The sequence below is a fragment of the Macrotis lagotis genome, chromosome 1, assembly GCF_037893015.1.
Source record: "Macrotis lagotis isolate mMagLag1 chromosome 1, bilby.v1.9.chrom.fasta, whole genome shotgun sequence".
Lineage (NCBI taxonomy): Eukaryota > Metazoa > Chordata > Mammalia > Peramelemorphia > Peramelidae > Macrotis > Macrotis lagotis.
The window spans coordinates 881,866,010-881,996,707 of record NC_133658.1 but is presented as its reverse complement, the minus strand read 5'-3'; the positions used below and the strand labels follow the sequence as shown (position 1 = coordinate 881,996,707).

The following is a 130,698-nucleotide window of genomic DNA, read 5'->3' as shown; positions in this document are numbered from 1 at the left end:
GTATATGACTTAATTAAAAATACTTAATTGTGGAAAAATGCTAACCATCACCTGAGCCCTCAGCTCAGTGACTTTTTCTGATTCCATTGGGGTTTTCTTGCAAAGATACTAAAGTGGTTTGCCATATCTTTCTCTTCATTTTTACAAATGAGGAACAAGGTAAGCAGGGCTAAGTGACTTGCCCAGGGTCACACAGCTACTCAGTGTTTAGGACTGGATTTGAATTGAATTGAATTCAACTAGTCTTTCTGATTCCAGGCCCAGTATTCTATCCATTCTATCACTTAGTTGCTCTTTAACTAGTTGTATTTTTTTTTTTTTTTGCTGGTGGAGGGTCTTGCCTCTATGTTGATGGCTGTTGACTGATCAGGGTGGTGGTTGCTGAAGGTTGGTGGGGGTGAGGTTGTGGCAATTTTTAAAAATAAGACAACAAAGAAATTTGCCTATTGATCAACTTTTCCTTTCACGTGAACATTCAGAGGCTATTGTAGACTTTATTACTTAGTCTAATTTTAATATTGTGTCTCAGGCAATAGGGAGCCTGAGGAGAGGGAGACAGACGGGAAATGGTCAGTCAGTGGAGAAGTCAAAATATAAACAACATTCAATTTGCTTTCTTAATGTGTCATCCCAATTACAATAATAACATCAAAGATCACTAATCACAAATAACCATAATATACAATAACAATGAAATTTGAAATATTGTGAGAATTACCAAGATTTGACACAGAAACATGATGTGAGTACATACTGCTGGAAAAAATGCTGCTAAAAGATAGACTTGACACAGGATTGTCAAACTTTCAATTTATAAAAAATGAATATCTGTAAGTGAAATAAAGTGAAGCACAATAAAACAAGATATGCCCTACTTCACATTCACAAAAATTAAAGCTGAAATAGATTAAGTGACTGTCCAAGATCCCATGGTTAGTAAGAGTCTAAGGCAGGATTTGAACTTAGGTCTTCCTAACTTCAAACATACTATTTGCCTTCTTCAAGAATAAAGGACCATCACCACCAACAACCATTTGCCTAGGAATATGATGAACATCAGAAGAGGATCCCACCAGAAGTTTCCTTTGCTTTTTGTCTTCTCAGGTCCCTCCAAAGGAGGTAACCTAGCAATACTATTCATTCTGATGCTTCATTTCACTATCCTTTCCTTTTTTTTTTTTAAGTTTTTGCAAGGCAATGGGGTTAAGTGTCTTGCCCAAGACCACACAGCTAGGTCATTATTAAGTGTCTGAGGCTGGATTTGAGCTCAGGTACTCCTGACTCCAGGGCTGGTGCTCTATCCACTGCACCACCTAGCTGCCCCTTACCCTTTCCTTAATCATTGTGAACAAGACTATTTCCCCTATCTCTTTCCTGAAATTTAGACTGGATATAGCTATTGGAAGACATTTGATGAGTAGAGTGGCATCAGCCCAAATCCAGCAAAATGGTGGGCTATACTGAACCATCCCACACTTCCTGCAACAAACCCTCATGTCTGTGTCATCTCTCCCAATTAGAACATAAAGTCCTTGACGGCAGGGACTTTGAACACAGAAAGTGATTAATAAATGAGGCTTTACCTCCACCCCCTTCTTCCATTCAAAGTAAAAGAAGGAAAAGGCAGATGAGAAAGAAGTGGAAGAAAGTAAAGATGAAGAACAAAGTAAGAGGAAGATGGTGGTTTTATTTCTGACTCCCAGACACGAAGGAAGGTTTTTCATATGTTGTTTTCTCTTTTTTTTTTTGCTTATCTTTGGAGCAGACCTCTCACTCATTTTGAGAAGCTCCATTTGAGGATTTTGGCCATCTGGGCAATAAAGAACATTAGGAACTGGCATGTTCTTGTCTGGAATTTGCAGGTCTATAATGGACTCCTCTGGCAGTAGTGAGCATAGTATAATACAGATAGTCAAATGGGCAAAATAAGCCCAAATCATAGAAGAATCCATGAGTAGTGTTCTTCTGTACAGATAAGCAGTGGAAATTTGAAGGTATCATAAGTCCCAGTGGGTTTGATAGTTGCCCTTGGGTTCAGAGTAAAATGGAAGTCAGTGGGGAACCTTTGGGTCTAGAGGCGGGGGGAAAAGGAGAAATAGAAGTAACTGGGACAGGAAAGGGGGGAGCGATACCTCCCTCATTAGATTCAGACCTGAGATCCCAGTTCCAGATATTAATATTAATAATGCTTATTATTCATATAGTTCTTACTATGTGCTAGATAGTATGTTAAGTGATTTACAAATATTTATTTCATTTTATCCTCCCAACCACCCTGGGAGATAAGTGTTATCATCTCCATTTTATAGTTGAAAAATTTGGAGTAGACAGAGGCTAAGTGATTTGCCCAAGTTCACACAACTAGTTAATATTTAAGGCCACATTTGAACTCAGGTCTTCCTGATTCTAAGCCTAGTAGAGTGTACTTTGCCAATTAGCTGTCCCCCATCTCTTTACTTCTCTATTGTCCCCTACAACCTACCTTCTTTAGGGCTTTGAAGACTGAGATCATTTCAGTCGAATGGATGGAAAAAGCTCAGTGCCTTTTCCTGATTCCATTGGCTAAACCTAGAAGGTCCAAATAGAAATATAACATAGTTCCTGTTTTTGAGGCACTCGCACTTATTCTGAGGAGCTAATACAGATCATCACACAGCAAAAAAAAAAAGCCCAGGGACCATAGAATTATAGGATCATATATTTAAAACTACTAGAGAATCTTAGAGATCATTGAGTCCAGATCCCTTATTTTGCAGATGAAGAAATTGAAGCTTGAAAGCTTACCTGTCTAATAAATATTTGAGGCAGAATTTGAACTTGGGTTTTCTGGGTTTCCAGCCCTAGCACTCAATCCACCTCAATACCGAAGGTGTAATGACAAATCAAATCATTGAGGATGGCAGGCGAGGGAATTAGAAAGCACTTTGTAAATATTATCTCATTTGATCCTCAAAACAACCCTGAAGGGTAGGTGCTGTTATTGTCCTCATTTCACAGCTGAGGAAACAGTTTGTGACTTATCCAGGATCACTCATCAGATAAGTGTCTGAAGTCAGATTTGAGTTCTTGACTCCATGCCCAGTGCTCTATCCACTCTGCCACCTAGCTGCCAGGGATTATTTTAAACCTAGTTTCCAAGAAACCTATTTTTGATCATGAAAATTTAAAGACATTTATTCCCCTTCCCCCCAATCTATGAAGGGGTTGATCTGGATTATCTGGAGAGCTTCTCAGAATGTGAATTGTAATATATCATATTAATATAGTAAAAGATATTGAAAAGAACAGAACAATGGAATCAGGAAACCCCAGCTAAAGTCTCAGTTTTGCCAGTGATTCAATGGGAAATCACTCTCTGGGCCTCAAGTTTTTTTTTTTTATCTGAAGAATAAGACTAATGATCCCTGTTCTTCCTACTTCAGAGGTGTGTTGTGAGCCACAACTCAAATCCCACCTATGATTCCATAATATAGAATGCACTTTCCCATGGTCAGGAGTCATTGTGAATATTCTACTTTGTGTTTACTGGGTCGGTTGATGTTTATTCAGGAAAGGATCAGAGTTTAGTGGTTCTGGAGTGGCCTCCAGGAGATCTGCCAATCAGAGAGCAAGTACTTGAGATTTAATGAGTTTTTAATTCTTTCTGTGGTCCTCCTATTATGGGCTTGCATAGTATAATACAGATAGTCAAGAAAGAACAGAAATATTCTGAACCTGGAATCATTAAAATTTAATTAGGAAATTTTTAGTAAGAAAAAATATACCAGAACCTTGATAATGTTAATATATATATAATTATATATATACATATACATATACATATACATATATACTTTGTCAATATGCAGCCCACAGGGATCCTTACATAGGCGTTAGTTGCTGCCATTTTTATTTGAGTTTGCTATCACTGATCTGATGTTTGATCTGGTGGTGCACTTAGAACCACAAAAACCTGGATATGAATTCTGCCTAAGGTACTAGCTGAGGCAAAACTACTTTACTAATTGCTACTAGCATCTCCCTCCCAAGGCTAATGTGAAAATAAGAGATTATGTATCCTACCATCTACATGCTAGAGATGTCATTGTTATTTGCCAACCCCAGTGTCAACCTCAGTGCCCCAAGTATTTACAGAGAGATATAATAAATACTTTGTCTCCTTCTGGACTCTACCTTTAAAAACTCCATGGTTTTATTTACTCATGAGAGATTAGGGACAACCTTGGCCCTTGGGGCCTTGAGAACCTCTGTGAATAACAGCTGTTTATCTGCCTTAAAAGACCCACTTCCAAAGATAGGCATGCTAATGCCCTGGTTGTGGAGCTATGAACCGGTGCAACTATTTTGGTATAGACTGGAATTACAGATTTCTTTTTTAAATCACAGCATAAACTAGGGGAAGGTCAGAGACATGCAAACATATTTATAGTGGCTCTTTTTATGGTAGTAAAAATCTGGAAGGAGAGCAGGTGTCCATTGATTGGGGGATTGGAGAATGCCTGAACAAATTGTAGAATATAAATGTAATGGAATATTATTAGGTCATTAAGAAATGACAAATCTGTCAGAATTTAGAAAACCTTGGGAAGCTGAGCCAAGTCAGCAGAACCCTGAGAACAATTTGTACAATTACTACAATAATATAAAGGGAAACAACTAGAAAGGTTTCAGAACACTGATCAATGGAGTGTACAATCATGACTGATAGCCATGCTGAACTATGGCTCGTCCATCTTGGTGAAGGCAGTGATGGACCAAAGGCGGGGGGATGAAGCATATTTTGTCAGACATGGACAATGTGTTGATTTGTTTTGCTTGATTGGACTTATTTAACAGAGGGATCTAGTAGTAAGGGGGAAATATAGCTGATATAAAAAAAGAGAGCGAGAAAAGCCTCAATAAACATTTTTAAAAATTGTAAAAGCCTAACTTCCTCCCGGTTGTTAGCATTTGTTGCTAATAATAATGGTAGTAGCTAAATTTATATAAGGCTTTTGAAGCTTGCAAAGTATTTTGCATATGGACAATAATTTCTTTGCTGACCTGTTTTGGAGGAAGGAGGCTGAAGGAGAGGTAAAAAAAGAATGGGAACTGAGTGACAGATCTGAAAATCTTGTGCTGAAAGTCATTTGCCTTAGAATCCCTACATTTTTTAAAGAACCAAAGGGCTTCAAAGATGTAGGGTATCCATCCTCGTCTTTTTAGTGGATTTGATTGAAAGGCAATTTATCTGCCTTAAATATAGCTGAGGAAACTGAAGCACAAAGAGATTAAGTTACTCAAGATCACACATCAGTGGCAAATCTAAACAGATTAAGGTAAAGGCATGTAGCTCATATACTTGGACACTGAAAGAGTTTTAGTCAGAATATTGTATCTAGTGCCAGAGTACCTCACTTGATCAGGGTAAATGATTATTAGATTATTAGTACATTGGATTATGAATTTTGAGCAAGTAGGTGGCACCATGGATAAGTGCTATCAGGAAGACTAAACTTTTGGTGTTCAAATCTGGCCTTACTAGCTACCCTGGGAAAGTCATCTTCCTTCTTGAGGAGTTTGTCTCAGTTTCCTCATTTTGTTAAATGAACTATGGAAAGAAATGGTGAACCATTCAGTATCATTGCCAAAAAAAACCCTCAAATAGGATTACAGCAAGTTGGACATGACTGAAAAAATGACTGACAAAAACAGTGTGTGAATTTTGGATTGGCTAATTGACTAGCCTCAAAGAGTCAATGTCAAGTTGTGAGATCTTTAATAGATGCCCCTGGGAACTTGTCCTTGGCTAAGCACTGTTCAACATATGACTCTAGATATCAACTAGTTCAATTATATTTTATAGATGAAGAAACTGAGAGGTCCAGAGAGCTTAAATTACTTACCCAACCATCACACAGGATTATTCTTATAAGAGCCAGGAGCCAAAACCAACATTGTTATCCATTGCATAGATTCAAGATATAGAAGGCAGTTATCAAATCAATAGGACAATTTCAAGCAGTAACTTTAATAATATAATGGAAAACACTATTGAAGCAATCAGAACTTTAATTAGTTTTTCTTTTGGTGAACTGACTGATGTAAAGCATACCTTCTTCTTCCTGGCAGTGAAGTGGTAGATTTTATGCTTAGAATGTTGCATATATAAACATGAATAATGTTGATTTGTTTTGATGTGTGTATGTCTTTATTCAAGCCAAAGATGTCAGGGTTCACTGGGAAGCATCACTAAAACATTTATTAAAAATAATAATTTCCAAATTATCAGATGACATAAAACTGGTAAAGACAATAGTTGGATAACAAGCTGGATGATTAAGATTACAAAAAGATCTCAACAGGTAAGAATACTGAATGAAACACAATACAATGAAATTAAATGTAAAGTTCTACCCTTTGGTTCAAAAAGTCTAGTCGAAACTGTAGATAGAGAAATAGCAGTTTGGTTGAAAAATTATCTGGAGATGTTTACTTGATTTAGTAGTGTGACACAGCAGCTGGAAGGGACCTCAGAAACCCAGTTTTATAGATGAAGAAACTAAGATTCAGGGAGATATAAGTGACTTTCCAAGATTAAACAGTTACTTCTATGTAATTTGTAGAATTTGGATTCAGGTTAAGTTGACTTGAGATTACTTTACATACTATCTTAATAAGCACTGTTATACGGATCTGGAGTACTGTAATAGGTAGACCATAGTTTGGGAGGACAGACTGTCCAGAGGACAGTCCCTAGGCCGGTGAGGGATCTCAGGACAAGGTCATGCGATATGATTGGTTGAAAGATTGGGCTTAGAAGGGGAGAAAAAAGGGCTGTGGTAGTTGTAGTAGTTGTTGTTGGTGGTGGTGTTTTGTGTAAGGGATGTAAGAGCTGCCTTTAAGGATTTGAAAGATTGTTATATAGAAAAAAAAAGATTATAGGTTTTGTTTTATCCAAAAGGTCAAAACTTAGAGGAATTATTATAAGTGGAAATGGCAGAGTAGATTTAAGTTCTTTTAAGGAAAACATCTTATCAATTAGGGCGGTCCAAAAATAGAATAGGCTTTCATCATAGGCTCCAATAGGTTTCCTTCCACTACAGATCTACAAATAGAGACTGTATCTTTGTTCAGGCACTTCTGGGATTTGGAAAACTCTGCAAATCTCATCTCCAAGATTCTGCATTATACTGAGCTCCTTGAGAGCAGAGACTGCTTCATGCAGTTTCATTCCCATCATAGTACCTTCCCAACATATTACTCTGAGAATACTAGGTGTCCAATAAATATTTTAAATAACTGGATGTGTAAAACAGCTAGAATGATGACCAGTCAGCAAGTCACTCAGGTCTATGAACCTCAGTTTTCTTATCTGTAAAATGAAAATAATTAAACTTGCACTATTAACTACGTACAATAGGGTTCTTGGTAAGGAAAACATGGAGGAGTGCTGTCAATTAATTAGCAAGCATTTATTAATTACCTACTATTAAGCTCAGCATTGGACCATGGGTATTCTGGGTAAAAATATAAAAGCATGATGGCTCTTGCTCTCAAGGAGCTTATGATCTAATTAAAGGAACACAACATTTTATAGAATAAAGGTAGCATAGTGAATAGGGTGCTGGACATGGAATCAGGAAGACTTGAGTTCAAATCCAGCCTTGAACACTTACTAATTGAACACTGGTTTGGACACTAACTAGATGCTAGTTAAGTCACTAAACTTCTCTTTGTCTCAGTTTCTTCATCTTTAAAATGGGAATGATAGCACTTAATTTTCAGGATTCTTGTGAAGAGCTCTCTTTCTAGCAATCAGAGTTAAGAGATTTGCCAGGGTCACACAGCTAGTAAGTGTCAAATGTCTGAGGTTGGATTTGAACACAGGTCCTGATAGAACTGGTGCTCTATCCACTGTGCCACCTACTCAGTTTGTGAAGATCAAATGAGACAATATTTGCAAAGTTCTTTGCGAACCTAAAATCACCATGTAAATGCTAGCTATTGTGATAAATAAAATAAGAACATTGTGACCTTGGGCAAATCATTTAGACCTATCCAGCAATAAATTTATGATTTTAGTTTCTTTCCTATTCTCCTGTCCTCCACCCCTACCTCATTCCCTCATTAATACCCCATTATTCAGAAACTGTCAGAGCAAGCTCCTCTCTAATGGGACTTCCCTCTCCTTTGTCTTTTCCTTTTTTCTCCAGACCAATTTGCTAAAACAGAATTCATTGGGGCTAGGTGGGTAAGCCAACAACCAGGCAGAATTTCTGAGAAAGTTGGGCAGACCTAAGGGCCCTGGAATGGTCTGGCACCACCTGCTGGCAGGTTCTTCCTTAGCCCCCTCTCCCTGTCTGTTCCTCCAGCTGGCTAGGGCCTAGGGCAGACTTGGGGGAGGAGTCATTCTGGCCCGTAGGACATCACAGTGTGCTCGAATTGGAGGATCTCCCGGTTTTCTAGGGCTGGCATGACTCTGAGAGAGCGTGACAGGCTCCTACCGGAGGAGGCCGGAATGCCACCAAATGAGGGCAAGCTATAGGTAGGTGCCAAGAACCAGAGTTTGGCAATAGAGACCAGGGAATGCCCTCGGAAGTGCCCAGGAGGCTGGTGATCTGCCAATGGCCAAGAGGACAGGCAGCTTGGGTCTTTTCCAGGGTCACGGAAAAGAGAAGGAAGTATGGGTATTTGGGGCAGGAACACTGGAGTTGGAATATCTGGGCTCGAATGTTGCCTCTTAAGCTTGATGCTGTGTGACCCCGGGCGAGTCACTTAAGCTTTCTGGGCCTCAGTTTCCTCAACTGTAAACTAAGAGAGTGGCCTGGCTAATAATAAGTCTCTTCAGGCTCTGAATTCGATAAAGAAGGGGGGCGTACGGAGGGCTTTTGCCCCTTGCACAGGCAGAGGCGGACCCCCAGGGGTCGCTGCTCTGCTCCCCAAACTCACCGCCAGCAGAAGCCTCCCCAAAACATCCTCCCCTTGGCAGCCTCCGCCTGCCCAATATATAGAGCCCGGCTGTACCACCGCTCCGGCTCCTGCAGGGGAAGGAGCCGGCTCGGGCGCTCGGAGCTTCTGGGCTCCGAGTCCCACGGCGCGGCGGCACGGCCGAGGCCCGGGCCCGGTCTCTGGGGCGCCGCGGGGAGAGTGGTTGGAAGGGGCCCACCGGGGAGACGACGTGGCTGGGGAGGCTGCCCCGCTCCCAACCTCCCCACGGTGGATGGTAGAAGCCGGGACCCAAACAAAGGCGGGCGGCGGATAAAAGGAGGCGGCGGCGGCTTCCTCGGGGGGCTGCTGCCGTTCGCTCTCGGTCGCCTGGCTGGCTGGCTGGCTGCTTGGCCGGCTGGCCGAGCCGGCCCGCTCCGCTGCGCAGCGCGGCCCCCGGGCCAGAGCCCAGGTCAGCCGCCAGGGGCGGCCGGGGCGCCCCAGCTGCCCGACTGCCAGCCCGAGCCGGGGGCTCCAGGCCATCCTCCGGCTCTGTGCAAGTGCCCGGGCTCCGTGACTGCCCGCGGCTTCTGGGGGAGGGGAGTAGGTCCAAGTGGCCGCAGCCTCCCAGCCTCCGGGTGCGCCCCGCTCCCGGGGCGCCTCTGGGAGCTGTGGCCCACGGAGTCGGGCACGCGGGGGGCCCGACCGTCCAGCCAGAGGTGAGTGCGGCAGGTGAGGGTGGCTGGAGAGGGCGAAAGGGGAGGGATGGCTAGACCGCGGCCGGCGGGCCACGCGGCTCAGGGTCCGCCCGCCGAGGGGCCAGAGTCCCTCTGCCGCCCCATCGACAGTGGGGGGCCTCGACTGGAGTCCCAGGCGCCGGAGAGGCCGAATGACCCGGCGGACCTCTCTGTTCCACTCCGCAATGCCCAGCAAACTCCGAGGCCGCGGCTTCGGAAGGCAGACGAGACGACTTAGTTTTTGAGAAGCGGCATCTGTAGCAGCCTCTTTGGGATCGGTCCCTTCCCGCCCCCTTCTCCATCGTACCGCGCGGTTGGGTAAAAGTTGAGCGGACCGAGATGCTTCAGCGGTTTGGGGCAGCAGGAGGCAAGGACGGAAAGGGTTAACCAGATTTACAGCTCTTTTTGCCGCCCCCCTCCCAACATAGCGCAGATTGAAAGGCTGGGGGGGGGGAGGGATTCGAGAGAGACAAGTGACCGAAAGCGTCCGTCCAGTCCCAGAAGGGATCTCCGTGGCCCCCAGAGGGACCGAGACTTCTCAGTAGACACAGCGCAGATTTCAAGGTGGGGGGGGGGGTGGAAGGATGTGAGAGGGGCCACTCACCGACGGGGTCTGTCCAATCATGGGTTTCCAGCTTGTCGAAGCTAGGAGGGATCTCCGTGGCCCCCGGAGGGACCGAGAGTCTGGCTGAGCTGGAACGAGGGGGTGGGAGGCTCAAGCAGAGAAGCGAGTGAAGAAGGATGCCTAGAGGAGGCTTCCCGGGCTGGTGCTCCGGGAAACCATCCGCCCTCTTCCCCCAGCTTTTTGGGAGTTAGAAAGAGAAGTGGATCCGGAGCTCGCAGGGGTGGGCGCAGAGGGAAAAAAGGTTGAGGTCCGTGGTGTGATGGTCCATGGTGTTATGGGGGCAGAAGGGGAGGGAAGAGAACGCAGTGTCGGCTATTTAGTGCCAAGACTGCAGCGTAAAGAACTTTTCCAAAGTCCCCCGGGGAAAGGGAGCTCTCCCCCTCCCACTAAAGCTGGTTGGGCTGCTTTGAAGGCGTCTGCTCTCCTGGCTCACTGCCCCTGGAGAGACAGCATTTGTCCTTCCGTGATTTCAGCACCTTGGACAGCACCTGCAGGCACCGAGAGGAAGCCTGGGAGGCAGAGACTGAAGGCACCCTAGGGTGGATCTCTGCTCTGAACTCCAGGTAGGGTGAGTCCTGATGCTCCTCCACTTTTCCTGACCTCTTTCTAGCCTCAACATATGTGGGAAGAGGGGAGGGGGTGTTGGTGTGTACACATCTAGCGCGGTAACCCTCCCCTTGTGAGCACAGTGAAGGTAAGGTGATTGATTCATGGATACAGCTATATACTCCTTGAGATCTCTATTCATTCTCACATTCCTATCCATGGAGACTTGGGGCCTCCCCCCCTCCATGCACCCCACCCACACCCCACCAACATACACTTCTGCAGTGATGGTTGTTGTAATTGGCTTCAGGTCAGAGACTGGCTCACTTTGCTTGTAGGAGGGTGGGAATAGAGGGAGATCATTCTGACAGGTCATTCTTTCCCCGATGGGAAACCCCCATCTCTGTGCTAGCTGCTTGGGAACAGTCAGTTCTTGGAAAACAGAGCCAGAGCCCAGTCCCAGAATCAGGTGACTGTAGGTCTGCTGTGGCTCCCACTTTCTCTGTGTCAGAGAACAAAAGCTGTCTCCCACATTGCTATCAAAGATTAAGCTTGAATTTAGTGTTGCCCATTATACCGTCTCCCTCTTTCTCCATTCTTATTAGTATCCATCCCTTATCATCCCTTCTTAAGCCTCCATCCACCTCTAACTAACCCCTTGTGTTGAAATCAGCATCCCATCAATCTCTCCTGCCTTCCTTGCCTCTTTCTCCTCTAATAATACCCTCCATCTCTTTCATTATTCCTCTTTCTGATTCTTTCTGTCTTTTAACATCCTTCTCTCTCTCTCTCTCTCTCTCTCTCTCTCACACACACACACACACACACACACACACACAGACTCTCGCTCTCTCTCTCTTTTCTCTTCTTCTTTTCTCTCTCTCTCTTCCCCCCCCCCCCCTTTCTCCCCTGCCTATCTTTGACTTGGGAGGCAGAGCCATTCTTATTTCAGGGCTTCCTTGCCTCTGTTTCCAAGCTTTGTATCATAATTTAAATGACACATCCTGTTCCCACCCCCACCCCTCCATCAGCCCACTTAGTACACTCAAAGCAGCAGCTCCAGTCCCCTCTGAAAAGCACAGGATAAGGGTTGGTATGAAGCTCAAAGCTCATACTTCCTGCTTACTAGGGTACTGATTTGGATGAATAAGTCACTCCTGAGACTGAGAAACTAAATTTCCACCTTCATTATAAGGAGGAAACCTGGGATTGGGAGGTTCCCAGAGTGGATTAAGCTTTTGTGCCTTGATTTTTTAAAAACATGATATCAAATACTCTGCCTCTCCCATCCAACCTTGTCCTTATGTTCATCCCCATCTCATCTCCCCTTAGTGTCCAAAGCAGAAACCTAGCTCAAAATGTGGCCTCTGTTAATGCTTCTTGACTGGAAGTCTGGATGCCTGAGTTATAAGTCAGACTTTTACATTAATTATTGAGGGGTACATCCCCTTTTGGGGCCTCAGTTTTCTTTTTTGTAAGGTTCTGAATTTAGTGATTTCCCAGGGCTCTCTCCATAATGTTCTACTTTTAGAGCTTTTCGCATGGTTCCTAGCTTAGGGGTGGGACTAAATCTTGGGGTGGAGAATTGAATTCTACCCTAGTGCACTGCAGAGGCCTTAGGGCTTTTTACTACTGTTGGCATTTCCTTGGGATAGGGAAAGCCAAGTATAATCCTCCATTTTATGTAGGGAAAGAGGGAACTAGGAAAGTTATATTTATAGGAGCATTGACTAGAACTGGAAGGAAACCTTAGAGACCTGTTACAGGAAAAAGAAACTGAGCCCTAAAAAAAGGGAAATAACTAGCCCAAGGTCATACTGATAGTATGATCAAAGATTTGAACCCAAATATCCTGACTCTTGGAACCCATCAAAGACAAACTCAAGCTTGTTCAATAGCTCAAACAATGTCTCCCCCTATGCCTTACTGGGCAGATGAAGAAATAGCATGTTATGGAGCTAACAAACCATTTAGCATTTATGAGCCTCAGTTTCCACATTTGTAAAATGGAGGAAGTGGATTATATGGTTTCTAAGGCCCCTTCCAGAATTACCTCTATACCCCTATGATCTATCTATATTCAGGCCCCACTCCTAAGGCACTGACTTGTTTTCTTACCAGTTTAAGTCCTGATTGGCATATGGTCAATACCAGAGAGAAGGTTAGATTTTTTTTTTGTGGGGAATGAGATTTTTTTTTTTACTTTCAGAGGAGACTCATGACTCCCCCCTTCAAACATGAGTTCTTCTGAATAATTTAATTTAATAAACAGTTAAAAAACTACTATGTGAAAAACCTAAACCCTTAGTAGGTGGGTAGGTGGTTACTATTCATGTTTCTCCCTTCCTCCCCTAATTTATCTCATAGGGTTTTGATTTAGAACTGGAGAAGGAACCTTGGAAGCCATAGCACAGAGTGCAACTATTTCATTTTTACAGATGAGGAAAGTAAGGAAAGAAATGAAATGGCATGCTCAGGTCTCACAGGCAGTTAAGTGACTATGCATTTTTGCCCAAAGGAAACTTTCCAGATAGAAATGAGATAACAAAGCACTGTATTTAAAGGGTTCCTGTCTCAAAGGCTACCACCTTCTTTTCCTCCTATTCCCCTTCTTGTTAATAAAGACACACCTTCCAAAGCAAAGATTTCAGGGGATCTATAAAAGTAAAATGAGAAAAATTACATTTTTGTTTCAATACATTTGACTTCCTGTATAATCCCTTATAGTTTCTTTTTATGTATTAAAAAAAACATTCCAAGAAGGGATCTAGAGCCTTCAGCAGATTTCCAAAGAGGTCCATAACATAAAAGAAGTTAAGAACCTCTCCTCTAGAAGTAAGGTGGGTTAATGGAAAGAATGTTCTTGGCATCAAGTGGTTTTGAATTTAAATCCTGCTTTAGAAAACTGCTAAGTCAGTTAACTTCTTTCAGCCTCAGTTTCTTCATCTCTAAAATGGGGATAATAGTATCAAGTATCCCATAAGTTGTTGGGCAGAACAAATGAGATAATTCCTTGTCAAGTGTTTTGCAAACCTTAAGGACTATACTTAAATGAATTATTCTTATTAGAGTTTAGTAAAGCTTTGGGACCTATGAGGTTATGAAGCACCCTCTTCTCTAAGAGGTCAGAAGCTACTTCTTCAGAGGCTACAGGTTTTCCAGCCTGGGAGACTGGTTTGGGAGGATATTGTTGGAATTCCTCTTGTCTTCCTTTCTGGATTTCCCACCATTACCTATACATATGGGAATGCAATAAAAACAGAAGTATCTGATGTTGCTTACATAAAAATGTTTTCTTGGAATACTGAGGCTGTCTAGATGTCCTGCAGTCCTACCTTTCAGAGTATCAAAGGGAAGGGCTTGTTATGTGAAATCTCTTTTTCACCCCCCCCCCCAATTCTGAATGTTACTTGCCAGGAGAAGTATCAACGACTATTGAAATAGCCTCCTGGTCTGGATTCTAAGATGCTGATGCACAGGGAGGATTTTTCAGGGAAAAGAAATAAAGAGAACAGCATCACTCGAAAGAGAAACATGCAACAACTTCCCAATATGCAGGTTTTCCCAAAGTGCCATTTCACAGTGAGTCTGTGAGGGCTTATGCACCAGCTGCCTGGCAGAGGCCAGAAGAACAGTCCCTTCTGGGGAAAGGAAGGCAATGTCCCTCCCCTACCTACTATCCCATGCTCCAAGATTTATTTCCCAGTATGGGCTGAGTCAGAAAGATGCCTACCCTGCAAGGAAGCAGGGTCAGTGATTCCCACCCACGGGAGCCACGTTTCCTGGGAGAGAAACAGGGCAAGGTCCCTGTACTGACTCTTTGTTTTCAAGAGGGAATGTGCTTCAGGAATGAGGGGGTAGGGACGAGTCTGCTTTTTAATTCTGTTTAAAGCAGCCATGCAAATAATCACTCTGCTATTCATACAGAATGAGGAGAGGGGAATGGAAGCTTGGGACTTCTTCCAATGTTTTACTCCTGGGGGAGGAGGCCAGATACTCAAGCAGTGAGGGACCAGACAGGTATTTCCTTATTCAGCCATTTGATGAATATTTATGTAGCTCCCTGAGTTGGGTGTATTTGATCTATCAAGTGGGTTTCCTAAGAATCATACACATTAGAAGAGGCTCAGCCTCTCAAGCCTTCCAGGGAATGTCAGCCCTACATGGTTTGGCCAGAGTATTTGCTCTTGGCCCTTTAATTGGGTAGTTAACTGAGGATTTAGAGTACAGTGGGGTTTGTTTCAAATATTCTACTACTCTTTGCCTTGGATTCTCCAACCTCCCCAGGGGAGATGAGTTCTGGACAAAGTATCATTCAGGTCTAGTCAACAAATCATAAATGCAAATATGATACTATATATTGGGGGGGGTGAAATTCCAAATATAAGCATCTCTGCCTCATAGAGCTTACATTCTACTGTAAGGGTAGGAATCACATATGTGTGAAGCAAATTAAGGTCATGTAGGTGGTACAGTTGAATAGAGTTAGAAAGACCAAAGTTCAAATCTGCCCTCAGACACTAACTAGTTGTGTGACAGTTTCCTTATCTTTCAAATGAGATAGAGAAAGAAGTGGCAAACTTCTCCAGTATCTTTGCTAAGAATACCCTGCAAAGGGGTCATGAAAAGTCAGATGTGAATGAAGGTGACTGAATAGAAACAAATTCCAACTCATTCATTTTATAGATAAGAAAACTCAGACTTTGGGAGGCTGAAGGAAGTGGAGGCATATGGCATATATGAAATTAAGCCATTCAGTTCAGCCCAAGAAATCTTTAGTAAGTACTTCATATGTCCTAGGTACTGGGCTAGCCAGTCCTTGATACTAGGAAGCTTTGATTCTACTGAATGATACAGGGTAAAGAGTGAGGAACAATGATAAGAGCTGATGGTATATGGGGATTCATGGTTTGCGAAGCATACTTTGCAAAGCAAAGACACAAAGCAGGGGTTCTTAACCTTTCTTGGGTCATGGTCCCCATCTGGCACTATAGGGAAGTTTATATAGATGCTCTTTGCAGAAAGATGTCTTAAAATAAATTAAACAAAATGCAAAAGAATCCAATTGTAGTGAAATAGAATAATAAAGAAAATCTGAAAGCTTCTGTACTTCTGTAGATGAAGAACCTTTGGGGCAAGGGGTGGTTTCTAAGCTCAAGGGAATTCTAGAGAGCCAACCCTCACATTTCACAAATGAAGAAACCCAGAGAGCTTAAGGAACTGGGCCAAAGTTATTAGGTAGACTAAATCATCTAGGGCTTATATTTGAACTTGGGCTCTCTATTGTTTTCCATCACTTCCCATATGCTATCTCATTTGAGCCTCAAAGCTATTATCATACCCATTTTATAGATTCCCAAGGGTAAGAAAAAATGAAGTGACCTATCCCCAATCAAATAGTCAATGCATGTCCAAAGGTAGACTTTGAATTCAAACCCTTTCCCTACACAAACTATGAATCACAGCAGTATTTGATAAGAGCCATTTGAATGGTATAGAGAGAGTGATATTGGACATCAGAGCTGGAAATGAGCATTTCTGGCTGGAGTGAACAAAGAAGATTTCATTTAGATAGGGATTTTTGAACTGGGCTTTGAAGTTTTCACAGGGAAGGTCAATGGGAGGCATGTCAACCAAAATGGGTAAGAGAGGCAGGACAAGTCACTTCACCTAAATGATCCTCAGTTTCCTCATCTTTAAAATGAAAGATTAAACCAGATAATTTTCTTTTTTTGTTGCTGTTTTTCCCAAGGCAATAGGGTTAAGTGGCTTGCCTAAGGTCACACAGCTAGAAGTGTTTGAGGCCATATTTGAACTCAGGTTTTCTTGACTCCAGTGCCAATGCTCTATCCACTTTGCCACCCAGCTGCCCCATAAACCAGATAATTTCCAAGCTCCCTTCCAGTTCTGAATTCTGATCCCTGGGTTAAACTCATTCTGGAAATAGAAAAGGGGCAAAATTATTGGAGGTGGGAGTGGAGGAGGGATGATCAGGTTACTTAGCTTGGGTTGTTAGGAGTGGTTCAAACTGGGCCCATACAGGTGACTGGAGGAGGCCTGCCCATTCTAGGCTGTACCTGAAGTCTTTGTTCTCTTTACAGTTTTTCTGAGGGGGGGAGGGGTGTTGAGGGTGACGTGGAGGGGATATTGTCAGGAAGGCACGTCTACTCTCAGCCATCTGCCTTAAGGCATCAGACTCAAGCTGGCACAGGGAGTTTATACAGTTTGCCAAACCTCGTTAATAGAGGGGAAATTATGGGCAAACTGCAAGTGGTTCCCATTAAGGAGAGAAAATGTTTTTATTTTCTCTCCTCCAGGGAGGGTGAATATGGTGTCAGGTCTTGGCCACTTCTGGAAAACAGACCTTCTTTGAGTCGCTGGATGTGGATTTGGACTCCCTTCTTCCTTGAAAGATTGGGAGATAAGTGTGCAAGACCCAAATTGATCTGAGTATGAGATGCAGTTCCCCCCTCCCACCCAAGCCTAGATCGGAGAAGCCTGCAGTGTTAAGAGATGGAAGAAACCTTGGAGGTTACTGATTCCAACCCTTTCACTTTAAAGTGTGACCTATAATTGGAATAATTTTTTTAATATGTGCTGAAAAACATACAAACACCTGGATTTGCAATTTTATCACAAGAGAAATTCCTTCTACTTACACTGATGGAGAGCCATCTCTGATTTAATAGCTGAGTCTCAGTTTCCTTAGGCACCTAGGGGTTAAGTGACTTCACAAGGGTCAAACAGCTGAAATGCCAGAGACAGGAGTAGAATATTTTTCAAATGTATACCAATTTTTCCTTGTTTACAAGTCTTGTTTTTTTTTTTTTTCAATTCAAAGAGATCTCCCTTTGAGCTTTTACTTGAGACTAGGTAATTTTTGCATCAATAAGGTGACCCTTCCACCATCTTGGTTTATTTTGGACACATTTGCTCTATTGGTTTAGATCAGGTTATGCAGTCCAACAGGCAATGCTAGACCTAGAATCTTGTTCAGTCCTTTTTTCAGCCATGTTCCACTATGGGATTTTCTCAGCAAAGATCCTGGAGTGGTTTGCCATATCCTTTTCCGGCTCATTTGACAGATGAGGAAACTGAGGCAAACAGAGTGAAGTGATATGTCCTGAATCACATAAGTAGTGTCTGAGGTCACAATCAAACTCAGAAAGATGACTCTCGTAGACTCCAGGGCTGGCGCTTTATCTACTCTGGCACCACCAAACTGTCGGTTCAAGTGCATACCATATGTTAGCAGGCACAGTTCTAGACTCTGTAGGAGATATACAATTAAGAGATGGCTTAATTCCTTCCTCGAGGGAGCTTGTGGTCTAGAGAGTGTATGTTGTTTGTCCTTCATTATTGAAGAAGACCATGACATTAGGGAGGTGATGCCATGACAAGCTCATGAGTTGGATTTGAGTGAGGGGGGCTGTGCTAAGTCATCAACCTCATTTTCTATCTGAGTCCACTGGCCAGATATGAATCAGGATGATGACTGGAGATGACCCTCGATTCAAAGCAAATAGAGTTGAGTGACTTGCCTAAGGTCACATAGTTAGTAAGTATCTGAGGCCAGATTCAAACTCTCATCCTCCTGACTTCAAGGCCAGTGATATAACACTAGTTTTTTAGGAATAAGTAAGCTATCCAACCTCATGTTTATGCCACATTTCTGGTACCTGGATCATAGAATAAGTTATATGATGTTAGAGTTAAAGAGACTTTAGTTGTCATCTGGTTTGAAATCTTTTATTCTCCGGAATGGAGAAACTGAGGCTCAAAGAGGGAAAGCTCCAAAGTCATACTAGGTAATAAATAACTGACCCAGGTTTACTGCCAGATGCCTGAATCTCACTTCCCTCTTCTCTGACCAGTTCACGATTTCTAGTTTTCTGCTTTGTCCTTATTTGGTGACTGAAATACAAAGATCAAAAAACCCCAAAGAAATCTCAACCCCTACAAAATAAAACAAACCCAACCCTGCCCTCATGGAGCTTACCTGCTGCTAGGAAGTTAGGATGAACAAATGAATAAGGATATATGTAAGTATTTTAAAAGAAAGGAGAAGAAAAGCTTCTGGAGGTGACACTATCTGGAAGGAATCTAGCTATTCTAAAGGATGGAGTAAGGAGAGAGAACATTTCAGTACCGGGGGGTTGGACATCTTGTGCAAAGGCATGAAGGTACAGGATTAGAGTGAAGAGCTCTGGGAAATGAGCAAACTGATTATCCTAGAAGGTCAGTCTATAGACTTTCCCCACAGAGAAGCTGGACCTTAAGAACTTGAATAATGGTGCTATTAATAAAAACAAAGGCTGAGTCTATCTTGTATGAGGACATCTGGACAGAATCTGATAAAAGAATTTGGTGAGTTACCTGACTGCCTGTAAGCATCCGCTTGTCTCATGTTCTCTAAGGCAAACATCTGGCTGATTGACTGGTGTTTAAGGCTTTTCCTGCAGATGTTTTGTCTTTTTCATCTGCAATGATTTGTTGTGGTGTAGACACAGCTGGGACTTGTTTTTCTCTTGATCAGGATCACGTGAGAAGCTAGCAAATGAAAGGAATTCTTTAGGAGATTAAAGGCTTCTTTCTTGGGGCTTCACTCCAATGGTGTCTTAGATTTGGTTTCCTCTTTCAGATGTTAGGCTGAGCTGGGGAGAAATCAGACTGCAGATGTGGATCGGTACAGGAAGGTGCTTCCCACCCCCCATCCCCCCTTTTAGGCAGCTGCTCCAACTGATGTTCCACACTGATTTGTCATCCTGGAAAATGTTGCCACATGTTTGCCCCACTGACAGGAGCATTTGTCAGCCAGTTAACTACTGGGTAATAATAGAGACAAAGGCCAAGTGAAAAAAGCCCTGTCTGTCCTCAAGGTGTTTACATTCTACTGGGGGAATCCAAACAACCTGCAATCAGGAGAAACAGAGGCAGAGACACAGAGAGAAGAGGCTGAGAGGAAGCACACAGGAAGAAGAGGGAAAGAGAGACACTGAGCCAGAAAGATAAGTAGAGAGGGACAGAGACAGAGAAAGAACGGAGATGGGGGAGAGGGAGGAGACAGAGATAGAAGAGGCTGAGAGAAGATGGAGAGACAGGAGAAGAAAGAGAGAGAAGAGACTGAGAGAAGGTATACAGGAAGAAGAGGGAGAGAGAAATAGAGAAAGATACTTAAGAACAGAGAGAGAAAGGGAGAGACAAAGAGAAGGGAGTGGAGAGAGAGGAGAAAAAAGAGAAGGCAGATAGGATGAGAGAGATATAAGAAGAATATATAGAGAGAAACAGAGGGAGAGACAGAGAGAGGGGTCAGGTTGAGAAGAGAAAGGAGAGAGAGGAGGCTAAGAGAAGGTATACAGAAAGGAGAGAGAGAGAGAGAGAGAGAGAGAGAGAGAGAGAGAGAGAGAGAGAGAGAGAGAGAAGACACAGAGAAAAGAGTAAACACAGAAAGACAGAATGAGAAGTGGGTCAGAAAAGGCTCATGTTTAGTTGGCTCATGGGCTGAGCCTTGAAGGAACAGCCCCCCCCCCCCCACACACACACCAGGTTTTCAACTTTGAGAAAAATCAATGGGGTGGTGGGGAAATTATGGTTGGAGTTCAGAGTTCACCCCTATAATCCCTTCCAGACTCAGCCAGAAAGTAGATAATTTTAGGCAGATATTAGTCATTTAGGTCTGAGAGTCAGGTAAATACTTAAGAAGCATGTGAGCCAAAAAAAAAGAAAATGCAGCAATACAACCACAAATACTAATATGTACAGAGTCCAGTATCAGGTATTGGGTGGGTGTAAAGATTAGATAAGTCTTTCCCTCATGTGGGATGTACTCAGTCAGTGATGTGCTGTTACATGTTTAACAACCAGCTCTTGGGGGGTGGGGGAGAGGAGCATGCATGTGGGACACATTTTTAAATTCCACATTATTTATCTTCACCATTTTCTTATTCTAGAAATCAACAAAGCATAAATCAAATTCTGATTTATAACATTTTCTAACTTCCGAAGTGTCAAAATTCAAGTTGAAAATTTAACATTCAGCTCATGGCTCCAGCACAGCTTTGCTTTACAGTTTAGTAGAGGTTAGGATACTACCACAGATGACTTTAATATATGATATTATGTGATCAGAACATTTGAGAAGTTTTCTGTGCTATGGAAAGTCTCTTGGAGAAAGCCATTACTGTTGGGGTTGGGTAGGAATTAGGGAAGGTCTTTCTAGAAAGAGTGATGTATGAGTTGGATAGGAATTCACCTAGGAAAGAGGGTGAGGAAGAAGGAGAGCAAAGGCACCAATGGCGGTACGCGTTCCAGGCCACTTTCAGATCATTGAGGGAATACACTGACCTAGAGATCTGCAGTCATATGCTGTGATATTAAAGAATAGCTTATTATTTAGCAAACATATTATGTAGGTAATAGTGAATCAACATCATAATCATGTCCAACCCCTACCTCCTCCCATTTCCCTGTAGCCCCCTGGGTTGACTGAGTTATTGTCCTGCCATAGGTGAGAGGTCTGAGCAGAGAAATGCTTTTTTAAAAATAAATTAAAACTGTCATACTAAGAACTAGTGACAGAGACTAGTGTAACTAGAGATACAGTAACAGGATAGAAGAACACTATTGTTGTCCATGTTCCTGAACGCTGCTCCTTCCCCTCCCCTCTTTTCTTCTTTTGCCCAGGGTCACTTCTCCATCTCTGTACCCTGAAATCAGAGGCATGCTCTGTGGGTGACAGGCAAAGGGCCATGTCTATATCAGTTCCCTGCTTTGGGAGAATGGCAGAAGTATATTGGAGGGGTGCTGCATAGGAAAAGGAAAGGGGGGAAGGCAGGCCACGGGGCTCCCAGAATTCTGCCTGAAAAGAGCAAAGTCTGGATGCAGTGTCTACTAAGCAGATGTGAGCAGGAGAGAACTGGGAATAGGGGGAGGGGGCATACAGGTGTTAAGAGGCAGGGATGCTAATTACTCTGTTCTCTGGGCTGCCCTCCTTGCCAGCAGTCTCAGCACCAGCTGCACAGCCAGACTTTGAGGAACTCCACCCCCTCCCCATTGGTTGCTTGCCTGGTCTAACCCCTCAGCATCCTCTCCCTTGTCCCTGGCTGTACTGGGATAATGGACTGAATGTGACATTTGGTTTCTGGTCCTATCTTTGCCTTTAACTTTCAGTGTGCATGGGACCAAATCACTTACTTTATCTGAGCCATTTTGTTATTATTCAGTTGTTTTCAGTCATGGCCAATACTTTGTGACCCCATTTGGGGTTTTCTCGGCAAAGATACTGGAGTGGTTTGCCATTTCCTTCTCCACTCCATTTGACCAATGAGGAAACTGAGGCAAATAGGGTGAAGTTACTTGTCCAGGATAACAGAGAGTAAGTGTCCAGGTCCAGATTTAAACTCAGAAAGGTGAGTCTTGCTGACTCGAGGCTCAGCATTCTATCTACTGCACCATCAAAACTACCTTGATAGGCAGTGACCTGGAGTGAGAAATACTCATTTTCATGAGTCCATGTTCCATGTTCCAAAGTCTCTTCTAGCTCGAATATCATCTGTTCTAAGCTTCCTCTCAACTCAGACTATCTGTGTTCTAAGATGATTTTTAGCTCTGATATTCTAGGTTCTAAAGCCTCTTCCAACTCTGACAATCTCTGGGTCCCAAAGTCTTCCCCAAGCACTGACATTTCATGCATTATCATTCAATCTTTGTGAAAAAAATATCCCTGGAAAGGATAATCAGGAATGCTCTAGTTTACCAGGTCTATAAAAACACCCAATTTCAAGAGAAATTTCCCATCATACCACCTTGCAGTCAGGTGTATCTTTATATTGCAGAACAGAGGAATTGAGCATGGGGGATTGGAGTGGGGAGTGATTTGGGGGAGGGGGTGTGATCTCTTTCACTCTTAGGTTAACTGATCTCCATTTGAGGACCCTAATGAATATTCCAGCTGGAATGAAGGTGGGGGGAAGAGATAGAGGAGACACACAGCTTTTCCCTCCCAAACTCCCAGGGCCAGAGCCATTAATTAGAATCAGAGATGAGCCTGGAGATCTTTAGATAAAAGGTGTTGTCAAGTGTATGGACTCCAAACCTTTTGTGTGGCAGAAAGCTGTTTCCTGCCAGCTTTGTCTTTAGTGATATTTTAATAGGAATCAATTTGCTTTCTCCTCCCCGCCTTCACCCCAGACTAAATGGATGATTCCCTTTCCACAGAGGCTGTCTTCAAAACATACTCTGGGTCTCCCCTCCCCTTCTCCCTGGCTCCCCCAACTCTTCTTTCTTTTCCCATTGCTCCCCTCTCCTCCCCACTTTCCTCTGCCTAGTAGCTTATCTCTCTTTTACCAGTCAGGAGGACTGGGGGCATTGGGCCTTCTCAGGGCTATAGGCTGAGAGTAATGGAATAAGCCCATAAGTAAGATGGGAAATGGGGAGGGAGCCTTAGCTTTGAGAATGTGTGAAACTAGACCTCAGAGCAGGCAGGCTGACTCCCTCCTCCAAAATGACAAACAGCCCAAACCTTGAAATGTCCCCCTTACACTGCCAGCCTCCTTCCTCCCTCCCTCCCTCAATTTTCAATCGGCTTTCAAATCACTGGCTCCTGGCTCACTGAGTTTCAGCTCCCAGCCCAGCTTTATAGCTGAGTTGTAAAGAAGTCGCAGGCCAGCCCATAAAGAACTGACTGATGTTACTGAGGACTCAGGCTGTCCCCTGCCCAGACAATCAAGGGTTTGGCTTCCCCTCCTGGGCCCCCAGGACCCTTTTCTGACCTCCCTGGTCCTTCTTTCCCCTCCTGTTTGCCATCCCTGCCCCAGAGAGACCTCCATAGCTTGGGAGAGGGGATGTAACTATATAAGCAAACAGAGTCTCATGTGAATCTGTTTCAACTGGGTTTGAGCAAGTTATCCCCCCTCTGAGTCTCAGTTTCCTTCTCTGTATAAGGGTATTGACTAGATATTACCCAGTGTCTTTTTCCAGATCCAGAACAGAAGGCTGTTCCAAGGCTCCTCCAAATTCTAACCTCTATTCTAAGGCCCCTTCCATCCTTGAGATTTGTTGCAATGTTTCCACCTGCTTTTAAGAGAGCTCCCTGTCTGACATTCTATGATTCTGACTCCAGAAGGGCAGTTCTTCTGATGGGATAGGGTTTCCAGGTCTTTCTTTAAATCATGGAAAGGACAAAAGAATGTAGACTTCCTCTCAGACTCCCAGGCACATAATTCCATTGCCCTGAGATTAAGGGATGGAGTGAGGGTCTTCAATCTGACTTTGAACCTTAATAAATTTTTCTCAAGGCAATGGGGTTAAGTGATTTGCACAAGATCACACAGCTAGGTAACTGTTAAGTGTCTGATGTCAAATTTGAACTCAGGTCCTCCTGACTCCGAGGCTGGAGCTCTAGCCCCTGTGCCACCTAGCTGCTCCTATTTTTTTTGCAAGGCATTGGGGGTTAAGTGACTAGCCCAAGGTCACACAGTTAAGTAAATATTAAGTATCTGAAATTGGATTTGAACTCTGGGCCAATGTTCTATCCATTAGCAACACATAGCTGCCCTCATTTTATCTTCTTTGGCTTTTGACCCTGCTCTGAAAGTGAGAGTTGGAGTAGAATGTCTTTCAGATTTGCTACTAGGTCTCTGAGGTTCCTAGCTATCAAACTTTCATTATTATTATAATATTATTAATTATCAAGACAGGCAGCTGTACCAATATCTATCCCAGGAATCTGAGGACCACTCAAAAGGAGAGTGCTGCATATTGGACCAATGTGGGCTAATGGGTGGCTGGTCCATGCCAATCATCTCATGACCTGAATGCCTACTCCTCTTCCATTTTCTCCTTAGCCAGTTGATAAACATTCTGCCACATCTTCCATCCTCTGCACTCTGTTTGCATGAACCAGTCAGAGCAAGGAACAAGATCTTTTAGCTAGTAGATGCTCTATTTCCAGCCTGGGGCTGGCAGAACCAAGCTTAGAGATCAGAGGTAGGGATGACAAATGGATTCCCCAACAATTTTCTCCAATCACTTTGTGTAGGATTAGTTCTGTTTAGTCCACTCTCATCCTCCATGGAGCACCCCCCCATCCATTTTTCAGAGGGATAAAATAGAGTCAAATCATGGTATCCTTAATATCTTTTTCTTCTAATGTCCCTTCCTGGCTTCCTTAAAGATTTAACTCAAATACCTTCTCCATAAGACCTTTTCTGGTTTCCTCAGCTACCAATGACTTCCCCTCCAAGATTACCCTCTCTAAGTTTTATAAGTGGTTTGCATCTTCTTATATACAAATATGTATATCTTGCAAGCTCCTTAAGGATAGGAACTCTTTCACTTTAGTGCCTAATACATGTTGTGGTTTAGTTGTTTTCAGTTGTCCAAATCTTGGTTGACCCCATTTTGGGTTTTCTTGGCAAAGATACTGCAGTGAATTTACATTTCCTTTTCAAGCTTATTTTACAGATGAGGAAACTGAGGCAATCATAGTGATGTGGTCACCCAGCTAGTAAGTTTCTGAGGCGGGATTTGAACTCAAGTCTTCCTGACTCCAAGCTTAACACTTTATCTACTGTACTACCTAGCTGCTCTAAGAAATCCTTATACTTTTTTTTGCTTAGTTGCTTTCTCCCTAGAGGCCTGTTTATCTCTTACTCACCACTGTGTCCCTATCCATTCTCCTCCTTTCTCCTCTCTCTCTTCCTTACCATTATCTCCCCCCCACCAGTGTTTTGGAAAGTGTTGAATTTGGAGACAAAGAACCTCGAGTCAAATCCCAGTAGAACTCTCCTATGTGATCATGGACAATTCAACAAATAGAGGCAGCTTCAGTGTGCAAGGTTCTTTGCTAAGTTCCAGAGATATACAAAGATAAGTCCCTGCCCACAAGGAGCTTATTTCTGACTGCTCACAGTTTTGACTTGATGCTATCAAAGTTTTACATTTAAGATTCTGCTATAGAAAGTCTCTTTTAGCTCTGATTCTGAGTGGGATAAGGAAGAGGAGATCATGGAAGCAATGACATGAATTAGAACAAAATGTCATAGATTTAGAACTGGAAGGTATCTCAAAAGTCATCTGGTCCATCTAGATGATGAGGTCTAGAGAGGTTAAGAGACTTTCTCAGAGTTGTTTTTGTTCAGTCATTCCAGTTGTGTCCAACTCTTTGTGAACCCATTTTGGGTTTTCTGGGAGAGACACTGGAATGGTTTGCCATTTCCTTCTCCAGTTAATTTTCCAGAAGCATATAGGGTTAAGTGACTTGCACAGGGTCATACTGCTAGTAAATGTGTGAGGCTAGACTTGAACTTGAGGGTTGAATCTTCTTGACTTCAGCCTCCATTCTTTTATCTGCTCAGAATTACACAGATAGTGACCACCCCCACTTCTCACACCTCAAACACACACACACACACACACACACACACACACACACACACACACACACACACACCACACACACACACACACACACACACACACACACACACCTCTACTTATCTACCATAGCAATTTTCTCTGCCTCCATGGTTTCTTCATCCTTCTTACCATTGTTCCTTCTTGTGTTTTTTGTGAACTCCTCCCTGCCACAGTCTCTCCTTCCTTAGTTTTTTTTCCATGGTCTCTTGTTCTATTTTGCTGATTCTACTATGAGCCCCATCTCAACCCTTTGTCTCCTTCTTCCATCTTAATTTGATTTGAATCTCAGGAATAATATGCCTAAGAATAAGGCTCCATCTAGTTTAATACTTCCTAGTATTTCTCACTGGTCTGGGCCTGGAGACCTTTGTCTGTAATCCCAGCTATGGAGAAGGCTGAAGCTGGTAGACTAAGCTACAGGGGCCTAGCCTCACCTCTACTAAGATCAGTATTCATATAGTAAGACCCTATAAGGCTTCCCTATAAGGGAACCATCCAATTCAGAAATGAAGTCAAAGCTTTCATCCAACCTAGAAGAAATAGGGAGACCCAGTTTTTAAAACAACAAAAATAAAAAACCTTTCTAGATTTTGAGTCCTTCCTTATTGGCTTATCTCATTTGATCCTCACAATATCTTCATGAAGTTCATGGACCAGGAATAACTGTTCCCATTTTCCAGATGAGGAAACTGAGATTTAGAGAAGTAGAGGGACTTGCCTACTTACCTGAGGTCCCAGGGTGAGTTATCCACAGAGCTGGTACTAGAAGCTAAGTAACCTGAACCCCTAGGCCAATATTGTCTCAAGGATCAATTCCTTCAGTAGCTGTTGGGGTAGATGGGTGGTATATCTTTCCCTTTCTGCTCCCAAGCTCTTATGCTTCCTTCATTGTTTCTGATCTGAGCCTCTGAAGCTTCAGTAGCTGCTTTCATCCTGTGCCTTGATATTTCCAGGACCAATCAGTGCAGGCCTCTCTTCACACTTTTCTCCCCACAACTCTTCCAGACACATGAACACATTGGGCTAAATCTCTAGAATGCATGCCTTGAGGAGCCCCCCTTGACTTCCTGGCCACAAAAAAGTCTCTGCTTACTGAGCCATGTGGAGACTTTAATGTAGTTTATGCTTGACTGGGCTGGGCAGCAGGTGTCCAGGCTCTGGAATGGGCAGCAGAATGGTGCCATCTCTGACTCTGATTACCCAGACTTCACTCCCTATCCACTATCCCACTGATACTACTCTCCCTCATTATCACTGACCTTCCAGACCAGGAGTAATACATTGACCTGTGAGGCAAATCTGTGGAAGTGGAGGGTTGATGGTCACTCTAGAATCTCAGGGTCTTAGAAGGGCAGAACTTGAAGGGATCTTTGTAAGATAGAATGCTGGAACTTCAAAATTTTTAGAATATAAAACATTAGAACTGAAAGAGCCTTTAGAAGAAAAAAATGTTAAAGTTGGAAGGAATCCTTAGAACACAGAATGTCAAAGTTGGGATAACTCTTAGAACACTGAAAGGTATAACTGGGAGGTTCCTTAGAACACAATGTCAGAAAGAAGAAGGGATTTGGAACATAAATTGTCACTGATGAGAGAAGTCTTAGAACACAGTTGTCAGAGCTAGGAAGGCCCTAATAACACAAGGTATCAGAGTTGGAAGGACCCTTGAAGCACCAAATAATAAAACTTGGAATTCCCTTAGAACATAAAAAATCAGTGCTAGAGGGCCCTTGGAACAGAATATTAAAGTTGGGAGACCTTTGGAACCTTAGAACTTAGAGTTCCCTTAGAATGTCAGATATAGGAGGACTCTTAAAGAATAATAGATCTACCCTCTTCGTATAAATGATAAATCTGGACAGGAAGTGAGTTGCCCAGGATGACACAGAGTAACCTGAGGCCAGTCTAGAGCTCAGGCCCCTGGCCTCAGAGTTTCTTTCCACATCCCTAATGCTCATTTCCTTTCCCCTCCACCCTCTCTGTCTATAGTCAGGGCTGGCCAGAGCAGCCTCGGTGCAGCAATGTTTTACATATCTGTTAATCCTCAGTGGGAGGAGAGAGATGGGGCCCAGAGCTCATCTTCCAGGAAGGAATCCAATTTGGCTTTTATGACCATAGTTATTGGTCATATATTCTAGGGATCTTTTTTTTATTTTTTATTTTTTATTAACCAAGCAATCTGTGGGCTCATTTACAGTGCTGGCTGCCTAGTCTGATCGCTCTACCGGGCCTAGGCTGGGCATCCTCTGCTTTATGGACCAGAATGATTAAGCCCAGGGTCCCACTTCACACAGCCAGTTGAAGTTACCTGACTTTGCTTGGAGGCAATGTGGTTCCATGACTCTTGAGTCAGAGGACCTGGACTAGTTTATGCTTATGCTTTCATCCCCAGCACCTCACACCACAGAATTCTTCACAACCCTTCCTCTTTCTCTCTTTCTGCCCTTCTTGCATATTATTCTCCATGGACCAGCAATGCTGGCCTACTTCCTATTAATTCCTCACCCATGTTGCTCATCTCTCGCTTTGCAATATCTGCTCCTCAAGCCTTGAATGCCCCCCACTTCTGCCTTCTAGAATTCCTAGGTTCCTTTAAGTCTCTGCCCAAGTGCTTCCTTCTGCAGGATGCCCCTCCCCAATAAGATTCCCTTGCATCTATTCTGTCTCTTATGAACTTCGTTATTTCTGTCTTCTGTCTTGTCTCCTTCACTAGAATGTACGTTCTGCAAGGACGGGGCTATACTGGATTTTTGTTTTTATATCCCCAGCACTTCATATAGGATTTGGCATATAATAAGCATTTAATTAAAGCTTGTTGATTGATTGGATTCATATTCCAGCTACCATGTCTGACCTTGGGCAAGTTACTTAGCAGTGTCTTTAGCATATATATTCTAAGGATGTTTAAAAAATTTTTTTATTAACCAAGCAATTTATGAGCTCATTTACAGTACTAGCTGCCTGACCACCTTGCACTCTAAATTTAAAGATTCCTCTCAAACCATTCTGAACCAGCTTATCCACAAGGTGAAGCTCCCTCAAAGGGAAATTTGGAAACCTTAGGGAGAGAAGAGAGTCATGAGAAGTAGCTGGTGAAGAAATGGGAACCTCCTTTAAAGAGAGGGGGTATAGACATGTCAGTGAACTGAGTCCCTAGAAACTTTCTGTGGAGACTGGGGATTTGTGGGGACTGTGTCTGCCCCTCTACAATGGAGAACTTGTCTTAGCTTGATTCCACAGTAGTCTTTGGTAATTAGAGATAGATCTACCATTGGCATCATATATTAGTCAGGAAGATAGACTGGATAATCTTTGGGGGATCCATTCACAGAATCTAAGAGTTGGAAAGAAACTTAGAAGTCATCCTGTCTAGTCCATAACCTTGTGTAATTTAAACAACCAGTAAGCATATGATAATTTCCTATCATATACTGGAGACACATAAAATACTCCTTTTCCTCAAGAACTTTACATTCAGTAAGCGATGTCCCCCAAATCACTTCTTGAAAATATCTGATGATGGGGAGCCTATTTTCTCCCAAGGCAGTGTTACCTTGAGACATCTCTAATTGCTTGGAAATGTTTTCCTTTCATTGAACTCACATCTGCCTCTCAGCAACTTCAACCCACTGGTCCTTGTTCTGCCCTCTGGGATCAAGCAAAACAAGTCTAAACTCTCATCTCTATATCAGTCCTTCAAATCCTGGGAGAGGTCATGTGCTCCCAATATTCTCCAAGTTAAATATCCCTTTGATGTTCTGTTATGTCACTCATGTTTACCCCTATTTGGGCTTTTCTTGGCAAAAATTCTGGAACAGTTTGCCATTTTCTTCTCCAACTCATTTTACAGATGAGGAAACTGAGGCACACAAGGTAAAGTGCCTTACCCAGGGTTTGAACTCACAAAGATGAATCTTCCTGACTTCAGATCCAGCATGATGCTACTTAGCTGTCCTCTCTTCTACTCTAGAGATGGGAAAAACAAAATCCAAGAATTCTGAGCTGGAAGGAATCATAGAGATCACCTAGTTTTAGAGGGTAGGCACCCAAGGTTCACAGACAGCAGGGTGGTTGGATAAGGTAGTGGAAGGCACATTGGCTTTGTAATGGAGAGACTCAAGTTTGAATTGTAGGATCCTAGGTGACCTTAAAGGTCATCTAGAACATTCCTTGAATTTTCAGAAGTAGAAATTGATACCAGAGAGGTTAAGGTACTTGCCTGAGGTCACACACATAGTAAGTGACAGAGCTGCGATTCAAATCCAAATCTCTGATTCTAGATTCAGGGCTCTTCTCATTGATCACAGAATATATCACATTTACCTTCAAACCAGAGACTGAACTCTGACTTACTCTGACTTTTCAGAGTTTCTTCTAGCCTAAGAGCTCTGGTACTTTGCCCCTTCTGATGTTACTTCAACCCAAGGGAAAATGGAACCTGGTTTAGTTGGACTACTTGCCAGAAGACCAAGTCCAGCTCTCCCCGCCACCTTACCTGTGTGACTTTGGGCTAGGAACCTTACAAAATGAGTAGGGTCCCTTTCATCCCTCTCCCCCTCCCATGATCCTATGAATTGTTTTTCACAGTATTGAAAGGATAAATCAGAGACTGTTGTATCCTTTAGAGAAATGGATTGAGCACAAAACATGCAGAATAGTTATGATCATTGATATTATTTTGGTTGTTGTTTATTTGGGTTACTATTGCCCTGGATGGAAAATGGACTTGCTTGGCATATTGACCCTCAAAATGCTTATTTGGCTGATATTTATTAAGCTGTAATGTTTACAAGTCGGAGGCCCTTAGTTTTCACCAGCTGTCAGCACCAGGAAGCCAGCCTCCTTCATCTGTTTCTTCTAAGAGTTCCCATGTCTTTGAGATTTCATCTAGATTCTACATCAGTACAATGAGGGGGTTGGTTTGCATATGCTATGAAGTGCCTTGCATCTTGGAGAGTCTGTTCTAACCCTGTCATTTGTTTTCCAGTTCCTCTCAGTTCTGACATTATGTACTAAGGTCCCTCCCAGTTCTGATGAGGCATGCTCTAAAATTCTTTCCAATCTGACTTTCTTTTGTTATTGGGTTCCTTTCATATAGGATCTAGGGTAGCTGATGATCCCTTTGGGTTCTTTTTATGTTCTAAAGTTCATTACCTCAGTCAATTTATGTTCTAAAATAGGAATGGACAAAAAACAGGCTGGGGGCCAAAACCATCCAGTTGTTTTTATATAGCCTGAGAGCTAAGAATGGTTTTTATATTTTTAAACACAATAAAATTCAATTTTAAAAATATAAAAGGCATATTTAGAAGCATAAAAAATGAAAAGAGAAGGGGCTTTGTAGATAGTAATTTGTAGATCCCTGTTTTAAGATCCTCTCTTGAATTTGACATTCTACATCCTAGGTTCCTTTCAGTTCTGATATTCAATGTTCTAGGGAGTGGAATGTTGGGTTCTGACTTATCATGTTCAAAAGTCCAGCTCATGCCACCTCTGACTGTCCATGTTCTAAGGTCCTCTTCAAATCTGGGCTCAAATATATAATAGCTAAGTAACCCTATTTGCCTTGGTTTCTTCATCTGTCTAATGAGGTGGAGAAGAAAATGGCAAATTACTCCAATATCTTTGCCAAGAAAACTCATGAAGAGTTAAGCATGACTGAAAAATTACTGAACAACAACAAATGGTATAGTAGAATTAATTCTGAGTCTGGGGTCTGGATTCTTGGGTTTGAGTTCCAATTCTAACACTTTCTGGCTGTGTGACTAATGGGAAAAAATAGCCTCTCTTAATTAATGAAGATGTTCATCTTTGCACTCTCTGTGTCACAAGGTTATCTCATAAACCTTAAAAAAGTAGAGAAATTAGACTTGTTATGATGGAAGGTTCTTTCTAGGTCTTATGCTGTTAAGATGGGATTCCTAGATTCATTATAAATTCCATCTGGAATTCTTGCTCACGTGTAAATTAAGTGCTCAGAAGTCCTGTCCTGAGGAGTTTTGTGTCTGAGAATAGGTTGGTGATTCCTGAATAAGTCAAAGCTAATTTCTTCTGCATTGAAGTCTGGTCTACAGCCCCATTCTCATCTCTTCTCTGATCTCCTTTGGATAGTGACATCTAGAAAATAACATATTCCTCCTGCAGAATTGCTGATTTGAATCCCACCTTGTGCAGGGTCCTCAGGGGAGCAGAAGTGAGATGTAGTATAGTAAACAAATGTCCTCACCATGAACTTAAAAAGACCACATTTTTGTGAAGTCTAGGTTTTAGGTATTTCAGTTTTCAGAGCATGCTGGCTGCTAGCCAGGGTCCTGAAATTGCCTTTTTATTGTAGTTCCTCCTTAGCTCTTGGTTTCTTCGCTGATTCAGAGGGTGATTAGCATGCCTCACTCCATCTTTATCTTGGTTTTCTTAATGTTTCTCCAGCCTGTAAACACAAGATAGAGTCATTGGACTATAGGCTAAATGACTTATCCAAGGTCATGGAAGTATAAATTTTCAGAGGCTGGATTCTGACTACAGAGTCAGTACTTGTTCCACTGATTAAAACAGTACTTTGAAATCATTGCATAAAAGATAATAGGGAATGATGGCAGGATTTTCTATGCAAGTGGAATGAGGCAGACTTTAGAGAAGTGATCCCACACACCATCACAACCCCCCCCCCACACCATCACTACCATATAAATACTTTTTAAAAAAAAATTTTTGCAAGGCAATGAGATTAAGGGACTTGGCCAAGGTCACACAACTAAGTATTAAGTATCTGAGGTTGGATTTGAGCTCAGGTCCTCCTGACTCCAGGGCTGGTGCTCTAATCCACTGTGCCACCTAGTTGCCCCCATATAAACACTTACAAAAAAACAGGAGCCAAGCTCACTGGGTGTTATTTGCCAAGAGGCAGATTTTTATTTGATATCAGGAAAAACTTCCTAACATTGAAGATATCCAGAAGGTTAATAGGCTACCTCCTAAGACAGAGTGAATTCTCCATCACTAGAGATCATCAGACAAAAACTGGGTGACCACTTGTTGGCTATGTTGTAAAAAGGCTTATTGTTTGACTATGGGTTAGAATAGATGGCTTCTAAAATTCCTTCCAACTCTGTAATTTTGTGACAAGTTAGGGACATGTGAAATGGTCTGATGGGCAGAGGCTTTCTAAATGCATCTCTCCATTTGCTGGGCAGATTATCCACAAAATAATCATAGATTTGGACATTGAAAGGACTTTAGAGACCATCTAGTCCAATCTCCTCATGTGACACATGAAATACAGAGAAATTAAATTTGTTCAGTCACAGAGGTTGCAAGGCTAGAATTCAAACCCAGATCTTCCCAGTCTAAATCCAGTGTCCTCCCAAAGGAAGAAGCCTTTTGGGGGCTTTAGTCCACTAGCATCACAGAGAAAATTCACCAAAAAAGGTATAGAAACACTTCCTAGAAATTTGAAAGCAATACAAGGTCCCCTGCCTGCCGAAGTCCCTGGCCTGGAAGAAGCTCTTTCAGTACAAAAACAACCTAAATTCATATATGCTGGGACTTCTCAACCAGTGGGAAAAAAGTTTACTTAAGGTAAGGTAGTGAGTTCTCCAACATTAGATGTCTTGAAGAAGTGGTCAGATAAGTAGCTGTCAAGGATGTTGTAAAAGGGATTCCTGGTTAGATCTGTGTTGATTAAATGGCTTCTGAGGTAGCATCCAGCTCAGAGATTCTATGATTCCATAAAATACATTTCCCCAGGACCAACGCCAAACCAGCAGACAGCAGTTTTTCCTTCTGAGATGCTGGTGATTAGCTCTTAATTACTCTTAAATTACTTATGTGTGTGTGTGTGTGTGTGTGTGTGTGTGTATGTGTATAGATATGTATTTTAAGTAGAATCTGCATGCCTAATGTGATTTTGTTGATTACATTTTAATAGTCTGTCCAAGGAAGGTGGGGGTAGATGAGAAGGAATTCAGTGATTTTTTTTTTCCTTTTAGAAAGGTAGAAACTTGTAAACAGGGCCAGCTGGAAGCGGTGAGAGTGGAGAGTTGTTGTGAAGTCCTATGAACAAGAGAATGGCTATAAACACAAGACCTAGGCTTTTTAGGGGCTGAGAGACTTCCTACCTAGCCAGCTGTCTGAATAAAAAATCCCTGTGCTCCCCAACCTGGAATCCATCTGCTCATTTTCTGTAGGGAAAGGAATCACTGAATCTGGAGAGACCTCCAAAGGTCAACTCCTCTAACCCCCAATACCTCCCACCAGATCACTTCAGGACCCAGGGAAGAATATTTGAAAGAGGCAGAGAAAGAGGCAGCTGGGATCTTTGAGATCTTCAGTTAGATAGATTTATTCCAGCCCACTCACTTTAAAAAATCACTTTAAAAATAAGTTTTAGTGATATATTTTTGTTTCTATACAAATCATTTCTAGAAATTACTTACTCTCTTATAACAAAGGAAGTTAAGCATAAGCACATTTAGCTAGATTATAAAATTATAGATTTAGAGATGGAAGGGACCTGAAAGGCCTCTGAATTTAAGCTTTTCATTTTACAGATGAGTAAATTGAGGTACAGAGAGGTTTCTAAGTGTCACACAGCTAGTAAATGTCTAAGATGAACCAAGGTCATCCTGGGTATGTATTTAGTATTCTATTATATCACCCTATCTGTTTGATATACATATATACATACATACATATATACACACATATATACATATATATATGTATATATATATATATATATATATATATATATATATATATATATATACCTTTTTCCATTCTCTGGGACTATTGTTGGTATTCGGTGACTCAATTCTTTTAATGATCTATTCATATTAATGATAATAACACTTTACAAATATTGTCTCATTTGATGCTCATGACAATCCTGGAAGAAAAATGTTTATTATTATTATTATTATTACCCTCATTTTGCAGATGAAGAAACTAAGGTAAACAATGGTTAAATGACTTTCTCAAGGTCACTTAGTAGTGTCTGAAGTCCCAACTGAACTCAGAACTGCCTGATTTTGAGTTTAATCATCCACTGCACCACCTATCCACCTCAGTTTATTGATGGAGCCATTTATATCTCCTTTTACTGGTTCTACTATTTTTTTAACCCTTCATCAATCCATCCAGATTGCCTTGCATTTCTTTGAGTTCTTTATATGTAGTGTTACATTGTCCACATATATCACAGTTTATGAAGCCATTCCCCAACATATCATCTCTCTCATTTTGCAGGGGAAGATCGGTTTGCAAGCTATCTTGCAACAAACCAAAATATCACACAGCATGGTATCCAGGGTGTCACAGGGTGGGACCCCAGGAAAAAGGCTACCCTAGGTTCTGAAGTTCTGATCCCCTTATAACAATAGCTCATAAACTTCACCAATGTGTTTACCTTTCAGTAGTCAATTAGAAGACAAAATTAGCTCAAAGCAAAAGCCTTTATTGAAATGACCGAGCAAGAAAAGAAACAATAAAACACCTTCCCTATAAATATAGGATTCACTCTCCTAGGAATGAGAGATTTCCTGATGCAAAATCCAGAATTCTTTTCATTAACCAATAATTGTCTCTTGTGCTTGAAGGTTTCTGAAATCCTTTCCTCAAAACAAGTCTTTGATACATGGGGCCAATACTTATATACTAATTTTACAGGTGAAGAAACTGAGCCCTTTGCTTAGAATTACATAGCCATAGAGAACTGGGGCTAAATTTAAACCCAGGTCAGTGCTTTGTGCCTCAAAGGGGCTGAGGAGAGGGAAAGACTGGGTTGATAAGAGCAGAGCCTAAGGGAGAGCTGTTTTTTTCTCCAGCTCCCAAAGGTATCTCCTCTGCTTCCTAAACCTACCCTTCCAATCAAATAATCCCCAATCACCCTTCACTCTCAATGTTCAAACATGAAGCAGCAGGCATCACTTAGTCCTTTTTGGTCCCTCTGTTGCTGCATTACGCTAATCAATTCTTGTCATTTTAAGAGCAAGAAAAACAAACCAGCCTCTCTGTGGTATGTCTTGCCTGCTGGGCTAGGAAGTCCAAACATAAACAGGACTGTCTGAGCCCAGGGCTCTGCCTTTAGGATGTGGGGCTCTCCTGTTCTTTCCTTTACCTGGGTTTCCTGATACCTCCACCCAACCCTCAGGGTCCCCACTGGTCTCCCATAGAGGACTGAATATGGATAGGACTAATAGGAAGCCTAGAATAATAGGATGAATCCTGGACTTAGAGTAAAAAAAACCGTACAGATTCTAATCTCAGCTTTAGCAGGTGACTAGGAGCAAGTCGCTTTCCTCCTCTCAGTCTCAGTTTCTTCATCTGGGAAATGTTGATAATGGAACCTGCATTATCATAAGGTTGTTAAAAATAGTGCTTTGGAAAATTCAAGCATGAATAAATATGAGTTATAATTTGCTTTTTATTATTTTATGAGGCAGTATAGTGTCTAGAATCCTAGGTTTGGAGTCTTTCTTCTATTGGGTAACTTCTCTCAACCTCAGTTTCCTCAACTGTAAAAGAAAAATCATATCTCTACTAATCTAGTAATTGTCTCATAGGGTTATTATGAAGCTCAGTGTGAAAGTGTATATTCAGTGCTTCAGAGCTCTAAATAGTATTATAGAATTGCTGATTATTATAATTGCAACTAGATAGCATAGTGACAAGAGCACTGGCTGACTTGGAGCCAGAAAAATCTGAGTTCAAAATCCTGTCTTAGAAACTTACTATTGGTATGACCTTGGGCAAGTCACTTAATGTCTCTTTCCACTTCTGTAAGATAGGGAGATGATGGACAAAGATTATCTTCCAGGGTTATAGTGAAGAGCAAATGAAATACCTTTGCAAACCTTAACCATCAGAATTCAACAAATGTAATAGTACAAATATAATAGTAAGAGGCTATAGGACAGAACATTATAGTAATAATAATTGATGGCATTTGCATAGTACTTTGATTTCCAAAATACAAGTCTTATTTGATCCTTATAATAACTCAGTACATAAGCCAATAGTATTAAGGCCTCTCTTATAAACATTATTATCCTCATTTCATAAGAGGAACCTGAAGTACCTAGAATTGACCTGTCATTGCTCACACAGGTAGCAAACATTTGAGGTGAGTTTCAAAACTAGTTTTCTATGAACTTCTACTGACTTTCTTCTGAGTCCAATGTTGTAGGAAAGAGAGGGGATTGCTAAAATAAGTACCTGCCTCAGGTTCAATGAGGCCATGGCAGAGCAAGGTAGATAGATAGCACCCTGTTGTTTGAATGGGGGGACTAAGGACCAAAATGTTGGAATCAGTGTTCAGGGGACCTTAGGGGAAAATGGGGAGTAATGGGAAGGGAAAGGGATGTGTCCGTAGAAACTATGGAATCCATTCCCCTGCCTTCATTCTGTTACTGTATCTACTCCAGGATCCTAATAACCCTGCACTGCCAATATGGAGTTTCCAGAACATTTTCTTACTTACTTCAGTCCAACTCATTTGACCAAGTTCTTCCTAAGCCCAGAACCAGGAGATGAAAGAACTGGGCTTTTGCCTAATACCTCACCTCTGGGTCCTTAATGAACTGAAATGAATGTTAGTGTTGCATTAAAGGATCTGGTTTGGATCCCTTGGGACAACCACTTCATCATCTGAACCTTGGTTACTTCAAAATTTTTCAAAAATCTATTTTAAAAAAATAGATGACTGGACCAGATGACTTCTAAAGTATCTTCCAATTTAAATTCCACAAACCCAACCCCTCTTCCCACCTCTCCTTTTCTGTTTTTTAAATTTTTTTCTTTTATTAAAGATATTATTTGAGTTCTACAATTTCCCCCCATCTTACTTCCCTCCCCGCCCCCCCCACAGAAAGCAATCTGTCAGTCTTTACTTTGTTTCCATGTTGTACATTGATCCAAATTGAGTGTGATGAGAGAGAAATCATATCCTTAAGGAAGAAACATAAAGTATAAGAGATAGCAAGATCAGACAATAAGATATCTGTTTTTTTTCTAAATTAAAGGGACTAGTCCTTGAACTTTGTTCAAACGCCACAGTTCTTTCCCTGGATACAGATGGTATTCTCCGTTGCAGACAGCCCCAAATTGTTCCTGATGGTTGCACTGATGGACTGAGTGAGTCCATCAAGGTTGATCATCACCCCCATGTTGCTGTTAGGGTGTACAGTGTTTTGCTGGTTCTGCTCATCTCGCTCAGCATCAGTTCACGCAAATCCTTCCAGGCTTCCCTGAATTCCCATCCCTCCTGGTCTCTAATAGAACAATAGTGTTCCATGGCATACATATACCACAGTTTGCTAAGCTATTCCCCAAATGAAGGACATTTACTTGATTTCCAATTCTTTGCCACCACAAACAAAGCTTCTATGAATATTTTTGTACAAGTGATATGTTTACCCTTTTTCATCATCTCTTCAGAGTATAGACTTGGTAGTGGTATTGCTGGATCAAAGGGTATATGCACATTTTTGTTGTCATTTGGGCTTACACCTCTCCTTTTCAACAGCCCTCCTCCTTGCCTCAAAGAATATCTAATTGAAATGATAATAATAGCATTTATGAAATATTTTAAGTTTTTCAAAGTCTATGGAAGAGATGCTATTGTTATCTCCATTTTATAGATGAAGAAACTGAGACTGAGAGGCTTGTGGTCCTTCCAAATTACTTTGTTATCAATTTTCTCTTTATAAATAAGTGTATTTTTCTCTCAGTAGCTTATAAGCTTCTTGAGGAAGGCAGTGGCTGAATCACTTCTGTCTTTATAACTTAAGTGGAGGGGAGGGACACAGTAGATGCCCTAATAAAGGTTTGCTGATTGATTAGTTTTGACCATAAAAGTTTATACAGTTATGAGTTTTATTGCACACACTGACACCAAGGTCCATGGTGCTACAGTGGTCCTAGGTAGATGCGTGAGGAGAGAACTGGGATAGAGAATCTCTATTGTCATCTAGTGAAGCAAGAGAGACCAAAGGGGTATGAACTCCTGCTGGATCCTGTGGAGGATGCTGTGGCATCCTTCTCCTATCCCCCTCTCCTCCCTCCTAACTTGGGTATAACCACTGTGTTCTGGGCTGCATTTGCCCTGTAGCCAACACATTTCACCCTCCACCCTCCTTACTGAGACCTTCCATTTCCCTAACAAGGAGAGCAAGGGATTGCTTTGAAAGAGGCAGCTTTTTAGAATATAAATGGTAGGGGTGGCTAGGTGGTGCAGTGGATAGAGCACAGGCCCTGGAATCAGGAGTACCTGAGTTTCAAATCCAACCTCAGACACTTAAGAATTGTCTAGCTGTGTGGCCTTGGGCAAGCCACTTAATCCTATTTGCCTTGCAAAAACCTAAAAAAAAAAAGAATATAAATGGGGTTTCACAACAGTTAGCCTTCCCCTGAAACCCTTGCCTAGAGATTTTAAAAAATATGAAGACTGACGATTTTGTCCATAGGAATATTACATATCACAGAAATCTTTTCCCTTCTACCAGTCCTCTCTCTCTTTTTTCATGTCTTTTGTCCACTTGTTGGTCCCCCCCTTTCCTTTCAGCTCCTCTCAGTCTTTTCATTCTCCCACCTCAACCTAATCTCTCTCTGTTTCTCTCTGTCTCTTCTCCCCTTGTCTCTTTCTGTTTCTCTTCTCTCTGTCTTTTATCTCTTTCTCTTCTGTCTCTCCTCTCTGCTCTCTCTCTTTCTCTCCCCTTTTTCTGTGTCTTCTTCCACCCCCCTTCTCAGTGTCTTGAAATCTCTCTTTCTTTCTCACCTCTCTTCTCCAAAATTCTCTTTAACCTCTCATGTACCCTCTCTCCCTCTTTTTGTCTTGGACTCTCTTCCACTGTCCCCATTTGTGTTCTTTCTTATTCTCCATCCTGCTTTTAATCTTTCTCTTCTTCATGCCAATCCTCTTTCCCTTTCTCACATTCTTGCTTTTACTCTCTACCCCCACTTAAGTCCCTAATCTTTCTCTTTCCTTCTTAAGCCCTTTCTTCTTTTCTCTTACTCTCTCCTCCCGCTCCTCATCAGCTGCCTCCTTTCCCTAGAAAGGGAACATCTAATTGAAATGAAGCACACTGGAGAATTTTAATCGGAAAGTCAGCATTAATTAGTCAGGTCGGGTGTAATTAGCTTCCTCATCTCCCTGCCTCACTCTCTAACTCGATAATGGCTCATTTTCATCCAAAAGGAGGGCAGGCTGGGTGGGGGAGAGCAGGGCCCTGGTTGCCCAGTGGTCCCTGGGTGGACTCTGGATTAGCCCTGGCAAATTATGGGGATCCACTGCTTGTCCTTTTTGTTCTCCTCTCCTTTCTCACCCTGGGAGGCCTGCTTAGTCATGCCCTCCTTGTTGCCTCCCTCTTTTTCTACTTAACTCTTAGGGGAACTCATAGAGTTGCTGGGGATCAAAGGCAATCATAGAACCTGCAAGGAGAAGAGGCATCAGAGAGCCATCTAATGTAAGCCCCTTGGTCTCTATTAGAGACATAGATGGTGTGCTAGGAGGAATAGAGAACTGACTGCTGGATGATGGTCAGGGTCCAAGGCAATCTTGATAGGAATGAATATTTGACTAACAAGATGAAATGGAATAGGGATTTAAAAAATATCTTATCCTTAGGCTCAAGAAGTCAGACATAAAAGAACCAAGGTCTAACAGTTTGCCTGAGAAAGATCTGGGGGTCTTGTTGGGATCCAAGCTCAGAAGGAGTGAAAAGTGAGATATAGTGATCAAGATATATCACGTGACCATGGGCTGAATTGAGAGATGGCTAACTTCTAGGAATGAAGAGACCCTATAGTGTGCTGGAAATGCTTAACAATCTGCATTCAAAAAATCCAATGTATACATTACTCATTTTTAAGTTTCATCTGCATTATCATTATTTTCTTCATCACTTTCCTAAACCTGAACAATCAACCCAGCAATAAACTAAACTCTGATTTGTGGTATTTGCTGATTTCTAAGATGTTAAGGGCTCTCAAGAGATCCTGGAGCTGGCTCCAACACTGAAGCCTGCCCTCAACTGTATCCAGAGTTGTGTGTTCAGTCTTGAGAAGTAGCCAGAGAGGATCAACCAGGGCTTCAATGAAGGGCATTGCAGTCATTCCATGAGGATTGGGGGTGTTTAGCTTTGAGAAGAAGACTTAGGGAGTCATGCTGACTGTCTTTAGGGCTATTTTGTATGGAAGGATTAGAACTTCTTTGCTTGACCCCAGAGGGCTGAACCAAGAACTCGGAGAAGTTGCTAAAAGAGCAACAAAAATGTCCTAAGTAATTAGACCATTGTAGAAGTAGAGTGATGGGGTCGCTAGGTGGCACCATAGAACAGAGAGGGCTGGGCCTGGAGTCAGGAAGACTCATTTCCTGAGTTCTAATCTGACTTTAGATTGTTGTTTGAACCTGGGCCAGTCACTTAACTCTATTTGCCTTAATTTATTCATCTGTAAAATGAAGTGGAGAAGGAAATAGCAAACCACTCCAGTATCTCTACAAAGAAAACCCCCAAATAGGGTCACAATTGACTAACATCATATGGAAGTAGAACAAACTGTTCAGATACAGAAGAGTCTTCTTTCTTCCTCCTGGAAAGGCTTCAGGCAAAGTCTGAAAACCTCTCATGAGGTAGACTACAATGGAGATTCTTGTCTGGTTATGGTTTAGACTAGACACCCCAGATTCACAGCAAGCTGGAGATTCAAACTGAGATATTTTGATTTCAAATTAATTTTTTTTTTAGGTTTTTGCAAGGCAATGGGGTTAAGTGACTTGCCCAAGGCCATACAGCTAGGTAATTATTAAGTATCTGAGGCCAGATTTGAACTCAGGTACTCCTGACTCCAGGGCTGGTGCTCTATCCACTGCACCACTTAGCCGCCCCTCAAATTCATTTTTGACTCCTTTTACTATATCATATTAATTCAGAACTAGCAAAGGCTTTGGACAAAAAAAAAGTTTAAGGAATGGGGATCTGAGAATCCTAGAGTCATGGATTTAAACATCGAAGGGATCCTACAGATAGTCAGGTCCAAGCGCTTCATTTTGCAGATGAGGAAAGTGGGATCCAGAGAGATTTTGATTTGCCCAGAATTACACAGATAGTAAATGTATTCTTATTGTTCTTTTCTTAGGGGTTGGAAGGGCAATGCCCATTGTCCAGGGAAGATGCCAGAAGATTTGGTGGTCATCCTCTGACCTCAATTCCAGACCTTCCCTCAATTCTTGAGCCCTGCCGACCTCTTCTCTTTTTTTGCACAGACCATGGATGTAGAGGATGACCCACTGCTGCAGGAGGCTTGGCTAGATGAGGAAGAAGAAGGAACAGAAGAAGAGACCCCAGTGGGATCTCAGAAACAAGAGCCAGGCCCTGGAATGAGGAGGCAATGTTGTTGGAGCTCTGGGGTCCCACACATCTTGCCACCGGCCTCTGGATTCTGGAACACCCTAGGTTGGGCCTTCACCAATCCGTACTGTGCGGGGCTTGTCCTCTTTCTTGGTTGTGCTATCCCAACAGCGCTAGCAGCCCTCATGTTCCTACATTACCCAGCCTTGGACATTGATATCTCATACAATGCCTTTGAGATCCGCAATCATGAGGCATCCCAACGCTTTGATGCCCTAGCCCTAGCCCTCAAATCCCAGTTTGGTTCCTGGGGACGCAATCGGCGTGACTTGGCCGACTTCACTTCTGAGACCCTGCAACGTCTCATCTCAGAGCAGCTGCAACAACTACATCTTGGAAACAGCTCCCAACCTGCTGCCCGCCTCCGGAGGGCCATCCCTGCATCCAATCATCCCACCAGACACCAAGTCTGGCAGGACAGCCTGGTGGTCAATCAGAAGACACATCCCCAGAAGGAAGTTGCCACCAATCAGAGTGGATGCTTCCAATGTGATACTCCAGTTGCTATGAGATTTGGGCCTGATCAAAGTCAGCATTCTGATCCTCCACCCCTTGGGGTGTCCCTGTCTAATCAGAGTGGGAGACTCCGGAGGGGCACCTCTCATTGGGACTACTCTAGGGCTTATGTGAGTGCCAATACCCAGACCCATGCTCACTGGCGCATTGAGCTCATCTTTCTGGCCCGGGGTGATACAGAGAGGAACATCTTTACCACAGAAAGGCTGGTCACCATCCATGAGATTGAAAGAAAGATCATGGACCATCCAGGCTTTCGGGAGTTTTGCTGGAAGCCTCATGAGGTTCTCAAGGATCTACCTTTGGGTTCCTACTCTTACTGTTCCCCCCCCAGCTCTCTGATGACCTACTTCTTCCCCACAGAGAGGGGGGGCAAGATCTACTATGATGGGATGGGCCAAGACCTAGCTGACATTCGGGGTAAGGAACCTTTTAAGGAGTGGGAACCAGGAAGGGACAGAGTCAGAGGTTGGGAGGAAGCTGGGGCAAGCACTGAAGATGGTGAAGCACCATGGAAGCTAAGTCATAGGGAAAGGAGTAGAGATGGAGGAAGAACTAAGAAGGGGACTGGATGCAGTTGGGCTTTAAATGTGGAAGGATCTGAAGTTCCAGGCTCTTATCCTAAGAAACAAGTTATGGGATTGATTGTTGTTGTTGTTAAATGGATCTAGGGATTTCCCTCAGGGCAAGACACTTCACCAATTCTGGAGAGTCTGGTGGCCAAACACATCCCTACACATCTTTCTGCAATTTACAATCTTAGAATTTCCTGAGGCACAAGAAATTAGGTGACTTGTCCAGAGTCACAGAGTCACACAGTGTTCAAGTTAGATGAAGTGATTTGTCCAAGGTCACAGAGGGAGTAAGTGGCAAGAGTCAAAATTTGAGCCTAATTGCTTTTACTCCACATTCAGAGTAAACATAAAACATAAAAAAGGGAGAAGATTGGATTAGAGATCTCTAGGGAATCCTTTCATTCTAAGTGCTGTGAATACTTGGAGGGTAGTTCAGGATGTTTGGGAACCTCCCTGGCCTTTGATGGTGCTATCATCCTAAAAGTATGGTCATCCTGAAACCATTCATCTCTGAGGGAGAGAGAAAAATAAAGGAGGGAAGGAGAGAAAATTTGGGACTCTGAGAAACCATTACTCTAATTTAATGATGGAATGCATGTCTGAGGAGATGAGGGAGGAGTGACAAGAGAGAATCCTTGGACAAGTCTCTTCCCATCTCTACAACTCTAATGTACCTTAAGTCTCTCCAACTCTAAATTAAGCAACTGAGAAGATGAAGAGAACTGTGGGGTCAATTTTAAGCTTGTTCTTGGTACAGTCAGGGCAAAAAAAAGGGGATCTTAGAATCACAGGTACCAAGCCAGGAGGGTTCCTAGAAACTCTGTAGTCCAACCCTCCAGTTTTACAAATGAGGAAACAGGGCCGGAAAGATTAAATGACTCGCTAAAGGTCACACAGTGTGCATCAGAGGCAAGTGAGTATCCTTAACACTCTAACTGCAGTCCTGAGTTAAATCCAAAGGCAGAGGAAGAGAGGGCTGGGGCAAGTACTAGCTTTCTATGTCTTCCTATCTCTCCAGGTTCCCTAGAGCTTGCCATGACTCATCCAGAATTCTATTGGTATGTGGATGAGGGTCTGTCAGCTGAGAACCTAAAGAGTTCCCTCCTCCGAAGTGAGATCCTGTTTGGAGCCCCTCTTCCCAATTATTATTCTGTGGAAGATCGCTGGGAGGAACAGAGGACCAAGTTTCAAAGCTTTGTGGTCACATATGTTGCTATGTTGGCCAAGCAGTCTACCAGGTGAGAAATGCTGTCCTAGAGATTGGGGGTAAGGAGGTGAGAAGGTGGGATGGGAGCTACTGGGACACCAGGGCTGAGATTTATCTTAACTCTATCTGGGGCTAAATCAAATATCTATCTATCTATCTATCTATCTATCATCTATCTATCTATCTATCTATCTATCTATCTATCTATCTATGAAACCATCAAGTCCCCAATCATCAAGTCTTTTATTTCAAGCTAGACTTCCCTAGTCCTTTGGTTGGAAGTTGGAAAGAAAAATACATTCTGGGATCCAGGGTCAGAAGGTCACATTTCCACTGGAAAGTAAACCATAGTAAAAAAACTATAATGGTCCCAAGAGGAACAAAGGACAAGCAGTTCAGGACTGGTCAGGAGCCCTAGAGAAGGAGTATGGTACAGGAAATAGATGGCTGGGTTTGGAGTAAGACAATTGGAATTCAAGCTTCAATTTCTTTTCTATTGGTATGACCTTGAGCAAGTCATTTTCTGGACTTCATATTTTCTCATCTCAAGGAAAAAATAGTTTGATTAGATGACCTCTAAAAAGCTCTTCAATTCTCAGTCTTACAATTCTATAAACAAAGAAAGATGAAAAAACTGCAACTCCCTCTCTTCGTTGTAGACTTGGGAGACTCTGGGGCTGGAACACTGCATACACTATCAAATTTGATTGATGTATTGGTCAGTTTTTTTTAAAATTTCTTTCATCCTCCCCCTCTATCATTTTTATTCTTTGCTACAAGAGATGGCTAACTGGAAAGGGGAGGGAGGACATCTGGAAATGAAACTGGTATTAAAAACAAAATATTTCAATTATAATTATAATTAAAAACAAAGAAATAGCAAAAATGCCAATAATTTACATTTCCATGCTACTTTTTGGTTTGCAAAAGTCTCTTCTTCAGAGAAATCCTGTGTAGGAACTAGCAAGAATATTCTTATACCCATCTTATAGATGAAGAAACTAAGACTTATGTGAAAAGATTTTTAAAACTTCAGAATGTAGTGAGGAAAAGCCCTTCTGATTGGAGGGTGCAGAGCAGAAAGCAACTCCCATATCCTCCCTTTAAGAAGGGTGTAACAAGTCAGTCACCTCTTCATTTTCCATTCAATTATCCTTTTTTGGATTTGTCATCATGTTCCCATTCTCCTTCCAACTTCCATTTTTGTCTTCCTCCATTAGATTGTGAGCTCCTTGAGGGCAAGGACTGTCTTTTACACTATCCCTCCTGCCTCCCAATAGCAGGACAAATGCAGAAGTATTGAAAATAGTTTAAGTGATAACGGTGGGATGAAGAAGAGGAGATTATGGAGACAAGAAAATGGGCTATATCATAGAACCAGCTGAAAGAGACATCATGGTGGACATTAATGGAGTTATTTGGGGTCATTTACTTTACAGATGGGGAGACTGGGGGCCAAAGAGATCAAGATGTGCAAATTGATCTGGGTAGCAGGTCACATTTGAACCCAAATCTTGTGATCCCAAATCCATTGGTCATTCCATTGGACCACATGGGTCATTCCTTCTATTTTAGTGCTTCTAACAGCCCTGAAGAGAGAGAGTAAATGGAGTGGGGTGATAGACTTACCAGTGCCTTTGCACTTACCTGAAACATAATAGGCACTTTAAAAATGTTTATTGACTAACTGATGGAAATAGCAAGGTGGTGCAATGAATAGAGCACCAACTCCTGGACTTAGGAGGACCTGAGTTTAAATCCAGCCTCAGACATTTGGCAATTACTAGCTGTAAGTGTGACCTGGGCAAGTTACTTAACCCTGATTGCCTCAGTATCCAGGCCATCTGATTTCGGAGGAGAAAGTGAGGCTGTGACTTAGTATATACTCCCTTACTCAAATCCAATTCATTTGATTGTCTTAGTGTCACCTCCCTGATGTCATGGTCTTTTTCGAGAATGAAGAACAAATATAACAACATTATTGACTGGCTAATAAAAGCAGCAGAGCAAAGGTCATTGGCTCACACTCACATTCTACCATATATGCTTTGTTTAGGCTCCCAGGTATAAGCTCCACTGACCTTCTTGGGGTGGAATTCCCTTCTTTCTCTGGGTAACCACAAGAGGGCCTCAGGGGTGAAAATGTTAGGAAAGGCACCCTCAGCCTAGGAGAGGGAGAAAGGCCAGTGTGACAGCATGAATGAATGGATGAGCATGGTGGATTACTGTTGTGTGCTTTAATTATCCAGGAAGATATCCTCTGGGACTGGTAAATCACACAATGAAGGCATTGGATGGGTTCAGGCCAGGTCTCTGTCACTCCCTCTTAAAACCAGCAATGATTAAGATTCCAGGTAGAATTGGCTGCGGAGGTTACTGGATTGTTTACAGACACAAGAACTCCATTAATGTCCATCCATAGGCAAGGGTTTGGCAGAAAGGATAATTTACTGGGTCTTCTCCCTCCTCCTTTTTCTCTCCTTTCCCTTTACTTTTTTGGGGGGAATTGCTCAGAAATGACTCTTGAGAGAAAGATGATGGCCTCACCCCATCCCACATACTTTCTACCTGTCCAGGACTGTTAGATGCACTAAGCTGGAAGGGATGGGCCATGTGACCCAATGAATTTGGATCTGGGTTCAAATCCTACCCTACCTAGATGACCTTGCCCATATTGATCTCTGAACCTCTATCTAAAGTAAAAGGGGTTGAACTCGATGACTATTGAGGCCCTTTCCTGTTCTAGACTTAGGTTCTTATGATCTAGCCCATTCCCTTACCTTCCATTTGGGACACTGATCTTTAAGGTATCTATAGCTCCAAACCCAGAATCCCAGGAGAATATAAGCCTCATGGAGGGCAGGGATTATTTTATTTTTGTTTTGTTTTTTCTTATGTATCCCTGAATAAGGGTTTGCCCATTGTAGACCTTAATAAATGCTTGCTGATTGGTTCAGTGAGTGAGTGAATGAAGAGGCAGCTAGGTGGCTCAGTGGATAGAATCCTAGTCCTGAAATTAGGAGGACTTGAGTTCAAATCCAGCCTCAGACATTTAAAATTTACTTAGTTATATGACCTTAATTCCATTGTCTTGCACAAAGAAAAAAAAAAGAAAGGAAAAATGAGTGAAGGACCCTATGATTCCCATCACCAGGATGATAACTCTACCCTGGGACAAAGCAGCCAGGATTCTCTGATTTTCCACCCCCTCCTCAAAAGATCCAAAAGGAATGAACTATCCCCACCTGCCATTGCCCTAGACATGGAGACACTAGGCCTATTGGTCTCAGGGAGAGTGCTTATCTAAGTTTTTCTGAGGTGTTCCCACCCCCTATATTTGAAATAGCTCTTTACCTCACTCTTCTAACTGCTAGAAAATTGTAGCCAATTCTTCATTTCCTGTTAATTAAGGGGATCAGTGGCCTGATTCAGAGTTTTATTCATTCACCAAATACTGATTAAGCACCAATTATATACAAGGTTTGTACTGTATTTTACTATATCTTATGGAGATATAAAAACATGTCAAGTTCCCTGCCCTCAATGAGAATACACTGTTGTATGGGGAAACAAGACATAGCAATTAACTATAATATGGGGCATTGTGTAATGAGGGTGATAGTAAGAGACCTGAGAAGTTCAAGGCAGGAGAAATGGCTTCCAGGAGGGTCATCAGAGAAGACTTCCTGGAGGAGGCAGCCCCTGAGCTAGGCTGAAAGGGATGGGCCCTGAGGCTCAGTGAATTTGAAGTCACAGGACCTGGGTTCAAATCCTACCTACCTACCTAGAAGACCTTGCACATCTTGATCTCTGGCCCTCTGTCTAAAGTACAAGGGGTTGTACTCAATGACTATTGAGGTCCTTTCCAGTTCTAGACTTAGGTTCTTATGATCTAGCCAATTCCCTTAACTCACATTTGGGGCACTGATCTTTAAGGTATCTGTAGCTCTAAAGCCTGTTAAGAAAAATGTGGAAGGAGAGAGTCCATTCCAGCTATGGGGAACAGCCTAGACAAATCCACCAAGTGTACTATTTGTCTTTTCAAATGCACTGCATTTGTTGTTGTGGTTAATGGTGGTTTAAGCTTAGCTAGCAGTGTGAGAATCAGAGGAAAATGTCCCAACAAGGGGAATTCAGTTTAGGAGGGAAAATTTGCCATGGATAAATCAATATAGGGCAGAAATGAATACCCAACCTAAATCGGTTGCAAGGGCTCACCCTACAAATGAAAGGAAGGAGTGAAGGGGGGGGAGGGAGGGAGAAAGGGAGAGAAGGAATAAAGGAAGGGTGAAAGGAAGGAGGAAAAGATGGAAAAAGGAAGGAAGGAGGGAGAGGAGGAAGGAAGGAAGGAAAAGCTTTTTATTAAACTCTTACTATGTGTCAAACACTATCCTAAGCTCTGAAGACACAAGTAAAAAAGTGGAAACAGTTCCCAGTCTCAGGGAGATTCCATTTTAAAAGAAGAGAGAACATGCATAGGGGGTGGTAACCAAGGAGGAATTCTTTAGTCTTAAAGTTATGGAGATGCTGAATGGAATCATAGGAGAGTAGATTGACACACCCTTTCCAGGAGCAATGACAGTATTAATTTGATTATAATTTCAGATCAGGAAAGGAAAGGGGATGGGGTGGGGGAGATTGGAGGAGAGGGAAGATGAAGGTATGGGATGTTTATGGCTAGTGAGAAGGAGAGTGGTTCCCTGGTTCTCTTTAATTCAGGATAATTAGGTGATCTCTTTCATGTAAATGATGACCAGTTCCAGGTGCTGCTTCCTCAATACCTTCTTTTTTCCCTACAGCAAAGTCCAAGTCCTTTATGGGGGCACAGATCTTTTTGATTATGAGGTACGAAGGACCTTCAACAATGACATGCTGCTGGCCTTCATTAGTAGTAGCTGTATTGCTGCTCTGGTCTACATCCTCACCTCCTGCTCAGGTATGATTCACCTCGACCCACTTCCCCAGACAGACCTCAACTTCTATTATCTGGTTCCAGGTGACAGACTGTCCCAGCTGGTCTACAAAGTTTATTTGCCTCTGATGTAGTACATCAGCTCAACCAAACTAGGTCAAGATAATGGGGCTGACAGCATGACATGGTGGATGGAACATTGGATTTAAAGACAGAAAATTCTGAGTTCTAATTTTACCTTTGATACATACTGCTTCTATGACCCTGGGCCAGTCACTTAACTTATCAGGGTCTCTGTTTCTTCCCTTGTCAAATAAGAATAATAATGACACCTATTGCACAAGTTTGAGGATCAAACAAGTTGGTGTATTTAAGTCATCATCATTATTATTATTATTATTATGAATGATAAATAATGAATGATAAATAAAAATTGATAGATAAAAACTGTATATAGATTTCATCTTCAATGGGGACTCCAATAGTAAGGAATGTGTGTTATCAGGACCAACATGTTATAAGAAAAAAAGTGTGTTTGACTTGGAGAAGACCAGAGTTTATATCCCAGATTCATGGGCTCCTTCCTAGAGATGTGACCCCTGGCCAGATAGTCCTCCTCTTTGAGTCTCAAGTTCCTCATTTGTAAAATACTGATGATCATGCTGGCATTTCCCACCTCACAGAGATGTAAGAAATGCTTAGAAATTTGGTTTATTTTAGATGTCTTCTCTCTACCTCACTTCTGCTTCATGTTCCCAGAATTTCTGTAAAATGAAGTGGTTCTAAGGTCCTTTGCAACCCTAAAGTTCTGCTATCTTGTTTTAAGTAAAGACCCTTCCAGCTCTTAACTTTCTATGACTACAGTTTCTTCTAGCTCTACCATTTTGCGTTCTAAGTTCCTTTTCAGTTTAGACATTCTATAGTCTAAGGTACTTTTTAGTCCCTGACATTGTATGTCCTAAAAAACAAAACCTTCTAGCTCTGGCAAATCCTATATCTTGATATTGTCTAAGGTACTTTCTAGTTCTAAAGTTCTGATCCTAGGGACTTTGGTCCTTTTTCCACCTTTCCCTTCCCATCACTGGCTCTTATTGGTTTGATGTGTAGTTGCTGTCCAGGTATGCCAACCTTTTATGACCCCATTTCCATCTCCAGTGGATTAAGGCAAGTAGAGGTTAAGTGACTTGCCCGCATAGCTAGTAAATATCTGAGAATGGATTTGAACTCAGATCTTCCTGTCTCCAAGTCCAGCACTCTATTCCCTGAACCACCTACCTGTCTCCTGGGTGATAATGATGATGTTTGTCCTTTATTCTCAAAGAAGACCATGACATCAGGGCAGTGATGCCATGACAAGCACATGAATTCGATTTGAATGAGGAGGTGCTGTGCAAAGTCACCAGCCTCACTTTCTCTTTTGGAGCCATCTAGGTGCAGTGGCCAGATATGAATCAGGAAGACTGGAGATGGTCCTGGATGGGAGGCAATCAGGGTTAAGTGACTTGCCCAAGGTCATACAGCTAATAAGTGTCAAGTGAGAGAGGCTAGATTTGAATTCAGGTCTTCCTGACTGTGGGAAAGACTCTATCCACCATGCTACCCAGCTGCTAACTAAATCATGTTATAAAAATGAGAATTATTATTATTATTATTATTACATTATGATGATATAAAAACAATAAACTACTGATGACAAAATGATATAGTATATAAGGAACTGACTTTGTGGTCCACAGGATCTGGGTTTAAGTACAGTCTCTGATACACATTTGCAAGGCATTTAATGTTTCAGAGCCCCATATCACTCTCTAAGAGTGAAGAACAGTCATTTATTCACTTGTATATTCTGTTTCACAAATTCTTACAACAGTGAAGTCATGAGTCTGACTAAATTATCATACGGATGATGATGATGATGATGCTAATAATGCTAATGATAAAAGCATCCTAGCAAAAAAATCTCTATAGTGCTAACAAAACACAGGGCCCATCACTATAAGGCAGCTTAGAAAGATAAACACTTCCTTGAAAAAAAGGAAAAAGAGATTTGATAGCCAATCAAAATGCATGAAAAAGAAATTTTTAAAAAAAACCAAGCCTACAAAAACACTTGGAAATCAAGTAGTGATTTCTTCACCAAGCAATAGTGAAAGCTGATAAAAGGTACACCCCATTGGATTTGTCCAATGTAACTGCAAGTAGCTCACCTCCAGATGGAGGCTGTGAAATGGCTAAGGTCCAAGAGTAGAATCAACAGGCCCTCCATGGGCGACATCTGCATGAAGTCAGCCAACAATATTTCACCAAAGAAACGTGGAACGAATGACTGAGTCATGCGGATTTGTTTGTGGAAATAGAGCAGCTTATGATAGCAATTTAGGAGCAGTACATTGCCAGTAGAAATGACAGAAGGATTATCTCTAAGAAGCATACTGATCAGACATACTGATCAATGCACATTGATGCAATTGATTCAAGGAAATAATAGAAACTGCAACACATCACAAAGGCTATAAAAATTTACCACCTATCAAAACCCTTGCAAGGCATGAGCAGGTACCTAGAATTATAAAACAAAAGCTCAATATCTTTCACAGACAGATGACAAAGCCTTGTACTATAAATATAAACCCCCAAATAGCTCTAATTCAGTCACTAAACAGAATGCAACCAATAAACTGGACTGGAACTGTGCCATTATCACAGATTGATATGTTGTCTCCCCCCTTCCCCCATTTCCCAGATAGAACATTGATCCATAAAAACCTAAGAGCAGCATTTTTAATAGGTCTGCCATACCAAATTTTCATAATTTCTAAGCTATTTATAATGAAAAGCTTTAAAAATATAAAGGCCTAGAAGAAGAAATCAGGATCTTTTGGGAACAGGATGAGTACATGTCATCTTGATTATCCTGCCAAGGATGCAGTCAGGAAACCTACTAATTGAACTTACAGGGCAAAATCAAGATGGTAGAGTGAGAGGAAGCATTAGAATCTAGTTCTTCTTCTCAACAAAGTTCTTGAGAATGTATTAGACTGAATTCTGATTGGGAAAGGCAAATAGTCACAGTCAATTTTTTTTTCAGACTAGTTCAGCTTGGGGAGGCAGAGAGGTCTACAGACACTAGAAATGGGATTTCTCAGAGTCCATCCATCACCCAGGGACTGAGGGAAGGCCAACAGGACACCAGAACAAGATCCCAGGGAATTTCTGAGTAAGCATGGGGTGCAGAAATAGGTACCAACTTGCAACTCTGTCACTCACCACCCAGTTCCAGGTTACAGATCCAAGGTGGAGAGGAATTGTTATGAACATTTGCATAGCTATGTCCTGAGCAAGGAATAAGTTCCGAGAAGTATATTGTAACTCTGTGGTTCTGAATTTAGAGAACTCACTATCCTAGACCAAAAGTGAGTCAGAAAATCAGTTGCTTTGAACCTGAAGAATCTCTCAGAGGGCCAATTGAGCCTGAGTGAAAAAGCAGTTTGCTAAAATTCCCAACCAGAAACAAGATGATAGCGGTCAGGACTTGTAGAGTTCAGACCAGGGGGACAATGAAAAGTACCACCCCTGAACCTTCCCCTCCTCATTTTGGAAGCATTAAAAGCTTACAGGCCTCCAAGATGAGCTGTGAAGCAGTAAGAGGATGTGAGAGGACAGAAGTTCACTATGGAAGAGTGTATAGAATCTAGCAGTACCAGACCACAAAGAGCTATTTTGGAAACAGGAAATCTCAAAACACAAACACAGAAAAGAATGATTTAAAAACATTTACCAGCAAAGTCTCAAAGATAAATGCAGTTTGGATACAAGATCAACAAGGATTCCCAAAAGAGGTGAAACTAGAGTTTTTTTAAAAAAGGGCTAAAATGATTTTGAAAGTCAAGTAAGAAAAGTTGAGGAAAGAATGGAAAACAAGGCAAGAATTAGGGAAGAAAGAGATTGAGGAAATAATATTATGCACCATCATTTGATATTTAGTATTACTGTATGATATGCCCTTTCTGGAAAATCTCCATCTTTTAGCCTGGTTCAAAAGAGATCTCTACAAGTCCAAACTGACTGAGAACTGTAATTACTCCCAGTCCCCAGGCATCTGCCTAGACAAGGACTTTTGCTTTTGTTTATTAATAAACAGAAGCCAAATTGAGCAAAATCCCTTACCCAGGGTGATAATTCTTATGTCCTTTACACTCCTAATCAAAGTTTGGGATAACCTGGTATAAAAATAGGGACACCAAGTCAGTAAAGCCTGCTTGAAATGGATTATAGTTTTCTAACCAAGATTACTAAAGGCATCTGCCTCTCTTAGAGGAACTGCATTCCTTAGGTGGCAGAGAAGGGCATGATCAGCCACATCTGAAAGTCAACTCCCTTTTTCTAGCTGCAGATTGAACTAAATATTAACGCTGCCTCCTAACAATAGAGAAGAGCTCAGAACAGCTAACTTATCTCCTTATTAAAATGTCCTGCAATCAGAATTGCCTCATTTTTGCCAGAGAGGAGGAGGTCCAAATGATGTATTGTCAGACCAAAAAGATGAAAAATGCACTTAGGTATAAAAGACACGTTTGGCTGTCACTCTGGGCCTTTGGCACAAGCAGAAGCTGATCATAAGACCCCTTTGTTACCAGGTTGCATGCTCCCTGCTAATAACTTGCTCACAGAATCTCTTCAGTCTGCCCTCTGTTAAATTCCAGACACTTATAATATGAAAAAAAAATAACAGCTTGGAAAAAGAGGAACAAAGCCTTACTGCAGTAAATAACTTTTTTGAAACTTAGATTTGTCCAAATGAAAGCTAATGACTCCATAAACTATCAAGAAATAAAATACAGTCAAAACTGAAAAAAATAGAAAAAAAACCATGGAATATCTCATAGGAAAAACAGCTGATCTGGAAAAGAGATCAAGAAGAGAATTGGAAAATCACTGACCTATCTGAAAGCCATGAATGGAGATGAATTTACATTCCTAGTACTCATGTTAAATTATAGAAAGCAATCTTTTATCCATTTATGCAATAGTATGTTAAATTAAAAAAAAATAGTAGCAAGATAGAGATTTGTTCCAGGAGTTTCTTTATTAACTCCATCAAGAATGATGAGAAAAGATGGTGATAAAAATGTATTGACTGCCATAGTTCAGCTAAGATGGGTGCAGCATTATTTGGGCTGCTAGTCTACTGGGATAATAATTGGTCGGCTATATTTCCCACATGCTTGAACATTTTTTGATCCTTAATTACTTGGAACCTGATTTCTCTCAATTAATATCTAAGATCTTTGGAATGGAAAGAACCTTCAAAGGCCATCTAGTCCAATTCCTGATTCCTATCTGGCCACTGGACCCCGATGACTCTGGAGGAGAAAGTGAGGCTGGTGACTTAGCATAATACCCCCTTACTCAAATCTAATTCACATGCTTGTCATGGAATTCCTGATGTGATCTTTTTCAAAAACAAAGAACAAAAATTTTTATAATTTTATAGAGAAGAAAATGAAGGCTCAGAGACCCAATGATTGACCCAATCTCATGGAGTTAATGAAGGCTGGCAAAGGCTGGGAGATATTAATCCTAAGGATCATCCCCTATAAGGTCTCTGGACTCAGTTCCATTTTCTATTAGGGGTTTTTTTTGCCAGTCCAGTCTTTGTATTTGGTGCCCATGGAAACATAGTGTACTGAGGACCTCCTCGGCAGCTAGTCCTCCTGTCTTTTCCACAGAAGCCTCACCCTACCTGTTCCTCTCTGACTTGTCATGCAGTGTTCCTGTCTTTCTTTGGGATTGCCAGCATTGGCCTGAGCTGCCTGGTTGCCTTGTTCCTCTACCATGTTGTTTTTGGAATCCAATACCTGGGCATCCTCAATGGGGTGGCTGCCTTTGTCATTGTGGGCATTGGTAAGTTGGTTCAGGTCATTGTGGGTGACTTCATATCCCTTGAACTTCTTCCCATGCACTTCTGGGTGGGAAATGGAGGGTCTGACAGAGTCCTCTCTTTGCATCTTCATCAAAGGGAAGCAATTGGAAATATGCTGGGTGAGTTAGGTGACTGAGCACAATGGTAGGTTCCCAATAATATGATTAATGGATCCAGTGTCCTAAGATCCCAAGACAGGTGAGGATGTAAGTATGATCTTATGTTCCCAAGCTTCCCTGAGGCAAATGAGATGGTCCTTCTTCCAAAGTGCCTCTAACCCCTGCCTTGCCTGGGTTCCCTTCTATAGGTGTGGATGATGTCTTTGTCTTCATCAACACCTACCGCCAGGCTACTCACCTGGAGGATCCACAGCTGCGCATGATCCACACCATCCAGACAGCGGGCAAAGCTACTTTCTTCACTTCCCTGACCACCGCTGCTGCCTATGCAGCCAATATCTTCTCCCAGGTGGGTGGCTGTTCTCCCTAACCAAACAGAGACCCCCTGACCTCTGCTATATTCTGAGTTTGCACAGACCCTCTCTGACCCTTTGAGTCATCTTTACTCTTAGGACCATTTAGATCTTTGACTTCTTTTTATTTATGTGGTGACTTATCGATGGCTCCCTGGATAAACCTTCCCTCTTCTCTGTACCCACCCTGACCTTCCCACTAATTTGGAAACATTCCCACTGTTTAGTCTTTGAACATTCTATTCCTCACCTTGCCTCTAGTTTCTATCAAATTTAACTTGCCTCCCTTTCCTACCCCTATCTCCTTGGATCCTTTTCTAACATTTTTTTCTAGGGTCAAGGATATCTGAGCTGGCATGAATGTTCAGTGCCACATCCATGTGCTGTCAGAATATAGCCAAGGTCACCCTTAACTAGCATGATCTTGGGCTGCAGCCAGAAAAAACAGGATATCCAGGACTAAGTATATAGCTCACTGTGCTTTGCCTTGGTCAGAATATGTCTGGAACATTGGACTCAGTTCTGGGAGTCACATTTTAAAAGGAACAGGGAGGATCTAGAGAAAGTCATCTGTACTGATCAGATGAGGATCATTTGAAGGAGTTGTTCAGGTTTAGCCCAAGAGAGAGAGAAGATTTAGAAGAAACACAATCACTGTCTTCAAGTATCAGCTTCTTTTGCTTGACTCTAGAGAGCAGAAAGAGGAGGAATGTCAGGAAAAACTTCTTATTGATTTAGAGTATTTTGAAGCAGGAATTGGTTGCCCTGGAAGGTTGGGTTTCTTTTCTTGGAGGTGACCACTTGGCTTTCTCATCTTGGGTTAGCCTTAGGGGTGTCTGAGAGTCTGAAACCCAACCGGGCCAAAGAAAAGTTGAAGGTTGGGCTATGGGATGGCAGGAGATGCTTTATGGCAGAGGATTCTACCCCAGTTGACTGCCTACCCCCTACCTAGGTAGCCTCCCTAGAACTCGGGTCTAACTTGTCCCATTCTCATTGCAGATCCCTGCTGTTCATGACTTTGGTTTATTCATGTCCCTCATTGTGTCCTGCTGTTGGCTGGCAGTACTATTCACTATGCCTGCTGCTCTGGGAATCTGGAACCTCTACATGGCCCCATTAGAGAGCTCCTGCCAGACAAGGTGAGACCATGATGGTCATGGTCAATAGCAACACTGAAAATTTAACAATAATGATGTTAATTATAATGATGACAATGACAATATTTATAGAGTATCTACTCTTTGCCAGGCACTATGCAAAGTCCTTCACAATTATTCGGTCCTCACAACTTTGGGAAATAGATACTATTCCCATTTATAGGCGAGGAAAATGAAGCAAACAGCCTACAATACACAACTTCAAGTGCTTGGGGCTTTATTTGTGACTCCAGACTCAATACTCTGTAAACTATAGTGCCCCTGAGATGCTCTCACTTACACTCCCTTTCCATCAAACTGAACTGCTAGCAGTCTCCCACCTCCAGATATTTAAGTATCCTTTCTACTTTGTGGAAATTCACTCTAGATTTTTCAAAATACAGCTCAGGTGCCACCTCCTATATGTGATCTCTCCAGGTCTTCCCAGGGACTAGCTGTCTCTGCCTCTTCAAATAAATAACTTTTATTACCTTTTATTTTATATTTATACTTTGTATTTATTTATAAATGTTTCTGAGATATTGGATCATGCCCAGAAGAATGTAACCTTTTTGAGGACAGAGATTGTTTGATTTTGGTTTTGTATTACCATTGCTTAATATAATCCCTCACACAGAATAATCCTTAATAAATAGTAATGAAATGGAAGATGTGAAGACATCCATCTCTCCAAACAACCAGAAATCTTCTCCCCTTCTCATGGATTTGCTTCAACTATGGCTATGTTTGGGCATTTGAATGGAGCTTTTACAAAGCCCCAATTATATGCCCACCCCTTTGTTTCACTACCCTAAGGGAGACATAGTACCTGTTTGGTCATTAACAAATATTTGTTGAGCAGATCCTGAGTATATCCCATCATTGAGTACTGGGCCAAGTGCTGCAGATACAAAGACAAAATCATAACAGTCCCTGACCTCTGGGAACTTACAACCTATACATATATGAGTAAATGTAAAGCATCAGAAGATACACAAAAAAATGAATAACCATAGTACATGCCTTCTGGTCGCTTTATAGTCTAGTAGGAAAGTTTAGAGTCTTGCTTTATCTAAAATTTCTTTAGAAGCAGAGATTGTTTCATTCTCTGTATTTTTAATCCCAGTATCTGGAACAGGGTCTGGCATGCAGTAAGTGCCTACAAGATGCTGTTGATTGTTGCTGATTGATGCTGGTTGATGATTATTGTGTGCTTGGGGTTCCAAGGGATACAAAAATGAGTAATACCCACTCCCTATCTTCATGGTGCTTACACTCCAATAGAAGGGAAAGAGATCAAGTCAAGAAAGAAAGGTTTCTTTATTGCAGAAAAAGCTTTTGACAATTCCTGTTTAAAACTCTAGAAAGCATAGTAGTAAATAAAACTTTTCTTAAAATGAAAATAGAGTCTATCTAAAATTAAGAGCAAACATTATCTGCAATAAACTGAAGCTTTTCTAATAAGATCAGGGGCAAAGCAAGGATGTTCATTATTTTGATTATTATTTAATATTGTACTAGATATTGAACTAGTATTATAACACTAAGGGAAAAAAAAGAAATTGTACCAAAACTCAGGCAATAAAGAAATAAAACTGTCCTTTTTGTAATGGTAGAAGAGGTTAGATGAGTAAGGGCAAACAGTTGTTGTTGTTGGTGGTGGTGGGGAGACTTGAATAACCATGCTGAAGAATTTGGGTTAACACCTTATGATTCTATGTGTCAAAGACTAACTTATGTCCAGGAACGTGTTCCTTAGTCACATACCTGGAATCTCTATCATTCTCTCAATTCTTACTCCTGTACTAAATTCTGACTTAAGTATTTCCCCTTCCCCCCATTTTAAACAATTGCTAAATGTTTGTAGTTGAGTGTTTGACATTTGAGACAGAACATGACCATAGTTGAAAAAGTCTTCAGTCCCAGAAATCTCACCCTGAATGATACCTTTCCCACTCTTGGTGACCCATGATCTAGATTATAAATGTATGGGCCTTTCCCTCTAGGGTTTCTGACCTCTCAAATCCCCTTTGATCCTACCACCATCTCAGGAACATCTCTGAGTATAAGAACCAGTAGTGACCATGATAGCTAAGGGATAATTGCATGACCTTTGCTGTCTTCATGTGAGGGACAGTCGACTGCCATCACTGTTCCTATAAATAATGACTATAATTCCTATTCATCACCCCCATCCTGGGCTTCAGACCCCTCCTTTTCTAGGATTAGGGCTCTTGAAGCTTGCCATGGAAAGGAGGCTTTCACTGAGCCTGAAAGAAATTAGGACATCTAAATCATAGAACATAAAAGTTGAGAGGAACCTTAGCACATAAAATATTCAGAGCTAGGAGAGAAGGCCCTTAGAACATGGAATGTCAGGGCTGGGAGGGTCCTTAGAACACAGGAGGTCAGAGCTGCAAGAGTCCTTAGAACACAGGATGTCAGAGTTGGAACTAGAACTGGAAAGTTCCTTAGATCATAGACTGTCAGATTTGGGAGAGAAGGATCTTAAAAACTAAAATGTTAGAACTGGGAAGGGTCTTGGAACAGAATATCAGACTGGAAAGGTATTTAGAGATGATTTTGCCCAAATTCCTTACTCCTCAACTGATAAAGGTGAAACTCAGATTGAGGTGACCTGCCCAGGATTACTCTGAATGTAAGTGACTGAGGGTGGGGTTAGAGATGGGGATGAGTAGACCAGAAAAGACTAAAACCCAGGCCTCTTCTATCCCGGTACATTGCTTATTCAACCCATTTTTTGAGATGTGTTTTTTTTTTAATTTATTTATTCTTCTTCCCTCCTACTACCCTTCAATAGAATATTTTTTAAAAGTAACACTTTCATAACAAATAAACATAGACCAGCAAAACAAATTCCCACTTTGGCCATGTTCTACATTTGTCCTGTTCTGCATTTGGAAGCCATGGTGTCTCTGGCAGGAGGCAGGGAATATGTTTAATCTCTTGATTCCTCATTGCCTTAATCAGTGTATAAAGTCTTCCCAGTTGCTTTTCTCTACATTGTTGTTGTCATTGTATAACTTGTTCTCCTGGTTCTGTTCACTACTGTGTATCACTTCATAGAAGACTTTGAAATTTCCTCTGAAACTTACAGCATAATAGTCTTCCACTCCATTATAATTTGTTTGGTCATTCTCTAATTGATGGGTTACTCCTTAATTTTCGGTTGTCACCAAAAAAAAAGCTTCTATAAATATTTTTGTACCTTATGTCCTTTTCCTCTTTCTTTGCATTTTTTTTTAGCATATAAGCCTAGTAGTGATATCATTACTATCAAATGATTTGGTAACATTCTGGGCATGATTGGATATTGCCTTCCAGAATGGCTGGACCAATTCTCAGCTCCACAAAGACTGCTTAGATAGCTTTAATGAGAATCTGAGCTAGGAATACTGCCCATCCAGTTTGATAACTGGGCTAGATCCAGACCTCACCCCTCCATGAGAGCCCACGGGGAACATGGTAATTGCAACACACTACATCAGAATCCTTCCTTTCATAGCTGCCACCAGAAATGTATCCGGAAGAGCTCCCTTCATCTTTCCAGTGGCCTGTTCATCAATTCGGATTCTGCAGGGGTCGGCCCACCCCAGGGTCCTCTGCCCTATTTGGATGATGATATCCCTCTATTGAATGTGGAGGAAGAGCCAGGTGAGATACCTCTCCTCAGCCCCTTGCTACCTCCTCTGCCCCCATCTTCAACAGATACTATTTGACATCTCTACCAGCTAAATTAAGAGGTTGCATGAAAAAAAAACATTCACTTTCCTATGTCCCTTTCTCCAACCCATGGGCAGAAAGGTACCTGCTTAGAAATCAGGGACGTGACTTCTACCTGGGTTACTCTCTTAAGATGGAGTAGGAATCCCCAGACCCTCTAGAGGGGGATGTCTCCACCCACCCTTTCACCATGCTCTCAGTCAGAGAAACTTTTCCTGTTTACTTTATCAGTCACCTTGGAAATGGGTGATGTCCCCCTCGTGTCTGTGCTCCCTGAGAACCTGCAGCTTCCCCTGGAAAAGAGCAGCCGAGGCCAACTCATCACTCAGCTGCAAGAACTTCTCCACCACTGGGTATTGTGGTCAGCCGTGAAGAGCCGCTGGGTCATTGTGGGTAAGCAGGGCTTACCCTGCTCCTTCTGAGCTCCCTCCATCACTCTTTGAGGCTTAAGTCTAGTTCACAGGTGGGTCAGTAGGTTGTCCCATTGAGTGTTTTGACTTTGGTCCCCTAGCCTGTAGGGTAATTGATATTTTTTTCAAAAATTCCACTCTCTTCCCTACCCACATACACATCATACAAAATGGTGCCAGTCCCTCAAAGCTTCTCAAGAAGCTCCACACTGTGTTCATCTCTGGCAAGCTGTCCCAGAGATGGAGCCAGTAGCTATCTACAAAGCTGCCTTTGGGATCTCATCCCAGTCCCTTTGGGGTGGTGGAAGAGGATATGGAGCCCAGCCCTGCCTCCTAAGATGGCCTCTCATTACAGGGTTCTTTGTCACTGTCCTCATCCTGTCCCTATATTTTGCCAGCCGGCTCCGCCCGGCCAGTCGAGCACCACTCCTATTCCGACCGGACACCAATATCCAGGTGCTACTGGACCTCAAGTACAACCTGAGTGCTGAGGGAATCTCATGTGTCACCTGTTCAGGTGAGAATTCTAGACTGAAGGAGGTCATGGAGCAGAAAAACAGGGTCATCTGGGGGTGTCTTCTACATGTTTAGTCCTTGCCACATTTAGAAATCAAAGTTCGTGCCAGGCCCAGAAAATAGTTACTATTCTCTAAGTTTCCATTTTCCTTTTTGCAAAATGGGGATGCTGCCCACCTCATAGGACTGATGGTGAGAAAAATGTATTGTAAACCAGAAAGTGACTTGTTAACAATATATAAATATTGCTATGACACCAGAATTATTATTATAATAATTTGTGGACCAAGAGGCCAGGTTCTTGGATTTGAGTTCTCATTGATCTTGAGAAAGTCACAGAGACACTGTATTTAAATCCTGACTACCACTCACTCTCTATATGACTTTGGTCATATCTAGATTCTAATTTTCTTAATGGTAAATTGGGAGGAAGGATGGACCAGATGACATCAAAAGTCTCTGCTTCTTCCTAGGTTCCACTTCTTAATCAATGCAATAAGGAGGAATGTCCCCTGGTCATAGGATCCCAGAATGTTAGCACTAGAAGGGGTTGAGGCCACCTCCCTCATTTTAGAGGGAGATATAGGAAATCAGAGGAAGAGGGTACTTATCCAAGATCACATAGTTCCTGAGAGATGCCAGAAAGACGAGTACTTGGAGACCTCAGAAGGGAATCCAAATGTCACTGTAATGACCATGAACGGTAATGATGGCATTGCTCAGATCAACCTGGTCTTCACTCAATAGGAGAGCATTAGCACAAGTGCTTTGGAATCACCTGACTGAGGGAAACCACTTTCCTAATTGATACTCAGGGAGTCCCCAATGCCTTCTCATGTCTGCTGGTGCCAGTGGAGTAGTCTTCCTTTCACCTACTACTTGGGTTCTCATCACAGATGTCAGAAGAGGCCTGAGCTTACACATCAAAGCTGGGCAAAATAGCTAATAAAGAGGCCCCAGGGCTAGGTGACAGACAGCATGGTAAAATGAATGGGGAGTTGATTCCTGCTTCTGATCATTATTAGCTGTGTGACTTTGAGTCAGGCACTTTGACCTCAGTTTCTTCATCTGTAAAATGAGTAATGAATGTCTGTAATCTGTATTTCATGGTGTCTTTAGGAAGCTCAAATGAAATAATGTGTGCAAACTTTGCAAACCATTAAGTGTATTATGTGTATCTTTTACATATTAGTTGGGTTTAGGTTTCTGGATAAGGTTTAAGTACCAAGTGCTGTCTCTGCCTCCCTGGTGGGCTCCTATAGGACTTTCTCTTATTTAGTATTCAGAGGACCTCTGTGGAGTGCTCAAAGGGACCTCAAAGGCCATGGAGTTCACCTCTCTCCTTTAACAGAGGAGGAACCTGAGCCCCAGGGAGGGGAAGTGACTTGCTTAGGTCGTACAGCGAGTACCAGAATCTGTCGTTGAATTCAGATGATAGGAGACTAGAGTACTCATTGGAATTTAGGATGTCAGAGTTGTGGTCCAATGTTGTGAATTCAGATCTCATCTCTGACATGTCCTGTCTGAATTTAGGCAAATCCCTTAATCTCCCTGGGCCTCACTTTCCCTATCTATAAAATGAAGGGAGTAGACTCAATGGACTCTGAGGTCTCTTCCAGCTTCATATTAGAATTTTTCAACGAAGCACTGTGTGTGTGTGTGTGTGTGTGTGTGTGTGTGTGTGTGTGTGTGTGTGTGTGTGTGTGTGTGTGTGTGTGTGTGTGTGTGTACGTGTGTGTGTGTATGTCTCAGAAGGATAAGGTAGAGAGCCAAGGACTGAGAATAAAGAGACATGGGTTCTAGTCCAGGCTAATTCATCTTGTGACCTTGAATAAATCCATTCTGCTCAGAATCTTGGCTCTTTTTTCTATAAAATGGGACTTTTGGATTAGATTTCTACAAATCTTTCCAGTTCTGATATCCTGTATTCTAAGGGCTCTTCAGCTCTGATGTTCTGTGTTTTAAGCCCTCTGTTGAGCTTCTCTGTTCTAAGGTCTCTCCCAGCTTTGACACTCTGTGTTGAAAGACCTCTCCCAGCTCTGCTGTTCTGTGTTCTAACCTCTCTCTCAGTTCTGAAATGCTATAATTTTGTAATTTTTAAAGCTGACACTGTGACTTTAATGTTGGATGGGATTGGAGAGGGAGGCTGAAAAGCCTCAGGTCTCTTTCTTCTTACATCCCAGGGTATTATGCTTAAGAATCAAACTTGCTCCCACACTTATTATGTTTCAGTTTTTCATATCCCTGGCCTCATAGTGGGGCAGAGTGACCAAAGATTTCCCTAGATCATTCCCCTGGCACTCTCTTAAAATAGCCCGGTTTTGCCCCCACTCCATCCCTTCCTTCCAGGTGAGATGAGGTGTTTCCCTCCTTGACTAAGCTTGTGGGACAGGTCTGTTTCAGGAAAAACCCCACAGTCTTCAGAATAACATCCGAACATCTCTGGAGAAGAAGAAAAGGGGTTCTGGACCTGCCTGGGGTAGCCGAAGCGAAACCAGTCAACAGGGTCAGTATGGCAGAATTTGGGGGAAGGAGGATTGGAGGGCAAAAGAACTAGAGAATTTATTGGGTTGGCCTTCCTCTCTCCCTCCCTTTCTCCCTCTCTTTCCTTCTTATGCCTTCCCTTCCTTCCTCCCTCTTCCATACATTCATTCTTTCATCATTCAATAAGTATATATTTTGTTCCCAATCTGTATTTGTAGAATCATGCTAGGTGCTAGAGAAGATTCAAAAATTTAGAAAAGATGACAGATTCTCTGCCTACATGAAGCTTACTGACTGCTATGGACTGGTATGGAATAAGACGCCAATAGAGATAAACACAATATATTATATCACTTGATAAATACAACAGAAAAGTAGAAACTAAACTGTTAGAATTCAATGAAGTTAGCAGTCATAACCATCTTGGAGGATCAGAGAAGGCTTACTGGAAAAGGAGACATTTAAACTGAGTTTTTAAAAGATGGGTGGGTGTTCAGTAGGTAAAGAAGTAAGAAAACCCATTTCAGACATGAGAAATAATTTTTTAAATTTATTTTGAGTTTTACAATTCCCCCACACACTTTTGCTTCCCTCCCCCCATCCCCCACACAAGGCATTCTGTTAGTCTTTACATTGCTTCCATGGTATACATTGATCTCAGTTGAATGTGATGAGAGAGAAATCATATCCTTAAGGAAGAAAAATAAAGTATGAAATAGAAAAATTACATAATAAGATAAAGTTTTTTTCCCCTAATTTGAAGGTGTTCAAAGTCCACAATTCTTTCTCTGGGTACAGATGGCATTCTCCATTGCAGATAGCCCAAAACTGTCCCTGGTTGTTGCACTGATGGAAAAAGCAAGTCCATCAAGGTTGATCATCACCCCCATGTTGCTGTAAGGGTGTACAATGTTCTTCTGGTTCTGCTCATCTCGCTCAGCATCAGTTCATGGAAATCCTTCCAGGCCTCCCTGAATTCCCATCCCTTCTAGTTTCTAATAGAACAATAGTGTTCTATGACATACATATACCACTGTTTGTTAAACCAATTGAAGGACATTCATTTAATTTCCAATTCTTTGCCACTACAAACAGGACTGCTATGAATATTTTTGTGCAAGTGATGTTTTTACCCTTTTTCATCATCTCTTCAGGGTATAGACCCAGAGTGGTATTGCTGGGTCAAAGGGTTTGCACATTTTTGTTGCCCCTCGGGCATAATTCCAAATTTCTCTCCAGAAAGGCTGGATGAATTCACAGCTCCACCAACAATGTATTAGTGTTTCAGATTTCCTGCATCCCTTCCAACATTGATTATTGTCTTTTCTGGTCATATTGGCCAGTCAGACATGAGAAATAATAAGAACAAAGCCAAGGTGATGGGAAAAGCACAGATCATGTCTGAAAGATAAAGAATTCTCCCCCAATAGAATATGAAGAAATTCCCCTTAAGAACAGCATCTTGGGAAACTCCAAACTTAAATGTAAGATAGTAAAAATATTTGGTATAAGATGCTTAATAAATACATATTGATTGATTGATGAAAAAAATAATATGAGATAAGGCTGGAAAATAGGGAGGTACCAGATTGATTGTCAGACTAAGACCCCCGGAACAACAAAGTGAATGGTAACTTGGAGTCAGTTGGATCTGGGTTCAAATACTAATTCTGCCACTTACTATTTCTTTAACTTTAGGGAAGTCATTTTACTGGTCTAAACTGTTTCTGCTATAAAATGAGGATGTTGGATTGGTGGCCTTTATAATTCCTTCTAGCTCTTTTAATGGCTCAACTGAGGGAAAACAGAGCCTCTGAAGATTTTTTAGCACAGTAGTAACCTGTTACCAATTTCCATTACTGGTTGTTTGCCAGCTAGCCTTGGAGGGGGGAATCTGAGAAGACTGAGGTTCCAAGAGTTCAGGTCAATATTCCCTTCCCACTGGGAAAATAATCTTACTGACATATGGAAAGCTAAATAAACCTGACAACCTAGGACAGGGAGTTGGGAAAGGAATCCTAAAGCCGCTGACCACACAGAGTGAATTTCCTAAACACTCAGATAACCTCCAGCCACAAACAGAGGCATTGACCCAGATGAGCCTAAGGGAGAGCTAGTGCATTAATATACTTAACTAACTTTATCTGTACTATTCAAAATATACAAAACACCCACTTTGTAGAGCACTGTCCTGGGTGAGGGGAGAGATTTTTTTTTTTTTAGGTTTTTGCAAGGCAAATGGGGTTAAGTGGCTTGCCCAAGGCCACACACCTAGGTAATTATTATTTGTCTGAGATCGGATTTGAACTCAGGTACTCCAGGGCCGGTGCTTTATCCACTGAGCCACCTAGCCGCCCCTGAGAGATTTTTTTTAAAAATTAGATTATACATAACGGGGCGGCTAGGTGGCACAGTGGATAGAGCACTGGCCTTGGAGTTAGGAGTACCTGGGTTCAAGTCCAGTCTCAGACACTTAATAATTACCTAGCCATGTGGCCTTGGCAAGCCACTTAACCCCATTGTCTTGAAAAATCTAAAAAAAAAAAATAGATTATACATTAGTCCTGCCTTCACAGTAATAGGCAAGGTACATAGATGCAAAGAATTTTGTAGATCTTAAAGTGTTACACAAATAGCTAAATATAAGTTATTATTATCTTACAGAAAAAACACTTTAGAGAAATAAAAATAAAGGTTATGCATGACTTTAGGATAAAGTTATCACAGTATAACACAGCAGAAATGACATTGTATCTGAAATCAGAGGACGTGTTTGAATCCTGACTTTTAAAGTTTTCTTCCTTTATGACCACAGAAAAGTCATTTTCTCTTTCTGGGTGTTATTTCCTCCTCAATTCAAATAAGTCTATTAAGCATTTATTAAATACCTTCTGTGTACAAAGAATCCTCTTAGGACTGGTGACACAAAAGCAAAAGTGAAGTAGGAGCTTACATCCAAGTTTCAGTGAAATGAGAGAGCTAAACTAAATGACTTCCAAGGTTCTTTCCAATTCTTGGTCTTGTGACTCAGAGCAAAGTCTTCATTTATTAAAGTCCTGGACTCTGTGCTGGGGGCACAAAGAGGAATATGATTAGGTCCTTCCTTTCAGGAAGCTTACAGTCTAGAAAATTGTTTGCTTACAATAAAAGAAGGTTTTAGAGAAGCAGGAATGGAAAGGGGAAACCTTGGATTTGGAAGTGAGAGGACTGGGATTTGGATCCTGGTTCTCACTGTTTTCTTTGGTCAGTTTTTCTACGTTTTTTTCCCTTCCTTATCTCTAAAATAAGGGTATTAGTAAAGCTCTCAAAGAAGAGAAGTCTTTAGGGCTGTGGGGGCTGAGGAAGGGGGTAATGGATATAGAAAACTGTATATAACATTACACTTTTTGGATTTGTTCCTTAATTTTGCTGAACTTTTCTTATTTGCTCTTTATGGTGATAGAGGGAGGAAGGGAAGGAGAGAGAGAGACATACAGAGAAAGAGAGAGACAGAGACAGAGACAGAGGGACAGGGAGTGAGGAAGGGGAGGAGACATACTATTTGGATATGTTCTTTAGTTTTTCTGAACTTTTTTTGTTGTTCTTTAGTATGAGAGAGGGAGAGAAGGGAGAAGAGAGAGACATACAGAGAGACAGACAGACAGGCAGAGAGACAAGAGAGAGAGAGAGAAGGAGGGAAGGAGAAAGGGAGAGACACAGAGACAGAGACAGAGACAGACAAGAGAGAGAAAAAAAGGAAGAAGAGAAAAGAGGGAGAGAAAGAAGGAAGAAAGGAGAGAGGAGACAGAGAGAGAGAGAGAGAGAAAGAGAGAGCAAGAGAGAGAAAGAGAGAGAGAGAGAGAACTGCAGATAACATACTTTTTGGATATGTTCCTTAGCTTTGCTGAACTTTTCTTCTTTTTTGTACTTTATTATGAAAGAGCAAGGGAAGGGAGGAGAAAGAGACATACAAAGAGAGACAGAGACAGAGAGGGACAGAGAAGGAGGGAAGGAGGAATGGAGAGAAGAAGAGAGAGACAGAGAGAGAAGAAAGAATTCATTAAACCCTTTCTATGTTCCAACACTGTGCTAACAACTGGAAATACAAATTCAAGCAAAAAGAAAACTAGTTCCTGTCTTCAAGGAGCTTTCATTCTAATAGAAGACAAGACTAAAAAAGAGCTGAAAAGGTGGAAAAGGGAATGTATCCTCCAAGGGACAAGAAGTCTGGTGTAGACTCAGGAAGGCAATAGGTTTGGGTGACTTGTACACTTCCTCAAATGGAGTTTCTAGTGAGAACTTCACCCATCAGAGGAGGGGGCATCTTTCAGGTTGAGAAGGCCAAAGAGGTGGTGGCAGCTTCCAGGGTTGGGGGTTCATTAAGCAATGTAAGTGACATAAGAACAAAAGATAGCCATATCAATTTAGTTTTTTAAATATAGGTGATATAAAATCATGAGATAGCAATAAAATTTTTAAACTATTTTTTAAATGAACAATTAGAGTAGATGGAGTCTCAGGTCCTTTTCATCTCTAAATCTAAAGTGCTATAGTTGTGAGAGACTATCCTGGTAACTTAGACATTGGATAAGTGAAACTGGAAATTGGGATTGGGAAGAGAGAGGGGAAAAATTGTCCACAAATTCTTTGTTTTTGTAACCCTCTCCCTTATGTCCCTTAGACCCCCAGGGTACTGTTTATATCTCCAAGGCCAAGAGTAAGGGCAGACCAGCAATCTACAGGTTCTCCCTCAATGCCAGCCTCCCTGCACCTTGGCAGACTGTGTCCTCTGGGGATGGGGAGGTGCCCTCCTTCCAGGTGAGCCCTTTTCTTTCTGGGTATCCTATGCTGTTAGGTTCAGGCTTCTGGGGGATTCCCACTAAGGTTCTGTGCATGTGTCCACTGTACTGCCCTTTCCTGGTAGTGGCATATGGAGTTAAGAGATATGGTTTAAACCCTAGCCCTGTCATTTGATACTGATGTGACCTTGGACTTTGGTTTCTTCATCTGCAAAGCAAGGGTGTTAGACTAGGTGGTCTCTGAGGTCCCTTCTAGTCCTTTATCAATGATCCATCCCCTTGGGAGAGGATAGCCAGATTTTATCCTCTGGGAATCTCATTTTATAATAATTACAAATTATGGAGGTTGCTAGGTGATGCAATGGATGGAGCACCAGCCCTGAGTCAAAAGGACCTGAGTTCAAATTTGGTCTCAGACACTAGCTCTGGAACCCTGGGTGAATCTCACAAAAAAATTACAAATTATGTTAAAATTACATTAAAAATTATAAATTGTTTTTCTTTCCTTTGTCCTTCCAATCAATGTAATCCCATTGGAACCTCATGGCACCTTTGAGAAAGGCAGGGCAATGATTGTTATCTCCATTTTATAGATGAGGAAACTGAGGCCCAGAAAATCTTCAGGTTCCAGTTGATCCCAGACTCAAAACCTACCTTCTGATTCTCTGCCCGGTTGCTTTTGAGAGGCAACATTTCAGAATGGATTGAATGAATAGTGGACTTGAAGTCAAGAAGAGAGGGTTCAAGTTCCCCTTCTAGCATTTAATAGCTGTGTGAACATAGACCAGTCGTATTTTTCCAAGCCCTTGTTTCCTCATCTGTAAAATGGGGAGAAGAATCTATGGAGATTCTTATCTCCCGGGGCCATTTTGAGACTTGGACAAGATGATGCATGCAAATATATTAAAACATTGCATATGCCAGTGGGTGCTGTTGTTGTCATTGACACCTCTCTCATTGCTTGCCCATATTATGGCATGCCAACTTTGTCTTCTTTGCATGTTTTCTTTCTTCCCAAAGCAATGGCCCAGTACAAACTTGCTTAAGACTTGGTCTCTGGGGGGCAGCTAGGTGGCTCAGTGGATAAAGCACCGGCCCTGGAGTCAGGAGTACCTGAGTTCAAATCTGGCCTCAGACACTTAATAATTACCTAGCTGTGTGGCCTTGGGCAAGCTACTTAACCCCATTGCCTTGCAAAAAAATAAAACAAAACAAAGAAAAAAAAGACTGGGTCTCTGCTCTGGGCTGAGATAGCTTTGTACTTGGGAAAACAGAGAGAAAACAGACAAACAAATAAACATTACCTGTCCTCAGGAAGATTCTATTGGGGGAAAATCAATATGTGTACATTGAAATAAAGATAAAACAGATGAATAGCAATTTGGGAGGAACCTTAGAAACTGATAAGAAAGATTCTCTAGTGGGTAGTGGAAGTGGAAAGGTGAACTGCAGAGCCAGAGGGGGAAGAAACTGGGGCTGGGATGGCCCCTGGAGTTACGTGTCTTGTTTTTGTTAATTCATTGCTTAGGTATATAGAGTGCCTTACGGTAACTTCACCAAGAAGCTGACCGCTTGTATGTCTACAGTAGGGCTGCTCCAGCAGACGAGCCTCCGGAAATGGATGATGACGTCTTTGGCCTGTGATGCTAAGAGGGGCTGGAAGTTTGACTTCAGCTTTTATGTGGCGGCCAAGGAACAGCAACGAACCCGGTAATATGGCATGGACCCTGATGCTGCAGATGGGCCATGATCTCTCTCAGTCTCCTGAGCCCTCCATGAGAGCCCATGAGAAGTCTGTAATGAAGGGGCACCGGGTCAGACCAGTTAATATCAGAGGTCCAGGGGTCAAATACTCTGATGGCACTTTAGAACTAAGCTGGGAATTGTGATCAAGAGAACATTAGGGGTGGCTAAATGGCACAGTGGATAGAGCAATGGCCCTGGAGTCAGGAGTATCTGAGTTCAAATCTGGCCTCAGATACTTAATAATTACCTAGCTGTGTGGTCTTGGGCAAGCCACTTAACCCTATTGCTTTGCAAAAAACCTAAAAAAATAGAGAACATTAGACTTGGAGACAGAAAGACATGGCCTCAATTGCCAACTCAGACATTTACTAGTGGCATGATTGACCTGATAATCTCTCTGTGCCCCAGTTTCTTCTTCTATAAAATGAGAAATGGTACTTGCTAGTTATGTAAACCTGGAGAGGTCACTTAGGATCACATGATCATGGATTTATAGCAGGGAGTTAGGGACTTCAGAGGTCATCTTTGTCAAGTATCTTATTTTACAAATAAGGAAACTGATGCATAGAAAGGTTTGGGTAGTTAGAAGCAGAGCTGGAATTTGAGTCCAGATCCTCTGGTTCTCATCTAATATTTCCTCCTCTACCTGAATTTCCATTACCTGAATCTCAGAGTCTCAGTTTACCTTCCTGGTTCTCAATTTCTTCATCTATGAAATGGAGATCTTATTAGAACCTACCATGTGGGTAGTTATGAGGTTTAAATGAGATAATGTACATAAAGTACTTGGCAAATCTTAGAGCACTATGTAACTGTCATTTATTGCCATCATTATTGACAGGCACCAAAACATTATTACTATCATCATTCACATCACTCTGTTCACACACATTGGAAGGCTTTCTTATTGCTCATGTCAATCAACTGTGCTCAACTTTGTCTGCTATTATGAGGTTACCCAGAATGGTGTTTCCAGCTGGCCTTGAAGCCTATAAGCTCTAGGTTCAAATTCCATCACTGATACTTGACTTCATGAATCTGGGCAAGTCATTTAATCTCTGAGTACCCCAGTTGGGTCTCTGAGAAAATTATATACAGAGCAGAAGCTGACTTGCATTGATAGATAAAACCAAATAAATCACAGCTAACAACAACAAAGAAAGAAACTCATTACTGTTATCTCATTTTTCTCCTCCTAAGGAAGGCAGGATAGTCTGGCTTCATGGATTCAGATTCTATTCTTCCCTAGAACTGTTTCTTTATCTGTAAGAAGCAAGCAGTTTGATGGCACAGTGGATAGAGTGCTGTACCCAGAGTCAGGAAGATTTCTCAGACACTAGCTATGTGACTGTAGGCAAGTCATTTAACCCTGTTTGACTCAGTTTCTTCATCAATAAAAATCACTCCAGTAGAAAACCCAATTGGGGTAAAGAAGTCTGATACAATTGAAACAATTGAACAAGAACAACAAAAAGATGTAGGGGAATTGAATTGGTTATCCTCTGAGATCATTCCATCTTTGACCCTGGAAGTTCAAAGAGTAATGGCTGATAACCTTGTTATCATCCTTTTGTGTTTAATTTTCTTTGGACTTTTGCATAGGAGGATAAAATAGAATGAGAACACTGGGATGTGAGCTCATCCCCTGTAGGTTTCAAGAATCTTCAGGCCAACCCCAGCAGCAGTTGGGATGGTAGGGATGATATCATCATTGACATTGTTGGCATAGTCTCCCCTTCCTGACCCTTCCCCCTCTCTTTCCCCTGTTCCCCCCCCCCCGCCCCTTCTTGGGTTTAACTTGAGGATGGACACTCACTCAATGGAAATAGTTCCGCTCCAGTGAATATTAGCTATCACTGTGGGCAGGGTACCAGCCTGGCTGACAATGCTGCCTGAAAGCTAGGGCAGAGGAGGGAGAGAAGAGGGGATGGATGCTATGGCAACAGGGTGCCCTATTCTGCTTGAAAAATCTTGGGTGAGGAGGTCAAGGGTCTTGGGGTAGGAAGAGATGGAAAAGGAGCTAGAGAGGCATTGTGCTATGATGGTGAGAATTCTGGACTGGAAAATCAACAGATCTAGATTTAAATTCTGGTTCTGACAATTTTGTGAACAAAGGTGAGGCTTTTTAACTCTGAGACCAAGTTCCTTCGTCTATAAAATTGGGTCAGTAATAATTATATTATGTAACTTAAGGGGCTATTGTGAAAAAAGATTTTATAAGCCTCAAGTCTTATAGACATATATCAATTATATAAATGTGAGATATTAGAAATAATAATAAGCCTAGCTCCAGCCCAGGACTGTATCAGTCTCCTTCTTCCCCTCCTCCCTGCATATACCCAGGCTTCAGGCTACATTTAAACTTTAGCACTAAATCACCTACTTAGAATGCAAGAGCTGGAAGGACCTTAGAGATAACCCAGACCAACCTCCTCATTTTATGGTTGAGGTTATTGAGGGCCAGACAGATTAAGTGAGTTGCCCCCAAGGTCACACAAATTATAGGATGCAGAGCCAGAATTCCCAGCCAGATTCTCTGACTCCAAAGCTAGTGAGTGCTCTTACCCTTAGGTTCACATTGCTTCCCAAGGATTCACAGCTCTCAGAGATCAAATCCTTTCATTATTTTTAAAGTCTCAGGATGATTCCCTCCTGCTCTCCAACTATAGTAATGCTCACCACCATCTCTTCTGCATGTCCAGTGACTCAGAGCTTACCTTCTCTCATCAATATTCTTGACTCTCTTACCCTTGTAGGAAGTTATATTTTGCCCAGTCCCATAAGCCACCCTTTCATGGGCGTGTATGTGTGGCACCTCCTGGCTGTCTTCTCAGCTCCAGCCCGGATGGACCCAACAAAGGTTTCCTCTATGTACCCAGTGAGAAAGGTGAGTTGTACAGTGGTTCAACAGGAGGCAATGGAAATGTTGGGTTTGGTTTTTTTTTTTTTGGTGGGGGAGGATAAAGTGTAAAGGGGAAGTTTGAAGATACCCAAGAAAGCAGTCTGTGCCCCAATTATTTCCCTTGCCATCCTCTTCTTTGGCAGCCCCCAAGACCCGACTCTCTGCAACCTCAGGCTTCAACCCCTGTGTGAATACTGGCTGTGGAAAACCTGCTGTGCGTCCATTGGTAGACACGGGTGCGATGGTTTTCGTGGTCTTTGGCATTCTTGGTGTCAACCGTAGCCATCACTCTGATAACCACGTCATTGGAGACATGGTACATAACCCCTCCACCTGGGTTGGGTTCCTATATTTTGATCAAGGAGAATAGGAAACAAATGGATCCGAGAAATTGAAAACAGCATCACCTAGTGAAAAGGGCATTGAATTTTAGAGATAATAAGAATTTTAGACTTGGAGATGATCCTAAGGATCATTTATTCTTAACACCCCCCTCTTTTTGAGATTGAGAAATTGAGCCACATCAAGATTTAATGTCTTTCCCAAGGTCCCAGAGTTGAATATCCAAGCAAGCATCTGATCTTAGGTTCCCTGACTCCAGATCCAATGCTCTGTCTTTTCTTATATCACAGAATCTCAGAAGTTTTGACATTTCTTAGTTATATGGCCTTGGGGACATCACACCACCTCTTACTACCTCACCTGGAAAATGAGAAATCAATCAACCAACAAAGTCAGCATATTTACCAGGCCCTGTGTGCTAGATCTTGGAGATGATAATAATAATAATGATGATGATGATGATGTTTTGTCCTTCATTTTCAAAGAACACCACAACATCAGGGAAGTGATACTATGACAAGCAGTGAATTGGATTTGAGTGAGGTAGTTCTGTGCTAAGTCACCAGCCTCACTTTCTACCTCCAGAGCCAACTGGATCCAGTGACCAGATGTGAATTAGAATGATTGGAGATGGCCTTGGATGCAAGGCAATCAGGGTTAAATGACTTGCCCAAGGTCACACAGCTAGTAAGAATCAAGTGTAAAAAGATAATATGAAAGAGTCCCTGTCCTCAAGGGACTTCTATCTATCTGGAAAAACCAATCCATCAAATAGGAAACCTATTTTGTGAACAAGCAAAAAAAAAAAAGTGAAGATAGCTCCTCCCCTCAAGGAGTTTACCTGGGGCGGGGGTGATGGGGGGAACAAGAGGCAGTCCATGAAATAAGTCAAAATAAACATACAATGTAATTTCAGGTGGGATAACATTAACTGGGAGTATCAGGAACAGCTTCAAACCATCCCTCAATTAACAAGCGTTTCCTATGCAATTACTATGTATCACACACCTCCATAAGGCTGAAGATACAATGAAAAAAGCTCCATGATTCTTTTCTTTCTCATCTGCCTTAATCACTGGGATCCTCTGAGGGTCTTTCTCTGCCAACACTTTTTTTTCCTTCTCATTTCTCTCTTTCTTAAAGATTGAGTGGGTGTTGCCTCAAACTGAGACAGTTAAGGTCTCCCAATGCATCCAGGGCCAACCCCAGTCTTCCTTACCTGCATGTCATGGTATCCCCTCCTTGATGTCACAATCTTCTTTGAGAAAATAGGACAGACAACAACAACAACAACAACAAAGAAGTACAAAACACACGCCTGCCCTCAAAGACCTTACCCTCTATTTTAGGGAAGGAGATAACATGTAAATAAATAGATACATGCAGAGGAGGTGGAAGGTAACTTCCCTGGGGAAACAGCAAGTAATATATAAGAAAATACATGCAGAGTAAGTATAAGGTCATGGGGCGGAGTACTGATTTCTGGGGAGGATCTGGAAAAGCTTCCCCTAGAAGGTATGGGCTGAGCTTTTAAGGAAACAATTAGGAGTGGGAGGTGAGGAAAGAGGAGAGCTTGGCAGACATGAGGGGGCAAGCATGACTATCCTCCTGGTGATATTGAAAGAAAACTGCTTAGTGAATTGCCACAGAAGTGAGATACATATGATCTTTTTTGGGGGGAGTCCATACACTGTTTCCCACCCCTCACCCCACCATGCAGCATAGTATCTGCCACATAATAGGCATTTAAAAATTCTTGTTGACTAACTGACTTACAGGAATTCCTGTGAAGGACTAGGCAAAGTTGAATGCTAAGAACTCATAAGTTTTTGTAGAGTCTATTATTCATCTAGAACCCTGGGTAATGAATTAGAATGGGTGGGTGGAGGAAAGGGGAAAGAGAGGAAAAATATGACCCTACTCACAAATTACAGACATGTTAGGGACATAAAATTCAGACACATGAAATCATGATAAAGTTTGGAATCCAGAGCCAGCTCACATTAGGGTCAGTATGAGAGAATGGAAAGAGAGCAGGATTCAATGCTAAAGGACCTGGATTCAGATCCTGGCCCTGGACTTAACAATTTTTTGGCCTTCACCAAGTTGTTTAACTTCAGTCTCTTCATCTGTAACATGAAAGGGCAGGGCTCACTCCATCATTTCTTGGTTCTCTACCAACTCCAAATCTGTGAGTCCCTTAGATGATCAGAGAGGGTGATGTCTCTGGGAAGGCAGAAGCAGTCAAGGAAGGCTTCTTGGTGGGAGTGGGACTAAATCCTCAGATCATCTTTGGTTGGGAACCTCCTGATCTGGCCCCATATGATTGTTCCTGGCTGGCTTCTGTCTCCTTGTGAAAGGGCAGCGTTATCTATGATGACAGCTTTGACCTCTTCAAAGAGATTGGGCATCTCTGTCGGCTGTGCAAAGCTATTGCAGACAACTCGGAGCTGGTGAAGCCAGGTGGGGCCCAGTGCCTCCCCTCGGGTGAGTAAAGATCCGGGCATAGATATCAAGGACGAGGAGTGGGGAGAATGAGGGTTCACATTATTATCAAACTATTCAGTAGGGAAAGGGAATGGTGTGGAAAGAGGATTCAAATTAGTCCTGGTTCTATTTTTAATTTACTGGTGATCTCAGAAGTTTACTATTCCTCTCTGAGCCTCAGCTTCCTCAAAGGAACTAGGGTCCAGGGGCAGCTAGGTGGCGCAGTGGATAAAGCACCGGCCCTGGAGTCAGGAGTACCTGGGTTCAAATCTGGTCTCAGACACTTAATAATTTCCTAGCTGCATGGCCTTGGGCAAGCCACTTAACCCCATTTGCCTTGCAAAAAAAAAAAAAAAGAAACCTAAAATAAAAAAAAGGAACTAGGGTCCAAACCTTGACTTTGCTATTGCCTGTGTGACCTACATTTCTTATCCCATCTGGGTCCCCATTTCTTCATTTGTAAAATGAAGCATTTGGACTAGATGACTTCTAAGGTTCCTTCCAATTCTAGATCTGGGATCTTTGGGTGCTCATCTATTAAATGATGGGGTTGGGATACATGATTCTTGAAGTCAGCCTCAGGTTCTGAATTTTCATGTCCATCTCAACTCTGGATTTCCATGTTCTAAGGAATTCTTCCAGTTCAGACACTCTATGTTCTAAGGGCCCTTCCAGCTCTCACATTCCATGTTTTATAGTCCATCTACACTCTGACATTCCATAGTCTAAGGACTAGAACATTCCATGCTCTAAGACTCTGGTGTTATATGTCCTAAGGCCCCTTTCCTACTCTGATATTATGTAATTCTAAAAAATAAGAGATTCCTTTGTTCTTAGAGAGTGGTAAGACATTCTAGAGAAGATATTTCCCCAAAAGGCTGGCAATAACTAGAAAGGATTCTAAAAGATGTTTGGGGCATGCCCCTTGCATTTTGAGAGAGATGCTCAGGCATACAAGGGATAAGGGAAAAGCTTCAGGGGCAGAATCCAGACCAGGGCTCCCTCCCCCCCAGTACAATGGGATTGATGTTTCCTGAGGTGGGTGTGGTCCACTTAGTGAGATGGGAGAAGGGGTACCCAGGAGAGGAGAGACAAAGAGTACTGGCTACCTCCTACAGCCAAACATTTGGAGCAGGGCAAACAAAGACCATTTTCCCCAAGCTTTATTCTAAGGGGGGAGGGGTCAGAAACTCTCCTTCCCAAGGACCTCACCCTTCTCCCCATCAAAGAAAAGCCTCATTTCCTGACTCCTTCAACCCCATCCTGAGTCTGTTTCCTCTCTTCTCTCTCTAGGTTATAGCATCTCCTCCTTTCTACAGATGTTACACCCTGAGTGCAAGAATCTGCCTGAGCCCAACCTTCTCCCTGGACAGCTATCCCATGGGGCAGTGGGTGTACGAGAGGGCAAAGTGCAGTGGATCTCCATGGCCTTCGAGTCGGTGAGCAAGTTGGAAGTAGAGGCCTTGCTAATCCACAAATCAACTCCCTGAATATTGGAGCAAACTGTTCCTCCATAGCAGGACCAATCCCTGAGTCCTTTAGGAAAGTGAACCGGAGCTGCTCATGCTGGTCTCAATGTCGGGATCCCTACAGCCCACTGATAGGATTCCCTAAGGCACATTGAACTTGATGCTGGAAAGGAATAGGGGAGTAGATTGATGAACATGGTCTTGGCTAGGGTTGTGTCATAAGATTAAGCACTGGGAAGAGACCTTAGAGCATAGACTAAGCTAAAAAGAATCTTAGAACTAGAAAATATCTAAGAGGGACTTAATGTCACAGTGGACCTGTAGAACACAGAATGTCAGAGCTGGGAGTGTCCTTAGAATATGTCACAATTGAGACTGAAAGGACCTATAATTCAACTGCTTATTTTTACAAAGCAGGAAACAAAGTCACAGAACTCATTTCTCTCATGCAAGAAAAGAGAAAGTGCTTACCCAAGGTCCAATTCAAGTTGATGACAAAGTTGAAACCTCATTCCTCTGGCCACCCCTTCTATATCTTAACAGTGAAAGTTCTAATGTCCCTTGCGGTTTGATGTCTGCTAAGTACATAGGGTTTGGGATTGGTTTGAAAATCCCTATTGGTTTACTTGAAACCAGAGAGACTCCAAGAAACATTCCTATTGGAGAGGTAGATGACTCCTGTAGACAATGAAAGAAATGGTTATTGGTGGTAAAATGAGGCTGAGAATAACAAGGAAGTTAATTATTAGCTATAAAGTCGTGGATTGAGGTACCAGGAACAATTGATTTGCTGAAACAGAAACTAAGGTGATCTCAGGAATCTGGGCCTCAGGTTTCCTCCTTGGTGAAATCTAGGGATTGACTTAAAGATTTCTCTGGCTCCTAAGTTTTTTCATCCTGTGTGCTAAGGGCCCTCCCAGCCCTCCCTGCTCTAACATTGTGTCTCAAGGGTCCTTTTAGCTCTGACATTCTCTGGTCTAAGGGCCATCCCAGCCCTGACAGTCTATGTTCTAAGAATCCTCCCAGCTCTGACAATCCCTGCTTTAAGAGCCCTCCTAGTTCTGATACTCTGTGTTCTAAGACCCCTCCCAACTCTGACATTCTCTGTCCTAAGTATCCTCTTAGCTTTGACATGCTGTGTTCTAGGGTCCCTTTCAGCTCTGAACCATAATGTGTGTTTTGCTGTGCCTATCTCTTAAACCATTAAAATGGAAAGGATAAGCAAGGAATTTATGTTGGATAGGGTGGTGAGGGAGCCTACGTCCTAATGGGGTGAGGAATAAGTAGGCACCTACTATCCCCAGACATACCAATCTAAGGGAACCTTGGACTCACAGGATTCTCTGGTCTCCTGCAGACTACCTACAAAGGGAAGTCATCTTTCCAGACCTACTCTGATTACCTCAAGTGGGAGACTTTCCTTCAGCAACAGCTGCAGCTGTCCCCAGAGGGCTCAGCCCTCCGCCGAGGCTTCCAAACTTGTGAACATTGGAAACAAGTCTTCATGGAAATCATAGGTAAGATCCCACATCCCATGATGCTTAAACCTTCTCTTTGCCAATCTACTTTCCTTCATTGTCCCACCAACCTCCATAGGACCTGAAGGGGAAAGACTCTGTTTCAGGAGATGGGGAGGGAGGAACCTCATCTAAAGATCAGATGCCTAGACAGATCCCCTATCAAGCGTGTGGACTCAGAATCCCAATCCCAGTTCTGCTGCTGATCAGCTGGACGTCCCTGGTCTAGGTGACTTCATGGCTTCTCTGAGTATAGTGGTAGTCATTTTGACCTTGCCTGAATTGTTAAAAGCAGCCCCGAATATACAGGAGTAAAATTAAACAAATGTTTATTATTTTTTATTATTATTATTAATGGGAAGCATTTTTTTCGGAGTCACATACTGGGCTAGATGTAAGTGGAGCTCAGGTTTAAACCTTACTAGCTGTGAGTTGTTGGACAAGGCTTTTAACCTCTTCAGTCCTAGATCAGTATGGAATTATAGCTGTAACTCATAGCCTTGGTTGAGATACTTTTATCAATATTTCCCCCTATCATTTCAGGTGTGCAGAGTGCCCTGTATGGACTAGTCCTCTCATTACTCATCTGTGTCGCTGCTGTCGCTGTGTTTACCACCCACATCCTGCTCCTGCTGCCTGTGCTGCTGAGCATCCTAGGTATGGAAAAGGGGGTGGGGGTGGGAGCAGAAGCTCCTGGAGTCTTTACAGGGACTCATAAGAGCACTTTAAACCTGTTACATTTAATTTATTACTTCTAGAAGACTTCCTTTCAAAAGGAAAGCCTAGCCCCTTCTGCTTATTAGAAATATTTGCAAAGTAAGAGTGACTGAGCTCATAGAGGAGCAGGCTTATCCTATGAATACATAAGTTCATGGGCTTTCTGGCAACTATTTAAGTTGCTCAAAGGCCTTTTCCTGCTTTCCAAGATATTTTCATAGGTTTATACATATTTTCTGGATAGGTAAATTACATGGGGATAAGGGACCTTTGAATAATTGTGGTTCTATTGTATTTCTGTCTCTCACAAAAGGCCCCTTGACCTGAGATGTGCTCCACCCTCTAACCTTTCCTTAGTTCTACTCCCTTTACCATCATCTTGCCTTCTCTGATTCTCAGCCATATCCATCCCTGGGAAGTCTCCTGCCTGTCCATCTTCCTTACTCACTAACTCTGGTCTTGAATAGATTAGGCCCTACCCCAGTCAAAAGTACATAGGGCAGAATCAGATACTTATCTTAAATCACCCATTAGTCAGTCTTTCCTGCCTATGACCTCACTTTTTCTGCAGGCATCGTGTGCCTGGTGGTCACCATCATGTACTGGTCTGGCTGGGAAATGGGGGCTGTGGAGGCCATATCTCTGTCCATCCTTGTTGGCTCTTCTGTGGATTACTGTGTCCATCTAGTGGAAGGATACCTACTGGCTGGAGAGAGCCTCCCCCTCCACCCAGCTGAGGTAAGTACCTGCCTACCCCACTCCATTCATTGTGCATCAGATTTCATCCCAGAATCCATGGTGCCATTCCCCAGTCCCCACTAGCTGGAGTCAGTGTTCCATATTATTAGGATTACTTTTTAAAATCTTCCTACTGAATGAGGGTTAGGATAACAGATCTCAAAGTTCTACTAATGGCTTTCCTCCTCCCATAATCATAATAGTGGCCATGATGATGATATTGTTGATGATGATAAATTATATTTATATTGTATTTCAGAGTTTACAAAACATTTATCCCAGGACAATTCTACAAGGGAAGCTGTGTCATTATTATTATAACTATTATGCAGATAACAGACTTATAGAGGGTAAATGTCTTACTCAAGGTCATATAGCTAGCAAGTGTTATAGTTGGAACTTGAACCCATGTGTCTAGACTACTGGTCCACTGTGATTTCCATCATACTACATGAATTGAGTTTAAAATCTGAAAATGGGTATTACTAAATGGCAACAACAGGTGAATTATCTTGTTGGTGAATATTTTCAAAGGACCTATATAGTGACTAGAAATGAGTTAGAGACTTGGGGACAGAGTCAAGGAAAACATAAAACTGAGAACATAAGTGGAAATATGTCATCCACAAAGAACCTCATTGAGTCCCTGGGAAAATTCGCTTGCCTCTTTTAATTCTTGAGTTCTAGGTTTCATATTTGGAACTCTGGAGAGTTCTGGGTTGGTCCTGTATGAGAATTTTGTTTTAATATGTTTTATTCCATTTCAATCACTCTTCTGCCATGCTTCCCACCTTCTAATACCTGAGGGCTCCCAGTGCATAGCATATTGCCTGGAATATAATAGGAGTTTAATAATAGCAGACAGCAAACAGAGCTAGACCTTGAAAACTTCTATAGCATTGAAAGCAAGAAATTATTCAATTAACTTTTATCAAACACTCACTATGTGCTTGATACAAGGATGCAAAGAAAGGTAAAATCTCAGAGGGAAGGCACTAGCAGTAGGAGAAGCTGAATTTTGAAGGAATCAGGGAAGCCAAGAAAAAAGATGTGGAAGGAGGGCATTTTAGGCATGGGATAAAGCCAATGCAAAGGCATGGAGATGGGAGATGGATGGTCAGTCATGAGGAACATCAAGGAAGCCAGTACAACTGGATCATGTATATGAATAAAGTTAAGAAGACTGGAAAGTAAGAAAGGACAAGCTTATGTAGGACTTTAAATGCCAAACAGAGCATTTACTATTTTTTTTTCTGAAGGTAATAGGGAGCCAGTGGAGTTTGTTGAGTGAGGACAGGCAGGGTAACATGGTAAGACCTCTAGGAGGATTGCTTTGTCAGTTAAATGGAGACTGGGCTGGAATGGGAGGGGCTTGAGCTGGCCCCAGAATTAGGGGACCATAGATATTCCAATTTAGGGCAGATGGTGAGGGGGAGTGTGAAATCGTAGATGGGTTTTAAAGGTTCAATCTCATTTGACTTCCTGTAGACTCAGAAGAACATAATTTATGTTTGTGATTTTTTTGTGACTGGAGCAAAATTGAGAATTGGGAAGGGAGAGATGATAGAAAGTCGAAATGATAAAATAAGAACACATTGGCAATATGGGGTGAGTTTGAGGGAGGAGTTGTTTTCCATGAATTTTATCAACTTCTCCTTGGCTTGTCCTTCATAGTCTGTCTTGACTACAGTCCCACCCATGTCAGATAAATATAGTAAAGGATGGCAAAGAGGCTAGATAAAAGAGGCTGTAGATCAAAGAGCCTGGGAGAAAGGTGGCGTCTTTGAAATTAACAGGATAACTAGAAAGGGAGCACCTGACTCAAATCATAGAATCCTAAGTCATGGAACTTGAAGGAACTCTCAATCTCTCACTATATAGATAAGGAAATTAAGGCTCAGAAGGGAAATACTCACTTGCCCAAGGTCCCATATAGAATTAGCGTGATTCTGATTCTCATGGGTGCCGAAGTTTTTTCTCCAACATCAGTGACAAGGGTAGGAACGGAGCAAGTTACCAACAAAGATCTAAAACTCTTGATCTAAATTGAGATGGTGATGGGAGTTGGAGAGAGGGTTCAGAGTTAGTATAGTATGTTACCAGAGTACTATTTAGACAGGGATGGTTAAAGTGAGAGAGTGCCCTCCCCTCTTGAGTGGGTTATGTCTAAATAAGGCATTTATACTGCTCCAGTGTAGTTAGAAGAAACAACACTGCAGATTGAATAGCGGGCCAGCACTAGAGTTAAGAAAACTTACCTCTGACATGTATGGACTATGTGAATCTGAGCAAGGCACCTAAACTCTCTGTGCTCTAGAAACATCTTTAAGGCAAGGTTTCTTAACCTTTTTCGGGTTCATTGATCCCTTTGGTAGCAGTCTGTCAAAGTCCCTGAACCAATTCACAGAAGAATGGTTTGAAATGCATAAAATAAAATACAGAGGATTACAAAGGAAACAATTTGCAAAATGCATATACATATCTATATATAGAGAGTTATATTGAAATATACATATATAGAGAAGAGTGTTGAAATATATATAAAAAAGAAATATATACACATGTATTCACAGAGGTATGTTGAAATAGATATGAATAGTTGGTTGTGCTGAGATACACTCATAAGCACACACATAAATATAAAATTATATTTAAATATATGCATACCTATAGAATTTTAATTTGAAGTATACATGTATGCATACATAGTTATGTTGAAATATGCATGCATGCAGAGTTCTATTGAAATACATGTATATATATATATTATATATATATATATATATATATGTACAGAGAGAGAGATAGAGAGATAGATGGTGTTATATTGACATAATCATACAGACAGGCACATTTATCTCAGAACCCTGCGGGTAATATGCATATGTGCTGTGTACATGTATTTGTATGTGTATATAAGTTCATGGAGCCCTAGACCAAGAATCCCGGGCTAGAAAATACAGTTAAGTTACTAGATTGCATCTGTGGAGAAAGTTTTTGCACTAAGAATTCCAATCACTCATGATGTAGTTAGAAGAGAATTGCAGTTGTCTAGTTCAACTCCCTCCTTTTATAGGAAAGAAAACTAAGGCTTAAAGACTTGTTCAAGGTTACAAAGGTGGTAAGTGCAATTTGAATTCAGATCCTATGAGTCCACACTGTTAACCAACATCAAACAATATAGTCAGCCTCACTCGAACTTCAGCTTGCTATAATGTTGGCTCTGGCCAGGGTCCTGAAAAAACACAAGTTAGAAGCGGTCCAGATACATTTCTGCAAGATCTCTTCCTGACCTATCCCCTGCCCTATTCACTCATATATATTGATATAGTACAATATTTTGGGGTACTTCATGTGCAGGTACATTACTTCCCACATGTACCTTGGGGAGAGGTACAATGAGAGATGCAAAAAAAGTCACAGAGGGAGGGAGACAGAGACAGAGAGAAAGGAAGAAAAGAAGAAGGAGAAGAGGAGGAGGAGGAGGAAGAGGAAGAGACACACACACACACACACAGAGGGGGAGAGAGCTGAGACTTAGGCAGCTGAGATATGACTAATTAGAAATGAGGTTCAACCTTTACCAGTTCTCTACATCCTTGACTTATTTGAAGTCATCACTCTTACTTTCTCTCTATGACTCCTGTCTCCCTCTATGTCACTCTTTTTCCTGCACTGTCTCTCAAGTACTCCTTTTCTCTGTCTATCTCTGTCTCCTGCTCTCTCTCTCTCTCTCTCTCTCTCTCTCTCTCTCTCTCTCTCTCTCTCTTTCTCCCCCCCCTCTTTGTTTCACACACATATAAATAGCAGGGTGCATATAAACCCATAGGTATATTTCATATATATATATATATATATATATATATATATATATATATATATATATATATGATCATAGACACACTCTATCTTTCTCTATATGTCCAAGTGTATAACACACACTTGCTCCATCAGCTCTGGATGAGATGGAGGGAGGTAGACTGGTCCTTCATATTCTGAGAAGCACTGAGAGATAGGAGAGAATGTTCCAGTCCCTGTGGTTAGAGGAGGTGTTACTAGGAAAAAAGAGTCCACAAAAATTAACTCTATTCAGTAACTCCCAAAATTGATGAGGATAGTTGGGTGAGTGGGAAAGGGGTGCTGAGGGGTTCTTATCAGTTTCTATCAGCTAGTGCTAAGTGCAACTGAGGAAGTTCATGTTTCACCATTTATAGGATTTGCTTCTTGGGTAGAGCCTACATCTACCTCATGGAATCCAAATGTACTACAATGAAAAGAATGCTGACTTTGGAAATTTTGAACTAGAATTTAAATTTTAACCATGCAACTTACCACCTGTATGACCTTGGGTAGGTCATTTAACCTCTGACTCAAATTTCCTCATCTATAAAATGAGATTGAATAAATCCAAGGTCTCTTTTGACTATATAGTCCTATGAATCTGACTTGAAACTCTTTCCATCTCTCTTTTGTCTTTGGAAAGGACCCAAGTGCCCAGCGCCAGTGGAGGACCCTGGAGGCTGTCCGACATGTTGGTGTGGCCATTGTCTCAAGTGCTGTTACCACAGTTATAGCCACAGTGCCCCTGTTCTTCTGCATTATTGCTCCCTTTGCTAAATTTGGGAAGATCGTTGCACTCAACACAGGAGTCTCCATTCTCTACACTCTTACTGTCAGCACAGCCCTGCTGGGCATCATGGCACCCAGCTCCTTCACCCGAAGCAGGACTTCCTTCCTTAAAGCCCTTGGGGCTGTACTCTTGACTGGTAGCCTGGGTTTGGGTATCTGTCTTCTGCTTCTAAGAAACGGATACAAAATCCCTCTACCCAGTGGGACCAACCTTTAGTCCTGGGATATCCATTACCTTTTCTTTCCTTTATTCTGACTTTATTTTTTTTAAGAGGGACCTTTTTTGTAAACTTTTTTGCCTGAGGGAAAACCCAGGGTGGGAGGAGGGCCAGAAGGGAGGGAGGGGACTCTGGGTCAGGGAAAGCATGGGAAAGAGAGTCTTATTTTTGACTCTGGTGGACTTTCTTGCATAGTAGGGCACTGAATTCTTTATTTCCTTGGTCCCCAGAATGAAAAGTGTTCAAGACACAAGAGAGGAAGGGCAAAGGGCCCCACCACTGCTTAGGGACAGAACTGAAGACAAAGTGGTAAATGGGAACCCAGTCAAAAGATGGCAGCCACTACCCAGCAGTGACCTCTCCTGACTGAGTGCCTCAGGCTATACTCTTGATCTTTCACAGATGTTGGAAAGGACCAGTCCCCTCAGGCTCCTGAGCCATTGGGGTGAAAGTGGCATTCCTACCCAATACCTTTCTCCCTAAATTTCTAAAAAAGAGCACAGCAGGGACAAGGGAAGAGGAAGGTGGGATTTCCCCTATTTTTGCTTCCTCTATTCCTACCACAGCTTGTCCTTTTTTCCTAAAGGGTTCCAATCTACATAAGAAAAGGATTCAGAGGATCCCTTCCTGGATTGCATGCTATCTTCCCCCTTTCTATCCTCCTCAGGGTCTCCTAAGGACCTGTCTAATGGTTCCAGAGTCCTGACCACCATCCTCCCCAAAAATAGTTCCCTTTCCTGGAGCCAAGAGTCCAGAGCCTGCACAGGTTCATTGGTCCCTGATTCCTCTGTGCCCATCCCCAGGGCCTAAGGTTGAGATAGCTTTGGATGGAGGGGTCTAAAGAACAGTGGACACTTCAGGGGAGAGATGAAGGTCCACCAGCCCCCATCCACTCAGATCAAATGGTTTTTATTAAAGTAAAATGGAACTTCAGACCAGTATCATTAACAAGTGCATTTTAAGCATCAATGACTCCATTATTTTATTAAAATGGAGATAATTAACTGTGAAAGCAGTGCTCAGCCACCAGGCCAAAGGGATAGGGGCAGGAAACTCACTGAAAGGGCTGTATCTGTAAGCCATAGCAAGCCAAAGGGGAAATCTGCTTCCAGAGAAAGCACACGCTAGTAGATGTCAAGCTAAAAGGAACCCTTTGTTCCAACAAGCCCATTTTGCACGTGAAGAAATCAAGACCCATAGAGACAAAGTGATTTATTTGAGGTAAAACCATTGGAAACATCAATATTGGAATAGTTTATCTGACTGTAAATACAGTTCTCTTTTTCCTGCATCCTAATTCTTAGGGTCCTAGATCTGGAGCTTAAGGGGAACTCAGAAATCACCTGGTTCAACCTCCTTCATTTTATTGACAAAGAACCTTGGGAAAGGAGAATCAAGTGATTCATCCAAGGTCATAGATAGCAAATACCAGAGGCAAAACTTAAAAGTCAGGTTCTTTGGCTCCCAAGCCAATATTGTCTCCACTATATGCTACCATTTCCAGCAACGTGGGATAATAGAAATTGAATTCAACTCAACAAACACTTATTAGATACTTACTGTGTGCCTGGCACTATACTGCTAGGTCCTGAGGATATAAAGACAAAACAATCTCCTTTTGGGGGAGGGGATGAGATGAGGTGGGGGGACAACATGTACTCAGAAAAATACATGTGAAATACATATACAAGGAAAGGTATCTGGGGTCAAATTCTGCCTCTGACATATTGACTATATGACCCTGGGCAAGTCATTTGGCCTCTTAGGTGTCTTCAGTCACTCTCAATATATATTGCATCAATATAGAGGGAAGTTTCTTTACCTCTATACCTATGAACCACAAATCTATTCCTTATCCTTATACAAAGTAATTTCTGGAGTGAATTCCAAAATAGCAAGCGGCAATTAGGAAAGACTTCCAATAGAAATGCTACTTGAGCCATTCTTTGAACAGGGCCATGGAATCCAAGAGGTTCAGGTAAGAAGGGAGAGCTTCCTAGGTTTGGGAAACAGCCTACACAAACATGTGGAGGTGGAAGATAAAATGTTATGGCCAGGAAACTATCAAGTATTCTAGCGTGGCTAGTGTACAGATTGTTTGCAGGAAGATTATGAAATCAGACTGGAAAGAGTAAAGTCAGGTTGCAAAGGGCCCAAGTGATAAGTAAAGAAGCTTGAATTTTATTTCAATGGCAACTGGAGGCCCTATCGATTCCTGAGCAAAGGAGTTGCATGGTCACACCCATGCTTTAAGAATGTCATTTTAGAAAATGTCAGCTTGACATTGCCTCTTCCATTTAAAGTTATAATGCCTAATGTCAGAGCACAATAGCTTATTATTTTCGAGTGTGTGCCTAGCCCTTTTCTCATTGTACATAGCACTCCTGCCCAAATCTCTACTAGAGGCAGCTAAATAGCTCATTTCATAGAGCACTGGACCTGGAGCAGGAAGACCTGAATTCAAAGCTAAACTTAGATAGCTGTGTCATCCAGAGCAAGTCACTTAACCTCGGTTTGCCTTAGTTTCCTCAACTGTAGAACGAGGACAATAATAGTTCCTGGCCGAGTTGTGAGGATCAAATAAGATAAGTGCTTTTCACAGAGCCTGGTCATATAGTAAGCATTAACTAATGCTTCCCCCTACTCATTCAAATGGGAACTACAGTCACAGAGTTTAGAGGCTAATGGGAGATAGAGGCCAGGGTCTTATGCAGACTTAATCAAGAGATAATTGTCTTCCTTTCCATCTTAGTGACCCTGGAGAATGTGGACAATGGAAAGAGGACTAGACTGGATAACAGTAGAAGAGCTGGTTCAAATCTTGATTCTACCACTTGAGGTTTTTATGACTTTCGGTCATAATCTCCCCTCTCTAGGTCTCAGTCTCTTCATCTGTAAAATGAGGTGATTGGGTCAGATAATCTCTATGATCCTTCCAGCTATGTTTTCTCATGAGTTGTGACAGAAATGTCAATAGGTCAGGGAATCAGTAATCCTATTTTAGTGACAGGGACAAAGCTATGTGATGTCTGTCATTCATGTAGGAAAATCATGTAGGTGAAGACACTGCCTCAACCATTGCCCCTTCTCTACAATTTATCCATTAAGAGAGTCACCTAGGACAATGAAGGGGTAAGTAACTCTTCAGAGTAGCACAGCCAATAAGTATCAGAGGCTGGATTTAGCCACAGTTAGCTTGGCTTAGATATCAGCTTGCTATGCAACATCATGTTGCCATGTCCACTTTACAGATGACCACCTGGGAGATTCCTGGGATGAATGCCTGACTCTCAAAATATTCTAGAGAAGGGGAGGTGGGAGCAGAAGGAAGGCTGAGGTTAGCACTTATCTTTGCATGGGACAGGTGTCCTCGGCGGTCCCCTTGCTATGAATCAACTTTTCTTACCTTCCCGACTCTCACTTTCCTATGTCTAACACTTCTAATACTTTAAGACTTGCACCGTGCTTTATAGGCATTCATTCATTTGATGCTTATAATACCCCCATGAGATTGTTTTCCACTTTACAGAGAAGGAAACTGAGACTAGGGGTATTACATTACACGGCCAGGGTAACACAATTGATAATTGTCCAAGGTAGAATTAGAACCCTAGAATTCCTGATTCTAAGCCTACCGCTATGCATCTTTGCCACACCAAAGCCCCAGAATCACAGTGTTCATTCCCATCCCATTCCTGCTTTGCTGGCAGACCATACTTGGATATCCAAATGGTTAGAGCTAATTATCCAAACTGCAGATTTGATTTTCACACAAGCTATTCCATGACCCACCAACTCAGAGATCTAAGTTATCGATCACAAAGAGGACTGAGCAAAAAGAATCTGAGTGACAGTAAAGTCTATCCCTACAGGCAGAACCAAACCTTCCTTGGTCAGTGATGCCTCACTCATTCTAGAACTGACTTAGTCCTCCCACCTGAATCTTTGTGGTGAGCAGATGGAGTAGTCAGATTGGGAGCCTCTGTTTTCCTATCACAATCAGTCATCTTTGCTGAGACATCTGTGAGTTCAGCCTTTCTCCATACAGAAGCCACCTGGGCTCCTTTGGGATGCCCCTGTGCTCACGCCATACCCACTGGACCTTCCCATTGAAAATCTTGTTATTCAGTCATTTCAGTCATTTCCAACTTATCTTGACCCATTTGGAGTTTTCTTGGCAAAGATACTAGAGTCATTTGCCATTCCCTTCTCCAGCTTATTTTACAGATGAGGAAACCAAGGCAAATGGAATTAAATGACTTAGCAGGGTCATATAACAAGTGTTGGAGGGCAGATTTGAACTCAGGTTTTCCTGACTCAGGCTCTATTCCTTTTCCACCAAAATGTCCTAGTTGAAGATCTCTCCCTTTTAAGAACAAAGTGTGTTGGTTGCTATACTTAGAAACTATTCTGGGACTAACTTGCTTCTCTGTAAAATGAGAAGGGGGGCTGTTAAAGGCCCTTCTCTCACTTAACTATGATTTTTCAACCCACTTCCTCCTTATCCTGTGACCTTGAATAAGTGATTTCATTTCTCTCAACCTCAGTTTTCATATCTGTCAGATGAAGGAACTAGACTAGATGATGGTATTTTAGGGTTCCCTTCAATGCTAAGTCATATGATCCCAAACATAAAGCCCAGACATAGAAAGGAGCCAGTCAAAGGGGATGGTGGGAAGTGAGTTGGAAGGGAGCAGGGAATGGAAATATCATTGAATTTTATTTTGGTTTTGTCAGGCAATGAGGTTATGTAACTTGCCTAAGGTCACACAGCTAGGAAGTATCAAGTGTCTGAGGTCACATCTGAACTCAGGTCCTTCTGATTCCAGGGCCAGGGTTCTATCCACTGTGTCACATAGCTGCCCCATCACTGGATTTTAGAATGGTTTCTAAGGAACTTCAAAGGCCAGCTTGTGTAAGCCATACATTTCTCAGGGAGAATGGAAAGAACCAAGGAAGTTAGAGTACACAAAATCCTAAGGGGCCAAAGGTAGTGTGGAGTATCACATATTAAAGGATTGATTTGAACTGGGGTCCCTGAACTCTAGCTCCATCCTCACTGTACTGGGCTGGGTTGACTAGGGTTTTATTTATTTGCTTGCTCATTTTTTGTTTGTTTATATCAGTGAACACCTTAGCAGAGAACCAGAAGGAACCTTAAGGATCATCTAGTCTCACATTCTAATTTTGTGGAAAGATGAAAGGAATAGCTGATCCTAGATTTAAAGTTGGAGGGAACTTTAAGAACCTTGTCCCACTCTCTCATTGCGTTTTGAGACTTTTCTTCATCAAACTGTACATTCAGTGCCCACTTACAGACCTAATCCCATTTTTGATTGATGCAAGGACTTTACCAGCTCTAGTTTTTGGACTTAATGTGGTTCCCTTCTCCCCTTGTAGGCAGGCTGGTGGTTCTCCACTCCCAGGGCGTTGCCCTGTTGGTGCCAGGAATAGTACACCCATAGAACTGACTTAATCATACTGCACCTCAGAACTCCCAAGTTCAATCAGTCTACTGTCTTTGGTCCTCCCCAGTAGCAGGGATTATAGGTTTGCACTGCCCTACCAAATCACTCTCTTATTTTTATAGGTAAGGATACTGAGCCTAGGGAGGTAAAAGATAGAACCATGTCTTTTGAGCTGAAAGGGACCTTAGTAGTCATAGAATGCCATTACCTAATTTTATTAATGAGGAAACAGACTCAAAGGGTCTGTTTGACTTAGCCAAAGTTCCTCAGGTAGCATCTGAACCCAAGTCCACCAATTAGATCTAGCCTTCTTTTCACTCTTCAACATTAGTTGACATTTGAGAGTAAGCCCCTAAAGGAATAACTTCCATACTGCTGTTAAATGAAAATGTCATAGTTACTTATAAGACTCACTTATCTGAATGACTCTGAATATTAAGTCAGGTGCTGGCTAGTTCCTGTCCCCTAAGCTACAAACTACTAAAAATCCCTGAGTCCTGAGACTCAGTGCTTGGGAAAAGCCTTTGCGCTTAGAGAGACTCAACTGTCAAAGGTATTATGAAGATCTCAACCTCCTGGACCATCATCCCTAGGGCAATGAAAGGAGATAGATGGGGGCAGAAACAGGGGAGGTATCGGGGAATGAAGAGAATTCATCGAGCTGAAGTGACAAATCAGATGCTTAGAGAAATGGAACTCTACCTGAATCTCAGTCTTAAAAATGCCTGAGACCATAGTATTAATAGTGGGCACTTTTGCATTGTATTTGCATATCATTTGCATGCTAGTTGATTCATATATAGTTGAAGAGAAATCCTCAGCTTACCCAGTCCTTGTTTTCTTTTCCCAGGAAACCTGTCCCAGCTCCAGTCATTTGTTAGGGAGTGGGGAGGGAATGGGGTTGTTTTAGTGATTACCCTGGCATAGCTGAGCTCCCTCTAAACTATGACTGTGAAGCAATTGGCAGGAATGATGCCAACTTTTTGGTGAGCCTAGCCTGCTGCCAGGTGCCACCGCAGAATTTATCTCACCCATTCCCCCCTAGAACCTACAGCTCTTGGAATGATGAGATCATTGGTTCATCAGCCTAGAACTGGAAGGGTCATTAGGGGTCATTGAGTCTAGTTCCCTCTTTTGACAGATTAGAGAACCGAGACCCAGATCATTTTCAGGACCACTTGCTGCTGCTAATTCACTGGGCAACACTGAGTACATCACTCATTTTCTTTGGCCTAGAGCCAAAAGCAGAACTCTAAATTTAGGCATGGGACAGAAGAGGAAGGAGGAAAATATTTTGGGACTAAAGGCACCCTTTGATCATGAGGATTGCATTTTACGGGGTCTGTATAAAGCCAAGATCAAGATTCAAATTTTAGCATTGCCACTTCTTACTGATGTGACAAGTGGCCTTGGCTTTTTCTTCTAAGCATGGAGGTTGGATTGGATTATCTCTAAGGTCCCTTTCAATTCTGACTCTATGATTCTATGATTTGAATCTGTGTATGATCCTTTGTCAAACAGACTGCTTTGCTCTCCCAGGAAAAGGAAGTCGACTGATGGCAGCTGTTGGGGGCAGGGCCAAGTTCCAGCTGGGCTTCCTCCTTGATTGTCTGCCTCATCTCTGAGGAGATTGCCCTAGTGGAAGCAGGGTTGCCCTTTGGAGAGAAGACACTGGCCCCTAGGGCAAAAATCTTAATGCTTATTCACCGCCAATGCACAGCTTGCAGTCTTAATGAGTATTCACCCAACCTTAATGAAATGGTATTCATTACCAGGAGGCAGGGAAGCCAATGGGGAGGAAGGGATCAGATTGACAGGCTGCCACAGAGTAAAGAGCAGTGACAAAGGCCTGAGAGAGGAAGTCAAACAACTGACAGACAGGACCCTCTAACCCCTTCCTCCTTACTTAAGTTTTCATGGTTCTCTAGAGGGACCACTAAATCCAGCCCCCTCATTTTAGAGATAAGGAAACTGAGTCCCAGGGAGGTGAATAGAAGTCACATATATCATGATTGGGTTCTCTGAGCCTATGGGTTCTAGTAAGATTCCTAAATGACAAGGGCAGAGTGTGAATTTATATCCTCTTACTTCTGAGCTGGTTCTTTCTATTGTCCCATGCTGCCTGCAGAGTTCTTGAATTAAAGGGCTTTGTAGGAGCTAGTTCTCCTGGATTGACTTCCTGGTCATCATCACTTATATGTTGTGTGATGTTGGGGTAGGTACTCCCTTTGGACCTGATATCTCCAATAGGGAATAGCAGTGCCCACCTCAGGTTCTACCTGTGTTGGGAGATCAGATCTGTCTTTAGACTCTCTCTTTGAGTAACAGAGGAGGGAAGGAAGATAGGAAAGAGAGAAAGAAAAAGAGAGATAAAGAAGAAAAGAAAGAAAGAAGGGAGGGAGGAAGGAAGGAAGAAATCTTATAGGAGAGCAGGTGAATGAGTGAAAAGATATGCCAGCCGCATAGGATGTGTGGTTGTCAGCGGCCTTTTCTTGCTTCTCACATATCCATATATCACTTCAGATTTCCTTTGACCCCATTCTCCAGTAGTCACCCAGTCCATAGAACAGTGTTCATTTCTCTCTCCCCCACCCAATATTCTTCCTTTCTTTCCATCTCTTTCTCAAATAAATTCAATTTCAACAATCACTTATTTAGTATCAATTTTTAAGCACCTACTACTATGGTTAGTCATTGTATTTGGTGTTGGAAATAAAAAAGGAAAAAAGCCCCTATCCTCAAGGAGCTTATATTCTACCAGATTTGGGGTCACAGCCATTGGGCAGGTACACTGAAGAGTAAATAGAAAACATGAATATACAAATGTAAGATGTATTTGGAGGAGATTAGGAAAAGGATCGTGTGGGAGTTAGCACCTGATCTGAACCTTGAATCAGACCAAGAGTTCTGATGATATTTGTTCTTTGTTCTCAAAGAAGACCATGACATCAGGGAAGTGATGCCATGACAAGCACATGATATAGATTTGAGTGGCAGGGGATGTGCCTGAACCCAGTGACCAGATATGAATCAGGATGACTGGAGATGAGCCTGGGTGTGAGGGAATCAGGATTAAGTGACTTGTCCAAAGTCACACAGCTAGTAAGTATCAAGTATCTGAGGCTGGATTTGAACTCCTATCTTCCTGACTCAAAGGTCAGTGCTCAATCCACTGCATCACCAAGCTGTGCCTCACCAGGAGTTCTAGGAGGTAGAAATAAGGAGGGAGGGCATTCCAGGAATGGTAACAGCCTATGCAAAGATATAGAAATAGGAAATGAAATTCTGGGTTTGAGAAAACTGAAGCTGGAATATAAAGTTTGTGAGGGGAGTGACTGGAGTTAAGAAAATAGAAAGGTAGACTGGAGAAAGCTTGTGAAAATTTTGATACTGGATTCATTCATTCATTCATTCATTCATCAAGAACAGCATCCCCTTACTCAAATCCAATTCATGTACTTGTCATGGCATCATCTCTCTTGATATCATGGTCTTTTTCCAGAAGGAAGGACAAACATCATTAGGTAACTATTATACTATTATAGAGATACTGTACTAAGTGTTCTACACACAAAGACAAAAAAATAGATCTCTTCCTTTCCTCTTTCTTAACTTTCTCCTATGACAAATTCATATCATGTGTTCTAAGCCCTTTCTACCTCTGACATTCTGTGTTCTAAGGGCCCTCCCAGCTCTGACATTCTGGGTTCTAAGGGCACTCCCAGCTCTGACATTTTGTGTTCTAAAGAGCCCTCCAGCTTTGATAACCTGTGTTCCAGGGGTCCTCCACCTCTGACATTCTGTGTTTTAAGGGCCCTCTCAATTTTGACATTCTATATCCTAAGATTTCCTATGTGCTGACATTCCTTAACTATGTGACAACCTAAAGAATGGAACAGATTTTTCACAAAATCCCCAAATCTTCTTCCATCACTTAGCCATCAACCAAAATCTCATTTGCTCCACACAAGCACCTATCAGAGAGTCACCACAACTGTAAATTCCATAGTCCTCCTTTCCCCCTTCAGGGTCTCAAGGAGTATGTTGCTATTACACAAAACGGATATATATCACAACCCCACCACAGCCAACAGGAAAGCGAGTATCTTACTTTCTGCTGAGTACATGATTTTATTATCTCTGCCTCCAAGCAGATGTCTACAAGCCTGTTGGCTAATTGTCAGAAAAAGCAGCTTAGTATCAACTGGACTGAAGCTCAAATCATTGTATTTGGCAGTCATCCTCCAGCAGTTACATTGGACATGTCTTAACGATCCCAGCTAACAGGTCAATTCATTTGGCAACCTTGGGGGAGGTGGAAATGAGGTTTATTTTTATTGATACCTCCTTCTGGTGAGCCCATCCAAAGCTAACCAGCCCTACTTAATCCTAACCATTTCACAGGGGGCCATGAAGAAACCCTCTAAAGACCATAGTAGTTCAACTGGGAACACCTACTCTTCAACATACTCAGGTTTGAAAAACTTTTTTATTTGTCATATAGAGCAAAATTCTGGCTTTTCCATCAAATATTTGGCCAAGCACTTGGAATGAATTCAAATCTCCTTCTAGAGGAAAACATTCCCCTCCTCTCCAGTGGCCCACATCTATGCAAAAGGGGGCTGGCTCTCCATCTGTGAAAGGGCAAGAAGCAGTCTCTTGGACTTTCCCAGCAAACTATCCACTTGTCTGGCATTGCAGACATATGGATTGCTTTTTAATCAACAACCCAGACTATTGACACTTCGGGCCTTGGGCAGAGATTTCAGCCATAAACATTTGTTGTTGAACCCTGAATTGACTAAGATTCAGCTCTGCCTACAGTTCACTTAAGACAGTTAAACTTGTAATGAGTCAGCCTAATGAACATATTAATTGTCCATCCCTCTCAGTTTCTCAGCTCTTGTCTCATATTAAGGTAGAACACCAGAAAGCTTCGACCAAGTTATCTCAACTCCCTGTAGAAATGCCTTCCCAGGGTTAAGATTTAATATTATACCCTCCACTTTCCTCCAGAGTTGATACCAGACACATCCTCTTGAGCAATGCTCCTTTGTCTTCTGCAGATATCACCTGCATTATGTTCTCTCTTGTTCCTTATATATGACCCAGAGATAAATTCCTCCTAGAATCAGAGCTGGGAAAAAGCTTGTCTCTGCAGATGAATTTGTGGGCTTTCTTTTATCAGCCCATGAGAACTACATAACTCATCTTGTTTTCCTTCCTAGTTTAGCTACCAGGAAACCAAAGGAAAATTCAGTACCCACTGACAGTAACTAAGTCATCTCACGTGCCTGATAACATCTATTCCCTTGCTCTTTTTAATTGGTTTTATTTTGGGTTGAGTTTTTTTTTTAAGTTGTCTTTTTATGCTCTGTTGTGTCTTATAAATGGCTTCAAATCCTTTCAGATAGGAGGAGGGATCTAATCCACAAGAATGAATGAATGAATGAATGAATGAATGAATGAATGCATGGAGTGACTAAGTCAATGAACAAACCAACCAACATGAATAGCTATCCCAATTAATATATTTCATCCCCAGAATGAAAGTTCTTGTTCATCATTAATCACCTCCATCTGTCTCTCAAACTAAGGCAGCTGAGGGGGCATCTGGGTGATGCAGTAGATAGAACAGCAGTCTTGGAGTTGGCAGGACCTGAGTTCAAATCTAGCTTTAGACACTTGACTTTGGGCAAGTCACTTGATCCTGATTGTCTCCCCTCCAGGGTCATCTTCAGTCACCCTGATTCATATCTGGCCACTGAACCCAGATAGTTCTGGAGGAGAAAATGAGGCTGGTGACTTAGCACAGTCCCCCTCACTCATATCCAATTCACATGCATATCATGGCTTCACCTTCCTGATAACATAGTCTTCATGGACAAAGGACAAAACATGAGCATCAGCATCTGAAGCATAGTTCCAGCAAAACGGAGGATCGTGATTGTCCCATGTAAAGAGGGAGAGGGAAATAATACATAGACCTGTTCCTGAGGGTCTTCTTTCCCCTTTGTGTTTGTGGGGGGGGCAGGTGTATTGAGACAGTCCTCTAGCATGAGAGTACCTCCTGGGAGGATATAGAATCCCAATATTGACTCTTGATTTCTACAACTGGGCTCACAGTATTCTCTGTGGGAATCAAACATAAACTCTTTTATTTGCAATCTAAAGTTCTAATCCACCTCTCCTGGCTTATTCCCTATTCCTTCCAATCAGCAGCTAGGTGTTAATGTGAATAGAGTGTTGGACCTGAAGTCAGGAAGATGAGTTCAAATCCAGCTTCAGACATTTACTAGTTGGATAACAGTGAGCAAGTCACTTGGCTTTTGTTTACCTCAGTTTCCTCAATTGGCAAATGGGGATAATAATATTACCTACTTTCCAGGATTGTTAAGTATCAAATGAAATTACTTTTGTAAGCATCTAGCATATGATGGTGACTATATAAACATTTATTCACTTTTCTTCTCTTTCTTGACCCTATGGGCTAGCCAGATTGGCCTTCTTTGATGTTCCTGATATAACATTCCATTTCCTGTCTCTTTACAAATCTGGAATGCCCTCTCTCCGCTCACAATCCCTAACTTTCTTCAAATCTCAGCTCAAACATCTCCTCTTCATTTTTTTGGCTTTTGCAAGGCAAATGGGGTTAAGTGGCTTGCCCTAGACCACAGAGCTAGGTAATTATTAAATGTCTGAGACCGGATTTGAACCCAGGTACTCCTGACTGCAGGGCTGGTGCTTTATCCACTGTGCCACCTAGCTGCCCTCAAGCATCTCCTCTTAGAGGAAGTTTTCCCTGTTCCTCTCCAGTTGCTAATGTCCCCTTGGCAGGGATGGGGTGAGGGATATTATACTTACTTTTATTATTAATTATATTATAAATATATCCATGTATGTTTCTTCTCCAATAGAATGTAATCTCCCTGAGGACAGAAACTAGTACCTTTTTATCTTGATATTCCCAAAATTTGGCACTAAATGCTTGATAATTGATTGATCGATGAGGCCTAAAGAATTTCCAGACCTAGGAAATTTACTTACTGCCTTTACTTACTTTTATGACCTTTAGCAAGTTTTTTCACTTCTCTCAACCTTGTTTATTCATCTATAAAATGAGGGAGTTGGTTAATGGTTGGTTAAGGGGGTTGGTTAACTCCTATGATCACATCCTTTCCTCCTGAGCCAAATTTTTCTTAAAGCACACCCCCAATGACAGGCAGGGATACCAGATACAAGCAGAAGCTGTTGATTTGTGTGAGAGAAGAATCTAGGCCCCCTTTTTTTATAAGAATCCCCAGACTCCATTTGACTTTCAAGTCGCACAGAACCTGAGGAAATGCCACTGTTGGGAAGCCAATTAAAGCTTCCTTAAAATCTTAGCTCATCCACAGGGATTATTTTTCTATAACTTACTGTTCCAGCATAGGAAGTAGGTGCTCCTAGGCCTTGGGGGATACTTCTTGCTCTAAACAGATTTCTGTTCCTAGATGCAGTGCAGAGACCTCTAATCAAGGTAAAGTAGGCATGCTTGGATTAGGTGAATTGTCTCCTTCCCTTAGCTGTATGCCACACATATTTCTATATGCCCATCACAGTGTCTTTTTATATATAGCAGCCACTAAGCTATAGATATCCCACTGTTTGCTTTAGCCTTCAGGGGCAAGAGAACAGATGAATCAAAAGGAAAGAGAATGAGAAAGTAGAGTAAGCTCCACTCTCTGCACTCTCTCCACTGGGAGTCCTTTTCAGTCAATCAATAAACAAGGATTTATTAAGCTCCTACTAAGTGCAAGAAACACTAAAAGACACTGGAATATAAACTCAAAGAAACAATCCTTATTCTCAATGAGTTTACATTCTAATGTTGAAGACAATAAGGACATATGTAAGTGTATATGGCATAAATATAAAAATGAATAAATATCAATATATATATATATATATATATATAGCTACAAAGAAGATAGTTTGGGAAGGAATTGGGGAAATATATATATATGTATACATATATATTATATATATATATATATATATATATATATATTGGAATCAGAAAATATAGAGCTTGAGTTTCAGACTCCTAAAATGTATCTTTCAATTGCAGATAATAGCTATCATTTAAACATAAAGAAACTCAATTTGGAACTCAAAACGTTTTAAAAATGTTTTGAAAATTGTTTAACATGTAATTGGGAAAAATAAAATATTAATTTTATAAAAGCATAAAGGCATGTAAAATGCTTTACACAAAATCTCATTGTTCTTTACAACCCAAACATTAACTCCATAGAGGAAACTATAAGCTTAATTCTCTAGATAAAGAAATGTGGGCTCTAAGAGGTTAAGTGACTTGCCCTGGATCACACAACTCATGAAAGTCAGAGGCAGCATTTTTAGATCCTTCTGCTTTAGGAACCTCCCAATTCTTGGATCATTTTGCCTCATTAAGAAAGAAATAATCCCACCCCACCCCAAGGGGAAGAAGAAGCATTAATCAGATAATGGATGGAAATCCTCCTAACTTGTCCATTCATTCAGCCATATTTGTTGAGTATTTACCATTGGTAAGATACTGTTGAACTTTGAACTAGATCAGGTACACATGGTGTATTCAAGATGACCCTCATCTCTGTATTATCCACAAAAAAGAAGTGGGTACAAGTTGGGGGGAGAGGAGGTGTTATCTATTTTTCAGCAGTCTGGAGACACAATTCTTCCAGTCCAATTTTGATATATAGGGAGCAGCCCCTGTCCCAAGTACTTACTATATGACTTTACCAAATCTTGTCATTTATATTTCCACAACATTTCTTGGATTCCTTCTCTTCTCTGTTCTCAATTGCTCCTCTCTTTTCCCAAAACTCTTCAGTCATGCATCTTGGCCAGAAACTAAGCCCAGAAAAGTTTTGACATGATCCAGGTCATACAGGTAGTGGTAGAGCTAGGATTTAAACCCAGGTCTTCTGACTCCAAAGCCATGCTCATTCTTCTCCAGACTTATCTTCCTATCCTGATCATAGCTCTCCAGACTTTGATACCTGAGGCTCTGGGGCGGGTCTCTGAGAGCCTTCCCTCTGGTTATTTTCATTATGGGTGTCAGTCAACTTCCTTTTAAGTCTACTTACTATCCCCATAACTTTCCAGGTCAGAGTGTTCCTCCCTGGTCCCTTTCACCTTTGTTTGTTGTCTTGCCTATTAGAATATGAGCTTCTTGAGGGCAGGAACTTGCTTTGTTCTTGAATTTATATCCTCAGTACTTTGTACATAGTAAACCCTTAACAGATTCTCTCATTCCTTCAAGAAACAACTGTGACCTGAACTTCTGGATGCTAGTCTCCTGGGTGTCAAATTTGGCAGTGATGGGGAAGAGTGCCCCATACTGACCAATGTTACCTAGAACTTTGCCACGTTCTCCATGGGTCATTTCACAGTTGTCCTAGAAAACTGCCTGCACTAACCTGGCTCCATGCCTTGAAGAGTTCAAGATGCTTACACTTAACCGCTCTGATTTCACTGATCCTGAGAAGGGAGCGCCAATGGCCACTCTTAGTATTGTCTGGTGCAGACAGGGACAGTGAGACCCAGAGAGTGGGAATGAAGAGTTTGGTTATTAAGAGCTAGAAGTATAGGAAACCAGAATCCATTTGCTCTAGAAGCTTTCCAACCATATGCTGTCCACACAGCATTAGATTCACCCAGATATTGCTGGATTCCATTCCCACTATAATGTCAGACAAAATATTACAACATAACAATGAAGGTTACTATTAGATGAGGGATATTCTCTTAGGTCAAGAGATAGTATCCCTAGCTTAGTGTAAGAAAAAGGAACAGAAGAATAAAGAGAGGGAAATTTGCAGACAGTTGAACTAGGAGGATGGAGGAAAACTCAAGGCATACCTGCTCTATGAGAATAGGGTGTTGGGGAAACTAGAGGCATGGATGGTGATTACTGGGTGGGGTGGGGGTAATCCAGAGATGAAGGAGACTGAAAATAGGGCTGGTCCCATAAGAATATAATTATGAGTAGATTTAAGGCAGGGTTGGACATAGAGATGAAGTTATAAGGGAGAATTGAGCATAGGGAGTGAAGGTATAGGAGAGGAGATAATAAATGTGAGGAAGTTTTCCTTCCCCGCCCCTCCCATGATATGGTCTAAAAAACACAAGCAGTTTCAAGACGAATATAGGTAATCTGATAGGAGAAAGAGAGAGAAGGCAAGAAAAAGAAAGAACAATTCAAGACAGAAAAAAAAGAAAATAAAGATTCCTTCCCAATCCCAAATACACACACCTGGGAAATTCAATTAATAAAACTAAAATCCGGTGTGACATTCAACTAAATTAACAATTTATAGATAATTTACAATGCTCATATAATTAAGCAAATGCACTTTAAATTGATTTCCAATTAGTGGGCTAATGATTTCCCCCTGGCAGCAGCCCCACAGGCCCCCAGAGCAAGGTTTTTAATGAGAAGTAGGTGTGCTGTAACAGCCCTTTTATTCTATAATTGAAGCCATAATTGAACTTGAGGTCACATCTGAAGGTCCTATTGATCTGCATAGAGTGAGAAAATGCTGATGGCTGTAGAGCTGGGAGAATCTGCAGCCTGGGCAGATTTGGAAATCACTTTCTGGGTGACCCCTGGCAAGGCAGTCAGTTAATGGACACTAAAATAATCTTGCAGCAGAAACAAGACAGCCGAGTTGCTTTCAGAGATCATCTAGAAAGCCAAGAGCCCTCTTGAATGAAGGCAGCCTTACCCAGGGAGACTGATGGCAAACATTTCTACAGCTCTCCTCTTGCCCTGCTTGACAAAAACCAGCCATCGCTATCCCTGAACCTCAAATCATTATATATCCGTCACTCCTTAGGCATCTACAGCCTCCCTCCTTCCTTCCCCCTGAAGAAAGATACAATTGATAAGCCCTTTTGCAGAAAAGACAATTGTGAAGTACAAGTGGCTAGGGGAGTGTGATAGAACTAGATTTTACTGAATTGTGGTTCAGTCTGAAAAGCATCTGGTCTCTGGGAATTGTCTACAGATGGATATGCTCTGGCCTCTGTTAGGCTAGCCAAGGAAAACAGTGGTCCCCAAGACCATTATTACTAAAGTGACCAATGCTATCATTACACTAGTCTAGTGAAATCCAGCAGTCATTCATAGGCTCAATCCTTTATTAACTATAGAATTGGAAGAGAACTGAAAAAAAAAAAGAAATAAACATCAGAGCTGGAAGGGACCTTGGGTTTCATATAGTACAGCCCTCTCAATTCACAGCACAGGAAATTGAGGCCCAAGATGATATAGTGGGTGTGCTGACTCTAAACCCCTTGTTCTTTTCACAGCAACAGAAGACCCTTTCCTTTGTTCCCAAGAAAGAATTGAAGTGACTGTAGCTCCACTTTCAGGGTGTATTTCAAAGGAAGTAAAATCAGCAAATGAATTACACTATTGCAGGATGATTTTCAACCTCCTTCATTACAGCATGACCCGAAGGTAGAAGGGCACAGGATTGGGGGTGGTAGGGTGGCAATACCATATGACAATTGGCAGCAGGAGGCGTTTGCTATTCAGAACCACGGACAGAGGTATTCCCGCCTGGTTGGGGAGCATCGCGACTGATTATTTTATTTCAGAACCGCGGACAGTGACTCATGCATTAAATGGCATGAAAATAGACTGTGTTGGCAGTCCGCGTTTGTGGAGAGCAATCTCCCCACGGTTTGCTATTTACACAAACTCTACTGCTTCCAGCTTTGTATAACAAATTAAATTCTGACAGCATTAAAAATGTATGCCTGACGAAAAGATCTGTGGGTGAAGTGAAAAGAGAGTTAGATTTGGAGTAAAATGATATTCAAATCGGACTCTACTGTTCATCACCTGTATAACCCCTGGCAAGGGGCTACATCCCCCTAGGTATTTTGTGTCACCATATTAAAACAAAGGATTAGGACTAGACACCCTCTAAAATTCCTTCCAGCTAAGACTGTGATTCAGTAATGATCCTGTGAACAGATCCAATATTTTACTTCATTTTCCCTCTCCCCCATTCCTAATTCTCCCAAGAGATTAATTTCCAAGTGATCAATATATTAGAAATCAAATACTTGCTGTTAAGATTTTCATCTTTGGGAATAGTAGAAAAACCACAAGAGCTGAAGCCCATTGAACTTCTTGGTTCTGCTTCCAGATCTACAGCAGGCTAAAACAGGGTTCAAGCCTACCTCAGTTCCACCTAGAAAAAACAGACACATCAGCTTCATAGCTACCTTCAACTTACATCCATGAAGAAAAGAGATTATATATATCCTCTGTTTGATCCAGAAAGGTCAAAACTAGAAGCAACTTTTTGACAGTTGCAGAAAGGCAACTTGTAGACTTGATATAGGGAAGAAATCCCCCCAGTTAGGACTTTTTCATAGTGGAATGAGATGATCAGAGTCCTAAAGACAGCTTTTGTGTGAGCCAGGACCTGAACATTCTAGACTCAGACACTCAGGGCTTCTTCTTCTTAAAGCTTTTTAAATCTATTTATTATGTCTTTTAATCATAGCAAACACATTTTTATAACACTTTAAAATCAAAATTAAAAAAATTTATAGTCTTTCCTCATAATGTTCTTCAGATAAATAGTACAATGTTGATATATTCATTTTATACATGAAGAAACAGAGGAAGCAGAGCCAAGATGGCAGAGTAAAAATGCCTGAACTCTCCTCCAAATTTCTTCAAATACCTTTAAATATTGACTTTAAACAAATTCTAGAATGGCAGAACCCACAACAAGACAGAGTGAAACAATTTTCCAGCCCCAGACAATTTATAAGGGCAACAGGAAATGTCTTTTGCTTCTGGGTGAGAGAGGAGCACAGTTCAGACCCCAACAAACCAGGGGCAGGCTTTGGGAGCCATTGAATTGACATCAGTGGCTTCTGGAGTTCTCAGTTCCCAGATGGTAAGGAGACTGAACAACTGGTAAGAAGGAGATTATAGGGGTCTCTTTCCTAGTATTGAGGCAGTACTCTGTTGTTTTGCCCATTCTCAGATTCAGGTTATAATCCTGGGTAGAAGTTTCAGAGCAAGAAAAGTGTAACACACTAAAGCATATGGCTACATTGGAGCAGGGACCTTTATCACAGTTACAAGGCAGAAAAGTGTGCTTGTGATTGCTCATAGACCAGAGCACATACCAGACAAGAGGTAAACATATCTCTCTTTAGATATTCCATCTTAGAGCAACGGAAAACTTTGAGGTCCCTAGATATAATTCTGAAAACAGCTGCTCACAACCCCAGAAGCTTGGATCAGTATACCTTCTATCCTAATTTAGCAAAGAGTTAAAAGTCAAGTAATAGAGTGAAGAAATGAAGAAACAGAAAAAAGATATGACCATAGAAAGTTACTATGGGGACAAGAAAAATCAAAACACATACTCAGAAGAAGATAACAAAGTCAAAATTCCTACATCCAAAATTTCCAAGAAAACATATGAATCAGTCTTAGACCATGGGAGAGCTCAAAATGGATTTAGGCACCAAGGTTGAGGGATAATGTGACTTAAAATCAAAGATTCAGATCTAAAAGAAATTTTTGAAGTCACCTAAGCCAATCCACTCATTTTACAGATGAAAAAAACTAAGACACAGAGAAGGTAAGTGACCTGCCCAAAGATACACAACTAATAAGTATTGGTAGGAAGGATCCAAAGTTGGAATTTAAATTTAGATATTCTGTGCAGTGGATTGAGCACTGGCCCTGGAGTTCAAATCTGGTCTCAGGCACTTAATAATTACCTAGCTATGTGACCTTGGGCAAGTTACTTAACCCCATTGCCTTGTAAAAAACAAATAAAAAAAACAAAAAAATCCAGATCTTTTGATTAATTCCAATATTCTTTCCACTATATTGCAATAAATGAACAAGTATTATTTAAGTGCCTACTATGTTTCATGAATTAGAGAAAAAATACAAAGAATGAAAAATAATCCCTTATGTTATAATTGAGAAGTATACATAAATATATATATACATATATATATCAATATAAATGTGTACATGTTTATACCTATATATAATAAACATAAAGTGAATAAATGCAAATATATAAAGTAGCTCAATATAACCACTAGGCTTCAGGTAGAAAATGATACCTCAATGTGTTTTAAACATTCTGAATTTAAGATGTCTGTGGGATTTGCACCCACATCCTTAATCGTTTTTTTTAAGACAATTGAGATTAAGTGATTTGGTTAGCATCATACAACTAAGAAGTGTCTGAGACTGGATTTAAACTCAGATCCTCCTGACTCCAGAGCCAATGCTCTATCCCCTGAACCACCCAGCTTCCCTCTTAGTCTTGTTTTTGGCAGAGAGATCATATAGGTGACTCCTTGTAAAACTTTCTAGTCCCTACTTCTCTAAGCGGAAGGTGTTATAGGTTCAAGAAAGCAGCATCCTCTACCTTGGATCAAGGGTCCCTCGTCTCACCAAACTCCGACTAGTCCCTGTTCCCTGCCCTCAGCAGGCCTTTGACCCTGAACAGCTTTTCTGTCTTCAGGCTTCTTTCCTCAGTTTTCCAGGTACTTGTAGGCATTCAAATGGTATGAAAACTCCACAGTTGCAATGCAGAATCTCAGAATGGATTAAGTCCAGGCTTCACAGCTACTGGCAAGTTCTATCATTGCTGGGCTGCTCCTTGCAGCATGTAATTACAATCTGTCTTCTCATTAGCATGCAGAAAAGGAGGGGAACCCAGGAGGCTGTCATGATTTAGAAGGTGTTCCGTAGGCTTCTCCTGTGCCTCATAGGAAAGAGGCATCATGGGTATGTGTTTGTTATGGAAATTACACCTCACCCATACATATAAATCTACAAGACAGGCTCTTGTCTTTTCAAACAGCTCCACAAGCTGCAGGAACATAATCTAGGGAACTATTGGAACACTGGAGATACCCAGGAAAATATCAGCCTTTGTCCATTTCAGTGACTGCACATCCCAATTTTCCAGGGATACTTTTCTTGAGAGAAGAAAGAAAATGAAAAGAAAATGGGAGGAGAGAGAAGAAAGAAAAGAAAGAAGAGAGTAGAAAGAAACAATATAAAAAGGAAGCAGGCAGAGAGAGAGATAAAGGAAGAGAGTAGGAATGAAAGAACAGACAGAAGATATTAGAAAAGAGAGGAAAGAAAAAAGAGGAGAGGAATGAAAAGTGAGGAAAGAAAAATGTGTGGGAGAAAAGAAAGAAGAAAAAGAAGAGAGATGAGGAGTGTGAAGAAAGAAGAAAGAGGAGGGGAAAAAAAGGAAAAGAGGGAGAGAAAAGAAAGGCATGTTTCCTCTAACCTTAATTTATCTCCAGGGCAGTTAGATGGCATAGTAGATAGAGAACTGGTCTTGGAGTCAGGAGAAAGGATGGGAGTTCAAATCCAGCCTCAGACACTTGACACTTACTAGCAGTATGACCTTGGGCAAGTCACTTTAGTTCTAATTGCCTTGCATCCAGGCCCCTCTCTAGTCATCTTGATTCACATCTGGCCACTGGACCCAGATGGCTCTGGAGGAGAAAGGGAGGCTGGTGACTTAGCACAGCCCCCTCACTCAAATCCAGTTCATGTGCTTGTCATGGTATCACCTCCCTGATGGCATGGTCTTCTTCAAGAATGAAGAACAAACATCATCATCATCATCATCATCATCAATTTTTCTCCACTTTCTTCATCTCCAGTTCTGTGAATCTTCACTCCCCTTCTATTCTACCCTTTGCTCAATTTTCCTTCTGTCCCAATGTTTCTAAAGTCAGAGTGCAATATGCAATATGGTCCTGGAGGCAACCAAAGATGATTACCAGCTCTGCCCTCAACTTGCTGTGTGACTTAGATAGAGTCTCTCACTCACTCTCTATTCTATTTGCAAAGCAAGATCCTTTTTAGAATGCCCCTTAATATGCTGATTTAAAAACAGTGAAGGGGACATGGTTTTACCAAATCCAAATAGTAATGTAAATGAAAGAACACAAGGTTCAAAATCAGATGATCTGGATTCAAACCCTCAACTCTGCCACTATCTAGCTCTATGACCTACCTATCTCACCAGGATATATGAATTAAATGAGAATAATGTATAGAGATAATTTAGTGGATTAGGCATTGTCCTTGCAGTCAGAAAACCTGGAGTGGAGTCTCAGCTCCATAGTTTATAGCTACATTACTGTAGCCAAGACATTTAATTTCTCTAGACTTCAGAGACACATCAGATAGAGTCCTAGACCTGGAGTATGGAAAAAGCCCAGCTTCAGATACTTCTTAACTGTGTGGCCCTGGACAAGTCATTTAACCTCTGTTTGTCTCAGTTTCTTCATCTATAAAATGGGGATAATAATATCCCAGGATAATAAAATCTCCTGGGGTTATTGTGAAGATCAAAGGCCTGGCTAAAGTGAGTGCTAAAGAAATATTAGTTATTGCTATTGTTGTTATTACTTTTGTCTGCCTCAGTTTCTTTTTCTGCAAAATAGAGATAACTAATTTCAGCTACTTCCCAGGGATGTCATGAGGATCAAAAGTAAAATGCTTTGTAGACCTTATAGCACTCTACAAAGGTTACAATATTACCCTTAATATTCTTATACTGCTTGCCCTGCTTACTCCCAAGGGATGGTTGTGAGGAAAACCCTAGAAATTATAATGAACTGTTCACACAAAAGAATGTATAGACACATAGGAATGTGTAGGAGGCAGCACCCGAGATGAGCATTGAAGGAAGCCAAGGATTCAAAGAGGCAGGGAGGTGGAGGTACATATTCCTGGTATATAGAGGACAGACATAGGCAAAGTCATAGACAAGGAAAATGGAATGTTGGATATGGGGCAGGAGAGGGGAAGGCAAGCAATCCCCAAGCTAACTCCTCTCCCCAGGGAATCCTCATTCACTTGATGATCAGTCTAATGAAGGTCCTGAGTACATTCTATACTTACTGCAACCCTATCAACATCCCTGTGGTTTTTTTTCCCTTTCCATGGGAAAGGAGGGAAAACTAATAATTTCTTCCTAAGAAAAGAAGCCCTATCATCATCACCACCATCCCAACATTTCTCTGTCTGTCTGTCTGTGTCTGACTGACTGTGTCTTTTTCTCTGTGTCTGTCTCTGTCTTTCTGGCTCTGACTTTCTAGCTCTCTACTTCATATATATATATATATATATATATATATATATATATATATATGTATGTATGTATCTCCCCTGCTCTCCCTCTCTCCCTCCCCCACACACAAACACACACACACACACACACACACACACACACACACACACACAAAACTCCATAATATAGATCAAAGAATGTTAAGAACTGGAAGCAACCTTAGAGATCATGTACCTCAGTCCCTACCCAACCATGTTACAGATGAGGAAACAGATGCTCAGATAAGGGAAGCACTGTGTCCAAAGTTAGTAATTTGCTTTATAGCATCCCCTCTAGATGCCAGGGAGACACATGGCTTCCATGAAAGGCCACTTTGAAGGCGACAGGCTGATGTTTTGCCTATCAGGAGGAGGAGGAGGAGGAGGTAGCTCAGCTGCAGCCAAGTCTGGCAGATCTGGGACAAGATCAGGGAATTTCAAGCATGAAAAGGGCTCCAAGAGATAAGGGAACAGCTATTCATTTTCCTCCTAAGCTGCAACTTGATTGACATTTGCTTTGCTCCACCTCTTCTCCTCCACCTCCACCTCCCCTTTAAGCCAATGGTAACTAAGCACAGCCCGAAAGCCTGTTTGAGCAAAACCTGGTGTCTTAGGCAACCAGATGATTTCATTAGCTTTCCAAAAGCAGAGGGCATGAGGGGGAAGGAAGGAAACTGTTGAAAGGAAATGAGGAGAACTGAGTAACAATTAGGGGGCATTGCTCCCTTGTTGATGACATGTACATACTGGGTTAGAGCTTGCAATGCATGATTTCATTTGAGTCTCAGAACAATTCTGTGAAGTAGGAACTACAGATGGTTGGTGTTGTGGTTATTGTTCAGTTGTTTCAGTTGTGTCTGACTCTTCATGACCTCATTAGGAGTTTTCTTGACAAAGATACTAGAGTTATTTACCATTTCCTTCTTCAATTCTTTCAGAGGAAACTGAGGCAAGTGACTTGCCCTGGGTCACACAGCTAGTAAGTGTCGAGCCTGAATTTGAATTCAGGAAGATGAGTCTTACTACCTCTAGGCCCTGCACAACTAGCTTCTCCATAACAAAGGTTGTTATCCTCATTTTACAGATGACAAAAGTGAGACTGAGGAAGGTAAAGAAAGCTATTTGTACTGAAAGTCAGAGGGAAATTCAAACCCAGATGTCCTAACTGTGGACTCAATATTCAATGGGGTCTTAGAAGTTAAAAAAAGATCTGTCTCACACAGGGAGTAGTAAGTTCCAGGAACTTGTTTTCATGAATGAGAGTCGGAGGTAGAAAATAAAAATAGATTGGAAATAAGAATTACATAGATTTGACAATGGCTGAACCATATTCAATACTTCCAAAAAGATAAGATTCCAAGGGATATGGGCATTCTCCCATGTCAATGCAGAGCATAGATTTGTCACGCCTTAGATAGTCTTTGGGAATTCTTGGGATCATGGATTTCTTACAGGACCTTAGAGGTCAAAAGACCACAGAATTTCCAACCTGGGAAGGACTTCAAAGATCATCTAATGCACCTGCATCTGATTAAGAAATCCTTCCACTATCCCTTCGGTATCCCTAACAAGTGACCATCCAGTTTTTACCTTGAAGATTTCCAGAGAGAGGGAATTCACTACCTGCTAGAGCAATGCATTCTCTTTTGGGGTAGCTATAATTATTAGAAAATCATTCCTTCTAATAAGTCTAAATTTTCCTTCATGAGAGCAGAGATTTAGAACTGGAAAGAATCTTGGTGGCCACCCGGTACAGTTTCCTCATTTAATATTTAACAAGGATGCCCTCACATCTGTTGTTAGCTCAAGCTCCCATCAATTATGTTATTAAGGGGTCTGTAACTAGCACCCCAGTTCCATTTTATTACTTAACACAAAGTAGCTTTTATAAAGGAGTTATCTACTTCACAGATGGATCAGAAATGAGCACGTAAGCATTTCTCTCAAATACATTGAAGGAATAAGGTCCTCTATACCACTTTGGCCTCTGAGGGTGTGGTGGTCAGAAATTAGGCTCATAATTTAGCCCAGTTTCTTTCTTCATTGCATTGGTTACTCCCAATATCAAGTCCAAAGGCAGCATTACCTCCAGATGATTCCTTCCCCTTAAGATGCAGAAGGTCATTCCAGGACCCCAGTAATTAGTACCGTGCCTGATGCATAGCAGGTACTTGATAAATGTTCATTGACTTGGCTTGACTTCCTTGCTCTTTGGAATACTGATGCTATGATGCCTGCCAAATTGTCTGGGACTCTGACTCCAAGATTTCTGTTATACTCATTTAGGAACAGGGTAAGAGACTCTGTTCTCTTTACCAAAAATAAAAAACAATGAATGAAAAATCCACAAACCCCTAGTTCTTAAGGGTCATTTGGCTTCAGAGGCATAAGTCTTAACCCTTTCCCCTTAGAATAATGGTATCAAATTCATCCAGAATCAGAGGCCACTCAACAATACATAAGGACATCTGCTGGCTTCTTATTATCTTATAAAATCACATATTAACATTTTTCTATGCTTTATTATATTTTTATTTTATTTTGTTAACTTTTTCCTAGTTACAGTTTGATCAGGCTCTGTATTCACTTGGAAGTGCTGTGCTCAGGTGTTTGTCACCTCTTCTTTAGAGAATCATCTTTCAGCCATTTGCCATCATACTACTATAGTTGAAGACAATGAGGTAAAAAACAATGTGGAGCAAAAAAGAAAATGGCCAAAAGAAAAAGGCTTTCCCTGAACTATATAGCCAGGAAACTGGAACCAGTAACAAAACATCTACTCCAAATATCATGCTCTAATTTCTCTAAGAAACTCCCCTTATACATCATCATGATTGTCTTGGAAGCAGCTCCCTGGCATCTTCCACTGAAAAGAGATATCATCTCAAGTGGCCTTGACTCTCAATAAAAACAGGAGAGAAAATTGAAGTCCACAGATGCAAAGTGTCTAATCCAAGGTCTCACAAGTAATGTTTCAGAAAAAGAATCTGAACTTCAAAAGAATTGCTTAGAAATCATTTCTAGGTGGCCCTATGGCCAAAAGGGGAGGGGAGGAGATTCCTGTTCAAGATAAAAGGTAGTGCCTGTCATATTTAAGGCCATTCTTTTCACATGAGGACCGAACAGAGCAGGAGGTAGTGGTGGTGGAAGGTAGGGACTCCAGTTTGAAGAGCCAAGTGTATTTGAGAGCCTTAGTATCTGGGTGAGAAGCAGTGTATTCAAAGAATAAATGAATGGAAGAATGAATGAATGAATGAATGAATTCATTTAGAGCTTATTATGTTCAAAGCATTGGGTTAGCTCTAGGAACACAAATTCAAAGGGAAGACAGTTCCTGCTCTCTAGGAGCTCACATTCTAATGGAAAGACAGCACACGCAAAAGATTTCATCTTCAGGTCAAATGAAAATATCTCGTGATCCTTATGGTGCAGCAGCAAAGCAGATATTAATGTCTCTTCTTTATTGTCATTTCCACTGGTAAAATCACATCGGTTTCTGTTGCTCAGCCATTTGACAGTGCCAAGGACTTTGAAGGCAAGAACTTTCCTTTCTGGGTCTCCAGTAGCTGTGGCTGTAGCACCTGCATGAATTGTTGCTCAGAGTTCTGGCAGCACAATATGGCTCAGCACCTGTGTGCATTTCTCAGTGAATATACTTGTGAACCAGAGATTGACTGGGGAGGGGGAGGGGGAGCCCTGACCTTCTCCCCCAGAACAAATCTCAATCATCAGTCAGTTAACAAACAAACATTTGGGGCGGCTAGGTGGCTCAATGGATGGAACACCGGCCCTGGAGTCAGGAGTGCCTGGCTTCAGATCTGGTCTCAGACACTTAGTGATTGCCTAACTGTGTGGCCTTGGGCAAGCCACTTAACCCCATTTGCCTTGCAAAAACCTAAAAAAATAAACAAACAAACATTTGATATGTTCTTACAATGTGCAAGCACTGTGTTAGGCACTGAGGAAAAAAGAAAGTAAAAAATACAGTTCTTGCTTTCAAGGAGCTGGCATTCTAAGAGAAGGAGGAATGAAAATAATTATATACTTATAAAATACTGAGAGATGATTATTTCAATTGTATAATAAATAATAATAATAATAATAATAATAATAATAAATTATTGGATCAGGATCAGGATTTTTTTTTGAAATTTGTAGGTTGTTCAATATCTGAAGGACATTGTTGATGGATGAGATTGTCCAAATCTAGATCCCACCCAATTAGAGAACCCTACAAAGAATTTTATCTAAGATGAATTCTGGCTCATTGTTTTCCACTCAGGCAAATTAGAGATTGCAAATCTGAGATTGCAGATAGTCTAGTTTGAGATAATCTCTCTTTGTCCATGAGTAATATAATCACTAATGTATCCTGGCTCCTCATTAGACTAGGTCCACCTCTTATTATAATATACATTCTCTCATTGTTAACCAGCCAAAACTGATTACCACCTGTTCGTATCAACCACTCATTCCAAGGTATATAAGTGCAGAGAGATCACCATGATTGTCCTTGGTATTCAAGAATTCCACTGATCCCTTTTCTTTATTATTGCTAGCATGATTAATAAAATGACTAATTGCCCAGAGACTGTCTCTCAAACTCTTTTTAAATTCCAATATATACAGTATAAATAGAAAGTCATTTGAAAAGGAAGGCACTAACAGCTAGAGGACTTGTGAAAGGTTTCTGAGAAGATAAGATTTAAATTGAGTCTTGAAAGGAGTCAGGAAGCGAGTTTAAAAAGAAGAGGAGAGAAAGTACTTGGAAGAACCAGGGAAAAAACATAGAGATGGAGTGTTGTGTGTGAGGAGCAGTCAGTAAATTAGGGTGACGGGATCCTAGGATATTTGTGGGGGGGGGTAAAGTAAAAGAATAAGATTGGATATGTGGGAAGGGTCAGATTGTAAAGGGCTTAGAAAGTCAAACAGGCTTTTCTATTTGATTGTGAGGGTTGAAACCACTGGATTCTATTATTGCACAGATAATAACATGGGTAGATCTGTGCTTTAAAAAAATCATTTTAGCAACTAAGTGGATTGGAATGGGCTGAGGCAGAAAGCAAAATCAGATGATCACCTCCAGTTATCTTAAACAATATACCTTTCTTAATGTAGTCTAACATTGCATCAATTTTTCACATCGAGTTGCACAATTTCAAAAACATTTTTCATAATTTTTCATATATCAACTATTGACTCTTTGAGCTTTCTTTGTTCAGATTTTTTATTCATTTCTGATTTTTCATGACCCCTTTTGGGGTTTTCTTGGCAAAATTACTGTAATGACTGGTCATTTTCTTCTCTAACTCATTTTACAGATGAGGAAACTGAGGCAAAGAAAGTGAAGTGACATACTCAGGGTCACATAGTTGGTGAGTGTCTGCACCCAGATTTGACCCCAGGTCTTTTTAGAGTACAGATTCAGCATTCTAGCTATTCCATCACCTTTTTAGTTTGCAGGCTACTAAAATTCTCAGATCTTTTTCAGTTTAATTTAATTTAGCTTTACCCTTTCCTTCTACAGATGAGAAATCTGAGGCCCAAGGATGATACAACTTGCCCATTTGTTTTCCATTGCATGAACCATTCTTTTTTTTCCTCCATAATATTAAAAATGAAAAACATGTTTTGGTGGCCAATCATCTGGCCTTTCTGAACTTTGCCTATCTAGGACCTTAAATGAAAAAGGACACACAATAGGCATATTCATTCAGTCCTTCACCATCATAAGTCAGATTGGTGGGTCCTGCCCGCAACTGAATTCTACTGAGAATTCAGTCACCTTTATATTCACAATAAAGCAATGGAGAAGACAGTCATAGATATTTCACCCAAGAGAGCTAATAACCTCAGGACCATGGACAAGGTCTTGACTGACTTGAGGGGGAAAGCATTGGAATTGGGCTTAGATGATCCAGATCAAAATTGAGAGAGAGGAAGCAAAGGGTACAAGGTCATTCAGTGAGTTAGACAAAGAGGGATAGAATCCAGGTACCTACTACCAACTTGCAAAGGTGACTTCCCTTCTCTGGCCTCAGTTTCCTCCTCCAAATGAGGAGATCAAGCTCAATAAGGCAGCAACTTCTAACTTACGAGTCAGCTCATCTACAGTAGCACAATCTTGTCTCTTACCTCTAAATCCAATGATCCTATTAGAATCCTGTCATTAGTTCAATTCAACAAACAAATGTCAATAGAAATTTGCTAAACACCTACTATATGCTAAGCACCTACTATATACTTGAAGCTGAAAAAACTGGAAGCACCAGGCTGATACCCCTCATCAGTGAATTCCTACCATTCCCAGCACAGGAGAGTCAGATCAAGAAGGCTGTAGCATGTGGATTGTATTCATAAATCTGAATTCAGCTAATTGTGACTTTATGGAGGACATGTTTCTGAAACAACAGAGTCTATAAACACAGAGTAACCCTGCTGGTTAAGTGCCTATTTACATAAAATTCTTCTAGTCTACAATTGATGGGCCTGGGAGACCGGGACATTCAAGGACAGTTTCCTTATGGCTTTTCTCCTTCCTGAGTTGAGTGGCTCAGGGAATATGCAAGGCAGCATAACTTGTCCTTGCTCTATGACTCACACTGAATCAGGGAGGTATGATCCCCAGCACAGGACATAATTTTATAGCTGCCCCACTCCACCAATGTACTCAATATACAGAAAGAAAAACTGAGTTCCAGTGAAAGAAGTGACTAAAAAAACACAGAAATTTAGAGAATTCACTGAATCCATTTCTTGTTCCTAAAGGTTTTTTGTTAATTTTTTTTGGTTTGTTTGGTTTGTTTTTTTAAATCAGTTTTACAGATCAGGAAACTGCAGTCCCCACTTCCACCTGACTTCCTGCATTCTACAATGTTTTGCCCTCCATATCTCACTGGAATCTTACTGCAAAGTTAGGAGACAGAAGGTGGGGGAAAGAAAAGAAGTGTTGGTTATCCCCACTTTATAGGTGGGAAAACATTTACCATATAGATAAATGACTTCTCTGAATTTACTGACCAAGTTAGTGACAAAGACTGTGCCAGAGTCCTGTTGTAGTCTGGAAAGAATACTGCATCTGGAATCAGAGCACTTAGATGTGAATTTTCTCTTTTTTACCAGTTGACCATGGGAAGTCACTTAATGTGTGGGCCTCAGTTTCCCCTGTAAAATGAGAAATTTAGACAAGATGACTTCTAAGTTGACTCAATTTCAGTGTCATTACCCATTAACAGAGAGAAAAAAAATGTCCTCAGAGGTCATTTAGTCCAGATCCCTTGTTTTATAGGGGAAATTGAGACCTACTCAATTTAAGTGACTTTCCCAAGGTCATCACATCTAGTAAATGGCATGACCAAGACTAAAACCAGGGCTTCTGACTCCAAGTCCAGGTCTCCTTCCACTATTCTGTACTATTCTCATTTGTGAGATATATGTCAGCACAGCTAACAAAGATGGTTATTCTATAGGAACACAGATATCAACCTCTGCAATGGTGAACTATTGGATGTCAATGTATCTGATAGACTTGAAGTTGTTCAGGGACCTCATTTGTCCCTGAAATGAACCAGAACCTAGCACCCAAAGGAGCTTTAAGGAGAATGGAGACCTTTCAAGGAAATATTTCCCAGGATAAATGCAGGAGATCAGAAACCTGTCCATCTGGATTCCAGGAATAATGTGCAATTTTAGAACTCATATGAGCCTGTGAGTTGGAGTTACTTAGAGAACTTAGAACTTGGCTTTATTTTATGAGGCAGGATGAGGGATGGTCTCCTCCCCCTTCAGCTGTCGGGGCAATTACTATATATCTTGCATTAGAAGTTGCTGCTTTGCTTTAATTGAATTACTCTCTCTCCCCTTGGCTTTAAATTCAGGGCAAATTTCAAAGGGAGATGTCATCTCCTCAATATAATTGCCATTTCTCTGGTGGCAGCTGGCAAAGGTGCTGGCTTCAAAACACAGTGGGTCATAAACCCCCATTAGGGGGAGAAAGGAGGGTAGGGAGATGGGCATCTAGGAGGCAGAGTGTCTTGAAGGAGAGGGTTGAAAAAGTAGAATTTATTGGAGGGAGAAATCTTGGAATGCGAGTTCTTAGGGAGTGATCTGAAATTGTGAATCTGTTGGGGGAGGACATATATATATATATATATATACATATATATGTATATATATATATATATCATATATATATATATACATATATATATATATATATATATATATATATATATATTCAAGTATTGTGCCAATCACTGAAGATACAAATACAAAGGAGCAAGGGGCAAGATGAAGATAGCTGTGGTTGATGGACACATAGTTGAAAAGACCAAAGGGGAGTTCTGATGTCTCAGGGTGAGAAGGTTTCAGGATGAGATAATCTCAGAGAGCTGGGAGAAGAATGAAGATTGACTTGGGCTCCTCCACAAAATGGAGGTCTCAGGAAGAACTCACCAATGGGAGGAGGTAAACCTTATAGAGGGATAGTTTAGGCTGAGAAGGTTGAAGAGGTTTGGATATTCCAGATTTAGGAGATCTAAAGTACTGAAAGAAATTTCAGGGTACCTAGAGAGGGATGTGGGAGGTAGGATCTCTTAGTTTCTACTACCAAGTGGGGCAGCTCAGTAATTTGGAACATCTGAACACCAGTGGTGGTTTTAGCTATCAAACAGGCTCATGCAGGAAAAGGGCTAGAGATAGATACCAGAAGGGAACATATAATGTTTAAGTAAGATTTGATCAAGGCAAGGTTTCCAGCTTCTTTAATTTTAGGACAGTCTAATATTAGATGGACCCAACTCTGCCATTATATACCTCTTCAACTTTGGACACATCCCTCTCCTGATCTGGGTCTCAGTTTCCCCATCTGTAGTACTAAGGTGCTAGATAGGATCAATCTTATCAATTTAACTTCAGTAAGTTATAACCATCACCATTCCATCCCTCAAGGGATTTTTGCAGGTGACTGGAGGAAATCAACAAATCTTCAGTATCTAAAAAAATGAAGAGGTAATAGTGGAATGAAAGGTTTTGAAGAGATTTTTTGAATGAGAAATAATAATGTGGCTCTTTTACATGACTTTTGCTCTTGTCCTAGGTTTTTAATGGGAGTGAATAATTCACAAAGACATCCATCTCAGGTCTCAGCCCCAAGGAGGTCTCTTCAGGACCCTTCAAGGGCCAAGACATTAAGAAGAGAAATTCTAGTGTCTCCAACTTCAAGTAGCATCATGCTTTGAAAAGCCAATCCCCAAACACATTTCTCATGAGTTCATTACTGTTTAATTTAATCACCAAATGTCATCCAGATGACATTTATTCTGCCTACTCCCCAGAGATTTACCTATTTATTTTACATTTCAAATGAATTGCTCATTATTCTGTCATCAGGGGCTTTATTTTGTAATTTATTTTACTGACTTCGACAAGTTGAAAATGAGCCTTGTTCTTCTCTCTGTTGCACAGGCTTGACTCCAAGCATCTGTTTAGGGGATTCCCAACCCACCCCAAAGCTGGAAACTTCTTTTCTGTGGAACACCCAGTGTGAGGCTTCTATCCCACCCCTCTTGTCTTTAGCCCAGAGGGTCAGGCCTGGGTCCAAGAGCCTTAGCCTTTCCTAAAGAGGAAAGAATGGATGAAGAGAGGCAGAGAAAGATATTCCCCTTCACCAGTCTGGCAAATTTTGCATACACTCAATTAAACATACAATGAAGAACCCAAACAAGAGAAAATACCAAGTACCAAATAATTCAAAGATCAATTCTTTTAACATTTATTATTATAAATAATTGGTGGATCATAGAAATTCAAGATATTCTCAAAGGTCATCTATTGCACCCCCTTCATTAGAAAACTGAGGGTCAGAGAGATGAAATGCTCATGGTCCTATACATTTGAATCGTGCAGCATTTGAACTCACATTCCATAACTCCAACTTCAGTGCCTTTTGCACTGTACCATATCCCCTCCTTGTTATAATTCAACTCTACTGACAAAAGATCAAATAGGTAAGTGCAAGATGGGACCCTGATACAATATTCTCATTTTACAACTGAGGAAACTGAGTCAAAAAGAGGGGAAGTGACTTCAGACAGCTATAAAATATCAGAGCAGGAAGGGAGCTCAGAGGTCACTTACTTCAACATATTTGAACAGAAATCTCCTTCATAAACTATTTAATAAATAAAGATCTGGTCCCTTTTGGGGAAATTGCCCAGCAATGTGCTTCCCATAACCTCCCCAAGGCAGCCCATTTCACTTCTGCACAGTCATAATTTTGAGGAAGTTTCCTCCTTACATAAGGCACAAATCTACTTTTCTTGATCTTCTATCATGACTTAGTTCTGGGGCCAGCAAAGTATTGCTGAGGCATTTTATCTCAAGAACTGATCCAATCATTCTGGAGAGCAATTTGGAACTATGTCCAAAGGGCAATCAAACTGCATTTCCTTTGATCCTTTGATTTCCAGCAATTCCACCACTAGATCTGTATCCCATATAGATCACAAGAAAAGGGGGAGAGATCCACATGTCCATGAATATTCATAGCAGCTCTTTTTGGGGTGGCAAAGATTTGGAAATTGAGGGGATATTGGGAAATGGTTGAACAAGTTATAGTATAAGAATACAATGGAAAGAAATGATGGAAAACTTGGAAAGATTTACTTGAACTGATGCTGAGTAAAGTGAGCAGAACCAGGAGAACATTATACATCTTAATAGCAAAATTGTGAGATGATCAATGATGATGGACTTAGTTCTTCTTAGCAATGCAGTGATCAAAGACCTGCAATGGAAAATATCATCCATACCCAGAGAAAGAGCTATGGAATCTGAATGCAGATCAAAGCAAGCTATTTTCACCTTTCTAAATTTGTTTTTTACTTTTCCCTTCTTGCAATTTTTCCCTTTTATATTCTGATTCTTCATTCATAGCATGACTCACATGGAAATATGTGTAACATGATTCTAATGTATAACCTACCATATTTCCCCATGTATAAAATGCATCCTTTTTTGAAAAATGTGGGGTCTAAAAACTGGAAGCATCTTATATAGTGGGTGTAGATTTTTTTACTTGCATTTCTCACTTTTTTTGCACTTGTCTTTGCTCTCATTGTTTCACATTTGCTACTGGCATATTAGGTTACATTTGGCCATATTCTGCCCACAAATGGCTCAGAAAAGATTTTCAAACAGTGCTGAATTCAAATTAAAAGTGATCCAGTGTACAAAAATGAATGGAAATCGTGCTGTCGATATAAATTTGGTCCTCCCTCAACTGAGAAAACAATCTGAGACTGCCTACGGGAAGAAGAAACCCTACTGAAGAAGGCCACGAGAGGCACATCAGCAAAATGGCCTGATTTAGAGGAGGAATTGAAGATCTGAATTGAAGAGCAAAGGGCCATTGGAATTCCTGTGTCCACAAAGATGGTTCAGCAGGAGGCTAGAAGAATTGTTGATGAAAAAGAAGTTATTGATTTCGAAGGACACAATTGGTGCTTCAGGTTCATTAAACAGAATGGACTAAGCATGCGTATACACACCAGACTTGCCCAAAAGATGTCTGAAAGGTATGAGCAGAAGGTCTTTGAATTTGATGATGATAAAACTTGAGTTCAATAACTTTATGTAATATGTATATTTTTTCAAATTCTGGGCCCCAAAATTAAGGTGTCTTATACATGAGGAAATAGAGTATGTCAGATTACTTGTTATCCTAGGGTGGGAGGAGGGAAGGATGGGAGGGAGAGTACTACAAAAATGAATGTTGAAAATTATCTTTACATATAATTGGAAAAAATAAATAATAAAAAAATTCATGAAAAAAAGAATTGTAGTTAAGATCCTCTTTGGGTGTTATCAGATCACACTGTTGTCTCATATTCAGCTTGCATAGAAGGGAATAAGTATTTATTCCTTTTGATTTATTTGAAGCCCACTGAAACCCTAGATCTTTTTTTAATGATTGTTGGCTAGTCACCCTGTAGATGATTATTTGAACCCTAATGGTGAATTTTACATTTGTTTCTTAGAATTCATTTCACCATAGTTAAGGACAGGAACAGATTGTTCATGAAAGAATGCTCTACATTATTCATTGGGAAGGAAAGAGAACAGGCACTGTGCAAACATTATCTCAATTGATCCCTCTAGCAGCCCTAGGAGTTAAGTGCTGTGATTATCCCCACTTTCCAGTTGAGGAAGCTGTGTCTAATGGAAGTTAAATAACTTGCTCAGGGTCCCACAGTATCTGAGATAAGATTTGAACTCAGCTCTTCCTAACTTCTAAGGGCAGCTAGGTGCTACAGTGGATAGAGTGCCAGGAGTAGGAGTACTCAGCAGCCAAGAAGGTCAGTTTGACAAAATGGAAGAGAATAAGAACAGAAATAAGATCACTCAAGAGCTGCTAGTGTCATCCTTCCCAAACTGACTTGTATATATTTCTGTAACTAGCTGGTGTATATTTGTATTTGGAACCACTTGCATACATTTGTATCTGGTGGTTTATCTTTATGCTGTATGTTGGAGCCAGGTTGTATAGACCTTTGATAGCCAAATACTCTATCTGCCCCTCAACCCCTTATTGAATTGCTACCCAGCATGAAAATTCCAACTCAAAATCAACTTCTTCCCCAACCTCCCATTCTCCAGCATGTAAGGGCCCTTCCTTTCCAACCCCACACTCAATTTATTAGATAGCCCCTTCATCCATTTATCTAATGCTGAGTTGTCTCCCTCATTAGAATGTAAGCTCCTTGAGGATGGAAACCATATTTTTTTTATCTTTCTTTGTATCCTTGGAATTTAGCAGCATGCCTGCATACAAGGCTCAATAAATCTATGATGATGATGATAATGACGATGATGATGATGATGATGTGTGATAAATCAATCACACATAAAGAACTCAAGAAAACTTGAGTCTAAGTCATGCCTTTGACAGGTTTGAAAAAAAAATCATCACCCCAGTCACTCCACCAGTGAATTGAAAAGAATATGATGACTAGGCTCAGATCTTGATGAAAAAAAACAAACAAACCTATTTGTTATGTAACATTTTATCTGTGTTTAAATCTTATTCCCATTTTAGATTAAGGCAAACTATAATGCTCTGTACACAGTTGATTCATTTAAGAAATTATTCATACCTTTAATTTTATTATAGCATGATAATTCCTCTATTTGCCCTTTCTCCAACAAAAGTCTTCTCTTGTAGTAAAGAAAAATATTTAAGCAAAACCAAATGATGCAGAAAGCATTTGACTATGTCTGCTTCATTCAGTATCCATGACCATTTGACTTCAATATTTGTTCTGGATTCAGTCACCTTTTCTGTGTTACTTTTATTTACATTATAATAGTCATTTGATATCTAATTCTCCCACTTAAGCTCTTTTTTCATGTTGTACTATTTCATCACAAATCTTATGAAGTTCCTCTGAGTTCCTCATGTTCCTAATTTCTTAGGGTTCAATAATTTTCCATTATAAATATCCTAAGTACCGGGCACCTGATTTGTTTCTAGTTTCATTGCTCCCACAAGATGTTCTGCAAAGAATGTTTTAGTAATTATGAAACCTTTCTTTTCATCTCTGACTTCCTAGGATCCTAAGTCTAGACAGATCATTTAGGCTATCTAGTCCAATCCTCATTTTTTTTTCAGATATTGAATCTGAGACCAAAAGCAGTTAACTGATTTGAATATGGTCACAAATACCAGAAATGGGATTTGAACCCAGGTTCTATGACTCCAATACAGGGTTCTTTCCACCACATATCACTGCCTTCTCTTGGAGTTTAGGTACAAGTAACCCAAGATTGCTGGGTCAGTGGGTAAGCAAAGCATATAAGATTTGGGGTCAGAGGTCCTGAGTGCAAATGCAAATTCAATCACTTATAGTCACTTAACCTCTCCTAGCTTCAGTTTCCTATAAAATAGAGTTAAACTTGATAGTTTCTGAGATCTTTTTCAGCTCGAAATATAAGGTCATGTCAATGAATTTGTTTATTTCTTCCTTTGGTCAGGATAGTCTTGGGCTGCTACACTTAGACCCACACCTACCTTCCCTCCCTTTCCTACCCTAAACTTTCTCCCTGCCAATAGCGCCAAATCATACAATCGGAGTAAGTTGCATCTGTCCCCATGAGTTTCAGTCTCTTTTCTGCAGCAGCTCCCCTTCATTTCTCCCCTCCCTTCTTCTGTCCATCTTCTCCCCAGGGCTGGCATTCACTGAAAATTAACTCCCTACAGGTTCCAAAGACCAGTGATGGCTGGCAGACACAGCAGCTAGGATCAGGTACCAATTGACTTGTGCTCTCAGATTAGGTGACAGGCAAACATCGACAGGAGGCATAGAAGCAGCAGGAGGGCAGAGAGACTTCAATTTCCAGCCTCATCACTCACCAGGATATCTAGCAAGTCCTCACTCCAGTTAGGTGGAGGATGGAGTGTCTACATTTTTCAGGTATTGGCTGCTCCCTGCTGTTCAGGAGTGTATCAGCTCTGGGGTTTGCTGTTTGATCTTTCTTTCTTCCTTCTTTCCCTCCTTCCATTCCTTCCTTCCTTCTCTCTCTCTCTCTCTCTCTCTCTCTCTCTCTCTCTCTCTCTCTCTCTCTGTCTCTGTCTCTCTCCCCCCTCTCTCTCCCTCCCTCCCTCCCTCCCACTCTCTCTCTTCCTTCCTCTCTGTCCCCTTTTTTCCTCTACTCTTTCCTCCTTTATCTTCCTTTTTCTCTTCTTTACTTCTCCTTATTCTTTTCTCTTCTATTCCCTCCCTTCTCTTTTTTCTTTTCTCCTTCCATCTTCTCCTCTATCTCCTTATCTCTCTACCTTCCCTTTCTCTCTCCTCTTCTCCACTTTCACTCAGACCAGAGAAGAAGAGGAAGTCTGAGGTTAAGGAAGAAAATTTTCATCTGATTTATTTTAATAACAATCATGTCTCACATTTGCTGAATGCTCATCCTTCCAAAGTGCTTCCATATCTATTATCTCATTTAGTGACCAGTACCCTAAGGGAGGTCAGCCTCCTAAGAAGGGAATTCTCTCCCTACTTCCTCCAATATATACCCTTGTCAAATGACCTACTTCATTCAGATTAAAACCATCCTTCTAAAGTTACTTCAACTCCACATCTCAGAAATTTCTATCTATACCTTTTCTACCTTTTCCCTCCTATTATGGAGGATGAGATCTCCCTTCACTGAGATTGATCTGCCCACCTGTGCCTTTGTCCCTGGTCCCTCCACATCTTTTAGAACCTTGCTCCTGCTGTCATTCCCTTCTTCTTGGGCATCCTCAAACTCCCCTCCTCCATAGTATCCTTCTCATTTGTCCACAAACATGATCATTTCTCAACAGTCCAGAAAAGACTTCATGTTTTTAGCCCATCCATCTATCACATTCCTCCTTTGCTTTCAGAGTACCATGCTCAATGCATCCCAACTTCTCACCACACACTTGTTGTATATCCTTTGCATGTTTGCTTCTTTATCTACCACACTCCCTTGTAAGCCCAAAGACTGTTGAGGGGACTAGAAGTTAATCAATCAGTCAGTAGGTATTTATTAAACACTTGTTATGTGCCAGAGATACAAATAAAGATAAAAGACAAGATATCCTGCTCTCATGCTCTTGTGTTGGTAATCTCCAATAACAACAAGGGCCCCAGTGATGATCTGGTTTTTTTTAAATTCACTTCTTTCTTTATCAGTCTTGATTTTGTCTCTGTTAACTGCACAACTTTTGTCTCTGTTAACTAACCTCTTATTAAGTGTTCTTTCATTTGATTACTTTATTTCCCCTCATCTTTAGAGAAGTCACATTCTCCCCATTCTCCCCCTTCTCTTCTAACTGCTTCTCATCTAACTTCATCCTCTTCCAAGCTCCCAATAAAAAATATTCCCCAATATTTGTCCTTAGTCCTCTGTTCTGTTCACTCTACCTTCTCACTTGGCAATTTCATTTACTCTATGGCCTCAAATACCATCTCTGTAGAGATGATCCCCAAATCTCTTTCTCCAGTCCTGATCTTTCTTCCAAGGTTTAGCATCCCATTCTGTGGAAATACAGAGGAAAAAAATCTGGCTCTGGAGTCAGAGGACTTGGTGGGAGGGAGGGGTTCAAGTCCTGTCTCCTCATATGACTTTAGGCAAAACTGTTTACTTTCTAGAGCTTCAGTTTTCCCATCTATAAAATGAGGGAGACCTCTGAGATCCCTTCCAAGTTTTTGATCCTATTATTTCTAAAGCCCACAGGATATTTCCACCTTAATGTTCTAGTGACATCTCAAACATGACCAATTTAAGACGACTTGGAACCAAAAGAACAGTATTTGCAATGACTGCCACAATATAAAGGGTGAGATCACTAAGAGGCATCCTTCTTTGCTCTCAGCAGTGGGGACTGTTAGGGCAAAATATTGAATTGTGACAGGCTTGTTTTGCTTAATTTTTTTTCCTTGTTAGAAGGGAGGGTTTAATGAGAGGTGATTGGGAAAGTGGACCATATCCCCAAATGACTGAAATCTTAAAAAAAATCAATAAAATATTTCTTAAAAGAAAATAGCGTAATGTATTTCTTCCTAATTGAGCTTTTCATTCTGATCCCCCTTTTCTGTCAGCTCTACCACCATTCATTCTATTTCTCTTGCTCTAAACCTTGCTGTTATCGATGACTCTTTCCTCCTTCTCACTGCCAGAAGCCAATTAGTGACCAAGTCTTGTCAGTTCTACTTCAACAATATCTCCCTTCTTTGGTCACTCCTGTCTCTTCTCCCAGCCACCATCCTAGTACAGAATCTCATTATTCCCTGCCTGGACTACTGCAATCATAATTGACATTAATATGATGCCTTAAGGTTTGCAAAGCACATATGATATCATTTTTCCTCAATAGCTATGAGCAAAACTCACTAGAGTATCATTATTCCCATTTCACAAATGAGAAAGCAAGGTTGAATGACTTGTCCAGCACAGTATTTGAATAAAGTTCTCCCTAACTCTAGGTGTCTCCTTTATAAAACTCCTTCCTAACAGGTTATATCTCCTCGAGAATCCCTCTCCATCTATTACTGACCAAACCAATCTTCCTTATTCATAGGTCTGATCTCGTCACCTCTTTGCTCAAAAACATTCAAGAGCTCCCTATTATCTTTTTTTTTAGCTTCCTACTCTAATAGTTCAGTACTTTATTGCCCTAACATTGAAAAGGAGTTGGGGTGGCAGGATGTGAGGAACACAAGAAAATAAAGGAGCTACCCAAATAATAAAATAGTAGTTGCAACTCTGGTGCCATCTTTCCAAAAGGAGATTAAAATTGAAGACCAAGACAAAACCAACAGAAGTAGGCAAGCTGAATTATGAAGAATACCTTTGCCTGGCATTCAGGACCCTTCCTCATTCTGACATAGATGTATTCTCCTAGAATTTCCTCCTCACCCACCACACACACACACACACACACACACACACACACACACACACACACACCATATATTATATACTCTTGTCAAGCTAGACAACTCTCTGCTGTCAGAATATTCCATGAACTTTCCCACTATTATGTCTTTGCTTCCACTGTTCCCAGTTTCCAGTGTGTCCTTAATTTTCCTCTTCATCAATTGAACTCCTACCCATTTTTCAAAAACCAATTCCACTACCCTTTTTCCATAAAGCATTCCCTGATATCCCATGAGTAACACATTCTTGTTTTCTCTAACCTTCCTTAAGTCTTTGTTTCCCCCCTTCTCAGATAGATTTACTGTTTATTCTTGTCCTTTGTTATCAGAGAAGACTAAAATAATATCACTATGTTTGAGACAAATTACATAGTGTCCAACTGTGACTGATCAGGCCAATACAAACTTGGAATGCTCTGCCACAGGTTGGGCACAAATAATCTGTATAACACTTTTCTAAACTTACTTATATCATGTTTCCTTTGAGCTGCTTCAATTCTGCCTTCCTCATAGAGTCTGGCACCCTCACTGATGAGGGCATGCCATGCTGGGTGGTCTTGTGCCAGTGTCTCCCAAGCTGTATAGTCAATTTGAAAGTTCTTCAATGAGATCTTCAGGGTGTCTTGGTATTACTTCTTCTAACCCCTTCATGAGTGCTTGCCCTGTGTGAGTTTTCCATAACATAGTTTTTTGGGCAACCTTACACCTGGCATTCTGACAATATATCCAGCCCATCCTATTGGAATGCTGGGTAATTTAGCTCAGGAAAGTACCTCAATGTCTGGTATCTCCTCCTGCCAGGTGATCTTCATAATCTTCCCAAGACATTTTTTTTCTTTCTTTGTTTTTTTGTGAGTATTTAGCTAGGTAGTGGGGTTAAGTGACTTGCCCAAGGTCACACAGCTAGGTAATTATTAAGTGTCTGAAACTGGATTTGAACTCAGGTCCTCCTGAGTCCAGGGCTGGTGCTCTATCCACTGTGCCACTTAGCTGCCCCTAAGATAATTTAAATGGAAGTGATTCAGTTTCCTGATATGACACTGGTGGACTGTCCAGGTTTCAAAGACAAAAAACAATAAGGTCAGCACAATGACTCTAGAGATCTTCAGTTTGGTAGACCTCTTCTCTCCCACACTTTCAGAGTCTTCCTTTTCAGAACTAGCTCTGGCAATGTATGTGTCACCCTCACTGTCAATGTGTACCTCCCTGGAAAGAACACTGCCAAGGTAGGTGAACATGTTCATAGCATTCAAAACTTCTCCATTTGCTGTAATCCATGGTTCCACATATGCTGATGAGGTGCTGGCTGATGGGGCTCCTGTGTTTTCTTGGTGTTGTTAGACCAAAATTAGCACAAGTAGCAGAGAATTGATCCATACTTTGTTGCATCTCAGCTTCAGAGTCTGCATTGAATGCCAGTCATCTGCAAACAGAAGATCATGCACCAACACTCCCTCTACTTTGGTCTTGGCTTGTTTTCAAGTTGAAGAATTTGCCATCAGTACAGTAGCTGACCTTAAAGTACTTACTAAACCACTGCCAAGGTACTTTGTTAAGTATTGGGGACACAAAGTCAAAAGACAGTCCCTACCCTCAGGGAGCTCCCAGTCTAATGGAAGAGACAACATATCAATAGGTATGTACAAAAAAACTATAGAGGATGAAATGTAGTTCATCAACAGAGGAAAGGCACTAGAATGAGGTGAGACTAGAAAAGGCTTCTTGTAGAAAGGAGTATTTTAATCAAAGGAAGGCCTTGAAGCCAGAGACAGAAATGAGAGGGAGAGTATTAATAGTAATGGGGTATAGTCAGTGAAAATGCAGAGTCAGGAATCAGATTGTCTTCTCCAACTAAGCTCTAAGGATCCTGAAAGCAAGACCACATTATGTCATAATCTTTATCTTCATGTTTCCTAGCACAATGTGCTACACGCAGTGTTTAACAAATATTATAAATGGAGAAACTGAGGCTTTAGAGAGGCAAAATCATTTCTGCAAGTTTATTCAACTAGTTCATGGCAAAATCAAGTTCTTTCTAATGAATCATTTCACAAGTATTTATTAAACATCTATTTTATACCAAGCAAGATAAAAATCAAATTATCTCTTATTTCTAGGGAAGGTGGAGGTGCAGTGTACACAGAGAAGTATGTTCAAAGCAAGTAGAAGATAATGGAGGGATGGGGAAAGCATTAGGACATGTAGGGAAGGCTTCTTGTAGGAAGTGACATTTGAGCTGAACTTTGGAGGAAATTAAGAGGTGGAGGGGAGGACAGAGAGAGGGAGAGAGAGATAGTCAAAACAAATAGAGAGGCAGAGACAGAGATACACAGAGAGAGAGAATCAGAGAAGGCCAGAGACAGAGGCAGAGACAGAGAGACAGAGAGAGAGAAGCATCCTCTGCAATTTATCATCCTTAGAGCCAGACACTTTTTACTCCTTCCCACAATGCAAATGGAAGGCATGTATTCAGACATACTTTCAACCAAGTGGTCAAGGAACCTAGAGAAAAATATTATCCATATTTCCATAGTCCCAAATTTCTTTTGGGACTAAGTTCAAGGCCATAACCACATAATCATCTTCAGCCCCTGATATAGAATTATTGACATTGATTTGGAGGGAGAAAGCTGGGGTGAACTCTGGTTAGTTGACAAGTTTAAGGCACCTTCCAATAGAAGCCCAACAGAAACAGAAAGTTTCGTAAAACCACCCTAAGGCTCAAAATCATCAGATGAAAACCATGAGCCAGTGCCAGGTTGGAATGTGACAATTCCCTTACTTGTGCTAGCTAAATCCATCCATCCTTAGGAAGCTAGATCATGATGCATAGTGTACAAGTTCAGCACTCTGATGCTCTGTTCCTATTTCTACTCACATGATCCCCAAAACTACATGTTACAGATGGGAGTTATATTGGATGATCTTTAAGAGACCTCCCAGTTCAGCCATCCTCTGTTTTAAAGGCCCTCCCATCTCTGACTTTCTCAGTTCTACAGACCTCCTCAGCTCTGACATTTTGTGTTCTAAGGGCCTTCCCAGCTCCGACACTGTTCTAAGAGTCATCTATGAACAGGTCTATGAATCTACACAAAAGAGTATTATTGTCGGATTCTAACTGATAGTTATGATGAGATACAAAAGAAAGTGAGGAAGCTCTCAAAGTCCCTTTCATCATTAGACAGAAAGACTCTTCCTCTTTGTTCTCCTTTCCTCTGAGCAGGTCCTGAGAATTGCATTCATTCACTCTAAGATGGGGAAGAGAGAATGGGAAGGCAGAGAGCACTCAACCATTCAAGTTCCAGTGGTAATCCAGGTCCAGAAGTCAAAACCTCATAGGTTGAGGCCCATTCTAGCCAAAGCATAACCAGGTTCCTGTTCAGGTGAGATTAAATATAGCTTTGTTTTCCTCTAGGATATTCCCATTTTGGGGGGGAATTATACAAAAGCAAGATCTGAGTCAGTTCAGGAAAAAAAATTTCTTGTTCTAGGGTCATACTAAAGAGAGTCTTGCCTAAGACCTTGGATCCTCCTACATCCAGGAGGAGGTAAGGATCAGGGAGTTATTAGGCAGTTCATAGAGCAGTGGAGTCACTAGTGTCCTCTCACCCTCAGATTCCTACAGTGCAACTACCAGGGCCAGGGAAAGGAGTTCAATGGCAATGAGATAATAAAGAGGTAATAATCTGGGATGAGGAACAGAAATAGTTTTGAGCTATGGTACATAGCCAAAAGAGGACCCAGAAACATGGAAAGACCAACAGGGAGAAGCATATTCACTGAATATGCAGCATGCTGGGTCAAAGCCCCAGACCCTCCCTCTTAGTTCCATCCCTGGACCTTTCTTTTGCCACTAGGTATTTGTATAACCTTAGGCTAGTTACTTCACTCCTCTTGTACTCAGGTTTCTTATCAGAAAAATGGAGGTAATAATATTTATCCCTTCTATATTTCAAATGATGTCATGAGGATAAAATGAGATAATGAATATAAAATCACTTTGGCACAATGTGTTGAAGCATTATTCTATAAGAAGCCTTTAAGATTCCTGGTATGATTATATATAATAGCACTATTAAAGACATTATGCTATTATAAGACCTTATCATTAAGTTACTTGATACATCTACTTACTGAACTTCCTTATCTGTGAAAAGAGAGGATGTCAAAGTTCCCCTTTCATGTAGTAGATCCAAGAGCCATTTGTGCCAATGCTAACTCCTCTGATTCTCTCACCTCTTTTAGGAAGGGTTCACCTTTCCTTCATCTGCTTTTGGAAGAGATGTTTCACAATGATTCTTTCCCAAGTCAAAACCAGATGGAAGAACTATCCTACTGTCCAGTGAGAAGATGTTATCATTCTATATTCCATTGGGATAAAAAAGGTTATATTCCACTGACTATCTCTGATGGCCTTAGGTATGGAAGTAGAAGTGACATAGATCCCAACAGTCCAGCTGCATTGTCAGTTGTTGCTTCCAGTCAAATCTTGTTCTCAGGAGTCCAG

The 130,698-nt window shown here is 41.4% G+C and overlaps 1 protein-coding gene across 1 annotated transcript; it reads left to right on the top strand.

The window, feature by feature from the left end:
* Positions 1–42,388: 42,388 nt before the first annotated feature.
* Positions 42,389–86,124, top strand: DISP3 (dispatched RND transporter family member 3). Its single transcript, XM_074192191.1, has 20 exons — positions 42,389–43,571; positions 44,745–44,964; positions 49,733–49,869; positions 55,615–55,749; positions 56,076–56,236; positions 57,240–57,379; positions 60,903–61,051; positions 61,352–61,513; positions 61,886–62,047; positions 64,439–64,552; positions 69,191–69,327; positions 70,837–71,018; positions 73,811–73,941; positions 74,100–74,272; positions 76,659–76,785; positions 78,079–78,224; positions 79,612–79,771; positions 80,315–80,428; positions 81,060–81,226; positions 85,710–86,124. The coding sequence occupies exons 1-20, from the start codon at positions 42,494–42,496 to the stop codon at positions 86,070–86,072; spliced, it is 4,158 nt and encodes a 1,385-aa protein (XP_074048292.1). The 5' UTR covers positions 42,389–42,493; the 3' UTR covers positions 86,073–86,124.
* The last annotated feature ends 44,574 nt before the right edge of the window (positions 86,125–130,698 follow it).

Coding starts and splice junctions, on each gene's coding strand:
- DISP3 (XM_074192191.1), top strand. CDS start 42,494: ATGGATGTAGAGGATGACCCACTGCTGCAGGAGGCTTGGCTAGATGAG. Junction 61,052..61,351: donor GAATGTGGAGGAAGAGCCAG/GTGAGATACCTC, acceptor TTACTTTATCAG/TCACCTTGGAAATGGGTGAT. Junction 81,227..85,709: donor TCCCCCTCCACCCAGCTGAG/GTAAGTACCTGC, acceptor GTCTTTGGAAAG/GACCCAAGTGCCCAGCGCCA.